Source organism: Bufo gargarizans, chromosome 2 (genome assembly GCF_014858855.1).
Source record: "Bufo gargarizans isolate SCDJY-AF-19 chromosome 2, ASM1485885v1, whole genome shotgun sequence".
Lineage (NCBI taxonomy): Eukaryota > Metazoa > Chordata > Amphibia > Anura > Bufonidae > Bufo > Bufo gargarizans.
The window spans coordinates 283,988,622-284,132,800 of record NC_058081.1 but is presented as its reverse complement, the minus strand read 5'-3'; the positions used below and the strand labels follow the sequence as shown (position 1 = coordinate 284,132,800).

The following is a 144,179-nucleotide window of genomic DNA, read 5'->3' as shown; positions in this document are numbered from 1 at the left end:
TTTCACTTGCTGAAGACAAAACTGAAGGGAAAATGCCCCAAGAACAAGCAGGAACTGAAGACAGTTGCAGTAGAGGCCTGGCAGAGCATCACCAGGGATGAAACCCAGCGTCTGGTGATGTCTATGCATTCCAGACTTCAGGCTGTAATTGACTGCAAAGGATTTGCAACCAAGTATTAAAAACTGAAAGTTTGATTTATGATTATTATTCTGTCCCATTACTTTTGGTTCCTTAACAAGTGGGAGGCACATATGCAAACTGTTGTAATTCCTACACCGTTCACTTGATTTGGTTGCAAATACCCTCAAATTGAAGCTGACAGTCTGCGGGTAAAGCACATCTTGTTTGTTTAATTTCAAATCCATTGTGGTGGTGTATAGAGCAAAAAATGTTAGAATAGTGTCGATGTCCCAATATTTATGGACTTGACTGTAGCAGGGAGGAGCTGTGGCCACTGCGCCACCAATGAATGTAAAACATTAATACAAGTATAGGCAGCGGTATCACAGACCCAACATCAATAACAGGGCATGTGATACGCTGCAATTAACCCCTCAGGTGCCACATCTGAGGGGTTAATTGCCACAGATCGCATGCCCTGTTTTTGAGGCCGGGTGTCGGGTCTGTGATACCGCTGCCGACACTTGTATAAATGAGTTAAAGAGGACCGTTCATGGGTCAAAAAAATATGAACTAAGTAGCAGGCTAAATAGAGTGGCACCCAGGGATCTAAGTGCACTTACTATTATTCCTGGGCACCGCACCGTTCGCCCGCTGTGGCCCCCAGTATTTTCAACATTCGAAGAAAGGAGGAGGAGACGCCAGTAACTCTCCTTCTCCCTGACAGCAGCACTGTCCAATCGCAGCTCAGAGCCAGGGAGAAAAAAAAAACTCCCTGGCTCTGAGCTGCAAATGGACGTCTCCTCCTCCTTGCTCTGAATGTTCTAAATACCCGGGCCACAGGGGGCAAACGGAACGGCGCCCAGGAATAATAGTAAGTGCACTTAGATCCCTGGGCGCCGCTCTATGTAGCCTGCTACTTAGTTCATATTCTTTGGACCCATGAAAGGTCCTCTTTAATTACATTCATTGGTGGCGCAGTGCGCCCCCCTTAGTATTAGTATCATTGGTGGTGCAGTGTGCCCTCCCCCCCCCCCCATTATTAGTATCATTGGTGGCAAAGTGGCCACAGCCCCCCCCCAATTGTTTTATGGCAGCCACAGGGTCCCCTCCATTAGTAGCAGTCGCAGATTACACTGCTGGGGTTCCGATCGGTCTACTGAAGCCCTGGCTGCCATGGTAATCTCCCTCCTATGCACAGGGCAGCAGTGAGAGTGTGAAGTCCTAGTCACCCTAATAGAGCTGTATCGGGGTGAATAGGACAAGGGATGAAAAGAGCCAGGTTATAGCCCCCAAGGGGGAAAATGGTTATTAAATAAAAAGTAAAAAAAAAGTAAAATACACCAAAATACTAAAAGTTTAAATCGCCCCCTTTCCCAATTTTACATGTAAAATTTACAAACAGTAAAAAATAAACATATTAAATATCACCACATCCAAAAAAGTGTGAGCTATTAAAATAAATATTTCCGCTCTGGTGAAGGCCGTAACAGAAAAAAAACTTAACTGCGCAATTCGCCATTTTTAGTCACCTTGTCCCCCAAAAGATGTCACTGGATGTGCTGTATTCTCCTATATGTAGTGCTGGCTCACTACTGTGACCTGCGTCTCATCTTCTCCGTCAAGTCCTTTATTTTAATTATATACATTTTAAATTTGGTGACAAAAAAATTAAATTCGCTCCTAAATTTTTTAGTTTAGGAGCCTATGGCTCCTGGTTATTTTTTTTAGTCTGGAGCACTGTAATTGTCTTTTACATTCCCCATGATATTTTTCTACGTCTTGAATAACAATAGCTCCGCTTTTATCGGCAGAGCAAATTATTATGCTTTTTTTGTGTTTCTAGTTGTTAGATTGCCTCTCTCTTTATAGTTAGGTTGTTTTTAGTTTATCTCCCATTCTTCAGTTATCATATTCTACACATTGTCGGAATGTGGCCATCTCCTGACTTATTTTCTGTCTTGGGTATTTTTTAGAAGATTTTTTTTAACTTTGTATGTTGATATTTGTCTTCTTTTTTGGTGGATTCCATCACTATTGGATTTTTAATAAAGTATTTTTTGAGACACATTTTTCTAAGAAACTTTTTTACACCTATATAAGTGTCAAATTTGTTAAGATTATTGGTGGGTGCAAATTTTAACATTTATTCAATAAACTGATTTGTGCTTTTGTGAGTTTAATGGAGCTTAAATTTACAACTGAATCATCTTCAGATGTTACATTGTCTATCTGTTGGTACTCTTTTTATTTCTCCCTTCCCTTTGTATTTTCTTCTTCCTTCTTTGTCAATTATCTTTTTATTGAGCAAGGTCAAGAAAGAACAGGCACTTCTTCATCATTTGGCACAAAATAACAGGCACTTCTCCATTCATTTGGTTACAAGCAGCACAAGTAGTTTTATACAATTAGAGATCATAAAATAACAGCTTGAGCATTATAATATAAGGCACTATGTCGGAACAGTGGAGAGGCCCGCGTATAACTTTATAGATACACATAAGCTGCATCTCTGAATGGTGCAGGTGACCACCTGATGTTACTTTTTTATAACCAACAGGAGGATAGTGGGGCAACAGGCCTCCACTAACAAAAACTGCATCGATCTCTAAGCACTAGATATAAAGATAAGGCATTATATGGTGTTTGAGCATAGTGTGGATTTCCACTTTTTAGGATAGGGTCACACTGACCTTTATTGGGCTTTCGTAAGGGCCGACATCCGAAATTGTAACCATGGACCCCACATTTTAGCATGTTTCTCATGTGTCCTGGTTTCCCAACTGGCTAATTCTTCCAAGCGGTGTATATGGTCCACCTTGTTCACCCAATGAAGGAGTGTAGGGGGTTCAGTACTGAGCCATCTCTGAGGTATAAGCAGTCTTGCTGCCTGGATTAATTGCGTAGCAAGGCTGCCTTTAGATGGGGATAGCGCCTCTGTGGGCAGCCAGAGAAGATATAGCTCAGTTGTCAATGGGATATCAATGTGTAGTATCAAGTTTAATGCGTTGGAAATCTCATCCCAGAAGGGCTTTATCCTGGCACAAAACCAAAAGAGGTGCAAGAGGGTACCTTCCCCTGTTTTGCACCGCAAACACTTATCCACAGAGCTGAGTCCTCTTAAAAACAGTTGCTTGGGCGTCATATACCACTGTGTGAGGACTTTGTAGGAGTGTTCCTGCACCTTGACACACCTGGAGAAGCCATGTGAATGTGAGTACAAACGGAGGATGTCTGTTTCAGAAAAGGTTCTGTTAAGCTCTATTTCCCAAGTTCTCAGATATTGCGGATAATCGTTGGGGTGAGGTGTATTCAAAGCCAGGTATAACAGTGAGATTAGCTTGGTGTGTGGTGACCTAAAGGATAATATTTTTTCAAAGCATGTCTGTTCGACTTCATGAACCTTCCTATCTATGAGAACCTTACTGACTGACCTAAATTCTGCAGAGTCTAGGAAATTGCGCGATTTCATGACTTGGCCAAGGGGATGGTGAGTTGGGAGCCTGCCCGCTGCCTCTTCAAGGAACTCTGCTGTTGAGAAATAGCGTAAACTGTACCACGCCGAAAGCGTATGCACTGCTGTAGGTCTAACTGAAAAGGGGACCAAGTCAGCCGGCATGACAGGGGATGGATTATGTAGCAGACTTTGTTCCTTATTGAGCTGCCCCACCACGAGACTTGTGTCCTTAAGCAGAGTGTGAGTGTGCAAAGATACAGAATTTCGACCCCATAGTGCTGCCCTTTGTAGTTGGGATAGCTGGAGCATCTCCAGATCATTGCCGGTTGTATGGCAACTAGGTATATGGAGTTGTATCCATCTTCTAAGATGGATTGCTTTATAGTACAGTTGCACATCCGGTAATGCAAATCCCCCTTGGTTTTTCCGCAAAATCAGTCTGCTATGAGCTATCCTAGCACCCCTCCCTCCCCACAGATAAGTAGAGAGCAGTCTCCGTATCTGTGTAAAAAATTAGGAAGGGAGGAAAATAGGCAACATCTGCATAACATATAATATTTTGGGTAGCACGAATGCCTTTAGTAGATTTTTCCTCCCTATCCAAGAGGCATAAGGAATGCGGAGAGAGCGGAGTTGATGTTGTACCTCAGATATTAGAGGTTCGTAGTTTAACTTGAATATATTTTCTAAGTTAGCCGGTATTCTGATTCCCAAATATGAGATGTGGGAAGTTTGCCAGATAAAGGGTGTTGTGGCTTTAAGGGAGGATATGCTCCTTAGTGGGGCTGTTATATTCATGGCCTCTGATTTTGAATAAATTACCTTGTAATTGGAAACCTTGCCAAAGAGTTCAAAGAGGGAGAGAAGATGCGGGAAGGCCTCGATCGGGTTAGAAACCATGACCAAAATGTCGTCAGCATAGGCAACATTGATATATTAAATTGAGTCTTTTGGCCCTAACACCTCGTATGCCCGGATGGTCCCTAATGGCTTGGAGAAGAGTCTCCATTACCAAGATGTAGAGAGCTGGGGACAGGGGACATCCCTGGCATGTGCCATTATGTATGGGAAATGATGGCGACAAAGTGCCGTTGACTCTGATTTTAGCACTTGGGGTTGTGTATGGGGTCATGATCGCCCTCTGAAATTGCTCTGGGATAACAAATCCATGTAGTGTCTTTCCCATAAAGTTCCAATTCACCCGGTCAAAGGCCTTCTCCGCATCCACACTTAGAAATGTCAGGGGGAGACCTCGTTTCTTAGCCCACTGAATGGCCGTTATGGTTCCCCTCTCTTCCTGGCACAAAGCCAGCTTGGTCAGGATGTATTAATTTAGGGAGGAAGGAGCTGAGACGAGAGGCTAGAAGCTTGCCCAGATCTTAATATCGACATTTAGGAGAGATATTGGCCTATAACTCCCACAGAGTTTGAGATCTTTCCCAGGTTTGGGGAGGATGGTGACCGTGGCTTACAGGGATTGTTTCTGTAACCGTTCACCAGTGAGGAGCGCATTTCACTAATTTGTGAGATGTGGGCTCAGGATGTTGGAGAATTTTTTATAATATCCCACTGGGAATCCATCCGGACCGGGATATTTCCCCATGGGCATGGATTTCAAGATCTTCCCTATTTCCGCCGCTGTAACCGGCGCAAGCAAGGAACCCCCTTCTTCCGAGCAAAGCTGAGGCAAGTTCAAATGCTCAAGGAAGCCTTCTTTTACAGAATCTGCAGCTAGGTCTGATTGTGTATCACGGCTGTCTAGCCCATATAAATCTTGATAAAATCTCTGAAACTCCCTAGCTATGTCTGCAGTCTTATGTAATGGTTTACCTTCTCTGGATGTTATACTGGGGATATACATAGATTCCTTCCTTTGTTTAATAAGAGAGGACATCAATTTCATGCCTTTGTCTCCATGAGAGAAAAAGCGGAATTGGGCATACTGGTATGCTCTGGCGTGGCAGATTTTAAGATGGTCTTTTAATTTGGCTCTCAGGAGAAGCAGCTCCTGTTGTACCTTCATGGCTTTCGATCTTTTATGAATAGCTTCTATCTCAGCGATCTGTTTTAAGGAGGGAATGCAGGGTTTGTTGTCTCTCCCTTTTGACTTTACATCCTATGGCTATAAATTCTCCCCTCATTACTGATTTGTGCGTTTCCTACACTGTCGGCTGTGATATACCTGGGGTCAAGTTCTCCTAAAAAAAACATGACAATTTTTGTGTCAGTGATTCTACAACCTCTTTCCTATCCAGCAGTGTTTCATTGAGCCTCCACTGTTTACTCTGTGAAGGTAAGCTAGAGAATTGCACCACCATCGAGACTGGGGCATGATCTGAAACCGTGATAGGGTCAATCACTACCTGTTCAATCATATCTATACAATTATTTGAGATAAAGAGGTAGTCTAGCCTCTTATAGATATTGTGGGAGGCAGAGAAAAAAGTATAGTCGCGTTCATTTGGATGTACCAAACGCCATGCATCCACTAGGTTTGCGTCTGAAATGTGAGAGTTTATGCAACCCAATGCCGACTGGGTCAGTTGCGTGGAACCATCTGAGGTATCAAGGAAGGGGTTCAAGGTCCCCACCAATCAGGCAAATCCCCTCTGCAAAAGAAGTGAATTTCTGCATAGTTTGGGAGATCCAAGACTTTTGTCCTCTGTTGGGGCTATACAGGCTGGCTAATGTGACAGTTTGTGTGCCAATAACACCCTTCACAAAAACAAATCGGCCTTCCAAGTCTGAGTGGCCAACATTTTAAATGGTATCCGCTTGGCAATTGCTATACCCACCCCCCGCTTGGAACCAGTTATTGAAGTAACCTATCTGAAGTGTGGGTACACGTGCAGTTTTAAAGTGTAACTCCTGGAAAAAGCAGATGTCAGTATGGGATTTCCGTAGCAGGTGTATGACCTGCGACCGCTTTTTGGGGTATTGAAACCCCTTACATTAAAGGAGGTGCACTTGATCAGTGACATCTTACATAATACTTAGTGGCCTCAAACATGTGCCTAGCATACCTGTGCATTAGAGATCTTATGCAACTTAGGCTGCTGCTGCCTATGAGACAGCAGGTTTAATGTGTAGGAGTTAACTCCTTAGGCGAACTGCCATTCAAGTGTCCCGGGTTCTGGGGCCGGTCCTCCTCTTCGGAAGGGCCTTGGCCCATTTCTGAACCCCTGAAAGATCTGACAACGGCACCCAGGTCTCGGCCGAGGGTAGCCATGATGGGATATCCAATGGGGTGGTTTGTAGCAGCTCCCACGCCGCAGCCAAGTCCCTTGGGATCCGTATAGTGCATCTTCTGCCCCCTATTGCTAACGTGAGGCCGAAAGGAAACAGTCATTTGTAGGGAGTTTTGATGTGTTGCAGATGGTCAGTGAGGGGTCGGAGGGCCCTCTGCCTGTTCAGCATGGATGGCACCAAATCCTGGAACATGAGGATCTTGGCCCCGTTGCAAGAGAGCACCTTTTGCTTTCTCGCTGCCCGCAGCAGTGCCGCCGTATCGGTGTATTTCAGCAGGAAACATACCACATCTCTGGGGTTCTCATTGTCCTTTGGCTTTGGTCTAAGTGACCGGTGAATGCGTTCGATCTCAATATCTGCAGCACTCTCAGCTCCCAGGAGGCTGGCAAAGATGGCGGCGGCCGCCTCTGGCAAGGGCTCATGTGTTATCTGCTCTGGCAGGCCGCGCAGGTGTATATTTTTCCGCCTGCTGCGGTTCTCTTGATCCTCAATGAGAGAATATACAGTGTCTAGGGAGTCCATACATGCCGCTGTGTTGTCCCCCAGAGTGCGAGCAAAGGTGAGAATTGCAGCTTGGTTGCTTTCCAGCGTCTCCACCCGGTGTCCTAGCTGCTTGATGTCGGACTTAATCTCTTGGAGATCATGGAGCACCGGTGCAATAGCCGATGAGAGGGCTTGCTGTAGAAATTGTCTAGAAATAGGGGCTATGCCAGGTTGCGGTGGCTCTTCATCTAGGTCTGTGTTGGCGCCTGCAGCTCCCTCTGAATCTTGCGTCCAGTCGTCTTGTTCATGCTGCTGGAAGGTTTCCTATTAAGGAACTTCTCCATGTCTGAAACCCCTCGGTCCGGTTTCGGAGGATCAGTCTTATCTCTGGGAATGCTTCTGCCGATTTTCCCAATACTTTGTTGGGTTAAATTGTGATTTTAACCAGGATGCAGGATTGCAGAGAGAGAAGCTCTCCTACATGCATCTGACCAGGTCGGCAGTCAGGCTCCGCCGCTCCTTCTTCCTTCTTTATGCATACATGCTGTGTGTTGGTGTCTCTGTGTGTAGTTGTCTGTTGTTTGATATAGTGGTCTTCTTGACTGTTGTGGTGGTTGGTGATGCAGGCTAAAATTGTGTTCTTGAGAATTGTGTCTGTGTCTCAAATTGTATTGGTGGTTTGATGGGGAGCTCACTCTATGTTTACATGCTGGTGATTTTGATGTCCTCTGATGAGTGCAGGTTTTGTGGTGGGGTGGGGTTCCATCTAAAAAAATGTTGCTCTTATAATATTTCAAATCTATTATTTACTGGTACTGAAAATTTAATTTGTGTACACATATTTGTCTCTGATGTTTTATCAGTCTTTTTCAGTTTATTTCTACCTTGGTTTGTCTGTTCATTATTCCTCTGATATGTGTTTATATTATTTCTTAATTTCTTTATCTATGTTTACTTGTTCCACCCTATCTAGGCTTTTGCACAGCCTCTATTGCCATATGTCATACTCTTCATTTTTTGGAAATTTTTCTATTGTCTCTTTTATTTGGTTAATTTTCACTGTTATGTGTTCTAATATTTTCTTCTAATCTTCACTTCATAACGAATTGTATCAATGCAATAGATTGTTCATATAATAGGGTATCCCACTCTTTATGGAACTCAATGTCCCACAAATCTTGTGCCGGAGTCTTGGATAACAGTAGCCCTCTTGGTATCTTTCCACATTCTATACAGTATATTGTTTCAATTACCTGATCTCCCATCGTTGTTTTAACTGTTTGATTAAAAACGATTCTACTTCTCTAAATGTATCATAGTTTTTTCCCCATTGGTTAACTTTTTCTACTGTATCTAAATTTCAACCTTCAGACAGTTGCTTTCCACATGATTCCAAATGTCCATTATCGATATATACTGAGCTCAACCTTAATATGGGTAATTATTAATTGTTTACAGATAATATGGAGTACGGTGGCTCTACTATTAGTCGTATGGAGTAAGGTGCACTTGTACAGATAGACTCACCCTGTCTATAATATGGTTATTCATAGCATTATATAGAAGATTGGACAGGCACTCTTAACATTTGAAAGCATATGGGTGCAAAAATGTATTTATCCTAATACAATAAGCTAAAAAACGTAAAAACTTATATTAAAATAAGAAAATAAAAAAAACGATAAAAATAATTTGTCAGACGGAGGTATTATATTAATGCAGACACTGGAGGTTTAATCCCTCCACCACTATAATATGTAGATCTGTGAATTACAGTATGTCGGTTGCACGACCAATGTGATAAAAGTGAGGGCACGCAGTCACATATCTGACGTGCCACACCATGAGAGCCGCAATGTGGAGGCAGTTAGTCTGCATTTTGCGGTGGCTCATGGTGGGGACACGTCAGGTATGTGCATACAAGGAATAGAAAGGGTTAAGATGTCAGCTAGGGGAGGTGATCACAAAAGGAAACTCCTAAATAGGGAATCCTTCTGGATTTTTCAACTGGATAGCTGTCAGCCAAAAGGTTTAAACAAAAGATTGGATCTAATTTTGCATCAAACATTTTGCAAAATGTTTGATTTTTAACCGCTGAAATAAAGTACAGTTGCACCGTCTGCGTATTGAGCTGGATTACCTTTCTTTCTACTGGATTTCCACTTACCCGCATCTAAGTGCGTTTGTTCCGTGCTCATAGCAGATGAAGAGGGGGTGAGAGCTGTTTCATCTTTTTTGCTGTGACTATATAGCAAATAAACCATGCTGCCAACTAAATCCTTTAATGTGTTTCCACATTCTTTGAATGAGAAGGTGTGTCCAAACTTTTGGTCTGTACTGTATATACAATTTTTTTACTGGCACATGGGGGGCTGTTATTACTGACATATAATGGGGGGGGGCTGTTATTACTGGCACATAATGGGGGGGGCTGTTATTACTGGCACATAATGGGGGGCTGTTATTACTAGCACATAATGGGGGGCTGTTATTACTGGCACATAATGGGGGGCTGTTATTACTGGCACATAATGGGGGGCTGTTATTGCTGGCACATAGTGGGGGGGCTGTTATTACTGGCACATAATGGGGGGCTGTTATTACTGGCACATAATGGGGGGCTATTACTTGCACATAATGGGGGGGCTATTACTGGCACATAATGGGGGGCTGTTATTACTGGCACATGATTGGGGAGGCTGGTATTACTGGCACATGAATGGGGGGAGTGCTTTTATTACTGGCACATGATTGGGGGGGTGCTTTTATTACTGGCACATGATTGGGGGGGAGTGCTTTTATTACTGGCACATGATTGGGGGCACTATAGGGGCATCTACTGAGGCCACAAAGAAGGGGTATTTTATATGGGGGCTCTGTACAGTAGAATTTTATACTGGGACACATTATGGTGGGTAACATGGTTATAAGGGAAAATAATAGCATTCTGAATACAGAATGCATAGTACAATAGGGCTGGAGGGGTTAAAAAATAAATAAATAATAATTTAACTCACCTTAATCCACTTGTTCACGCAGCCGGCATCTCTTCTGTCTTCATCTGTGAGGAATAGGACCTTTGATGACGTCACTACGCTCATCACGTGGTCCATCACCATGGTAATGGATCATGTGATGAGCGTAGTGACATCATCAAAAGGTCCTATTCCTCACAGATGAAGACAGAAGAGATGCTGACAAAAAAATTTTTTTTAACCCCTCCAGCCCTATTTTACTTAGCATTCTGTATTCAGAATGCTATTATTTTCCCTTATTACCATGTTATAAGGGGAAATAATAATGATCGGGTCCCCATTCCGATCGTCTCCTAGCAACCGTGCGTGAAAATCGCACCACATCCGCACTTGCTTGTGGATGCTTGCGATTTTCACGCAGCCCCCTTCACTTCTATGGGGCCTGCGTTGCGTGAAAAACGCACAAAATAGAGCTTGCTGCGATTTTCACGCAACGCACAAGTGATGCGTGAAAATCACCGCTCATGTGAACATAGAAATGAATTGGTCCGGATTCAGTGCGGGTGCAATGCGTTCAACTCACGCATTGCACCCACGCGGAAAACTTGCACGTGTGAAAGGGGCCTAAGAAATTACATTCCTAAATGGGAGCAATTTCTGCTGACTGGGTTTTCTAAATCTGACCATACTTATAAAGGGAATCCGTCACCTATTTTTACCTTTTCTAACGCATGCCAATGAATTGTAGCGCCCTAAAACATCATTTCAACCATACCTTTGTTATGTTTATCCACATTTCTCACCCCATGAAAATAAGTTTTTTAAAACATGCAAATGAGTCTCAAAGTGCCCAGAAGGGTGTCATTAATTGTTTCAACAGCCCAACACTGCCTCCTCTTGGAACCCACGCCCCCCCTCTCGCAAGAGCCCAAGCCCCCACTTTTTGCCAGTACTTCCCCTCAAATTACAAATCTGTCTCCTCTGCTGTGACATCAATACTTCCACTCCTGCTAAGTCAGCTTCTCTGTTATTGAAATCTTGCACAGGCACATGTGCCATAAATACAGTGAGTCCAATGCCCACTGAGGTTAAGACAAGTGCCAGCCAATGCCTAGTTTGTGCTTGCGTAAGAGAGACAAACTGATGTAGCGCGCAAAGGGAAGTGGAAGTATTGACATTGCAGCAGAGAGGACAAAGTTATAATCTCAAGGGGAGGTACTTGCAAGTGAGAAGGGGGTCTTGGGGGCCTCCTTCTCAGGCTTGATTTATTTTTTTCATCTCATTATACACTGATCATATTTAGGGGTTACGACTACCCTGCAATCCTGGAGTGGCAGTGCTTGCACACTATAGGAAAAAGTGCCGACCTTTGCCCACTCTCACGGTAAGGCCTTATGCACACAACCGTTGTTGTGTTCGGTTCCGCAAAATGGGGTTCCATTGTTCCGTGATCCGTTTCCGTTTTTGTTTCGGTGTGTCTTCCTTTATTTTTGGAGGATCACCAGACATGAAGGAAAGTAAAAAAAAAAGTCTAAGTCAAGTTTGCCATGCAAATGATAGGAAAAAAACGGACGCGGATGACAATCTTGTGTGCCTCCGCGTTTTTTAACGGTCCCTTTGACTTGAATGGGTCCGCGAACAGTTTCCGTGAAAAAAATAGGACCGGTTATATTTTTTTTAATGGACTGGAACCACGGATCACGGACGCGGATGACAAACGGTGCATTAGCCGAGTTTTTAACGGACCCATTGAAATTCAATGGGTCCGCAGAAAATCACGAAATGAAACAACGGTCGTGTGCATGAGGCCTAAGAAACACCAGAGAGGCCAGTGTGTTTTCCTATAGTGTGCAAGCACGGCCACCGCTGGTAGCTTGCAGTGTGGTCATAAACATGGAAACAAGCAGTGTATAATGTGATGGAAATTTGAATCACGCCAACAAAGGAAGCAATATAGATAATCACAATACATTAGTAAGTGCCTTGTATTAACTTTTTCTACATGATAAATGCCATTTGAGACAATTCCTTTAATAAGCATTAATAATACAACACATTTACTAATATTTAGGCTACTTTCACATTTGCGGCAGTGTGATCCGGCGGGCAGTTCCGTCATCGGAACTGGCCGCCGGATCTGCCAATCTGCCGCTGACGGATCCGTCTCACAAATGCATTGCAAGGACGGATCCGTCTCTCCGCTTGTCAAATTTTTACTGGTCTGTGCATGCGCAGGCCGGAAGGACGGATCTGGCATTCCGGTATTTTGAATGCCGGATCCGGCACTAATACATTCCTATGGGAAATAATGCTGTATCCGGCATTCAGGCATGTCTTCAGTTTTTTTCGCCGGAGATAAAACCGTAGCGTGCTACGGTTTTATCTTTTGCCTGATCAGTCAAAGAGACTGAACTGAAGACATCCTGATGCATCCTGAATAGATTACTCTCCATTCAGAAAGCATGGGGATATGCCTGATCAGTTATTTTGCGGTATAGAGCCCCTGTGACGGAAATCTATGCCGGACAAGAAAACCACTAGTGTGAAAGTACTCTTAGTGGTTTATTCATGTACAGCCACACTAGTAATGTCATACTGGGGGTCATTTATCAAAGAACGGCATTTTATTCCATTCATTAATAACCCCTGAGCTGCCTGAGGATGCGCCTAATTTATGACAAGATGCAGGCCTTGTGAAAAAAAAAGCTGTAAAGTCATGGCCACTAGGGGTCTCACTCCAACTTAAGTTGCATTAAAGCAACATCAGTCCCTGGAAACAGAGATTGAGAAGACGGCTAACAGGAAATGGAGGCAAGTCAGAGTAAGCTGCGCTCCTGAGCCTGATAGAAAAACTGTGTCTATATGGCATCTGAACAGGAGCCTCCCTCCTTATCAGTTTTCTGAGCTCCCTAAAAGAAAACAAGAACAGCGGGAAGTAACTGCATACAGTACTGGGAAAAGGGAGACACCCCCTGCTTCTGAGTGAAATGCATTTAGCTGTGCAGCTGAAATAGGGAATATATTATACAAAGAAGACCCTTTTTTTTTTTTGAAAACTCAGGTATGCTTTAAAGATTGCTTTGGGTCCACCTGACAAGAGATATGTGCTAGATCTACCTACTAGAAGACAGTCTCAAAAAGGGCACATGCAGAATGTCCTAAAGGATATAATAGAAAATGAAGGGCTAAACCAGAAAACTAGTTTAGGCATGGAATACTACCACTAACATTAGATTTAAATTGGCTGAACCGGACAATGTATGTGGAATTGGCTGATAATCTAATGTTTATGAGGGATGTCTGACAGTCCCTAAGATGGCAGAGGTTGAAGGAAAGCATAACTGGGTTGGATTTCAACATAGCCAGTTATTTGTTCCCATCTCACATATTTAAAAAAAAAAAAAAAAATGTGTGTTTGGCTGAGCTGAGGGTGCATATTTTTGGGTCAGTCAGGAAAGACAACTTATTCAGCTGAAAGCTTTGTACTATGTATGGCTTGCTTTATCTTACCTTTATTACAGCATTTTGGTGAATATTATGGTTAATATTCAACACTTGGGTAACATTATTTTAAATATATTTATGTATAGCTTTACAGACTGTTTGTGTTTGATCATACAAATCATCAAATAAGAAATAAAACTCCTATTCATTTAAACCTTATAGAAAAAGACTCTCCTGCTACAAAGCAGAAAATGTGTCAAGCTGTTGAGGGATGGGAACATAAATATGCAAAGCATTAATTATAGGGCCCTGACCTTGTTTCACTGTAACGTTGTATTTAAAGTATTAATTGGACAACCGCTGATCAACATCTTGCCGGCAGGATTATGCTGTCTTTATGCTGATCAAAGTGCAGGATGACATTTTCATTGCTGTCAAAGCAGCATATAGAGTGTTGAATTTTACATGTAATACTCCTTTTTCGTGTGTGCTGTGATAGGATTGGAGTTAAGTCTTCTTTCACACTGTGTTTTGCAGTGACTGTTTGCTGTATCTGCCATGAAAGCTCCTGTCACACACATATGTCAAACTTATCCAAGGATCCCATTTTTTGTCCGTAGACATAAAACAGCGTCCTTTTAGCCTCCGGTGGGCCAGTATACGTTGCTCTTGCATGGTACAGGACAGTCTGCTTCACTATTCCATACAGAGGCTTGCTGAAAAAACAGTAGGCTACATTCACACATGCGTCAAACAAATTTGGAAGGCTGTTTCGGAAGTTCTCCTGATCCAGCATAGCTGGATATTGCCATGTGCCCACCGGACCACATTGACTGTCGGGCAAGTTTCAGCTAGACAAAAACTGCTGCATGCATTGGTTTTTGTCAGTCCGAATCCCAGCATATATATCTCGTGAAGCACCCAGATCCCCGCTGCATCCCATTATAGTTAATGGGGTCCGGTGGGCACATGCCACTATCAGGCTATGCAAGATCCAAAGAATTCCGGCAGGCTACTCTCTCCTAGAACAGCCTGCTAGATTTCTTGTGTGAAACCAGCTGTATACAGGATGGCATACGGTATATCCTTTTACCATAGGAGTAAACAGTGGCATCCATTGGGAAATCTATAAACTGCACTACAGTTGAAGATATTTGATGAATACTAGAAGTCTTTTTATATAGTTAAGGCAGTAGAAATATTTTTTTACTTTTATCTCCCCACTTTTGTAAGACACCATAGTTTTTTTTTTTTTTTAATTACAATTTAGTCTTTGTATTATTCCTTTATTGTCTAGACAAGCTAAAGCTGGGAATAAACCAATGCTTTGTCCTATATATTCACGACATCCTATAACAGTGGCAGCAGGTGTGGACGTAAAAGCTGTCAGCTCCCATTAGCAACCCCATGGATATTATCATCATATGCATAACAAAACAACCCTCCAAAATGAGTTCACATGTTCCCATGACAAAGACAATCAGAATGATTAATACATGTGCAGTAAAGTTATAGGTGAAATATTCATGAATAAAGGCAGCAATATCTTTTACTGGTATGATTGATAAGAAGCATTTGCACTACTAATATGATATTTCATTTGTCAGAATTTCACACTGTACATGGCTTTTTACTTTGGATTTATACTGTGCAATATGAAAAACAGTAGCAATAGAGCATCAAATATTTTTTCTGACTAAGGGCTCAAGCACACAGCAGCTCCTTTTTTTTGCGGATCTGCAAAACATGGATACCAGCCACGTGCATTCCACATTTTGCAGAACAGAACGCCCGGCCCATGATAGAACCGTCCCGTCTTTGTTTGCAATACGGAGAAGAATAGGACATGTTCTATTTTTTTGCGGGTGCCGCTGTCCGTCTGTTTTGCAGCCCCATTGAAGTAAATGGGTCCATATCCGACCTAATGCGGAAAAAAAATATGTTTGTGTGCATGAGCCCTAAATCTCTATGTGAACTAATACACTGCCTGTCCAAAAAAAAAGTCGCCACCTGGATTTAACTAAGGAAATAGTTATGAGCCTCCTATTGGATAATTACTGCATGGGCGATTATTTTTCAGTTGGCAACAAGTTATTTAACCTCAACTGGTGCAATGAGTTGCTTCTCATTTCTTAAACAACCATGTTAGTCTGTTTGAGAAGGGTCAAATCATTGGCATGCATCAATCCATACAGAAGGTATCTGCAACTAATGTCTGCGACCGGCAGTAATGACCACGGCATTTGAGCATGTGAAAACAGAGTATGCTCCGGCTTCCCCCGGTGGAGATTGGGAGAGCCAGAGCGTGTTTGCAGCAGCCCCTGTCCTCCTGTGTAACAGGAGGCTGCTATATAGAAATTTCTATGTATCTCCTGTCTGTAGCAGGGCTCCATAGAAACACAGTAAAATCCTCATAGACTCCAATGCTAATGCATTGGAGTCTACAAGAATAGCAATCCAATGATTGCTTGTTATAATGCCCTAAAAAAAAAAAAAAATTCTCCTCCCACAAAAAATTCGATAAAAAGTGATCAAAAAGTCATGGTATAATTGGTACAGATCTCCCTGCAAAAAATGAGCCCTCATATGGCTATGTGAATGAAAAAAAATGAAAGTTCTGGCTTTGGGAGAGCTGGGAGTAAAAAATGAAAACATAAAAATGGAAAATCACCCCATCTTGAAAGGGTTAAATCACGTTTTTATGTTAAACATATTTTTAAAAGATTTTTTGGAGTTTGTTTTAATTTACCATGTCATTATCTATAATAAAAAAAATGTATATAACGCTGCAATTTTTGCACTGTCCGCTAGGTCTAATAATAGGTCATGATTCCCTGTTCTGTACAGGTAACTTTTCAGTAGCTATGATCATTTTTACCACAGGCAGAAATACATGAACAAGTAACACCTCTATATAGATAACACAGAATTCACCATTCACAATAGGTGATATCCTCAGCTCCCTCTTGACCTCTACACAGGACACAGAACATGTCTAGAAAACACACCCATAGGGGTGGATTGGCCATATACCTTACAGGGAAATTCCACGATGTGCCGATATCCAGGGGGCCGCCCAAGCCCCCATCTCTGCCATTGGCTGGGTACATAATAAGCTATAAGTGGTAATTAACTCATGTACCTGGCCAGCAATCGCAGATTAACTCCTAAATTCAACTATGTCCCACATCTCACCTCCATCTCAGCCCTCTGCTTCATATCTTAATCAGAGACAACTAGAGGAAGAGGAGAGAAATTACCGTGTTATGTGGTAACACGGTAATTACCGTGTTATGTGGTATTTTGCGCTATGGTATTGCTGACCCCTACTTTTGTTGCCCGGCCTCCTGTCAATTTAGACACTCCTAAAATATGGGGCCACTTTTAGGTATTTTTTTTCAGGGCTACTTTAGGTTCCCAATTCGCCCCTGCTCTCCCATATAAATAAAATTTACTGTCCATTCTGTATATGCCCCATGTAAATGCTTTCAAGTAGCCAGTGTGAAAACTGCAGGCTTTTTCTTTTTATACAGATAGTAACAAAGAAAATGGAAAAAAAAAAAATCATTAAAAAAATCTTTTAAAATGTGTTTAACAGGAAAACATGATTTAAACAATATGTCATTCTAATTACACATTCCCACAAACAGCATTTATCACCTAGCCACATGACAGGCATGATAGGTGATAAATGTATGATTCCTGGGGCCTGACCACTCGAACCTACACTGATCATGGCTACAGGGTTTCCCCTGTGTAAATGGAGCGATAGTGTGAAGGAGTGACCGCCATTTAATTCACTTCTATGGAACTGCCTGATAGCCAAACACGGTATAGGCAGTCTCATATACAGTGAAAGCAGTGGTCATGCATGTGTACCACTTCTCCAGTCATATATTTGAAACAAGATTCCCCTATTCTAGTGATCATTGGGGGTCCCAGTGATAGGAGCATCTGCAATCATATGTGCATACTCACACACAGAATGCTAGCAATCACTGATAAAACCTCCCCTGTGTACAACTATCAGTGACTGACAGCTATCTACCCAGCTACCTAGTTCAGTTCTGGGCACCAGTCCATAAAAAGGATGCCCTGGTGTTAGAAAAGTACAGACAAGAGCAACTAAACTCATAAAGGGCCTGGAAGATCTTAGTTATGAGCAAAGATTAAATGAACTGAATTTGTTTAGCCTTGAAAAAAGACGTCTAAGGGGGGACATGATTAACCTGTACAAATACATCAAGGGACCATACAAAAAATATCAAGGCAAGCTATTCAGTGTTCAACCCCCTAAAAAAACAAGCAGCCACTCCCTACACCTGGAGAAACAAAGATTCAGTCATAAGAGACGACAAGCATTCTTTACAGTAAGATCCGTGAATATCTGAAATAGTCTGCCGCAGGAGCTTGTCACAGCAAATACAGTAGATGGCTTCAAAAAAGGTTTAGATGATTTTTTTTTAATTAAAAATAACATTGAGGCTTATGACAATGTATAGAAATCTAGTTCTACACACCCTTTCCCTTTGGCCCAACCCCTTTTTTAAAGGAAGATGGACATTGATCCAGGGATCGATATAACAGGATTACAGGTTGCACTTGATGGACTTTTGTCTTTTTTCAACCTTAACAACTATGTAACTGATAACACCTCCCCTGTGTACAACTATCAGTGACTGACTGCTATCTATGTATACACACTTACACAGAGAATGCTATCAATTACTGATAACACCTCCCCTGTGTACAACTATCAGTGACTGACTGCTATCTATGTATACACACTTACACAGTGAATGCTATCAATCACTGATAACACCTCCCTGTGTACAACTATCAGTGACTGACAGCTATCTATGTATACACACTTACACAGAGAATGCTATCAATCACTGATAACTCCTCCCTGTGTACAATTATCAGTGACTGACAGCTATCTATGTATACACACTTACACAGAGAATGCTATCAATCCCTGATAACACCTCCCCTGTGTACAGCTATCAGTGACTGACTGCTATCTATGTATACACACTTACACAGTGAATGCTATCAATCACTAATAACACTTCCCCCGTGTACAACTATCAGCGACTGACTGCTATGTATACACACTTACACAGAGAATGCTATCAATCACTAATAACACTTCCTCTATGTACAACTATCAGTGACTGACAGCTATCTATGTATACAAGCTAGGGATGAGTGAATCGACCTCGGATGAAACATGGAAAGTCGATTCGCATAAAACTTTGTTTCAATACTGTACGGAGCAAGCGCTCTGTACAGTATTAGACTGTATTGGCTCCGATGAGCCGAAGTTATTACTTCAGAAATTGATTTATACTGTAAAAAAAAACATTTCCCGAACTTGGAACCGAACCCGAGTTTGGGAAATGTTTTTCTGCAGTATAAATTGAATTCTGAAGTTATGTGAAGTCTTGCGAGACTTCGCAAAGTAATAACTTCAGCTCATCGGAGCCAATACATTCTAATACTGTGCGGAGCTCCTGCTCCGTACAGTACTCAAACAAAGTTTTATGCGAATCGACTTTGGATGTTTCATCCGAAGTCGATTCGCTCATCCCTAATACAAGCGAAGGCTACTTTCACATATGCGTTTTTGCCTGATCCGGCAGGGATCAGCAAAAATGCTTCCGTTATTGATAATACAACCGGCTGCATCCATTATGAATGGATCCAGTTGTATTATCTTTAAAGTAGCAATTACGGAGCCGGCATTAAAACCATTGACCCGGATCCGTTTTGCTCCGCATCTCATGCCAGACAGAAAAACACTGCTTGCAGTGGTTTTCTGCCTACTATGGGAATGCAAAAAAAACAAAAAAAAAACTAAATGCATTGTGATGCATTCTGTTTCCTTCAGTTCAGTTTTGTCCCCATTGACAATGAATGGGGACAAAACTGAAACATTTTTATCCGGTATTGAGATACTTTGCCGGATCTCAATACTGGTGAAGAAAAAAGCAGATGTGAAAGTAGCCTTATATAGGGAATCAATCAGAAAGAGCAAAAGATTTAAATGTATAAATTACACATTTTATTGAATCATTTCCCACAAATTTATATATCAATCTGCTCAGCTCCTCCAGCTTTATAACAATCTGCATGCAGATTGCACTGCATTTTGTGGTGAGAGGTCCTCTTCAAAGGGATATTCCAGTTATCCTCTATCTACAGGTTAGGGGATAACTATTAGATTGGTGGAGGTCCTACTGTTGGGGACCCAACTAATCATGAGAACCGGCGCCCCAAACCCTGTGGAGCCCTGCTGAAATAAACAGAGCAGGTGGCTGAAAAATGCGCGCGGCCTCTCTATTTATTTCTATGGGGGTTTCAGAGATGGCACCCTGTAATCATGTAGTGGGGGCCGACTGTGTGACAGAAAGAGTCCGATCCCTATATGTAGTCACTTAGATTTAGATGCTGCGATCAATAGCGATCATTTAAGGGGTTGAACTGCTGGTTTCAGCAGGAGTGGGTCTGTGTATTACAGCCTTGCTTATGCCACTGAACTTGTGGGTGTACTTACAGCACCCATGGAATCCCCGGGATGAAAATGTATGTCATGGTATGAGAGCTAGCATCCAACAGGGACATGCATTTTTATAACAGGTCAGGCATGGGTTAAGTTGAAGTGAATTCATGTAATGTAATGTTATATGTTTTACATGTGTCTTTAACTCCTTTCCCCCCCCCCCCCCTGTGATTATTCCTTGTGTTTCAACAAACTTTATTGAGACAAAAGGTTCACCTACCTAAAAAGCATACATTTTTATGGTTACAAACATATAAGTCAAAAATACATGGACAAATAAAGGCATACTTTTAGCTATGTTTTTAGCATATACATTAAAAGTACAGGCCAAACGTAGGTATAAAACGTGACATAAATAGCCCGAGCTGTAATTATCCCAGAAATATTAAATAAAACACTGAAATAAAAAGTAATCTTCCAGAATAGATATCAACATGTAATTCTGATGAAGATTCTGGAAGATTTATTTTTATATTCAGATGTACAATGCAGGTGACAGGATTATTAGTATGGTTATCAGATTGTTCCATAGCAGAACAATTTGAAAGGGCAATTTCATGCATTCTCCCTATGCTCTGACACGCAGACCTTGATTGTTGACTTTGAATTAGAAATAGCTTTAATGTACTATTATGTAGGTGAGAAATGGTAAAACTTATCATTTTCGGTACCACGCTGTGACAAGCTATTTTGTGGTACATAAACAGTCCTGAGAAGTGCAGCATATTTCAATAATTTATATCACAGAAATATACTGAAGACTCACTGTCGTCATCCCTGCAGTGCCTCCTGCTGCTCTCTGAAGAAATGAGAACTTTTTGATGCTGCTTTACTTTTACTTTCCATCTATGTGCCTGAGAACCTGAATGTATGATCCAACCAGAGAGTCACTTTCATGTACTCACTGTGTCAGATTTTACGTACTAAAAAAGCCTCCCAGGGCTCTCCATGAGCACCAGGATTCTGTTTCATTAGGACAATAGTAAGGATCCCCTTCAAGATGGCTCTGGGATGATATTAACCCAACTGAATTGGTGACATATTAAAGTGAACTGTGCTGCCTTAAAATTATTAAAAGAAGACGCGTCGCCTCTCCTGGCATATCTGTTTTACTAATTAGTTTTATTTCCCATGCAATAACAATTCTGGAGCACCTTTCTGTATAACTCCGTGTTGTGTTATTCCTCAGTTATTGCTACTTGCTTAATAAATCGCCACCAACACAACATAGAGTAAGATGAAAAGATGTTATGTCATGGGAAATGTAAGTAGTTACTGAAATACACCTAGAGGAGGTGACGTTAAGTAGCTGTAGTAGTGGGCAATGTGCATGCAATAAATACACAAATCAAGAGTGGAATACAACCTAACACACAGCAGTGTATAAATGGTATGGTGAGGGGTGTAGCTAAAGGCTCAGGGGCCCAGTTGCAGCTTGGGCCCCTTTTCTTCAGTGCTTTGTGGCAAGGGGCAGGGGTACACTCAGCCTTTCTGCTGCCTGAGGCTAAAAATTGAAATCCTCCCATCTTCTCAATATCCTATCATGCCACCCCCAATACTGTGCCCACTGTGCTCCTCAATACTATACTGCAGAAACAGTCCCCCTGAGAATGCTGGTACCACACAGATAGTGCCCAATAAGTATTGGCAGTGTCCCAAAAATAACTGCCCAGAAAATGGTGTCCCTGACTCTAAAAGTGTCGTAAACATAATGTCCCCCAAAAATAATTGTGGTAAGCAGATACTGTGCCAGGGTACCCTTCACAGTAATAGTGCTCCCCAAAGTCCCATCAATAGAAATAATCTGCCAGAGAACGCAGTGTTAACAGTCCCAATAGTAATAATGCCCCCATTGTGCCCATATTAGTAATCATATTCCCCATAGTCCTGCAGTAGTAATAATTCTCCTTATAATGTGTGTCAATAAAAAAATACTCCCTTACATCTTACATATCTTTAGATCATATCCCCATAATTAACTTCAAATTAGAACCCCATATCATACCTCAAATCAGACCCCCATATCAGATCCTTAGATCAGGCTGCCATATTGAACCTCAGATGAGATCTCAAATCAAAACCCCACATCAGACCTCCATATCACAATTAAGATCAGTACCTCATATCATATTCTCAGACCCCTATATCAGATCCTCAAATCAGACCCCCATATCAAACCTCAGATCTTACCCCCTTTACACCTCCATGTCAGACCCCCATATCAGATGTAAAATCAGATCCCCATCAGAGCTAAAATAAAGTAACTTACCTCTCCTCTCCACCACTACTTTGCAGGTCCAGCATTCTCTCATGCAGTTGCGCTTCCTGGTTTTCTCCTGGTCCGCGCTGCACTGTGACCTGACTGTGTAGAACGTAAGGTCATAGTGCACGCACTACGTCCCATCGCTGTACGCATCAGGACAGTGTAGCGCGGACCCAGAGAAGACCTGGGAGGGATGAGTACAGCACTTCACTACCCGCTTCCCACGCCCCGTTCATACTAGTTAGCACCTCCATAATGGAAGCACTTACTAGTATTTGCTTTATAAGATGCACTGTGTTTTATCAAGCGAAAAATATAGTAATCGGAGGTGCACCACTGGCACGGGGAACCTTGGCTTAGGGCACTATTGCAACCACTGCGACCCCATATAGCTACACCACTGCGTATAGTCATACATACCACATGAATCACTAAGACAAAACGCACTGGCCCACATTTCCTAATGTTATGGCACCTACAACGTTTAGAAAGTTTATACCATCTACAGATTTGGTAAATCTGTCCGAATGTCCTCCAGCCAGGTAAGATACATTAAGGGGCAGAATAATAAGTACATAACATTCCTAGGGGTTGTCAAAGTTATTTAAAAAAGGTCTCCCAAGCAGCAATTGTCATAAATGAATAAAATCATCTAATCATATACTCACCAACTTCCTTCTTGGCTACAGTGATGAGATACTGGCCTCAGTGGTACATAAACAATGAGCCAGTGATTGGCTGCACGGTCAAGTGGACTATAGGAGCAGATGATCACCATAGCCAAAGCCCCAGGGGAGAATCGGAGTGTCACTGTGGGAATTGACAGGGGGTAAATTAGGTTAGTATATATATTTTATAACAGTTCCTTCATGAGGGACTTTTTTTTATTTATAACTTGGACAATCCCTCTAATCCAGCACAGAATTGCATTATAATGTGGACTGACACAAAGATCCAGATGCAGACTGAGCAGAGGACCATTAGGATTTTCATCTGATGAAAGGCATAGTGATAATAGATTTTGCAGTAACATCTTATTTTGGGATGCATTCTCTACGGTTCTCCCTTTATGACAATAATCCATAATATTTTGATAATATAGTACCTTTCCAGTTCAATTGATGCTGGATTACAGGACTTTCTTCTGTATTTGTCATGTTTCTGTAGACAGTACATGGCATTTGTTCTGTTGCCTTTTGTTGAGCAGCTATTTGCTCCACTTTTACTTCATTCCCTCCAGTATTACCCTTGATGAAAGTAATGTTTAGAAATTCAAAGAATCCATTAAACGAGTGAGCTATTTCTGATTCATGCAGACTGGGCAGGTTTTGTTGGCTTCTCTCTTACATTATACATTTTATTTACTGGGTTCTGCTTCTCCTGGTGCAGTGAAGTTTGTGCCGTAAGTGGATCACAGCTATTGATTTGGTAAAGCATTTACAAATTATAACTTCTCAAGGGATACTGTTCTCTTTTCTGCAAAAACAAAGCTATGTGTATCTTGGTCAAGAGCACAGTACGTGTGTATTGTATACAAAACAACAGCTATATAAATGTCTTGCTGCAAAGATATTTAGGTGCTTCCTGAAATTTTTTTTCAAGGTGGCCACCATTTCATAGAATAATCATTAAGAATGTGGCACCCACCCATTAGCGGTCATGCCTCTGTTAAATACGGCCCCGAAGGGTAATGTATTCCCGTTTATGCTCTTGAAAAACCCTGTTGAAATATCTTGGTTTCTAACAAGAGAACTGAAGAGAAAGTCAGCAGAGACATGAAACCAATACTGCAAACCAATAAAATATTTACAACGCTTTATAAATGAGCTCTCACTTTCAAGTGAATCAACACCAGCCAACATTCTGTGCCGTTCCATTTTTTTTTCATATAGCACTAAAGAAGCACTTCCGCAAACAAATATTCTCTGGCCTGTTAGAAAAGTAAACTGCAGTAAAGATACTTTTTCTCAGTGGCTGGAGTTGTTTTGGTCCTCAACTGTGTTATGTGGCTGACACTCAGGACTCTGACCGACACAATTAGGGAATTTATCAAAATTGTGGTAAGCTGATACTGTGCAAGGGTACCCCCCACAGTAATAGTGCTCCCCAAAGTGCGCAGTGTTAACAGTGCTCCCAATAGTAATAATGCCCCCATTGGACTTTTTAGGAACACTGCGTTATGAAATCTATGGCATATTATTGCAGTTTCTGATTTTGCTACAATTAATTGTACTATAGATTAATTGGATATTTATCAATTTTTATATACATTTTATTATTAAACCCTACTGTTCTCAATACTATAGAGAATGCCCCACTATTACTTATTTACATAATTCAGAATTGATTGTTCTATCAATGATGGCCCAGATGCCACAAAAGAGGACCAAACGATGATATATTAATCACAACCATGTTTTCCAGATAGGAAAAGATTTTTAAGCTAGAATGCAGTGTTTTGCTTTTTCCAAATATAATGCTTCTCATTTAAAATAAAAAGTTGTATTTTGGTCTCATTCGTCCACAAAACATTGCTCCAATAGTCTTCTGGGCTGTCCAACTGATCTTTATCAAACTGCAGACTGGTAGCAACGTTCTTTTAGGAAATTAGCAGCTTTCTCTGTGCAATCCTGTCATGCACACCATTGTTGTTCAGTGTCCTCCTGATGGTGGACATTAACTAAGGTGGGAAAGGCCTATAGCTGCTATTACATGCCTTATTCATGACATTGCTGGAGAGGATAATAATGGCCTTAAATTTCCTCTACTTGTGCACAATCCATCTGACTATGGATTGGTGGAGTCCAAACTCTTTAAAGATGGTTTTTAACCTTTTCCAGCCTGATGAGTATCAACCACTCTTCTTCTGATGTATTCGGAAATCTAATTTGTTCTTGCCATGATAAACTTCCACAAGCATGTGTTGTGAAGATCAGACAGTGATAGATCGCAGTTCTTTAAATAAAACAGGTCACCCACTCACACCCGATTGTCATCCCATTGAATAAAGACACCTCATTTCACCTTCAAAATATCTGGTAATCCTAAAGGATCAGACATGTTCTACACCGTAGGACATGTTGACTAATCTCTCAATTTTAAAATCAGTTTGAGGGTTAGTGAGACCACAGAGTGCACCTGTATTTGTTGTTGTTTTGTTATAATCCTAAAGGATCACATACTTTGCCACTCACAGATGCGCTACTGCATCATTTTCCTCAAGAAATGACCAAGTCTAATATTTTGACTCATTTTGTGATTGTTATCTTTATATACTTTTAGAAAATGTGAATATCAGATGTAGTTTTAGGTCAAATTGATGCAGAAATATAGAAACTTTCAAGCACCGCCGTAGGAAATGTGACATTACTACCACATCACCCCCATCCTGAGATTTTCTTAATGGGAGTACCAACAGTCCCTGGTAAATAAGACTATTTCAAGGGCAGACAGGCGTATCACCCTTCTGCCCAGGTCAATCCACTTATGTACAGTATAATATACTTGATAGGAAATAGAATGTTTTCAGCAGGATATTACAGGACCACCACCACCGCGAGCTGCTTTCAATGGGCATACAAGTGGTTTTGTGACATTTATTTCATAATGAGTATTACAAAAATGTGTTTATTGAAATTTGTAATCCTTTTAAAAAATAAATAAAAAAAATACATACAATGTACTGGCATATACTGATATATCTATACACACCAATACATTTTGCTTGTGAAGAATACTACTGAGATTTTTAGTAAGACTATTGTTCCATAGACAAAAGTTGTCCCCCGTCATTGTCAGAGCGTGAGCCTGGGACTCCAACTTACTGTTCTAACACGCAACCACTAAAGTCCAGTGACTGGGCACAGCGGTCATGGCACCAAGCTACTTCCAGCCTGGCGGGACCATGGAAGGTGAGATTATTATTTTTTAATTGGCCACACGTTACCGCCCTTAGAGTTGTCAGTTCTTAGGCCAGACAACCCTTTAAATTCAAAACAGTGATACAATAATATTCTCCAAATCAGACATATTATTGGTAAGGACTACGCATACACTATATTCTATTTTAATGAAATGGTGATAACATAATACAGAATATCTATCAGGAAAAGCCCAAGGCAATTAGCATAAGAGGATTATGATATCTACACTGTAGCAGCCTGTAGACTCTACATCTCAGCTAAAATATACCCTTAAAAGAGACCAGTCAGGATTTGACATTTTTTTTAAAATCTTTTAACACTAAATCTCAGCTCCTTCTGTTCTACAATATGTTGCCTACAGACTGGGTAGTTTGAAGGTGACAGGTTTGCTTCAGTTTATTTTTCATATAAGATACGGACAGGGATGTTAAACATTCTCGTAATATACTTTATTAGGGAAAGAGGTTTCTTTATATTAGAAAACATGGTGTAAAGAGTCTTCTGTAACTGAGCGTTGCTAAGCAGTCAGTCTTCAGCGTTCTACTGAGAGCGAAAGATGCCTGTGTGTAACAAGTCAGATAGGGAGGGTGACAGACTGATAGACCACATGTCCATAGCCAGGGACTGAGGTAGTGATAAGAGGCGGCTGGAAGCCTCTATTTTACACACAAGGCATCCTCCGTGCTCAGTAGAACTGAAGGCAGACTCCTTCAGGGTACCTGCACATGGTGCAGATTTGTATGCAGAAAATCTGCATGAAATTGGCACCAAAACTGCACAAAATGCACTATTTATTTATCTGCACAACAGGTCAATTCCCATGTTCGAAAAAAAAGCTAAGCGTACATTAAATTTATCCAATCTCATTCACTTTGCTTTTACTGTATTACGCTGAGGTTTGTCTGCACAAAATCATGGTGGAAAAAATGCACATAATCCGCATTGTGAGCAGGTAGCCTAAACACGCTCCATTACACTTTTCTGTTTACACCCTGACAGTTACACTTTTAAAGGGCTGTCTGTCTCTGACCTAAAACCACAAAATATGCTCACTGAGCTTGTTTACACAGCCTGCAGACATGCTGCTGTACCTCTTTACTCATTTGAACGTCTTGTCTCCCACAGCGCTCCGATGTTTACAACCCAAACTTCTGGGTTGTGCATGTTTCTGATACGCAGCAACAACTGTTCCCATAGTGCTGGGCACTGCTATCTCACCCCACCGCTCCCTTAGAGTAAGCCATGCCCACGACACCTCCAATCCTCGGCGGCCCCACCCAGTACACCTTTTCACTCTGAAAGAAGAGCTTTACGCGAAAACAAGGCTGAGCACGAATAATAGAGACCAAGAGGTCACAGGAGCAGTACACTGTGTAGTTTAATGGTCTGGCAGTGAAGGAACAATGCTAAGGAGAAGTTCATTCTTGGACAAACTGTTCAACTATATTAGGGAATCTACTATCAATTCTGAGGTTTATTATATAAAATATTGGCTTAAAAGGAAGCAGTCACCATGAAAAAAAAAAAACAGTCCAACCTACAGGCAGCATATTATAGAGCAGGAGAAGCTGAACAGACTGATAAAAACTTTTGTTGGAAAATATTCAGTTAAACCTGTAATTTATGAATTTAAACCTCTGCTCTTCCTGAGCTCAGTTTCCTAAGTGGCCCATGTTATCAGTGATTGACAGCTCTCCCTGTATAATTGTGTATACAAAGATAGATGTCATCACTGATCGTTTCAGACATTTTGAATTAATTACAAGTTTTACTGCATCTTTTCCCATAAAACTATATATCAATCTGCTCAGCTTCTCCTGTTCTATAACATGGTTGCACTACATTTTCATAATGACATGTTTTCTTTAAAGGGGGTCCCAGTGGTCACCCCCCCGGTAAGCATACTTTTATCACAGTTGATAAAATGTTGTTTGTTGGCCAAGCCCTTTAACAAATATAAACAGTGCATCATAAAAATACATCTCAAAGTGTATGCCACCATTTTATACAATTTATATATAGATATAAGCTACCTAAATTCATTTGCAAAAGCTATAATCATTAGTAAGCACATTACTTTAATTTTTCTGTACTGATTCTGAAATCCAACAAGCCCAGAGCTACATAGTTTAGGGTACTGGACTCCAACCCTTCAGCACTCCCTGCTTGTTTAGTGTCAGCACACAGCTTTTGCTGGTGTTTTACATCCTGGGAAGTGAAATCTTTACAGCAGTCACTGTACAAACTAAAGTTGACTATACACATGAAATTCAAGTTAGCCAAAACGACCGATTTTGGTTGACTATTGTTTGAATAAATAGGCAGGAAAATTTTTGAGTATGGCCTGATTGGCCAAATTAGGTCGATCATTTGCAAACATACTGAAGGACCAGGGAGTGGATATTTTTTATTTTTTTTAAACGGACACCCCGATCAGCCAGGTTAGTCTGACATGGTGCTGGTGGGATTGTTCTTATGAACGATACAATGAACAACTGATGGACTGCAATCTCTCATGTGTATGGCAAGCTTAATATGATGTACAAATTAGTAACACACTAATTCCTAGAAAGTCAGTTAAGTTGTTGCTTGATTCTAATGCTAGCTATATATATTAGACAGCTGTCTGACCAACGCTGGAGTCCAACTGTCTCATCCTTATCTCCTCTTGTTTTGCCATCAGGGGAGAGTTGAGAGGTCCACAAATTAGATGGCTGGCCAAAATTGTTCAGATTTCATTTTGATGGATTTCAGATTCTGAACGGACTTCAGGTCAGTGCTGAACAAATAAAGCAACAGTTTTACTTTTTATGCAGAGTATTTCTTTATAGTCAACTGGAAAATGATGTTCAATGGTGAACCTCTGCTGCATGTCATAATTATTAAGAAATACCAGTTTACTGTACACCTGACTCATTCAATCAACTTATGCGCACACTACCGCCCCTTTATACAGTATATAAGTGGAGAATAAAGCAGCTCTTTTAGTGCACTAATCCTCGGACAGGATGGAGGCAAGGACGGCAATCAATATTCCATTTTAAATAATCATGTATAACGCTTAACCAAGAATATCCAACAGGTTAATAAAATACAATAAAAGTGAGGAAATATTTATAATATGTACATTCCTTTTCTCAAATGCATTATACACCAATGTAAAAATCTGTCTGTAATGAAATATTTCAATCCCTCTGGCTCCACGATATACTTGAAGATGCAATTCCAGTAGCTTCAGTCGCAAGGATCCCTTTTACCGCTTGGCTACAGCAGATGTAAACAGCACACAAATGATGTGTGGACTAGTATTGGACATATGCACCTCAGTGTCATACATGGTTGCAGCTCTACAGCTTGGAGACAGGAAAGCCATCATACATGTCCACTTTTAATTTAGTCCAGTCACAAATCCGCTGGAATGTTGTTCTGTCTTGTTTCAAGACCGTGGCAGCTTTCTTGAGTTTCTCCTCATTTCGCTCTAGATAGTTCTGGCCATCTAGCAGAAGTTGACTGAGTTTTTCTGTACGGTTTTCATCTAATGGTATGTCTTCACTCATAACTGGGTTGAATCGGAAATAGGTGTTTGGTGGTAGCAGTGCGTCCAGTGTTTTGTGAACCTCTGTGGTAATTGTGAAACAAAACATGGCACAATTATTAAGAAAAGAATCTAGAGTTACACTAAAGTTATTTACTATTGTATCTAATCACAATGACTTACTCAATAATATATAGTATCCGAAACCTCACCATTGGACACTATTTCAGAGATTTGGCACCCATCAAAACCATAACAATAAAACCATGTAAAGAATAGGAAATCTCTTCTTATGCACCAACCCTTGCCTGACCTCATGACCGTGTCTTCTGCTACCAATTTTGGATACCTGATACTTCCTGTCCTGTCTTTTATGGCTCTCTCTCTAACCCACCCTACTACCTGGCCATCTATTGGGGACCATCCTAGAACCGTGACCTGGGTATTTTACTGCTAAACTTAATCTCCCCTTGCAGGAGTTAAAAGTGAACAACAGAAGGATATCTTAGACTCTTCGGCTCAGGTTAACCCAATAATTGCTCCCTGTTCTGCTGCCAAACGTCTTCCAATACCCTAGTCAGATCTGTTAATGCTTCTTGCCGTGTAACTCTGTTTTTTGGTAACCTATTTCTGGTATACCGATCATCTGGATAGGAATGTACGCTCTTTCACTAGTGTCAGTAGACAGTGCCACATTGACTTCTATGGGAGAGTGTTGTGGGCATTCTCTTTGAAAAATCTAAGGTTTACCGTTCAGGGAAAGGGATGAGGAATTCAGCTGTACACATCACCTATTAGGCTAGGTTCACATCTGCGGGTGGGGTTATGGGGGAAGCCTCCGTCACAGAAAGGTGGAAATAATGCCAGAAATCTTACAGACCCCATCATAGTGAATGGGATCAGTTGGGTGCCATCTGTGTCCAGCCTATGCCAGATGCAGCGATTTCGGTATTCTGTTCCTATGTTGCAACAATATCAGAATTTGGCTTGAGATCTGAACTTAACCTTTTCAGGGGTGTGAATTCTTTTTCATAGTTGAAATTACATTTTACTACAATTTTGGAGGCTACTTTTCAATTTAAACGCTTTTATGGATATACAATTCTGGTGATTAATTAGACGAATCCTATTTTAGGCCACAACTTATTATTGTGGCACTAAATAATAGGTCTGAGAGACACAAGAATGATATACTCTCTCTCTCTCTCTCTGTCTGTCCCCCCCCCCCCCCAAAAAAAATATCTATTATTGTTATTTCCACTCTGGGAAAAGAGCACTAAAACCGCTACAAACCCTTCCATCGAGAATACAGGAAAGGACCTGTTAAAGCCATTTTCCTGAATGGGAGCTGCTAAATACTTGAAGCAAATCAGCACTGCAATGCGTACCAGACTAAGGTCTCAGTCAAATTAAATATTGGCCATGCTCAGAACTGCAATCCACTCCACTTGTGAATACGCTGAGCTGGCAGCGGAGGACAACATCAGCAGCAGATTAAAAATAGCTACAACATCACTCTTTGTCTGCAAGAAAGATTGCAAAAGTCACTGTGGAATCAATTCAAAGAAAAAAACTATCCCTGCCTATTCAAGAGCTTATTCTTCACAATGCTTAAATGTCACATGTTTGTAAGGAGCAGACCAGTTTGCACATGATTGCCATGTGGCAGCTAAGCTGGCATTAACTTGTGTATTTGTTAGCAATGGACACATAATAAAATACCGGATACCCCCCATTGGGAGACTAATCAGACTTTAATTATTTCTACAAAACAAAATGTAACAATATAACACTTTTCCAAACACACTTGGTAAGGTACATAACACAATTCACCCATTAAAAGGGGTTGTCCCATGAATAATATTCTACAGTTTTTAATATTCTACAGTTTTCAAACCAGCACATGTAATTAAAATGTAGTCTAGCTACTGAGTTATTCAATAAAATCTCTCTATAGCGCCACCTGCTGTTTTTTTCTAATTTTGCTGTCTTGCTCACTGAGACGGAAGCACATTCTCAGTTCCATCATTCAACTGCCACTAGCTACAGCAGACGGGACATGCCCTCTGACAAAGGACGCACCCCTGAGCTGCCAGCTTGAAATAAATCTACCAGATTAATTGGAGCAATGAATGGGGACATTTCTGAAGGTAGGAGGCACAGGGCTGGTTCTAGCTTTGTTAGAAAGAGATGTCATGTACTATGGTTTATGATTTGAAATGTTTTACCTTTATCATGGGATAACCCCTTTAACTCACACATACTTGTTAGCTGTTGCCAACATGACTGGGGGTGGGGGGGGGGGGGGGGTCTGTTTTATGGCTCCTGTTGACCTGAAGACGAGAGGATCCAGGGCAACTTTTGCTTGTGCAATGTTTGCGACCACAATGGAACTTTAAAGATTCATATCACTGGGTGCCACCAGAGACTTTCCCCCTACAAACACTGAGGATGCACAGCAGTCACTGTAACCCATGATTTCACCATGATTATTGTGCGACCAACAGATGCTATGGAGTCTCAGAGGACCTGTCAATCCCTCTTACATGTCTATTTTAGCAATAAAATAACACTGAGCTGTGACCAGGGCCGTCTTTACCAAGGGGCAAAAGGGGCAGCTGCCCGGGCCCAGTTGCTCCTGGGGGGCCCAAGGCAGCTGCCTCTTGAGCCCTGCTAGCTACTGCCTCGGGTGTCAAGCTGTCTGTGTACTGTAACGTTGTGATCTAGGACCTTAATGACATCATTACCATGTGACCAGTAACCTAGCAATTACTGGTCACATGGCTATGAGGTCATCACAGGTCCTATCAGGAGTGTTGCAGAAGTTAACTGTGGAGCTTTTTTGTGTGAAGATTACATCAGAAAAAGGTGACAAGGGCTGTTATGTTAATATACTGTAAACTACTGTATAGTGGGGTGCTGTATATTGTGTGGGGGCCTGTATACTGTGGGGGGCTGTATATTGTGTGGGGCCTGTATACTGTGGGGGGCCTGCATACTGTGTGGTGGGCGCCTTATACTGTGTGGTGGGTCCTTATACTGTGTGGTGGGTCCTTATACTGTGTGGTGGGCTGTATACTGTGTGGTGGGCTGTATACTGTGTGGTGGGCTGTATACTGTGTGGTGGGCTGTATACTGTGTGGGGGGCTGTATACTGTGGGGGGGGGGTGGGCTGTATACTGTGGGGGGGGGGCTGTATACTGTGGGGGGGCCTGTATAGTGTGGGGGGCTGTATATTGTGGAGTGCTATACTGCTGTACTGTATACTGTGGGGGTCTGTATACTGTGGGTGCGGTATAGTGTGGAGTGCTATACTGCTGTACTGTATCGTGTGGGGGGCTGTATCGTGTATAGTTTGGGGTGCTGTATACAGTGAGGTGTTGTATACTGTGGGCTGCTATACAGCTCTACTATATACTGTGGGGTACTGTATAGTGTAGGGTGCTATACTGCATACTGTGTGGTGCTGTATACTATAGGGTGCTATACTGCATACTGTGGGGTGCTGGGGTGCACTGTAACACTAGGGTGAGCCGAGCCCTGGTCTCCTTCCTGCAGAGTGGTGCCCACTTCCAGCCTGAGCCCAGCTGCCCAGAACACTGATCCTGAGCCGCTGGAGTCTTCAGAACTGGAAGTATTTACAGTCATTCACTGGACTCTACCAGATGTGTGGATTTTTTGTGTGTGTGTTGTGGTGGAGGGCGTGATTGCCTGCTAAGGTGTGGGAAGGCGGGATCCAGGGGGCCCAAGTAAATCTTTGCCCAGGGTCCAATCAATATTAAAGACGGCCCTGGCTGTGACATTCCTCTACTATTCTTCCTTAAAATTTATGTACGAATTGACAACTTGTTAATACGATTCTCATGTAAATAGGGCATTTTGACAATGTCCAGTCAGTGTTGAATGTGTATTGACACACCCTGCTGACAAGCCCTGGTCACCTAAGTTGCTAAGAAGCTATCCATGTTTAGGAAAAGTCTGCCCCACGCAGACTCCCTCAGATCATTCCTGAAAGGCAAAGCGATTTAAGAGCTCACTCAGCTCCTGAATTGATCTGCCCGATGATACAGAGAACTATGCAGCCTTACAGCTGCACTGTTCTCTCAATCTCTTCCCTGCACTCACCTCTATGATCAGTGTAAACGGAAACAGGAAGTTATGTTCTGCCCTGGAGGGAAGTAACCCACATGACCCAAGGTATGCAGCTTTAACCCTTCCATCAAGGATCTTAAAATGAACCGTTTGACTGTCCTAGACCAGCCAGTATACTGACATTAACCTACTAACAGCTCTATACATCATGGGATATTAATTCTTTAACTATCCTAGACCAGCATATGTACGTATAATAACACTTTTACCGCCCTAGATCAGCAGAGATGCTGGTACTAAAAACTCTCTCGCTACAGACCACTAGGAATGCAGGCATGTACTCCTTCACTTCCCTAGACCACCAGGGATACAGATAATAATCCCTGCACTGATGACCAGGGATGCAGACAATAGCCTTTAGGGTCCATTCACACGTCCTCAATTTTTTCCGGATCAGTTCCAGATTTTGTGGACCCACTCATTTTCAATAGGGCGATACAAGAAAAGGCATTTTCTATTATAGTGCCAGCGACGTGCGGTGCGCACATTACCGGTGTCTGTGTATTGCGGATCGCAAAACACCTACAGTACGTGTGAATGTACCCAAACGGTGTTTGGCCTGGATCCTGTTTAATACTATTTGCCTAAATACTATGTGGCCTTATATATCCGGCTACTGATGCTGCTGATTTTTTTATTGTTCCTGATGAAGGGGTTATGTTAGAACCCCAAAATGCATCTAAAACAAATAAAGAATTTTACTTTCCTTACCGAGAGCCCTTATCCATCTGGGACCGGTAATTTTTGAGGCAGGCGAGGGGGAAACGTATCAGGTGTCTTGAGCTTATCCTTTTACCACTCCTCAAGTGAAGTGAGTAGTAGGATTTATTACTACTGAATCACCTGTACCTAACTTTTACATTATAATTTAGTACATGCAAGTTTGCTTTTATTCATTTAATCTATTACGAGATATATATATATATATATATATATATATATCTCTCTATCTATCTATCTATCTGCCATCCTGTTACTGTGTTTACCCAGTAAAAGGTATACATAGCACCCACTAACACATCTGGTCCTTTACCTCTTGCAGATAGATACGGTAGGCGATCTTCCCTACCGAACCATTTTCACTAGAGTGCAGCTGTAGTGTATAGCCCACGAAAGGACTATATTGATTCCAATGACCAATGATATACCATTTCTACTAAATACATATCTACCTAGTATACCCATCTTATTGTTTGGAGTCACCCTTGTTTCCTCCTCTGTGAGAAAACAAGGGTCTCCGATTCTTTTTTTTTTCTCCTTTTTCATTAATCCTTCAGGTATACTGCAGATGACACATGCAATAATTAGTATTTTATCTCAGTTTAATAATGTATTTGATTGGATCCAGGATCACCTAGTAATACCTTGTGTTACCATCTTCTATTGATCCGTTTCTTAATTGTTTCTGGGAAAGCTAAGTGGCAGCCAAAACAAGAATCTTGATCTGTCAGCTTAAAATGCACTTTTGAGGACAAATAACCAGATTTTCTAAACCCAACTAAGGCTACTTTCACACCTCGTTTTGTGTGGATCTGTCTTGTATCTGCACAGACGGATCGGCACGAACCTTATCCATTCAGAATTCATTGGGGCTTAACTGATCCGTTTTGGGCCGCTTGTGAGAGCCCTGAAACGGATCTCACAAGCGGACCCAGAAACGCCAGTGTGAAAGTAGCCTAACATTTCACATCTGCCAGATAAAAGAATTTTACTCTTGAAACTTGGAAATAATTTTTAATTCCCAATTATAAAAATTATTATAAGGAGCTTATACCCACCTTCTGTGTCAGTTGCGCTGCTGATCACGTTGTTCAGTTTGGCTTTCAGACTGGTGTGAGTAGCAGTAGTCTTTATTGCACCCTCATACCGCCCTGTACCAAGTGAGACTATGCACTGGAAAGTAGCATCTGGCCATAGGCACTTACATTCATGAATAGCTAGTGCACATGGGTTATTTATGAGCAGTCCTCCATCCTGTAAGGTAAGTAAAATGATTTAGAAATAGTCAGTATGACAGGCAACACTGTAGCATGCATCAAGAGAGAAAACTAATATTGGATAACTTAGGATGCAACTATAAAGCTGGCTGAAAAACCTTTGTCATCACATGATTAACCGTGCTGGTGATCTCCTTTTCGGAGGTTAGTTTGAGTTTGTTAGTGGATGGGACATGTACAAAGTAGCCCTGTAAAATGGACGTATATAGCAATTATGATGTAACAAGAAGCACAATGGTTTCTAAGAACATTACATTCTCGAAACTCAAGCATTTAGGCCTTAAAATAGCAAAGTTGAATAAAGACACCAGTCCAATAAGTTCAACAGTTCTGCCGTTACCTAGCCATGTTGGTCCAGAGGAAGGTAAACTAACATATAATCCAAGACCCACCTTCAGTAATCTACCACCTGTAAGGCTGGGTTCACGTCACATTTTTTCCATCTGTTTAACATATACAAAAAATGTATACGTTAATGAATGTCTCAGAAATACCGCCATACAGTGGCATCTGTTCACCATAGAGTTCCATTGTAAAAAAAATAAAAAATAAAATAAATAAATTTAAAGTCAAAAGGGAATCTGTCACCGGGATTTGATATATAAAGCTGAGGACATAGGTTGCTAGATGGCCGTGTGAGAGAGTAATACCCAGTCCCCATAGCTCTGTGTGCTTTTATTGTGTAAAAAAAGCGATTTAATACATATGCAAATTACTGAGATGTGTCCTGTATGTGAGATGAGTCCAGCACCGCCCCGCATCCTCAGAATCTCCTCCTTGCTCGCTAACGCCAGAAAGCCAGAGCGCCGTGATCTCGCGATGCGCTAGCTAGCGCAGGCGCAGTGTCGTCACAGTGTTACTTCTCTGTGCTGGCATCAGAGAAGGAACTGTGCATGCGCTAGCTTACGCAATGCAAGATTACGGCGCTCTGGCTTTCTGACGTCTGGGAGCAAGGAGGAGATTCTGATGATGCGGGGCGGTGCTGGGCTTCTTCACGCTGGACTCATCTCACGTACAGGACACATTTCAGTAATTTGCATATGTATCAAATCGTTTTTTTACACAATAAAAGCACACAGAGCTATGGGGACTGGGTATTGCGGATGTGCTAGCAGCCATCTAGCAACCCATGTCCTCAGCTCTATACACAAAATCCCGGTGACAGGTTCCCTTTAACGTACATTTTTTTATTACCGGACTCCTTTCCCCCCGACGTATACATTAAATGGATGGCAAAAATGTTATGTGAAGCACCATAACTTGTAATGTTATAACTTTCTTCAAGGTCCTTTTTAAGCATTTTCAATGTAAAACAGCATCCAGTGGTAGAAATATCCAAAGTCCTAAGGCTCTTGAGGTGTTCATACACATTCAACAGCTGTCTGTCAAACACTCGTTTAGCTGATAGCTCTCTCCCGACTCCACATACAGTGGAGGAAATAATTATTTGACCCCTCACTGATTTTGTAAGTTTGTCCAATGACAAAGAAATGAAAAGTCTCAGAACAGTATCATTTCAATGGTAGGTTTATTGTAACAGTGGCAGATAGCACATCAAAAGGAAAATCGAAAAAATAACTTTAAATAAAAGATAGCAACTGATTTGCATTTCATTGAGTGAAATAAGTATTTGAACCCTCTAACAAAAAAAGACTTAATACTTGGTGGAAAAACCCTTGTTTGCAAGCACAGAGGTCAAACGTTTCTTGTAATTGATGACCAAGTTTGCGCACATTTTAGGAGGAATGTTGGTCCACTCCTCTTTGCAGATCATCTCTAAATCCCTAAGGTTTCGAGGCTGTCTCTGTGCAACTCTGAGCTTGAGCTCCCTCCATAGGTTTTCGATTGGATTAAGGTCCGGAGACTGACTAGGCCACTCCATGACCTCAATGTGCTTCTTCTTGAGCCACTCCTTTGTTGCCTTTGCTGTATGTTTTGGGTCATTGTCGTGCTGGAACACCCATCCACGACCCATTTTCAGTTTCCTGGCAGAGAGAAGGAGGTTGTCGCTCAGGATTTCACGATACATGGCTCCGTCCATTTTCCCGTTTATGCGAATAAGTTGTCCTGTGCCCTTAGCAGAAAAACACCCCCAAAGCAAAATGTTTCCACCCCCATGCTTGACGGTGGGGACGGTGTTTTGGGGGTCATAGGCAGCATTTTTCTTCCTCCAAACACAGCGAGTTGAGTTAATGCCAAAGAGCTCTATTTTGGTCTCATCAGACCACAGCACCTTCTCCCAGTCACTCTCTGAATCATTCAGGTGTTCATTGGCAAACTTCAGACGGGCCTGCACATGTGCCTTCCTGAGCAGGGGGACCTTGCGAGCCCTGCAGGATTTTAATCCATTGCGGTGTAATGTGTTTCCAATGGTTTTCTTGGTGACTGTGGTCCCTGCTAATTTGAGGTCATTAACTAACTCCTCCCGTGTAGTTCTAGGATGCTTTTTCACCTTTCTCAGAACCATTGACACCCCACGAGGTGAGATCTTGCGTGGAGCCCCAGAGCGAGGTCGATTGATGGTCATTTTGTGCTCCTTCCATTTTCGAACAATCGCACCAACAGTTGTCACCTTCTCTCCCAGCTTCTTGCTAATGGTTTTGTAGCCCATTCCAGCCTTGTGCAGGTCTACAATTTTGTCTCTGACATCCTTGGACAGCTCTTTGGTCTTTCCCATGTTGGAGAGTTTGGAGTCTGCTTGATTGATTGATTCTGTGGACAGGTGTCTTTTATACAGGTGACTAGTTAAGACAGGTGTCCTTAATGAGGGTGACTAATTGAGTAGAAGTGTCTAACCACTCTGTGGGAGCCAGAACTCTTAATGGTTGGTAGGGGTTCAAATACTTATTTCACTCAATGAAATGCAAATCAGTTGCTATCTTTTATTTAAAGTTATTTTTTCGATTTTCCTTTTGATGTGCTATCTGCCACTGTTACAATAAACCTACCATTGAAATGATACTGTTCTGAGACTTTTCATTTCTTTGTCATTGGACAAACTTACAAAATCAGTGAGGGGTCAAATAATTATTTCCTCCACTGTACATGCTCAGATTGGCTGACCATGGGAGCATTCTCAACGCAGAGAGGAGAAAGCCGCTGCTATACACCTCTGGAGTCAGCATATCTTTTGGAGAACAAAAGGATTGGGCGTTAAAATTAAAAGTGCCCCATCCTTCTCTTCCCTGACAATCTGTTAGGGGAGAGCTTAGAGCACCCCATACACGTTAGATTGTCAGTTGGCCCCACTGAAAATGGCGGGTTTGGCTGACAACAGTCTAATGTGTATCAGGACCTTCACAGCAGAAATCCCATCAGTGTAGAAACCTCCTTTCCTACAGGCACACTGGAGGACTTCTCATCATGGTCACATGTCTAGGTATCTCTGTATTGTTCATTGCCATATTTGTGCATAATGAAAAGATTAATCCTAAGCTGTCTTAACAGCTACAAATTTGATTATCTTTCTTAGTACCTTAATACATTACTACCAACGACTTTGGTAACCTTCCAATGCAATGCATATGATGGCACAAGAGACTGCAGACTACTCTGTACTGTACTCTACTACAGTGTAATGTGCTATCCTAGCACATGCTATCACACCTGCCAAGATATCTCATCATTTTAACTAGATGAGCTATGTGTCTGCATGAATGAGAGAAAAGAGAGGAGAACTACTGCGCTACAATATAGTGACTCTGAACAAGGATATCTTGAGAAGCCTACAACAGGATTAAACCAGTGGCCGCACAGAATATCCAAGACAACTAACAAATAAGATTCTTCTCAAGGTAAGTTGAGCTTCCATGACTTCTAATGGCAAGAATGGTCAATAAGGTCCATCAGCAACCTGTTCTTATTCGGTGTTTGAACAATTTGGAAAAGAGTTATGACTTCCATTAAGAGTATAAACAAAAGCTATAATGCAAATGTGAACAGAGCCGTTGAAGACAGGTATAGGGCCCTTTACAAGGGGAGACACAGTAGGCAATTATTGGGAATTAACCACTCATCCTTGATAACTGCCTGCTCGTCAAAGGAGGTTAGAGCTGGATTTATCTGCAAAAATCACCTCTTTTCATAGGAGGATCAGCTGTTCAGGAATGATGCTAAGTGAGCACATCAGTGGTGCTTTACCAATGGCACATTTACAAAGGGCAATTATTGGGAATGATTGTTCTTAAGAATACTCCTTCCCCAAAACTGCACCAATTGTTGGCCCGTGTATACTTTAAAGAGGTTTTAAGGCTTGTAACATAATTACTGTCTATCTCCACACTAAAACAAAGAAATTAACTGATTGTAAAGAACCATTTTGCTTAGCTATTCTATAAATAATGTGATATTTGCATCCTTTAATCAAATTTTTTTGGGCACACCGAGTTCATATATTCAAAAGCAGTATAGTGTTAAAAAGAGATATTTTGCTCCATTCTCCGCTGGATTGTGACTACAAACATTTTCAAAAGCAGAAATATGGCCCTGTTCCTATTTTAGCACATTCCCTCCCCCCAAATAAAACAGGTCTTTCATTCTGATTCCTTTGAAGAGAACCTTGAGAGAGCATCATACATTATTTAGTAGAGGTTCACACTGAGCAGGATCTTCTGTTACTACAGCTGTGATACTGTAGATACAAAGAGCTATATTGCTCAAAACTAAAGATTCAGAGCAAGTCTCTTCCTTCTACTTTGACTAAAAACCAGTTTTCTACTAATGACTGGAATTAATAGTAGGTCTGAGTTTGTGTAACAAGCCCTATCTACATAAAACATGACGGCTTCTATTCCCAGGTTGCCAAACATGGAAACTTGTGGAAGGTAACAGAAAGAAATACACAAAGGCAGGCATACTTGATTGTCCACAGATGCAACTTGACTAGTTTCAAAATTCTTGACTCATTTAATTCCTAATCATACAATTCACAAGAAAGCAGCAATTACCAACTATAACAGTGTACTTCCAGGTAAGATGTACACAGTTAGTGCTCATTTCCCAACAGTTATCCTTGGGGTTCCTCCTGCCTGCTTTGCTGACAGCACAGCACCCTCATCATCTGCTTGGGTGGATCTTTGTCGAGTCATCCACTGGAAAGTACAGTATTCAGCAGAGGAAGCATACATTTATAAAGAGGATTAAAAGTCTGTCATCCAGTGCAAGAATTGTGCAAGAAGAGCATCTAAAATGTAAATTTTTCATTTTCTGTATAAGTAAAACACAAACAACTTGACTAGTATGGAGACCTTTTTTTAGCGGATTTGTAGACACACACAGAATATTATGTAGGGTAGTGGATAATTCCTAAAATGCATGATAAACTTCAACAAATCGGCTTGGAGGAACTTTAGTCCATTCCTCCATACAAAACAGCTTCAACTTAATTTTGGTGTGTTTCCTCCCGGGAAATGTTTGTATCAGGTCTCTTCCACAACATTATTAATGAATTAAGGTCAGGAATTTGACTTGGCCATTCCAAAATGTATTCTTCTTTACTGTTCTTTGGAAGAATAACTTGTGTGCTTAGGGTCGTTACCTTGCTGCATGACCCAGATTCTCTTGAGATTCAGCTCATGGACAGATGTCTTGACATTTTCCTTTAGAATCTGCTGGTATAATTCAGAATTCATTGTTCCTTCAATGATGGCAGGCTGTCCTGACCCAGATACAGCATAACAGACCCAAATCATGATACTACCACCTGTGTGTTTCACAGATGGTATGACTTTTATGCTGGAATGCAGTGTTTCCTTTCTCAAAAACACAACCCATTTCATTTAAACAAAAAAGTGCTAGTTTGGTCTCCTTCCACAAAACAATTGATCCAATAGCCTTCTGGCTTGTCCCGGTAATCATTAGAAAACTGCAAACAGACAACAATGTTCTTTTTGTAAAGTAGCAGCTTTCTCCTTGCAATCCAGCTATGCACACCATTGTTGATCAGTGGACTCATGAGCATTACCATTAGCTAATATTAGAAAAGTTTTTCGTTGCTTAGGAGGTTACCTTGCGGACTATTACATGCCTTGCTCTTGGCCTGAACTTGAAGGGTACCCCTAAAGGGTAATAGTGATCTTGAATTTCCTAAATTTGTACACAATCCATCTGACTATGGATTGGTGGAGTCCAAACTCTTTAGAGATGGTTTGTAACCTTTTACAGCCTGATGAGCATCAAACACTCTTCTTCTGAGGTCCTCAGAAATCTCTTTTGTTTATGTTATGATTAAATTCTACAAGCATGTGTTGTGAAGATCAGACTTTGATGGATCGCAGTTCTTTAAATAAAACAGGTCGCCCACTCACACCTGATTGTCGGCCCACTGATCGAAAACACCAGACACTAACTTTACCTTCAAATGATCTTCTACGCCTAAAAGGTTCACATACTTTTCCACCCACAGACATGTGACACTGAAACATTTTCTTCAAAATGTAAATAACCAAGTTGAATATTTTTGACTCATTTGTTACTGTGAGACAGAATTTTACACCAGAATTGTGCAGCAATTTTGGTGCAAAACGTTGCACTGAAAGCCACAACCCCTTCCTGCTAACCCCCCCCCCCCCTCCCCACGTCGAGAAAGTTGGAATAAAGTGTACAATCGTATTGGTGTCAAATTGCACCACCTTTCCAACAGATTCTAGGCACAGACACATTAGTAAATCTGGGCCATTGACTAGTGTGGCAAATAAAAATAAAAATCTGCTTTATCATGTAGACTGCAGGGACAAAAAACACTTGAATCCACAGATTCATCAGACGTTCAGTCTAGCAGTAATCGGGAAATTGTCTCCTTTATGTACATCAGGGTCCCTACCAACTCGCCAAGTGTGTCTCTCATTTCAGATGAATTTTCGATAAAGCACCAGCGCTATGTTGGAACTACACAGATAAAAGATAACACTTATTTTTCAAAAGAAAGTAGCAAACTTATATTACTATCGAGATATTTCTCACATTTTTTCTTGATGGTCATTTGCAGAAAATCGCTCTGGTAAAAGGATGCCATTTTATATGCAAAACACATAAAAAACATCCTGGAGCATTTATCCGCGTGAATCAGTAACGACACAACTGAATTGGATAAAATGAGCAGCAACATGCAGAATGCACTGAGAAATATATGACTTGGCAGACCCAGCTGTAATATTTGGGCGCAAGGTCTTTGGACTCCATAGTAACCATTTCACTGCTTGGACAGACATGCTTTGCATTGCTAGTAACTTTCACAGTTCAGCCCCTTTGTTAACAGGAGAATGTCAAACACTGAGTTACTGAAAATATTACCAGTCTCTCAGTGAACAGTTTTTGCTGCATTTAGTCTGTTACCTGCATGTAGCTCCTCACAGATGAGGTTAAGACTTCGTTCACATCACCGCAAGGCTTTCCGTTATATTTGTAATCCTTTCAAAATAACGAAAAGTAAATAACTAACGGAAAGCCAACAGACACTAACTTAAAACATATTTTTACTTTTTAATGGACTGACAGAACTGATCAGTTTAAAAAAAACTGACACAATGCATCCGTTCGCTTTACGTTATGTTCCATTACTTATTGTTTTTAAACTGATCTTTTATTTTTTTAATTTCATTTGAGCATGCTCAGAAAAAAAACGGAACAGAAAAACGGATTGCATAACGGATCACATAAAAAGCACTTATTGACTTTAATGCACAACAAAACGGATCCTTCACAAATCCATTAATTTAGACGGGAGCAAAAGTACAGCATGTAGCCAAAAGAAGTGTAACTGTCACGGATGGTGTAACAGAAAACAAGAAGTTACAAATAAGGATCTGACTGGCTTGATCCAAAACTAAGGAACAAAAGGGTGACCCTTATTAAAGCCCTGAAGCTCTCCCTGTCTTCTCAGCCCATGCAAAGATCTCAGTGATAGAAGGTTGCATGTCCACGTACCTAGACTGAATGACACCTGCAAACCCTATAATAGTGAGGGGACACGACCACAAGCTCCCTGCACTTAATACGGAGGGAGTCAGGGTCACCTAGAACCAAGCCAACATGAATACAACAAATACAGAAATAGACTTATCTGAAAACCCAGCTGTAGCAACTTCTAGCAGAGAACACAATCCAGGATGTAATATAAACCGCAAGGTGAGGCAGTATGGGGAGGAGATATATAGCTGGGAGAGGGAGGAGAGATGTCCAAACGAAAGCAAAACAAAAGATCATGCAGGAGGTACTGAAGAACGTCTATCAGAACTTCTCAAAGATTTGGTGGCGACAGTAACTGATGCTTTATCACCTCCACAGAAGTGAATGGGATTTACAACGGATCTGTTTATTTGCGTTTTATTCATCCTGTGAACGGATGAATAGAACGGAAATCCAGACGGTGATGTGAATGAGCCCTAAGAGTCCATTCACACGTTCGCAAAATGGGTCAGCAATTTTTCAGAACGGGTGCAGACCCATTCATTTTCAATGGGGCCGGAATGTGCTGTCCGCATCCGCATTTGCGGATCCGCACTTCTGCATCCGTGCTTCCGTTTCCACCCCAAAAAAAATTTGAACATGTCCTATTCTTGTCTATTTTCCATTTTCTATTATAGTGCCGGCGATGCGCGGTCCGCAAATTGCGGAATGCACATTGCCAGTGTCTGTGTTTTGCGGATCCGCAGAACACTTACGGACGTGTGAATGGACCCCAAGACTGGACAATGTAAAATAGAACTGCTTGAAGGTCAGGTTTACAGCTTGAAACAATGGCAGGTTGACTCATGAAAAAACTGCAAGCCTCTGAAGATGGAGTAGGTCTACATTTGGCAAAAATCAGCTTCCTAGTACGAACTGGAATGCCTTCGCCCCCCAAAAATTTCAATTTACCACAATGTCTGACATCCCATAGCATGCGCCGTGGATACACATGTCAGCACCTGGAATCGGCCTCACAGGACGCACTGCACATGCGCCAGCCGGCAATGAGGAGTGAATAAATTAGCAGTGGGGCGATGCTGGGCTCCAGGAGAAGGGGCGCATCTGGGCTCCAACGGCTGGAGGGACAGCCCCTTGGGCTCCTTACTCAGGTAATTACCATATTAATAAAGCGATTTTCTAGACAAAAGGACAACACTTAGGGTAGTAATACTAGTATATTTTAATACAAAACGAGCAGACTGATGTGATGATGTTAAAAGCTCTGTCACTAAAATACAGGTGACAGAATCCCTTTAAGGACTGGATATGTCAGCATAATATGAGGAAAAGGGAGTTTTTCATCCAAACAATGAAGAATATTGAGAAATGTTAATAAATGTACTTTTGTGGTTATATTTTCTTATGTCCCCCACATACTAGGAACGGTTATCCGAAGGAAGGACACAGATGGCTGCAATATGTTGTAATGATGGCTTTCATCCATGAGAACCTGACCTTTAGTTTAGAGTCTTGTCCCAAGGATCAATTACCTAATATGATTATAAGACATTGCCAATATATATCACGTGCAATTATGTAATTTACTGTGTCCAATAATATGCAGTGTAACTCCTATACGTTAAGGGTATATAATAAAGAGTTTGGGGCGGTCTCAATAGAGATCTCCACAGACATATCAAACCTGATCATCTCTGTGTGTCGACTGATTGATTTTATAATTTTTATATTGATTACCTGTACCTGAAATTGAACTACTCTGTCATGGTAATATGAGGCAGTGAGATACAGAGAAAGTTTAGAGCAGGAGCCATTCCTCCTTGGGCTTAGGATGGGAGTAATCAGAGACATGGTTAGGTATGTCCTCTGTGACAACTTCACTGAAAATACTATTTTCATTAGGTATTGTATTCCTAGCAACCAGACTGTCAGACATGACTCAATGCAATGTACAAACACGTTCTCCTGATGGAATAGTCAATGGACCCAAGTTATATGCTGACCCAAACTGATGCCACAGTGCACCAATCTGCATATTTATTTGCAGAGGTCACAATAACGTCTCTACACGTGTTATTGATCCCTGTATAGGGAATGACACGTTTTCAGACCAGTCTCATGCTTACTCATTCATGTGACCAAATTTGTTTTCAGGATGGTGTCACAGACTGCTCCAAACTGAAATTATAAAAGCCCTTTATCACCCAAAATTGATTTGCGGTTGCTGAGATACTTACCTATTTTAACAAGGAACTGTCAATCCTATTAAACCAGGCTAGTAACTCTGGTAGGGTAGCTCCTGCCAGTTAAAAAAAAACTATTTATTGCTCAAATCTGTTTTGTGCTTGCAGAGATGTCTTACATAGGGCATGCCCAAGCCCCTCGGTACCCTGCAGCCTCTCCACTCTCTAGACCAGGCATGCTCAACCTGCGGCCCTCCAGCTGTTGTAAAACTACAACTCCCACAATGCCCTGCTGTAGGCTGTTTGGGCATGCTGGGAGTTGTAGTTTTGCAACAGCTGGAGGGCTGCAGGTTGAGCGTGCCTGCTCTAGACTTATCCATGTCTGCTTCCCTTCATTATCTTGGCAGTGAGGGAACCTGAATGAGATGTACTGCGCAAACGTTGATTATAGAAATCACAGCGCATAAAGGGTCAGGGAAGAGCACAATGAAGATGCCTGGCCCTGTAAATCCAGGAAAGTGGAGGAGCTGTGGTACACAGAGGGGCCAGGGGCCACTGCTTAGTGCACTGAAGCCCTAATTAATATATTAAGAGTAAGATATCTCTGCAATAATAAATTTATTGTTTTAAATCAGCATGATTAGTACCTGTGAAACTGGCTGACCTGTTACATGTGCGCTTGGCAGCTGAAGGCATCTATGTTGGTCCCATGTTCATATGTGCCCACATTGCTGAGAAAAATAATGTTTAAATATATGCAAATGAGCCGCTAGGAGCAATGGGGGAGTTGCCATTATAACTAGAGGTTATGCTCTCTCTGCAACTGGGCATCCTCTGCACTTTGATTGACAGGACCAGGCAGGTGTGATTATGTTTTCACTGCGTGGTCCTGTCAATCAAAGCGCTGAGGGCACAGCAGTTGCTGAGACTCTAGGAATAACGGCAATGCCCTAGTTGCACCTACAGGCTAACTTGCATATATTAAAACATCATTTTTCTCAGCAATGAGGGCACATATGAACATGGGACCAACACAGATGTCTTCAGCTGCCAAACGAACATTCAACAGGTCAGCCAGTTTCATAGGTACAAATCTGCTGACAGATGCCCTTTAATAGGGTGGATCCTGCTGAGGGTTTTCTGAAATTTTTTGAACTTTGGATATGTCATCAGTATCTGACCAGTGGGGGTCCCACACTGGAGAACCCTGGTGATCAGCTGTTTTAAGAAGGCACCGGTGCTCACAGTAGCGGCCTTCTCGCAGCTTTCTTTAGGCCATGTGATGTCACGTTCATTGGTCACATGGCCTAGGTGCAGCTCAGCCCCATTGAAGTGAAAGGGGAGGATCGGCAGGGGTCCAGGTGTCAGACCCTCACAGATCAGATACGGATGACCTATCCGGTGAACTATAGGCTGTTTGTAGACAGAATAAATTAGTGAAATTTCTTTGTTACATTTACAAAAATGTCATTGAAAGATGCATTTGCACATTTACAAAGACCAACAGGATAAATACCTCACATCATTCGACACTTACTCATAAATTTATAATACACTCTTCAACACCAAGGAGGACAAGCTGTAAGGTTATGAAAATTGACTAAACAGGTGTCATTAAGATCTGCAGGTGACAGGTGATCACATTTTAAAGAACCTAGCTCTAATATGCGAGAGGCATAAAAGCCTGATTGAAAGCAAAGTTTACATCCACAAAAAAAAAATTAAAAATTTTATTAAACTGTGTTTTGTACGATGCCTCCTGTATGTCTATGTGCCAGTTATCGCCTCTTGTCGCAAACTGAGAGGAAAAGAATCCTGCATTGGGCTACAAGCTAGATGTCCAGCTACAGGTGATCCATTGACCTCATGCCTCTGCTCTCAAAGTCTTATCATGGTGCAGAGCAAGATGGCACTGAAGGCTAGACTGGAGGTCTATCATGTTCAGCGATGAGTCCCGCTTTTGTCTCTAACACAATGATAGTCAGAGACTGGTCTGGAGACCACATGGACAATGCCATAAAGAGGCCTTCACAAAGGAACATCACATTGGTCCCACTTGTAGATTTACAGTATGGGGTGACAATGTACGGTAGATGGACCCCTCTATTCTTCATTTAGAAACACTAACAGCTCAGACTTGCATTGATTTGATGGTGGAACCATTGGTACAGCCATTGACCCAAGGTATCCCAGGAGCTATTTTTCAACAGGATAATGCCAGGCCACATGTAGATCGTTCAACTCTCAGTAGCCTGCAAAGTCTAAAACGTGCTACCATGGCCTGCAGCGTCTCCGGACTTTTCTCCCATCAAGCACATATATGAAATCACTGGACAGCAATTGCAACAGGAGCTACCAGCAGCAGATGATGATATGTGTGCCAAAGTGCATTCAGTGTGGCAGAACATTCCTCAGACAACCATTAATAAACTCATTAATAGCATGCCAAGGCAGGTAAGTGTGTGTATTTCTGCATGTGGCTCTCATATTCGATACTGAATAGATCGGGATGTTTTTAATATTTTGTATAATTCGCATATCAATAACACGTCCCAAGTACTCATAGGGGGCTTTTTTTGGAATGCAGCATTTTGTTTTCAAGAAAGGTCAACTTCCAACTTGTCTGAAACAGGCCATTCTTCCAGAAGCTTCATGAACATGCCACTGGCTTTGAGAGGACTATTTTCCTATGGAGAGCTGTGATTGTCATTTTTATGCAATGCTCTCCATAAAGTGAGGTTATAAATTCCAAGCCTAGAGAATGCAGGACGGACCACTCATCCACAACTGCTTCAGTTCACAGGGTATTCTACCCATCAAATCACAAGTCACACAAATTCCCTGTGAAATAATCATGCATTACACCTCAACTAATAGACTTCTGTATCACTGGTCAATAAATATGGCAGCAAGAAGGATTGCCTGCATTTTAAAGACATTTAGTTTAGCCAACTGTGGATGAGGGCAAACACCATACACACTTTGTAATATAGCGGTACCTTTTTATAATCAAGGGCATGGATGTGGATGCAGCCGTTTGGTGGCATTCACATGCCCCCATTAATAAAAGGGGTATGCTTTTTTAGCATAGTCCTTAACCCCTTAAGGACGCAGGGCGTATCGGTACGCCCTATTTCCCGAGTCCTTAAGGACTCAGGGCGTACCGGTACGTCCTAACTTGAAATCTGTATTCCGGCGCCCCAGGGGTTAATCGGAACGGGATTTCGGCTGAAATCATTCAGCCGGCATCCTGTGACAACGCCAGGGGGCGTCATGTGACCCCCCCGTGTCGGCGATCGCAGCAAACCGCAGGTCAATTTAGACCTGCGGTTTGCTGCGCTTTTTGCAGTTTCTGATCCCCGCGGTCCCTGACCACAGGGATCAGAAACTTTAGTGTCCCTCAAACTGATTTTACACCCCCCTGCACCCCTGCATGATTTTTTGCCGGCGGGTGGTGCAGGGGGGGGGGGTTGTGGGCGGTGGGGGCGGTGCGGGAGGCGGGTGGTGCGGCAGGCGGGATCGCGATCCACCGCCCGCCTCCCCTTGAAAATTCGTTGGTGTACAGTGGGTATACCAGGGTGCCAGCACATTGCTGGCACCCTGGTATAAATGGCTGACATCGTTGATGCAATGTCAGCCGTTTAACCCTTTCCATACAGCGGTCCGTACGGACCGCTGTATAGAAAAAGTTAACAGTAAGAGGGAGCTCCCTCCCTCTCCCATCGGGGGGCTGCTGTGCCTTTGCAGCCTCCCCGATGGAGAGGGAGAGAGCCCCCCTCAGCCCTGTGCTTATCCTTCCCCGTCTGCGAAGTTGTGGCAGACGGGGAAGGTTCCCATGGCAACAGGACGCCTGTTCAGGCGTCCTGCTGTCCATGGTGCTGAACAGATCTATGCTAAAATGCTTTTAGCATAGATCTGTTCAGTGTAAGTAAAATACAGTACAGAACCCAGTATATGGTGTAATGTACCTTATTATACAGACATCAGACCCACTGGATCTTCAAGAACCAAGTGGGTCTGGGTAAAAAAAAAGTGAAAAAGTAAAAACACATTTATCACTGATTAAAAATGAAAAAAAATAAAAAATTCCCTACACATGTTTGGTATCGCCGCGTCCGTTACGACCTGATCTATAAAACGGTCATGTTACTTTCCCCGCACGGTGAACGCCATAAAAATAAATAAATAAAAACTATTAGGAAATTGAAATTTTGCCCACCTTAGTTCCCAAAAAAGGTAATAAAAGTGATCAAAAAAGTCGCATGTACGCCAAAATAGTACCAATCAAACCGTCATCTCTTCCCGCAAAAATCATACCCTACCCAAGATAGTCGCCCAAAAACCGAAAAAACTATGTCTCTCAGACTATGGAAACACTAAAACATGATTTTTTTTGTTTCAAAAATGAAATCCTTGTGTAAAACTTAAATAAATAAAAAAATGTATACATATTAGGTATCGCCGCGTCCGTATCGACCGGCTCTATAAAAATATCACATGACCTAACCCCTCAGGTGACCACCGTAAAAAACTAAAAATAATAAAGTGTAATAGCAAGCGATCAAAAAGTCATATGCACCCCAAAATAGTGCCAAACAGTCATCTCATCCTGCAAAAAATGAGACCCTACTTAAGATAATCGCCCAAAAACTGAAAAAACTATGGCTCTTAGACTATGGAGACACAAACATTTTTTTAGTTTTAAAAATGAAATCATTGTGTAAAACTTACATAAATAAAAAAAATTGTATACATATTAGGTATCGCAGCGTCCGTGACAACCTGCTCTATAAAATTACCACATGATCTAACCTGTCAGATGAATGTTGTAAATAACAAAAAAAAAAACGTGCCAAAAAATCTATTTATTGTTACCTTGCCGCACAAAAAAGTGTAATATAGAGCAACCAAAAATCATATGTACCCTAAACTAGTACCAACAAAACTGCCACCCTATCCCGTAGTTTCTAAAATGGGGTCACTTTTTTGGAGTTTCTACTCTGGGGGTGCATCAGGGGGGCTTAAAATGGGACATGGTGTCAAAAAAACCAGTCCAGCAAAATCTGCCTTCCAAAAACCGTATGGCATTCCTTTCCTTCTGCGCCCTGCCGTGTGCCCGTACAGCAGTTTACAACCACATATGGGGTGTTTCTGTAAACTACAGAATCAGGGCCATAAATAATGAGTTTTGTTTGGCTGTTAACCCTTGCTTTGTAACTGGAAAAAAAATATTAAAATGGAAAATCTGCCAAAAAAGTTAAATTTTGAAATTGTATCTCTATTTTCCATTAAATCTTGTGCAACACCTAAAGGGTTAACAAAGTTTGTAAAATCAGTTTTGAATACCTTGAGGGGTGTAGTTTATAGAATGGGGTCATTTTTGGGCGGTTTCTATTATGTAAGCCTCGCAAAGTGACTTCAGAGCTGTAGTGGTCCCTAAAAATTGGGTTTTTGTAAATTTCTGAAAAATTTCAAGATTTGCTTCTAAACTTCTAAGCCTTGTAACATCCCCAAAAAATAAAATATCATTCCCAAAATGCTACAAACATGAAGTAGACATATGGGGAATGTAAAGTCATCACAATTTTTGGGGGTATTACTATGTATTACAGAAGTAGAGAAACTGAAACTTTGAAATTTGCTAATTTTTCAAAATTTTTGGTAAATATGGTATTTTTTTATGAAAAAAAAAACAAAAACTTTTTTGACCCAATTTTAGCAGTGTCATGAAGTACAATATGTGACGAAAAAAACAATCTCAGAACGGCCTGGGTAAGTCAAAGCGTTTTAAAGTTATCAGCACTTAAAGTGACACTGGTCAGATTTGCAAAAAATGGCCAAGTCCTTAAGGTGAAATAGGGCTGAGTCCTTAAGGGGTTAAAGATGCTTAGGGGACGAAGGGGTTACCTTAAACACATCGGGCATGGGGACAGATTCTATTTACAGCATTAAAAGGTATTTGTGACAAAATAATATTTTTTTTATTTAATATCTGCTACATCCAGTGCTGCTGCTGTTCCTGGAATAAGCATTTGTCAAAGTGCCCACAATAGAAGACAGGTTTGCCCGCACCCCACTGATCAGCTGTTCGGTAGTAGGTCTGGCATTAAACTACAAAATTCTGCCCACTACACAATGGACAGAGCTTGAGCTACTCATGAACAGTTTTCGGCAGGGGTGTCTGACACCCACCGATGTGCCCCTTTATGTTTCAAAGATTTATTTAATAGAAAAGAGCATCTTAGATGCGGTTCAGTATATAGAGAAGTGTATAAGTGTTGTACAATACAAGCAAAAACATAAAGTCATTACAACAATGGCAATTGGAGATCAGAAATTAAAAGAGGCAATGTAGTATGACATTAAAGCTATACAAAGGGTTTGGCGACCTTTCAGTTTTGTACATCTGTATGTGATCGTATTAGGTATTTGTTGGATTACAGCGTCATGCTATAACGAAAATCCACTGAGTGGGAAGAGGACAGCCAGGGATCCCAGAGCTTTTCAAATGACTCGTATGTGTCCATACGGATGGCCGAGAGCCTCTCATAGAGGAGGATTCTATTAATCCTGTCGATCACTGCTTGAAGACTCAGAGAGCTGGACCTCCATTTAGAGGCGATATGGATTCTGGCGGCTAACAATATATATTGGGCTAATTTAAATTTAGAAAATGTCAAGCATGAGGGTTTGTCTCCAAGGAGGCATAGGGAAGGTGAAGGTGAGTAGGCACAGTCCAGCAACGAGGATAGCAATCGGGATTTTTTTCCCCAGAATTGCTGGACACGTGGACAAGACTACCAGATGTGATAGACCGTACCTTCCCCGCATCCTCTAAAACATAAAGATGAGACTTCAGGGTAAATATGGTGTAATCTATAGGGCACTAGATATATCCTATGAAGGACTTTTTTCGAAGCTTCCGCCAGAGTGATTTGCCATGAGTTTTTGGTCAGGGTCTGGGAACGAAGATGCCATTTAGATATGGGAAATTCTTCCTGGATATCGTCTTCCCAATCTTTCATATATGGCAATTTAATGCCTTCTGGGGAGGCATTAAGCGTCCCATAAATTCTTGACAATAATCCCTGTTTGCACATGGAGAAAGTAATAGACCGTTCAAAATGGGTAAAATCGAAAGTTAAGTTATTGACCTTCTGAGAGTGAAGAATGGAGTGCGCATTTGTCTTTAAAATTAATTAGGGGTATCATCTTTCCCCTGATCAGTAACCTATGGAGAGAGGAGAATCCATTAGAAATCCACCACTGAAAAGTATCTGTCCGGAGACCCGGGGGCATAGCCGGATTTCCAAACAGGTAGAGAAGTGGTGTACATCTGGATTGTAACCTAGCCTTGAACCTAACGGACCTCCAGAGTAGTAGAGAGTGATAGGATAATAGAGAGTAGGTCCGAATTCTTGGCGGCAAGGGGAGGGATGTCCAGAGTAGAGCTTTCCAGGACCAAGTGCTTCTGGTTGTAGGTGTGTTAGGAATAATTGGGCTAAACCCGCCGCTCTGTAATACTTTGCAAAGTTGGGGACTGAGAGACCCCCTTGTGATTTATGTCTACACATTACGGTACGGGAGATGCGGGCTCGTTTGTTGCTCCAGATAAATTTCATCACATCTGACTGTAAACTACGGATATCCTTACTGGGTGTTTGAACTGGAAGGGTCCGAAACAAATATAACAGCCTGGGTAAGATCACCATTCTGACTGTGTATTCTGCCTATCCATGAAACTGGTAGTGAGCTCCAGGTTTTGAGGTCTTCCCTGATTTTTCAGTATAATGGGAAGTAATTGAGTTTATATTAGGGTGTTTAGTTGGGACAGTATCAGAGTACCTAAATATGGAATGTAGTTGGGTTGATGCGAAAAGGGGAAGTTCTGCAGGAGAAGGGATTTTAACGGGGTGGGGGTGTTACATAATTGAAGTTCAGACTTCCCATGAATAATGTGGAGCCCCGAAGTCACCGAAAATGATTTCAAAAGATGTAATAGGTTTGGGAGAGAGGTTATGGGGTTGGTTAGGGATAAAAAGGAGATCATCTGCGAATAAGCTGAGTTTATATTTGGTGTTTCCTATCTTTAGGCCTGCAATATTCGCGTTATTCCTAATATGAATGGCAAGAGGTTCCATCACAATGGCGAAAAAGGCAGGGGAGAGGGGGCAGCCCTGACGTGTTCCCCTAAGGATATGGCTGGAGGTTGGATGTGTAGATGGAAGTTTGAGGTAAGCTACTGGAGTAGAGTAAAGGGAGTGGACAGCTTGCAGAAATGGACCTCTAATACCCTATACAGATAATCCCATGCAACGGAGTCAAAGGCCTTTTCTATGTCTAGGGCCAAAATAGCTAATGGAGTTGCTTTACTATTAGCTACTTGTATTATATTAAGGACTTTTCAGATATTGTCAGGGGCCTCCCTGTCGGGGATGAATCCCACCTGGTCTTTATGTATAAAGCTGGGTAGGAAAGTATTAAGATGTCTGGCCAAAATGGATAGGAAAATGTTTGTGTCTAAATTCAATAAGGATATGGGTCTGTAATTGGATGGTGATAGGGGGTCCTTTTTTGGTTTGGGAATAACTGTGATATTGGCCACCAGAAAGTCTGGAAGTGGGATAGATGTTAAAAAGGTATCATCTGTCTGTCCCTGGTCATAACCCGGTTTCGCATAAAGTTGTTGAAAAAGGCATGAAAAGTGTCGTAAATGACATCTGGGTTGGAGGACACTTGCCGGGTCGTGAATGGATTTCTAAAACTTGGTTAATTTTTTGCTTGGCTTTTAATTGACGCGCTAACATCTTGTCGGGTTTGTTCGCATATTTATAATAATACGATGCAGTCCATCGTACGTCTTTTTCTGTATTGTTTAATAGGATCAGGTTTATCTGCATTGTGGTGTCTTTTACTGCCTTAAGCAAGTAAAGTGAGGGTGACCTCGGATAAGCTCGGACCAACCTACTAAGTTTGGCTTCTAAAGCAAGGAGGGTTGAGTTCCTTTCTCTTTTTAAGTGGGATGCTTCCTTAATCAGATGCCCCTTCATGAAAGCTTTATGAGAAAGCAACATCACCATAGGGTCCACGTCTGTGCTAGCATTATCTGCAAATAAATTTTCCATTTCTTCCTGGAGCCAATCACGAACAGCGGGTCTAGTCAAAAGTGATTCATTAAGTCTCCAAGTAAATAGGCGACTAGTAGGAGTGGATGGAGTGACGTCAGCGATAACGATGTCCTGATCAGACCAGGAAGCGACAATGTGCCTGCAATATGACATAGATGGAAGGAGGGATGTGGAGGCTAAAATGAGGTCTATACGAGTGTACAGGCGACGGGCGGGGGAGTAATAGGTGCGACTCCTTTGTGGGCCGTTTTGTTCCCTCCAAGTATCCGCAATGGAGAGTGATTCTAAAACCCTTTTGAAAGGGACCCCTTGTACAGCAGAGCAAGGTGTATGAGGTGGAGACGATCCAGTAAAGGATCCATCACAAAATTAAAGTCACCACTTCACAACAGCTCATCGTATGTAAGGGGTTCAAGCAGTTGATGCATTTGAGTAAAAAAAGTAACTGGATCGTCAGTAGGAGGATATACATTTACAATACATATAGTGCGGCCCTTACATTCACCCAGCAGGATAACATATCTACCATTGGGGTCCGTGATGGAGCGGGAGATTTGGAGAGGAATGAGTTATGTATAAAGGTTGTTACTCCTCTGCTCTTGGTTTGAAATGTAGATGAGAACCTGGTGCACTGAGGGTGAAAGAACTTAGGATGGGAGGTGGATGTGAAGTGGGTCTCCTGTAGGCAAATTATATCTGGACTATGTTTGAGGTATGAGATAAACGCCGTCTTACGTTTTGTTAGGGAATTAAAACCCCTTACATTATGCGTTAGTAACTTACACATAAACGGAAAGGTAATAAGCTTCTCCTGATATCAACTAACATTGATAACCCTTTTACATTAGAGAGGGTAGAAGAGATGATCTCCGTACATTTAAACCATAAGACAAAAATAATAACAAAGCACTAATAGGTGCAATTTGACAACATGAATGGCTGGGCCTAAAATGGCCAGCAAACATAGGTGGGTCAGTTGCAGGGATCAGAGGGATAATAACTAACCCCTGACCTCCAATAAAAGACCCTATAATGGATGGCAGCATGTGGGTCTGAATCTCTGTTTCCCTGTATAATAACAGGAGGACTGCTGGATGAAGGGGTGGTTAGGTATGTTGAATATCAAGGAGCAAACATAAGGGAAAGAATAACTTCAGAGTCAGGGATGTTGATGTGTGCAAATCCTCTCATACGGCAGCAGTAGGAAGGTGAGAGGCGACGGGGATCTTTGTCCAGACCCGGGCTGGTCGTTGGGGTCTTGGGGGTGCCGGGGATCCTTCTGGGTGATCAACCGCTATACCGGCGCGTTGTAGGGTCTCAATCCCCTCCGTGGGCGTATGAATCGTGTGGATGCAAGAGTTCAGTTGAAAAGAGAGGGCGAAAGGGAACCCCCATCTGTATCGCATTTGGGCCTGTTGTTAAGCTTGGGTCACTGGTCTCATTTCTCTGCGTTTTCGCAGTGTTGATGGGGCTAAGTCTGCATATAGATGAACAGAGGAAGGGAGACCAGGTAAGTTGGACATATTTCGTGCAGCAGTCAGGACCATGTCCCTCACCCTCTGGGTGGAGAAATTTAAGGACAACGTCCCTTGGAATGTCTGGTGAACGTGGCTTACCCAGAGGTCTATGAACCCTATCCAGCCATAGCTGATTCGGCTGCGCTTGGGGCAGCAAAGCTGCAAAGAGGGATCCCATTGTAGAGGCGAGATCTTGAAATGATTCAGGCAGACCTCTGATTCTTAAGTTCCCTCTCCTGGACCTATTCTCTAGTTCTTCCAGTTTTAATTCAAGCGCTTGTAGTTGTGCAGTATGGGAATCAATATCTTCCCTATCGGCGCCTATGGCATCTGCGATCTCGTCTGTTCTGGACTCTAGGTCAGAGACCCTATTTCCCAGGTCTTGTATTTGGCGGGAAAATTCCACCACTGCTTGAGAGAGTTCAGCACGAAAGAGGGCTGCAATATTTTTGGAAAAGTCAGCCTGACCTGGATGCGGCACTTCAGGGTCGAGGTGCGGTCCACTTTCAGTTGGTGGACCAGGCCCCGTCCCCGGCAAGCCCGGCCTCCTCATGATGGAATGCCTAGAGTTCCTGAAGATCTCTGGTAAGGTCTGTGACGCTGCCAATGTACCCGGAATTTTGATTTACCCTTTCCGCGGGTCTTCTGTGTCCCCTGCATGAGTGTTCTAGGCTGATGGAGCCAAAAGGTGGGCGCTGAGAATGGGAAAGTGCCAGCGGTCGGAGCGGAGCTCACACAGGCATGTCTTCCCTGTAAGCTGCGCGCATGCACCCTCCACCGATGTGCCCCTTTAAAGGGCATCTGTCAGCAGATTTGTACCTATGAAACTGACCTATTACATGCGTGCTTGGCAGCTGAAGACATTTGTGTTGGTCACATGGTCAGGGAGTTGCTATTACTCCCAGAGGCACATCTCTCTCCGTAACTTCTGTGCCCTCTGCACTTTAATTGACAGGACCTGGAAGTGAGAACATCATCACACCTGCCTGGCCCTGTCAAAGTGAAGAGGGCACAGCAGTATCAGAGAGAGCTGAGCTTCTAGGTGTAAAGGCAACGCCCCCTTTGCTCCTAGAGTCTCATGTGCACATATTAAAATAGGCAGTTCTTTGGGGGGTGCCGGCCCGGTGTATTGCGGACCTGCAATACAACACGGACGTGTGAATGGACCCTAAAGAGTGGTGGCAGCATCTCCAATCCAAAAAGTATTATTCACACAGGGTTCATGAGACTGTACAGAAGGTCAAATAAAGTGAGACGTATCGGCAACATGGTAGCCTTTCTCAGCTTGCACTTTAGTCTCAGCTTAAGAAAGGCTACCATGTAGCCGAAATGTTGCACTTTATTTGACCTTCTGTATTGTCTCATGGAGCTGTGTGAATAAACCTTTTTGGATTGGAGATGCTGCCACCACTCTTTATTTGGACACTATCTGGAGGGTCATCAGTATTAAAATCTCAGAAAGCCCCTTTAAGGTGCAGAATAAAAGTTAAATATTCACACTATTCCTGATAATAAAAGCGCCACAGAAGGTATGATTGTCTTCCTCTCCACAGCCCTGTCCACAGTTTATCATGGTCAAAGCTGCTGACAGATTTCCTTTAACACTCATGTTATCTAATTTACACTACTCTTAAAATGGCGGTAACACAGATCGCACAAGACAAGAGAAGTGCCGACTAAATTAAGATGTCCACATAGACAGTGGTGCACTGGAGAGGAACAAGCTTTGCTCTGTCAATGGTAAGATAGCTCTTTTGTTAAGGAATCCAAGCAAGTAATGCTAGAAGGCACAATATTCTCTTCTTCAGTAGCTTTTTATTAGTGTCAGGGCTGTCAGGCTGCTACCGAATAATTTCACTTCAGGTTTCTTTTTTTTGTTTTATGGGATTAGGTCAATCACAGTCTGCAGAGAAATAATGATGTGAGGTGGAGGATGTGTTCAACATGATTATTAAGCAGCCTTTAGGCTGAGCTCACTAAAAATGTTCTACGGAATTCTGGATCCTGAATAATCACCTGTATTACAAGATCACAAAATACTACAACCAGGTGAAATTGACAACTTTGAGTTGATGGATACGGCACTTACCTGGTGCAAGTCATTCCCAAGTACATACTCCTGGAAGTATCCTGGTGCCGCAGATGAAGCTCGAATTGCTTGCCACAAATTATTCTGACATCCACCCATATAAGGCGACTTAACACCCGGAAAATGGTTGTAGTTCCTGAACACAAAGGCCTTTAATGGTATCCCTCGGTTAACTATGGTACTGACAGCAGCGACCTACAAAATAAAGATGGCATGATGACTTGATGGCCATGTATTTATTTCATAACACAGGCCTCCTCTTCAGGCGTAATTACTAAAATGTCACAAAATGAGAACTAAATTGCTGTAACTAAATGGCAAAAGATTTCCAAATACAAATTTTCCTAAAGCTTAAAAGCTAAAATTAACCATAATCTACACGGCAGCATCCAGGCACTGTTCAGAAAATCTTTCATATGTTTTATTTCAAATGTTATATCCAACAAACTACCATAAAATTTTAATCATCTACCAAAAGAGGTCTAACCCACCGATCTGGCATCAAGATGTTGGCAGCAGATACTTTAACCATTTCCAGACCAGGCCATTTACCCCCTTTCCTGATGAAGCCGAATTTTGCGACATGTCACTTTATGGGCTAATAACTTTAAAATGGTTTTACTTATCCAAGGCTAAGCCATTCCAAGAGTTTTCTCGTGACTCATTGTACTTCATGTTAGTGGTAAATTGGCATTAATATTTTTTACCTTTATTAGTAAATTAAAAAATCCAAAATGTGCAAACATGCACTATTTTCTAAATTTGAATTTCTCTGCTTTTAAGACAGATATTGATACCTCATAAAATAGTTATTAATTAACATTCCCCATCTGTATACGTTAAGAGGGCATCATTTTGGTAATGTCAGCTTATTTTTTTAGAATGTTAGAAGGCTTAGAATTTTTAAAGCAATTTTTAAAAATTTCAAGAAAACTTCAGAGATCAACTTTAATGGGGTTGTCTGGGTTCAGAGCTGAACCAGGACATACCCAATTTCACCCAGGCAGCCGCCCTGACAAGAGCATCGGAGCAGTTGATGCTCTCCTTTGCCCTGCGCTGAATCGCGCAATGCAAACGCATTTTGTGGAGTTCCGGTGACGAACCGGGCTCTCCTTCGGGTTGCCAGGTGGAGGCTTCCGCCCAGCAGTGAGCCCGGTGATGTCACCGGCACTGATAGGCAGGCTTTAGCGCTGCCCTAGCCTGTAAAAACGGCAAGGGCAGCGCTAAAGACCGCTCATCAGAGCCGGTGGCGTCACTGGGCTCACTGCTGGGCAGAAGCCTCCAATCGGCAGTTAAATAAAAGAGCCATTGCCCTGCGCAGGGCAAGGGAGAGCATCGGAGCATAAACTGCCTGGTTGAAAATATGGGTATGTCTGGGTTCAGCTCTGAACCTGGACAACCCCTCAACCCCTTTAAGGACCAGTTCAGTCACTTTGAGGAGCTTACATAATGGAAACCACCCATTAATGACCTCATTTTAGAAACTACACTCTTCAATTTAATTAAAATAGATTTTTAGAAATGTTGTTAACCCTTTAGGTGTTCCACAGAAATTAAAGCAAAATGAAGGTGAAATTTAAAAATATCATTTTTGCCGATTTCTAATTCATTTTTTCCTGCAAGGGTTAACAGCAAAATATACCTCAATATTTATTACCTTGATTCTGCAGTTTGCAGAAATACCGCACACGTGGTTGTAAACTGCTGTATGGGCACATGGTAGTGGTCAGAAGGAGGGCTGCTTTTGCTGGAATGGTCTTTGGGCACCATGTTGCATATGAAGAGAGACTACAGTGGAAACTCCCCAAAAAGTTGTATCATTAAATTTATAAACACTTGGCTGTGAAAATGAAATATTATTTGCTACCCACTTTCTCCTGAATACATTACCACCCCATTCGTGGGTGGTCATAAACTGCTGTTTATGGGGTTCACATCTGATATATGATAACTTTATTCTGCAGGTAGATAACACTATGGCGATAACAAATTTATATAGTTTTTATTTCATGTTTTAATACTTTTGCATAATAAAAATCTGTTCTAATTTGCATTGCAATATACTAACATCCATAACATTTTAATTTTTCTGCCAAAGTAGATATCTGAGGGCTTGCCTTTTGCAGGACAGATTGTATTTTTTATTGGTACCATTTTAGGGTACATCGTTTGAGATTATGATTTTTTTACGGTGTTTATATAACATTTGATATTTTAATAGAACACGGCTGTTCTATTTGGTTTTGCCGCATCTGGGTCTATTTAAAATTTTCCATTATTCTAGGTTATTTTTTTCAATTTTACACAATAAGAGAATAAAATAAATAAAAAATATTATGCTTTTTTCAATTATTCTGTTGATAGCCTTGTGTGAGGTCTCATTTTTTGCGGGATGAGGTGACTTTTTCACTGATACAATTTTGGGTGCATATGAACTTTTGGATCGTTTGATTTTTATTTTTTGGGAGGTGAGGTGACTAAAATAGCTGTTTGGCATAGTTTTCATTTATTTATTTTTTACGGCATTCACCAAATGGGGTAGTTCATGTGATATTGTTAACCACTTCAGCCCCGCTAGGTGAAACCCCCTTCATGACCAGGCCACTTTTTACACTTCGGCACTACACTCCTTTCACCGTTTATCGCTCGGTCATGCAACTTACCACCCAAATGAATTTTACCTCCTTTTCTTCTCACTAATGGAGCTTTCATTTGGTGGTATTTTATTGCTGCTGACATTTTTACTTTTTTTGTTATTAATCAAAATGTAACGATTTTTTTGCAAAAAAATGACATTTTTCACTTTCAGCTGTGAAATTTTGCAAAAAAAACGACATCCATATATACATTTTTCGCTAAATTTATAGTTCTACATGTCTTTGATAAAAAAAAAAATATGTTTGGGCAAAAAAAAAAATGGTTTGGGTAAAAGTTATAGCATTTACAAACTATGGTACAAAAATGTGAATTTCCGCTTTTTGAAACGGCTCTGATTTTCGGAGCACCTGTCATGTTTCCTGAGGTTCTACAATGCCCAAACAGTATAACTACCCCACAAATGACCCCATTTCGGAAAGTAGACACCCTAAGGTATTCGCTGATGGGCATAGTGAGTTCATAGAACTTTTTATTTTTTGTCACAAGTTAGCGGAAAATGATGATGATTTTTTTTTTTTTCTTACAAAGTCTCATATTCCACTAACTTGCGACAAAAAATAAAAAATTCTAGGAACTCACCATGCCCCTCACAGAACACCTTGGGGTGTCTTCTTTCCAAAATGGGGTCACTTGTGGGGTAGTTATACTGCCCTGGCAATTTAGGGGCCCATATGTGTGAGAAGTACTTTGCAATCAAAATGTGTAAAAAATGGCCTGCAAAATCCGAAAGGTGCACTTTGGAATATGTGCCCCTTTGCCCACCTTGGCAGCAAAAAAGTGTGACACATCTGGTATCGCCGTACTCAGGAGAAGTTGGGGAATGTGTTTTGGGGTGCCATTTTACATATACCCATGCTGGGTGAGAGAAATATCTTGGCAAACGACAACTTTTCCCATTTTTTTATACAAAGTTGGCATTTGACCAAGATATTTTTCTCACCCAGCATGCGTATATGTAAAATGACACCCCAAAACACATTCCCCAACTTCTTCTGAGTACGGCGATACCAGATGTGTCACACTTTTTTGCAGCCTAGATGCGCAAAGGGGCCCAAATTCCTTTTAGGAGGGCATTTTTAGACATTTGGATCCCAGACTTCTTCTCACGCTTTAGGGCCCCTAAAAAGCCAGGGCAGTATAAATACCCCACATGTGACCCCACTTTGGAAAGAAGACACCCCAAGGTATCCAATGAGGGGCCTGGCAAGTTCATAGAATTTTTTTTTTTTTCGCATAAGTTAGCGGAAATTGATTTTTTTTTGTTTTTTCTCACAAAGTCTCACTTTCCGCTAACTTAGGACAAAAATTTCAATCTTTCATGGACTCAATATGCCCCTCAGCAAATACCTTGGGGTGTCTTCTTTCCAAAATGGGGTCAGTTGTGGGGTGTTTGTACTGCCCTGGCATTTGAGGGTCTCCGCAATCATTACATGTATGGCCAGCATTAGGAGTTTCTGCTATTCTCCTTATATTGAGCATACAGGTAATGAGATTTTTTTTTCCGTTCAGCCTCTGGGCTGAAAGAAAAAAAATGAACGGCACAGATTTCTTCATTCGCATCGATCAATGTGGATGAAAAAATCTCTGCCAAAAAAAAAAAAATGGAGGGGAAAGGCGTCTGCCAGGACATAGGAGCTCCGCCCTACATCCATACCCACTTAGCTCGTATGCCCTGGCAAACCAGATTTCTCCATTCGCATCAATCGATGTGGATGAATAAATCATTGCCGGGATTTTTTTTTTTATATATATATATATATATATATATATATATATATATACACATACATACATACATACATACAAAGTGCTTGCCAAAGCATAGGAACGCCGCCTCCTCACTGCAGAGGAGAAAATCCCGTCTTGCAGCGCCGCATACACCGACTTGCGTGTAATCTGACAGCAGCGCAATGCTTCTGTCAGAATGCACATCGGTGCTGCAGCTAGTAGATCGGTTGGTCCACCTGGAAGGTAAAAAGACAAAAAAAAACAGGTCGCAACGCAATAATTTTATTAACTTTGGAACAGAACATGTAACTTTAGGAACTAAACATTAACCTGTTTGCTTACCTGTTTTTTTTTTTTTTTTTTTTGTTTTGTTTTTTTACCTTTATAGAACAAACCTCTCCTTCCCCATGGGTCAATGTGCAAAGCGCAAATCGCCCAAAGATGTGGCGAAGTGCGTTATGCACTTTGTCCCATGTGAAAGGAGACGTTTGCAGCAGCTGTGAGTGAATGGGCCCTAATAGCCCTGTGTGCCTATCCTGGTGAGATGTGATCCCTATGCTAGGTGTACCTGTGTGTGGTACTTTCGGAAACACTCCCCTAAGCATAGGGCAGGGTGGTCGGGACAGTCAGGACAGAAATAGCGGGTGTCACGCCTTATTCCACTCCTGCTACAGACACGACATTTTTTTCGGGGTGGCGGTCGGTTTGAGGTACCAGCAACGACACTGGGGAAGTGTCGCTCGTGTAGACGGCTAACTACACTGGTGGATGGGGCCACGGAACCTCCTGGATACAGGAGGTTCGCGATGATCTCTTCCTGAAATTTGAGGAAGGATCCAGTTCTCCCAGCCTTACTGTAGAGAACAAAACTATTGTACAGAGCCAATTGAATCAAATATACAGACACCTTCTTATACCAGCGTCTGGTGCGTCGGGAAACTAAATACGGAGCCAACATCTGGTCATTGAAGTCGACCCCTCCCATGTGGAGGTTATAGTCGTGGACTGAGAGGGGCTTTTCAATGACACGGGTTGCTCGCTCAATTTGTATTGTCGTGTCTGCGTGAATGGAGGAGAGCATGTAAACGTCACGCTTGTCTCTCCATTTCACCGCGAGCAGTTCTTCGTTACACAGTGCGGCCCTCTGCCCCCTTGCAAGACGGGTGCTAACGAGCCGTTGGGGGAAGCCCGCGCGACTAGTTCGCGCGGTACCACAGGCGCCAATCCGTTCTAGAAACAAATGCCTAAAGAGGGCCACACTTGTGTAGAAATTGTCCACATAAAGATGGTACCCCTTGCCGAATAAGGGTGACACCAAGTCCCAAACTGTCTTCCCACTGCTCCCCAGGTAGTCAGGGCAACCGACCGGCTCCAGGGTCTGATCTTTTCCCTCATAGACCCGAAATTTGTGGGTATAGCCTGTGGCCCTTTTACAGAGCTTATACAATTTGACCCCATACCGGGCGCGCTTGCTTGGGATGTATTGTTTGAAGCCAAGGCGCCCGGTAAAATGTATTAGGGACTCGTCTATGCAGATGTTTTGCTCAGGGGTATACAAATCTGCAAATTTCTGGTTGAAATGGTCTATGAGGGGCCGAATTTTGTGGAGCCGGTCAAAAGCAGGGTGGCCCCTGGGACGGGAGGCGGTGTTGTCGCTAAAGTGCAGGAAACGCAGGATGACCTCAAATCGTGTCCTGGACATAGCAGCAGAGAACATGGGCATGTGATGAATCGGGTTCGTGGACCAATATGACCTCAATTCATGCTTTTTTGTCAGGCCCATGTTGAGGAGGAGGCCCAGAAAAGTTTTAAATTCGGAAACTTGGACTGGTTTCCACCGGAAAGGCTGGGCATAAAAGCTTTCCGGGTTAGCGGTGATAAATTGTGTGGCATACCTGTTTGTCTCTGCCACGACTAAGTCTAAAAGCTCCGCAGTCAAGAACAGCTCAAAAAATCCCAGGGCCGAATCGATCTGAGCTGTCTCAACCCGAACTCCAGACTGGGCGGTGAAAGGGAAAACTACGGGTGCGGCTGAAGTTGGGGACTGCCAATCAGGGTTTGCCAGCACCTCTGGGATTCTAGGGGCTCTACGGGCACGTCTTTGCGGTGGCTGCGACGGGGTCACTACTGCACGTGCCACCGTACCAGCTTCAACTGCCCTTCTGGTGCTCGCTACTTCACCAGGTTGTACGGCAGTGCTGGTACTAGGTCCAGGAAGGGCTGGGCTGCTGGTGTATGCCTCACCACGTAATCCGACAGCACCAGCCCCACTCTGCTGCTCTTGAAGCGGATCCTGCGCAACCTGCGGTCTAGCGACACGGGGCCGGGTACGCCTGGTGCTATTAGGGACCTCAGCCTCCTCGTCCGAACTTTGGGTCAGAGAGCCACTGCTTTCTACAGGTTCGTATTCTGACCCGCTGGATTCATCAGATGAGGGTTCCCACTCCTCATCCGACTGGGTCAGAAGCCTGTAGGCCTCTTCAGAAGAATACCCCCTGTTAGACATGTGGGCAACTAAATTTCGGGGTATTCCCTGAGACTACCCAAGAAAAAAAAAGCAAGCCTGTCTTACAAATGGGAGGCTAGCGAAGTACCGGAGGCTGCTGCGGTTGATCAAAAATATCAAAACAGATTTTTTTTATCGCCGCAGTGCGTGTAAAGTGAATGTGCAGTGATCAAAAAAAATAAAAATTTTTGTCACTGCGGTGGGGCGGGCGTGGGCAAACGCACGTGTGGGCGACCGATCAGGCCTGATCGGGCAAACACTGCGTTTTGGGTGGAGGGCGAACTAAAGTGACACTACTACTATTATAGATCTGACCGTGATCAGTTTTGATCACTTTCAGATACTATAAAAGTACAAATGCTGATTAGCGATAAGCTAATCACCGAATAACGGACTGCGGTGCGGTGGGCTGGGCGCTAACTGATTGCTAACTACCTAACCAAAGGACCTAAACTATACCTAAAACCTAACGGTCAATAACAGTGAAAAAAAAAAGTGACAGTTTGCACTGATCACTTTTTTCCTTTCACTAGTGATTGACAGGGGGGGATAAAAGGGGTGATCAAAGGGTTAATTGGGGTGATCTGGGGGCTAAATGTGGTGTGGTGGGTACTCACAGTAATGATGTGCTCCTCTGCTGGAACCAACCGACCAAAAGAAGGAGCAGAGGAGCACAGCAGCCATATAACCCCATCATATTTACTAATATGTGGGGTTATATGGCTGCTGATTGGTTTTTTTAAAAATCAGCAGCCTGCCAGCCAATGATCGTGGCCGGCAGGCTGCTGACGAAATACTCTTCTGCGAAATGCCGGCCCGCGATGCGCATGCGCGGGCCGGCTGTGACGTAATCTCGCGTCTCGCGAGAGGACGCGCCGATGCGTCCAGGAGGAACTAAACAACCACCTCCCGGACGCATCGGTGCGTACAGCGGTCGGGAGGTGGTTAAGGATGCAGGGATATTTTTATTTATTTTTTTCAATCCTTAATTGTCTTGATTAGGGGAAAGGGCTTTATTTTATTTTTTTTACACCTGATACTTAAATTTTTTTTAATACACTTTTTTTAAAATGTATTTTTAATTTTACACTTTGCGCCCATCCATAAGGTCATACAAGACCTTTGGGGGACATTTTTTTTTTAATTTAATAAATTTTTATTGATATACAAAAGATTCGTTTACATATTACAAACAAATAGATCATTCCCCATCCTTCCCCCCCCCGCCCCCCCCCCCCCCCCCACCAGGAAAAAAGAAAAAAGGAGAAAAAAAAAAAAAAAAAAAAAAAAAAAAAAAAAAGTTCTTGTACGTAAAATTTATAAATAAATCAATAAATTAATTAATTAAATTAGTTGTTCTTATCCCAATCTTTCCAAACTGCAGCCCATTTTAAATAGGATCCTCTTTGGTTGTACATTATCCTCTCGTAGCTCTTCACTTTCTCAACCAGACCCAACCAATTGTTACAGTCTGGAGAAGAAGAGCAGAACCATGATCTAGAAATAAGAAGTCTGGCCAAAAACATTACCTTAGTCAGAAGTTGGCGTTTTATAGGCTGGTAATTAACCTCTGATAGGTCTCCCAGGACCCATATCCTGGGGGACGAAGGAACTACAATGTTAAGTTTACGAGCCAAATTGGTTTGGACCGCTCTCCAATAGCTGCTCAGCATTGGGCAACCCCAAAACAGATGTAGATGATCTGCCTCGGTGTTGCCACACCGTGGGCAGTCAGAGGAGGCTCTGTATCCTCTCCTGTGTAGCCAAATGGGTGTCACATATATTTTGTGAAGAATATTGAATTGTACAACAATGTGATTAAAATTGTGTGAGACTAATTTTAAATTTTCCCCTATATTGTCCCAATCTAGAGGGCCCACCTCTGAAAGTGAAGAAGACCAGGATCTTTGTCCTGGAGAAAAAACACCCGAAAATTTTTTTTTCATTAGGTGTCTATAGCAGTGTGATATTTTTATTCTCATGGCTGTTTTCTTAGTGATTAAGTCGTGTAAAAATTCAGGAGTATCTATAAAAAAGAAATGACTATTCAAAGTGCTGGAGAGTGCCGACCTCAATTGAAAATATGCGTACCAAGCTACCTCACCCAAATTTGCCCTTTGTCTTAGCTCAGTCAGGGACAGAATTTGTCCATCACTGACTACCTGATGTAGGTAATGGACGTTCTTAGTCCTCCAGTACTGGCAGCAGCTCAAGTCTCCTAGATTCAAGATCTTTGAGTTATGCCATAATGGGGTACAAACAAGTGATGCCTTGACTCCACACCAGCTTCTTATAACCAACCAAGTCCTTATAGCCATTCTGCAAAAAAGTGTGTACCCAATCTGTGTATTTAATAGGTAATCAGACTCCAATACTGAAAAAAAATCCATAAGACCTGAGTCTTTCACCATTTTATTGCAGAAATGGCTATTTTCCCAGTCATTGAGAAAGCAAAGTTGAGAGGCCACAAAGTAGCCCTTAAAATAAGGGAGGTTAAGACCTCCCTGATTATAAGGCATAGAGAAATACAGTGCCTTCAGTCTGACCCGCTTCCTCCCCCACAATAAATCGTTCAGCATGCGCTCTATAAGTCTGAAATACTTATCCGCGATCCATACAGGTGAGTTACGCAGAACATACAGGACCTGGGGCAACACTACCATTTTTATTAGAGAGACTCTATCCGCCCTTGCAGGCAGAATTTTTTGCCATATCTTAATTTTGGCCCTCAACTTTGTCAGCAGGGGAATTAAATTGAGTTGTAGATATTCCTGAGGTTTAGCCGAAACCGAAATCCCCAGGTACTTTATACAACCAGAAGTTGTTAACTGGTTATCCCAGTTACCTCGCAGCTCATCTATAGGGAGGAGAACGGTCTTCTCCCAGTTGATCTCCAAACCCGATGGGGCGGAGAAAGCACCTACCAAGTCCATTATGCGAGGGAGGGTGGTTTCTGTTTGGTGAACAAAGACCAAGATGTCATCTGCATAAAGAGATACACGATCCTGTCTCCCCATTATACCAAAGCCAGACACCTGCAAATCCTGCCTTATGCTAGCTGCTAAGGGTTCAATATAAATATTAAACAAAAGGGGAGAAAGAGGACAGCCTTGCCGGGTGCCTCTTCCTAGGGAGAAACTCTCTGTAACCGTATCATTGATCTTGATCCTGGCAACTGGAGAGCTATATAGTAACTGAACCATCGCCCTGAATTTGGGGCCGAAGCCCATTTTTTTCATCACCTCCCAAAGGAAGACCCACTCCACCCTGTCGAAGGCTTTGGTAGCGTCCAGCGACAGGACGGAGCGGGTACCGCACCCCGGAGACTGAATATTCATAAATAGCCTATGCAAATTGTGATGTGTGCCCCTTCCTGGCATAAAACCATTTTGGTCTGGGTGTATAATAGTGGGTATAACCCGAGAAAGCCTCCTGGCCAGAACTTTTGATAATAACTTAACGTCAGTATTTAATAAAGAGATTGGTCTATAGGAACTCAATTCTTTCGGGTCCTTATCCTTTTTAGGGATCAAAACAATGAGGGCCTCCATCATAGAACATGGCAAGTCCCCTCCCCTCATTGCATGAGAAAAGACCTCTAGCAGCTGAGGGAGAATTACTTCACCATTCCTACGGTAAAATTCGTATGGAAGGCCATCTAGGCCTGGCGATGAGTTCCCCAAGATAGACCCCAGAGCCTCCTGCAGCTCTGGCAAAGACAGCTCCTCCTCTAAACATTCCATTTGGGTTGTGCTTAAGGTCGACAATGGGATCCCATCCAAAAACCGCATCGCCAGGTCAGATGACAGGCCAGAAGAGGATCTATACAGCTGGGAAAAGTACTGCAGAAAGGTATCCGCAATCCCCTCTGGCTCTACTATAGTTTCCCCCTCTAAGTTGCGAATCGACAGAATAAGTTTATTTTTCTTATCTTGTTGTGTAATTATTCTGGCCAGGAGCTTACCGGGGCGTCCAGACTCCGAAAAATACTTTAACCCCTTGAAGAGTACTCTATGATTTGCTTTCTCGATTAAGTATTTTTCGAGGGAGCAGCTCGCCTTCTGCATTTCTTCCCTATTGTATTCAGTCGGATGACTCGTGTACCGCTCAGTTGTAAGTGCAGCAGTTTTGGCCAGTTCTTTCTCCTCTTCCTTAAATTTTCTCTTTGCTGCAGCAATCTCGCTTATAAAGACCCCTCTCAAATATGCTTTCATTGCGTCCCATACTATATTGATGTTGGCAGAGGGAAGATTCACCTCCCAAAAGGAGGAGATCAGTATTTTAATAGACTGATAATTGTCCAGGATGGTGAGCCAATATGGATTCAGCTTGAATCCTGGCCCCCTCTTGTCCTTGTTCTCCCTGGTGCATACCTCAATTAGTACGGGTGAGTGGTCCGAGACTGTTCTTACCCCATATCGCATTTTCCGGATATTGATCAGGTTGCTCTCATTAGTAAATGCTAGGTCAATCCTAGACATTGCTCTACCTCCCCTAGAGACACAGGAGTATATTTTCTTTCCTCCGCCAAGATATTCCCATATATCCACCACGCCAGCCTCCAAACAGAACTGAGGCAGTGGCGAATTACACGGATTCCTCCCCGATTCTGCATCTGATGTAAATCTGTCTCTTTTAGGGTCCATGACCGCATTAAAGTCTCCCATCAGAACTAATCGACATTCTGGTCTCTTTTCAAGAAAAAACAATAGCTGGATTAGTGGATACATAGAGAATGGCGGAGGTATATAGAAGAAAGCAAGAACATAGCTGCAGCCATGCAGCTCGCCATACAAAAAAATAAATCTGCCCTGGTCATCTATATTAGATTCTATTAGGGTGAAATCTACAGAATTATGGATCAGAACTGAAACGCCCCTAGAGGATCCACTAAAGGTGGAATGATAGGCTTGAGAATACCATCCCATTGTCAAACGGGACACGGTTTCTTTAGTAAGATGGGTTTCTACTATGCAGATAATTGCTGGAAGATATCTTTTCAATGCATCCATTATGGCTTGCCTTTTGACCCTTTCCCCGAGCCCTCTGACATTCCATGCTACAATTCTAGTCGCCATCGATCACAGCAAGGAAAAAAAAAAAAAAAAAAAAAAAAAAAAAAAACCAACAAACCTGCAAGGTGGGTTCCCTTTGCCTGCTCCCTCCCATCCCCCCTCTCTGTTGATCCGCCCGAGCTGGTCAGCGAATCTCTAACCTCTGGCCGTTCTCCCCCTCTCTAGCCTTGCCCCCCCCGCATCATAATATTGGAGAGTATCATATCATAGGCCCATTTGCTCCATCCACTCTAGCGCTTGTTGTGGTCTTTCAAAGAATTGTAAAGTCCCGTTATGGATCACTCTTAGTTTTGCTGGATACTGGAGCGAATATTTAATGTCCTTGGACGCCAAACGTTTCTTTATCTCTATAAAATTTCTTCTCTTCTCCTGAGTCTGTCGAGCGAAGTCAGGGAAAAAGAGTAATTTAGTGCCCTGATATTCAATAGGTGTGCATTCTCTTGCTCTTTGGGGGACATGCCCTTTGGGGGACATTTAACATTACTTTTTTTTTTTGTTTGTTTTTTTTACGGCTGATTTTTCACCTGTAACTGGGGCTGACATAGTAGTCACATGATCACAGAGACTGGAACAAAAAGCGTGCAGCTGCCATCTCTGAACAGACATTTCAGAAGTCCCGACCGCCGGGAAGTTTATAGTCAATAGGCAGTCGGGGAAACTGGTTAAAGGGATTTTCCAGGATTATGGCCCTTTTTAACTAGATCCTGGAGAGTGTGGCACTTAATAAAGGGGTTGTCTGGGAATTCATAATTTCTAACAAGTGCAGGCAGCCTGTCTCCACTACTGAAAGGATCATACCTACCTGCTGCTGGCCACTCCATTGGCTCCTGCGTATATTGTCGAGACCTTCTTCAGTAGGGAAGGCAGGCTGCCGACACCTGGTAAAAGTTATATATTCCTGGACAACCCCTTTAAGTTCCGTAGGTTGTGAGATGGAGCTTCCATGGACTGGACTTGTTTTACCAATACTTTCCCACAGATGCTCAACTGGATTAAAGGGGTTGGCCAGTTTATATTACTAGCAACAAATATGCTGGGAATCAGCCTCCATGTCTGACGGTTTAATAAGACTAATTTATATTTACACGCAGATCGGCTCACTTCCTTCTGGGCGCTTCCTCAGAACATGGCTGCCGATGGACGGTCCTGTCCATCAACAGCCTGCACTCACTTACCTTGGGGACGGACAGAGGAGTTAGTGCATGTGGAATACATCCCTAGTGTGAGTGAACCTGTCACTGGTTCACAGGCTGACCTTCTCCGAGTCACAAGTACTAACCACTGCATACTGAGAACAACCCACAATAGCCATTAACTATCAGCAACATTTACTACATTTGCAAACTGCACAGGTTTGGGACCACATTTTTGTTAGCATTTGGAAATTCTTCAGACACTTTCATTTTGTTGCAGCCTTGTGTAAAATAAAATAAAAGTTCACATTTCCCCCATCATTCTGCACTGAATACCCCATAATGAGAAAGTGAAAACAGGATGTTCAAAATCTTTGCTAATTTATTGAAATAAAAAAATGTAAATATTGCATTGACATAAGTATTCAGACCCTTTAGTCGCTACTTAGTTGAAGTACCTTTGGGAGTGATTATTGCCTCTAGCCTTCTTGGGTATGATGCCACAAGGTTTGCTCACCTGAATTTGGAAATTTTCTGCAATTCTTCTCTGTATATCCTCTCAAGCTGTGCCAGGTTGGAAGGGGACAGTCGGTGGACAGCCATTTTCAGGTCTCTCTCGAGATATTCGATTAGGTTCAAGTAAGGGCTGGCTGGGCCAATCAAGGACATGCACCGATTTGTCCCTAAGCCACTCCCGTTTTGTATTGGCTGTGTGCTTAGTGTAATTGTCTTGTTTGGAAGTAAATCTTTAGCCCAGTCTAAGGTCCAGAGCACTCTGGATCAGGTTTTCATTAAGAATATCTCTGTACTTTGCTCCATTCAGCTTTCCCTTAACTCTGGCGAGTCTTCCTGACCCAGAAGCTAAAAAACAAACCCACAGCATGATGCTGCCACCACCATGCTTCACTGTAGGGATGGTACTCAGCCCTGCCTGGTTTCTGCAAAAGATAATGCTTAGAATTGAGGCCAAAAAGTTAAATCTTAGTTTAATTAGACCAGAGAACACAGTATGGGAGATTCTCCCATCTGCACACACAGGAACTTGGGATCTCAGCCAGACTGACCATTGGAATCTTGGTCACCTATCTTACCAAGTTCCTTTTCCCCTGATTACTTAGTTTGGAGGGACAACCAGCTCTAGGAAGACTCCTTGTTGTTACAAATATCTTTCATTTAAGAATTATAGAGGTCACTGTGCTCTTGGAAACTTTCATTGCAGCAGAAAGTGTTTTTCCAGATTTGTGTCTCCACACAATCCTGTCTCAGAGCTCTACATGATCAAGAGAAATGTTAGGCCCCCAGAGCTAAAATTTCAAGCGTTGTAGCAAAGGGTCTGACTACTTATGTCCATGCAAAAGTTTTGTTTTTCCTTTTTAATACATTTGTAAACATTTCTAAAATTCTGTTTTCACATTCTCATTATGGGGTAGTCAGTGCAGAACCATGGGAATTTATTATTTATTTATTTTTTTTACTTTACCACAAGGCCACAATTTAACAAAATGTGAAAAAAGTGAAAAAGGTCTGAAGACATTCTGAATGCACTGTAAATAGATTGCTAGATATGAGTTAGATAAAAAGATGGATGCATAGATAAATATAGATAGTATCATGTTTCCACAAGTTTATTTTTATAAACTAACTTTAATTTTTGTTGTAATGGTCAGTTAATTTGCACATCAACAGTATACAAGGTCATTACGCTGGCATTCTAATGTAGTCCCATCTCCTAAAATACCACGTTAGCTAAACTGCTGAGCATCTGCACTACTTACAGCCATTCAGGGAGTGGAATTCGCATGATGACCCAGCACTTCCTGTTGGGAAGCCGTAGTCAATACAGAAGGTTTAACAACAAAGTACAAGACTCATCAAGAGCTTTTCCAGTGAAACATACATACAGAGTGGCTGACATTCACAATCACAGTATGTCTAGTGCCCCCGTCAATTGAATTACTATTTGCAATGCAACATTTTATGAAGTGGCCTTTGTGTTTTACTGCAGCATTACATCAGCACTTGATACAGCAGACCATAGCAGTGAATAAACTCCCCGTCCCACAGTTGTATCATACTAAATGAATAATTGATCCACTTAAGGGTAAGTGATGCTTTTCAAAGCTGGAAAACAACTGTCTCTTTCAAAAGGCCACTTTGTTGCGAAATATAAAGAAGCAGAAAAATTCATTTTTGTACTATGCTGAGGATTGTCAAGAAAGAAATACATAATGCAGACTCTTCCATTATACTGAAATGACTCTGGAAATAGCGTTCATTTTGCATCGTGATGCATCTGCGCATACAGGAGGGGTACTTCTTATGTCTCTCAGTCATGTGCCTAGAAAGGACAATCCAACATGTGAAATTGGGTTCATCACTCAGCTGATTCATATGGAGGCTATATGATTTTCACGGAAAATAAATTGCGGCATTTTCCTTCAGACTCTATGTGGGAGTTTTATGGGGTTATCCAAAAGTATAAAAAGTTCCCCCATATGCCGGGCCCCGCATATACTTTTTTGGCTCCCCGCGACGCCGATGCAGCTTCTCCCTGTGCGCGGATGAAAACATCCGGTGTCAGGGGAAGCAGCCAATGGCAGGCGGGGGCGAACCTCCCTAGCATCGTGGGTAACTCTAGGGAGGCTCATCCCCACCCCGCCTGCCATTGGCTGCTCCCCACCCCCGACACCGGATGTTTTCACCTGCACACAGGGAGAAGCTGCAGCGGCGGTGCGGGGACCAGGCCCCTTCGCTGTGATTGACAGCGCTTATGCACGACAGTTCGGCTGGCTTTGCTGAACTGCCGGCTGTCAGTCATAGCGAAGGGGGCGTGGTTACCGTGACTTGAAGCAAGGAGGCCGCTGCCTCCGTGACTTCAAGCCTGACTAGAGAAGCGCACTGGCAGGGGATTAAAGAACGTTTTTACATCTTTTGCTTCATCTGCCTTCAGGTAGAAAATGATCGTTACAAACACGCTGCTGGCTACTCAGGTACTGCTGACGGCTTAGGATGTTTTTGGGGAGGTGACAGGTTCCCCTTTAACAATGAGATCCCTCTGATACTTTGGAAGCTCTCTGTGGACCTTGGCTTTTGCTGTGGGATGCGACTAAGAAAATTTCAGGAAAGACCAACTAGAGCAGCTGAACTTTAATTTGGGGTTAATCAGAGGCACTTTAAATGATGGCAGGTGTATTCTGACTCCTATTTAACATGATTTTGAATGTGATTGCTTAATTCTGACACAGCTACAGCCCCAGTTATAACACTTATGCAACCACATAATTATTATTTTTTTTGTTTTCTTCCCTCCACCTAAAAGATTTCAGTTTGTTTTTCAATTGAGTGGTACAGTTTATAGGTCACATTCAAGGTGGAAAAAGTTCTGAAATCTGATTTATCCTTGTCTCATTTTTTACATCCCAGAAACCTGACATTTTAACAGGGGTGTGTAGACTTTTTATATCCACCGTGTATGACAGAAAAAAATATACCTACAATTTTTTGTGTGCATAATAAGGTTCCAAACATTTCTACCTGGTCTGACCTAGGGTTTGCTGGCTGTTTTTTGTAGGAGGAAATGTAACCTGAATGTAATAAATGCTGGAACAAATGACCTTCAGGAACACACTTAAAAAATGTCAGCAGTTGCTGTAAATATGACACACGGCTATCAAGAAAACTATCTGCATCACTAACAAATTTAAGAAAACCCTCACATGGCAATAATTAGTTTTAGTTGTGAAATGTTGGTAGCACAGGCCTGGTTTGACATTTTACACCAGAACCATCATAATAGTTAAATGACATATTGTACAATCAGACCAAACCAAATAATCATAAAAACTGAGGAAACACACAAAATAACACTGTTAAAAACATAATAACCGTATTTTTCTCCGATAAGACCACCAATATTGGGGGAAAATGTCAGTGTGCCTTGTAGAGTGAATACCAATCAGTGATTCCTTTATGGAAGCACCCATTAGTACAGCAGGACCGGGGAGCGGTGAATACAGCGCTCCCTGGTCTCCTTTTGCTGCCCTCGCAAGTCGTGCTGTGACCTGCACACAGCTTGAGGATGTAGACGTGCTCTGTTACCTCGCACCCTGCAAGGTCATGTCACAGCACTGGACTCCAGGACGCCGCCACCACTCCTGAACAGGAGAGATGAGCTCTGAGTTGATTAATTAATTTTTTTGCCTGATCTGGATGTCTGATGGGGGTCTGAGCTGAGGTCTAATTAACACTGGGGGTCTGACTGGGTGTCTAAAGCTGAAATCTCATTAACATTGGGGGTCTGATCTGAGGTCTGATTGCAGGTCTAAGCTGAGGTCTAATTAACATTGGGGTCTCAGCTCAGGTCTAAATAACATTGGGGGTCTGAGCTAAATTTTATTAACATTGGCGGTCTCATCTGAGGTCTTATTTTTATTTTTTATGTTTTCTTATATTCCTCCTCTAAAACCTAGGTGCGTCTTATGGGCAGGTGCCTCTTAAAGGGCGAAAAATACAGTAGTTACTAAAACAGAGATTTCAGAAGGTCCTTTTTTTTTTTTTTTTTTTAAACAAGCTATCAATAAACAATTCTGTCACACAACAACCCCCGAGCATTGCCGTAATTACCTTAGGACATAGAGGATTTCTTGCAGTCTCAATCAGAAGGTCAGAGCCCATTTTTTCCCTTTTAGAAAGAAAAAATACAACTTATGAACATGAAGAATAAAACACGACTAGTACCAGAACAATACAGAGTTCATGAAAACATAAATCGCCCCAAAAACACATTTATATTACGTTTTTATTATAAAATATTTTTGGGGCGTTTTCTTGTGCCATTGATATGACTATCCAAATAAAAAATATGATATTGCATTTTTCACACTGGTCACACTGAATTATTTCCTGCTGTCTGCGCCTCACTTGTCAGCCTTGCTGCATATACAGGCCCAGAATGATAAGGATCATCTTACTATCAATAGAGGGGGCAAGTTAAGGACATCTCTGTTATACTGCTGGAGGCTTTTCATACGGTAGAATAGTAACACAGGATATATACATTGGTTGTATGTCATTCCACAAATTCACAGCAGATCACACAACGGAATCGACTGAGAAAATCTGCTAGTGTTACATGTGGATATTGTAGACCATTTCACTACTGCTAAATGGAAAGGGGTGAAATCTAAGGGGAAAATCCATTTAAAAAAAAAAAAAAAAAGAAAATGTAAAAATCTGCACTGCAGACCAATTTCTGTGTGGTACATGTCCACAGCAGGTGGATAAGATGTGTAAAAGGTCACTTGTGGGCCTACTGTATTCTGTTGTGGATTATACACTAAAATCCAAAGCAATTCTGACCCACATAGACTTACCCTTACAGTGCAGGTTTCATAAATCATTACGTTTGATGGAAAAGGGGTCTTTTTCACTTTAGACCCTGTGTCTTCGTGTTGATAAAACAAGGCTTTAAAATAAAGAAATACTGTATCTATGCTGCAATCTGACTTCCACTTACTTTCTGATCACATCCGATCTCCTTCTCATGAATCATGCACGATAAACCATTTCTATATTCCTCCCTAGCGATAGGTTAAAGGATGTAATTCTTCATTATTATCTGCCCTACATTGCTGACCTGTGTAACTAACTAGACCTTAACGCTGGGTTCACACCTAGGCGTTTGTCAAACGTGCGTTTCTATGCGCGTTTTTGTTGCGCGTTTTTTTTAATAGTGAACGCGCGTTTGACGCGCGTTTGGGTGATTGACAGCAGTGTTGTCCAAAGAGTCTATGGCCCAAACGCGCGTCAAACGCGCCAAAAAAAGCTCCTGTACTTGTTTGAGCGTCGGGCGTTTTACAGCGCGATCGTACGCGCTGTAAAACGCCCAGGTGTGAACCCTTCCCATAGGGAATCATTGGTTCTTGCCTGTTGTGCGTTTTACAGCGCGTAGGAACGCGCTGTAAAACGCTCAGGTGTGAACCCAGCGTAAAGTAGCAATGCCTGGAGGACCCATTAAAACAAGCAACATTAAAAAGGAGGAACAAACATGTAATTCCATGAACTTATTAGCGGAAGGAGGGAAAGAAAATGCCACAAGATAAAGAATGAAAACCGCTACCGCGCTCACTAACGGATTAAGACCCCTACACTACTAAACACACCACTACCCTCCACTCCATACAATGGAATTGGGCTGCAAACAATCTACTATTTCAGTCAATATAGATGTCACTTAAAGTGAACCTGTCACCGGGATTTTGTGTATAGAGCTGAGGACATGGGTTGGTAGATGGCCGCTAGCACATGCGCAATACCCAGTCCCCATAGTTCTGTGTGCTTTTTTTGTGTAAAAAAAAAACAATTTGATACATATGCAAATTAACCTGAGATGAGTCCTGTCCCTGACTCATCTCAGGTTAATTTGCATATTTATCTATTTTTTTTTATTTTTTTTTACACAATAAAAGCACACAGAACTATGGGGACTGGGTATTGCGCATGTGCTAGCGACCATCTAGCAACCCATATCCTCAGCTCTATACAGAAAATCCCAGTGACAGGTTCCCTTTAATTACCCCTCTGCCCTGCCTCAGTGAGTCTGGCTGTACTATGGCGGCATCGCTCTGTTGCGATGGCAACAGCCATGAAAGTTGGGCTGGTCCCAGGGAGCTGGGATGCCGAACTAATCAGACTCTGCTTCACATGCTTCTTAAGGGCAAGCTATTCAAACAGGCATCTGCTTGCCACAGTTGCCTGTGGTTGGTATTCCTGCCTTACTAGCTAGTTTTGTGTTCATTACTGGATTGCTGACCTTCTGTCTGTTTCTCTGACTTTGCCACTGTAATCCAATTTTCCTTTGCTGTGATCTGGTATTTGACTCTGCTTGTTATTCGACCTTGCTTGATATTGGACACTGTTTGGTATTTGCCTTTGCCTGCTGAATTTGTCTCTGATGTTATTGCCTGGTTTCACTCTGCTGTGTATGTGACTTAGCTTTTGGATTCTGATCTGGTCCTGGTTTTCCCGGTCTGGTTTTGACTACTCTTTTACCCAATTAGGTTTAGGCCCCTGTACTTAGTCAAGTCAGGGACCATTATCAAGTTTGGGGCTGCCATTAGGGCAGATTGTGCAAGTAGGTATGGACAATGGTGCAGGAGGTAAACAGGGCTGCACTGTTCCCTACCCTTCATGACAGATCTACACACATCTCAAGAACATTAAAATTAAATAAAATGCGGCTCTTACTATCCAGCTTGGGGTAGGTGTTATCCAGACAATAGTCAATAAAGACTTCTGATGCTGTAGTGATATTCAAAAAGAATGGAAATGGAGCTTTTAGTCTGTAGTGGTAGCAGTGCCCACAAACCTGCTCTGGCTGGTAGCTCACTCCATACCTTCCACTGTCCGTCCATGTTGCTCAGAATAATGCTTAGATACAGGATGCCGCAGAGATCCTTTTTGGATGTTCTTAGGTGTTCTTGGATCCTTTTTTAAGAGGACTTTTAGTTTTACCTAACACATATCATTTTACAAGGGCAACTAATAGGAAAAATAACACCTCATGTATTGCAGAACATAAAGTCTCCAATGTTGTTCTTCCTTTCAGTTGCCAGATTTAGAAATTTCCTATTTTTAGTGGAATGTATACCTAGGGTATGACACATTTTCTATTTTCTAAAAGGAAATAAATAAATGATTCTACTTGCATTAGTGATTTGGTATTCCCCAAGACTACTTTTTCTCTTTGCTGTAGAGGTCACTGAATTCCTAATTGTCTTGGGCAGGGTATGATAATCCTGCTATCCTTTGAAGGTTATTTGACGTGAAATGACTGGGGGTTCGCCATGTCCCTAAGGAAGGAAACCAAAGTATCCGAAATGCATTGGAAGTTTGATTACTACCAGCTCCCTTTACAGAACTGTAAGACGTCCCTGTAGACTTCAGACAAGTGGTGGAAACAAAACAAGCACCCTAACAGCCGTCGCGGATCTGTGGGCATCGCTACAACTATAGGTTAAAAGCTCCATCTGCATTCTTTTTGAATCTCATTAGACCTTAGGAATGGTTTATGGACTACTGTCTGGATGACACCTACCTCAAGTAGGATGAGGACTGACTAGAATCCTGCTTGATCATAGTAAGATTCACATTTCATTGAATGTTAATATTCTTGAGATGCGTGTAGATCTTTATTGATCCAAATAGTGGATTGTTTGTAGCTCAATTCCATTGTGTGGAGTGGAAGGTTGTGGATAATATTTTTAATAATTTGTTTTTGTAGTAAAGGTATGGCTCAGCAGTTAGCACTGCTGCCTTCTAGTCCTTGGGTCCTAGGTTGGAATCCAACACATCTGCGTGGAGTTTGTATGTTCTCACCGTGTTTCCCACATAGGGGTGGGCGATATAGGCGATATGCGATATAAATTTGTGCCATGATATGGATTTTGAGCATATCGCCAGAGTGCGATATGATTGCGCTCTATGCGCGCACCATGTTCTCCTGAGCCGGCACAGTGGAGAAGGAGGGAGTCCCTCCCTACTGTGCGCGGCTGCCGCTGACCACCAGTGAGAAAAAAGTAGGAGGAGGAGGGGAGGGACTGACAGTAAATCATTGAGTTTTCACGGTCTCCGTGAGAGCGTGAAAACTCAAATCCAATGGTATATTCTAACCCCCAGGCGTTCCCATGGTGACAGGGACGCTTGCCTGGGGGTTAGAATATACAGGGCCACGCCGCTCACAGGAGCACATTTATAAACGAAACAGTAACTTTAACTTTAATCAGCGACTCTTTACTTGTATACCTTACTCTGTCTTGGCTCCGGTAACAGCAGGCAGTGCGGGTGGGCGGCGCTCACTCACTGACGTCACACGCCTGCTCCTCCCACTAGGCGGCGCGTGACGTCAGTGAGTGAGCGTCGCCCACCCGCACTGCCTGCTGTTACCGGAGCTAAGACAGAGTAAGGTATACAAGTAAAGAGTCGCTAATTAAAGTTAAAGTTAAAGTTTAGTTTATAAATGTGCTCCTGTGAGCGTTGGGGAGGGGGATCTGTGGATGGCACTATTTAGGGGAGGGGGATCTGTGGATGGCACTATTTAGGGGAGGGGGATCTGTGGATGGCACTATTTAGGGGAGGGGGATCTGTGGATGGCACTATTTAGGGGAGGAGGATCTGTGGATGGCACTGTTTAGGGGAGGGGGGTCTGTGGATGGCACTGTTTAGGGGAGGGGGGTCTGTGGATGGCACTGTTTAGGGGAGGGGGATCTGTGGATGGCACTGTTTAGGGGAGGGGACTCAGCTAAAGTCCTATTCTAAACCTAAAAGGTTTAAACACCCCCCCCCCCCCCCAAATATAGAAAACAATATATCGCGATATATATCGCACGTGCTTAAAATTATATCGCAATATAGATTTTAGGCCATATCGCCCACCCCTATTCCCACACTCCAAAGACATACTGATAGGGACCTTAGATTGTGAGCCCTATTAGAAACAGTTTGATGCTAATGTCTGTGAAGTGCTGTAGAATATAGTAGTGCTATATAAGCGAGTAAAAAATGTTTTTCAAAATAATATGTTAGCGAGCAGGGTAGTGGTAGCCATTTTCCTTCTTTATCTCGTTGAGTATAGTGGTACTGGGTGGTAGAGCCAGTACATCTACTGCAGCTCACCTATCCTTATCAGCTAATGGTGTGGAAATGAGTGGTTACTTGACTAGGAAAAGAAAATGTATTCATGTATTAGAACTGTACACCCCGGTTTAGGTGTGGTGAATTTGTTAAGGATCTTAGAAGCCTGCACCACAGCACAGTGCTATACTATGACCAAGGACCAGACAGGTCCGAAAGATGCAGGAGCATGTAACCATCGACAGGACGTTTTAATGGGTGACTAATAAAGAAGAGAAATCCTTCAGTCTTCATTTACAATGCTAGTTAATAGATTTTACAAAACCTCACTCATAAGGTGGGGGAAAAAAAAAAATAGAAATCAGTGCACAGATTAGGACCTTCTGCATATTTTCTAGTCTGCATCATGTCCTAATACATTGCAGATTTATAGCAGATTTCTGACACAACAAGGGTTGTAATCCAAGGTCTGCTGCAAAGTCTGATTATATGTAGCAGATGTGACTTTGGCTGCAAATCTGCTTTGGAAAATGTCCTCCACATCTGAATAAGGCCTCAACTGTATCTACAATAATGCATTGTGTGCCCTCTACATTGTGAGCCACACAATAAATACGCATGACCCTATCGGGGAAGGGTTTCTATAAATCGCCCAAAAAATAAAGCCTATTTAGGCTAATAACCTCACTTGTCCCGGATATTAACACTTAACTTTTACCATCTTTCATTAAAAGTACTCCCTAAGTATAAGTTAATGTGAGCTATAAAGAAAGGGTTAAAACTAACTAATGGTCTGTCAGTTCTGTAACTGCCTGTCCGTTACCCCTGATGAAGCCAGACTAGCTGGCGAAGCATGTTGGGGGACAGGTTTAGAGTTTTAGATTCTGATGCCGGTAGTAGTTCTGGCAATGAGTGCAGCATAATACTAGGAGTATACACAAGAGTGAACATCGGTTCCCACATAGAACCATCCATAGTACACTACATATAGGACGGTATTGCACTAATCAGTGAATACAGAGTTCAGGTGTGCACCCTGTTACAGAACTGACAGAGCATTAGTTAGTTTTAACCCTTTCTTTATAGCTCACATTCACTTGGAGCTCATACTTAGGAGTACTTTTGATTGACGATAGTAAAAGGTAAGGTTATTAGCCTAAATAGGCTTTATTTTTTGGTGTGACGATAACCATCTTATTACATAGCAGGCAGGTGTCATCTGGTGCTGCATACTTACTTCAGCAATTTTTCCCACATCTCACTATTATAGTAGGCATGGCTCCAGCCCATTTTAACTGTTCCAACGATGACGTTCTGCTTGAAGACATCACTTCCTAATTTACGGTACATCTCATCGCATTCATCAAGTGGGAGGTGGAATAATCCCAGCATGAATGCCAGTATGGCCCCTAGTAAGGAAGACATATTGAAGTATATACTGTATAACAGGCCTGAGAATGCATGAAAACATCATGACATGGAACGTACAAGTCACAGAATCTATCCCTGTATGATCAGCCCCTGGATGAGAAAGGCACAGTAGCTGACTATATTATGGCCCATCGCTTTACATTCCCATAGGCAAGAACAATTTTTATTAAAAGGAGATTAAAAAATATTTAAATAAAATAGAATCCCATCAAACGGCACTTTATCATATATCTCCACCTACCAGTTATTAAGTGTTTTCAAAAAATGATGGCTCAAAATATTTTCAGAAATTCCATAAAAACCTGTTAATGGGGAGACACATTTGGTAATATTCTCCATGATTAGCTCCAAGGGGCATGTCAAAAGCATTGGTCATGGCTCTTGGGATCACTTGCACTGAAAAAAGGCTGAAAATATTTAGAAGAGTACTATTATACTGCCATCTAGTGTGCACACGCAAGTAAAACGTCGCACAAGTGTGCAGCCAAAATATTCTGCATTAATAAAATATTAGCAGCTATTTATAGGCCTATCACAAATTCTGTGTTGCCATAGGAATGAAGCAGATATTGCTTGCGTTTTCTATACCAATACCTCATGAAAACACATTACACTGCGTATGGTGTAGTCGCCATTTATACACTGCACGGTCTACTTTCCCCTGACATACTACATTATTAATTGGGGTGCCTATCTTCCGCATAAAGTAACGCTCAGCCTTTGGAGCTATAATTGCAGTAATCCATTACCCAATATGTAGCTATTACTCAAAATGAGTACCAGAACAGGAGCACTTTGGGCAGCAGAGAGTGGGCATCAATAGGGAAATCAATCTCCTTGCAGCTTCTGCTCCAGCGCCATCATCGGAATACAGTGCCTATATTCATTCAGGGGTAGACGAAAAACTGCTGTGATGTGCCGAAGGCAAATCTGACTTCCTCACTGCTGCTCTCCTTCATATCCCGAATTGCCCCCACTTGGAAAAGGAATGATTTGTGTAACAGATGTATATGAGGCAACTGGTCACAACGCACAGTACTGCAGCTTCCAAATACTGTCATTTCTTTAAAAGATATGTAGCAAAAAAACTGTAAAAAATAAATATATACTTTATGGTACAAAAAGCAGCCAATGTCCATAGACCTCATATCTGTGAAGTTCATAGTGTGGAACGGACATAACGGACATTTTTTGCTTAGGCGCTTTATTTTTATTTTTTTGTTATTGGTAAGTAAGGTGACATAATTAGTGTTGAGTGAAGAGAAACATCCGAAGTGGAATTCGAATTTCTTTGCGCTTTGTGGCAACTAATAATTTTTCCTAAAATGGTGGCTGGAGTTGAACAGAATGGAAATAAATAAAAATACCTCATCTACTTGTTCGCGGCAGTCCGAGTGCGACGACGTCACCGTGCGCTCCCAGCGTTATCACATGGTGACGATGACGTCACCACGTGATAATGATGGGAGCATGACGTCATCACGTTCAGCGCAGGTCCTTCAGCAGGTCTTTTTCAACCAAGGGAGGAGCGGACTGCCTCTGGGCGAGCAAGTTTTTTTTAACCCAAAAGGCCATACTGCACTAGAGCATTACCGTTTTTAACGGGTGCACTTCTAAGTGGCCATTAAAAGCAGTCCCATTGATAGGCTAATTGAGGTTTTAACATAGCGATTTATGACAGATTCATTCATAACTAATAACATTTTTGTAAAACTTCAGTGAAGCTGCTAAATCAATTTTTTCTAAACTTTGCTCATCTGTAGACATAATACAGGACAGAGATTGTAACTATATGACGCAGAGGTCCATAAAATCCAGCCCCTAGCGTTGCAGTCTGCCTACACAAACATATGTAAAAGAATGGCTCCTTCTAAAGAGCTCACTGAATTTGATATAGTAATAGGAGGTCACCTTTGTAACAAACCAGTTTAGGAAATTTCTTCCACACATCTACTATGAGTGGTATTATTGTAAAGTGGAAGCATTTAGGAAGCACAGTATCTCGGCCATGAAGTGCCAGACCCCACAGAGTTACAGAGCGGGGGGTCGCTGAGTACTGAGGTGCATAGTCAACGTCAATGTTCTGCTGACTCCATAACTGCAGAGCTCCAAACCTCCTCTGGCATCAGCACAACAATTGTGCTCCGAGAGCGTCATGGCATGGGTTTCCATGGATGAGCAGCTGCAGGCAAGCCTTACATCACCAAGCACAATGTCAAGTGTTGGATGGGGTGAAAGCTCACCATCACTCGACTCAGTAAAAACGTGCTCTGTGGAGTTATGGATCACAATTCTCTATCTGGCAGTGTGATGGATGAGTCTGGGGTTGGTGAATGCCAGGAGAATGTTACCTGCCTGACTGCATTGTGCCAACTGTAAAGTTTGGAGGAGAAGGGATAATGCTATGGGGGTGTTTTTCAGGAGTTGGCCTAATTCCAGTTAAAGGGGTTATCAAATGAAAAGAATCAGACATCATATAGTACAGTGGGGGCGAACCTATGGCACTGGTGCCAGAGGCGGCACTCAGAGCCCTGTCTGTGAGCACCCGCACCCTGGAAAAAGTCTAAGGAATACCAATATGCCTTAGACTTTACCCACCATTCATCAGCGCAGGGCGCACTATGTACAGCACAAGCAGCGCACTAAATGTAGGCAGGTTATTATAGCCAAATGATAAAGTACACAGAAGATGTACTATATTGGACTGTAGTATTCAGGGTAAATTGCCGTGTTGGCACTTTGCGATAAATAAGGGTTTTTGGTTGAAGTTTAGCACTCGGTCTCAAAGGTTCACCATCACTGATATAGTACATGAGGAGATCTCTGAACCAGCCCTGTACCTCACATGGATCCAGACATCTCCCCATTCATTGCTCTGCTAGATATCAGCTGGCAGCTCAAGGGGAGGGTCTTTTCTGATGCAGCTCAGGGGGCGTGTCTCAGCTCTGACCCTATTACAGCTCAGGGGGCATGTCCATTCTGCTGCAGCTTTATCCCTATCACACATGACATGTGCGGCCATCATATTGAGCCAGACAAAGATAAAATACAGATACATTTTATTGAATGAGGCTACTTTCACACTGCCGTTTCTGGGTCCGCCTGTGAGATCCGTTTCAAGGCTCTCACAAGAGGCCCAAAATGGATCAGTTCAGCCCCAATGCATTCTGAATGGATAAGGATACGTTCAGAATGCATCAGTTTGCCTCCGTTCAGCCTCGATTCCGCTCTGGAGGCGGACACCAAAACGCTGCCTGCAGAAGACTAATTTCCCAGAAGACTGATAGCTGTTTTAGCTGCAAAGGAGGGATCAACCAATATTAATGCCTATGGATTTAGAATGAGAGGTCATAAAAATTCCCATAGGTCTAATGTATAGATGTCACAATACCTTTGCCCATATAGTATATATGTATGTATCTAGTATGGACCTTTTATATATGGCTGTATTTCCAGTCTGTGTTTAACCCCTTAGGGACTTAGGGCGTACCGGTACGCCCTGTTTCCCGAGCCCTTAAGGACCCAGGCGTACCGGTACGTCGTGTTTAGTTTTGATCATTGCCGCACAGCCGGCAGTGATCGGAATAGGGTGCCTGTTGAAATCTTTCAGCAGGCAGCCTGTGACAATGCCTAGTGGGTCCTGTGACCCCCCCCCCCCCCCGCGCATTGCCGATCGCTACAAACCGCAGGTCAATTCAGAGCCATTTTTTCCCCGTAACAAAGCAAGTGTTAACAGCCAAACAAAACTCAATATTTATTGCAGATTCTTTAGTTTTACAGAAACACCCCATATGTGGTCGTAAACCTCTGTACGGGCACACAGCAGGGCGCAGAAGGAAAGGAATGCCATATGGATTTTGGAATGCAGTTTTTGCTGGACTTGTTTTTTGACACCATGTCCCATTTGAAGCCCCCCTGATGCACCCCTAGAGTAGAAACTCCAAAAAGTGACCCCATTTAATAAACTACACCCCTCAAGGTATTCAAAACAGATTTTACAAACTTTGTTAACCCTTTAAGTGTTCCACAAGAGTCAATGGCAAATGGAGATTAAATTTCTATTTTTTGTTACTTTGCTTCACAAAAAGTGTAATACAAAGCAACCAAAAGTCATATGTACCCTAAAATAGTACCAAAAAAACTGCCACCTTATCCCGTAGTTTCCAAAATGGGGTCAGGTTTTTGGAGTTTCTACTTTAGGGGTGCATCAGGGGGCTTCAAATGGGACATGGTGTAAATACACGACACGGCGTTCCTTTCCCTCTACGCCCTGACGTGGGGCCGTAGAGTGGTGTATAACCACATATCGGTTGTTTCTGTAAACCGCAGAGTCAGGGCAAGTAATATAGAGTTTTGTTTGGCTGTTAGTTGAAAATTTTTTATTAAAATGGAAAATTTGGCAAAAAAATTTAATTCTGAAATTTTATCTCCATTTGCCATCAACTCTTGGGGAACACCTAAAAGGTTAAGCCGACATGGATTGAAAAAAAAATGAAGTTAAAAATCCACTTTTATCAACTGCAGGGTTGTGAGGGGCGGCGATTTTCTCCCTGCAGCTCACACTCAGACAGCACAGTGCTGCTGTCTTAGAGTGAGCTGTTCAAAAGGACATCCTTGTGTCTGTCCCTGGGTCAGACAGAGGACAGGGAGTCTGAAAGCCGGACTGTCCAGCCTAAAACTGGACCTCTGGCCACCCTAACGCTGGGTTCAGACCTGAGCGTTCTGAAACTAGCGCTCTGTATGCGCGATTGTACGGGCGTTTACAATCGCGCATACAGAGACTGGCGTTCACACATTGTCGCGCGTTCCCGAATTTCTATGTGCGGGAACGCGCGACAAACGCCCAAAAAAAAGCTCAAGCACTTGTTTGAGCGTCGGGCGTTTTACAGCGCGATCGTACGCGCTGTAAAACGCCCAGGTGAGAACCATTCCTATAGGGAATCATTGGTTCTTGCCTGTTGTGCGTTTTACAGCGCGTAGGAACGCGCTGTAAAACGCTCAGGTCTGAACCCAGCCTAAGGGCAGGCTGCTGTTGAGGTCACAGTTAAGGGGATGGTCTGCTATGGAGGTCAGTGTTAAGGGGCAGATTGCTGTAAAGGCTACTGTTAAGGGGGCCAGCCCCTGTGGAGGTCACTGTCAAGGGGGTGGTGTGCTGTGAAACACACTGTTAAAGGGGCAGGCCGCTGTAAAGGTCAAAGTTAAGGGAGTGGGCCCTTCAGCTAGTCTATAATAAAACACACTCCAGACATCTGGACTTACACGCTGCTTCTGATCTGACATTATGATGAAGCGCATACAGTCTGCAATAATTATTTAATGAGAGGCTGACGCTGGAAGAGCTTAACAAGGGATTTACATCCTTCTCTTACCGTGAGCATTGTCAGAGGAAGGTTCATGTCCTTAAAACAAATATATCTACACTGACTCCTGCATTACTAATATGACTCTCTAAATGTAAAAACTGATATAAAAGGAAAAAAAAAAGTAATTGAACTCCTTTTGTGTGTGATTGCACCTTTGCTTTGTCAACTGCATAATTACATTGCAGGACGCTGGGATAGAAAACGTGCCCCAGTACATACAACGGAGCTAAGACAGGTTAAAGGGTTTCTGTCACCAGGATTAACCCTATTAAACTGGCTGACATTAGCGATGTGCTAATGTCAGCAGACCCTAACTAGCCTATTCTTATGGATGCACCCCTTACTGCACAATTGTAACTTTTATTATATGCTAATTAGCCTTTAGGAGAAGGGGGGGGGGGGGGGGGCACTGCCCACCTCTTTCAACGCCCTTATTCACTTGATTGACAGGGCCAGACCAGTGTAAGTCTCCTCCTGCCGGCCCTATCTGCCTGCAAAATCTTGCGCCTGTGCCGTCCCGTTCAGTATTCAGTGCAGACGCAGTGAGTGAAGGACGCTTGCCGGCTGCTGGCTTCCTCACAGCGCCTGCGCTGAATACAGCCGGCATCGCAGAGAAGAGAGCTGTGACGTTGCTGGATCCTCCTATGTGGTAAGTATTTGCCTAATTGGCCAGCGCTTTATTCCCACGGATACCACCAATAATCAAGGGAGCATTAGAAGAATAAATATTTTATACAAAAAAAACTTTCTACCAATAATAATTAGATTTATGACCACTATATCACCAACGAATCAAATTAATTTGGCCACCAGATAATGTATATACATCGCTAATGTCCATTTAATAGGGTGAATCCTGGTGACAGAAACCCTTTAAGGCCCTGGTACATGGGCTGAGGATCGAGCCAATTATCCGTTTGTAGAAATTCTTTTTAGGCTGGTTTCACACAGGCATTGCGGGAAAAGGTGCGGGTGCGTTGCGGGAACATGCGCGATTTTTCAGTGCGAGTGCAAAACATTGTAATGCGTTTTGCACACACGTGAGAAAAATCGGCATGTTTGGTACCCAAACCCGTTTGGGATCGGGGTTGTGTAGATTGCTATTATTTTCCCTTATAACCATGTTATAAGAGAAAATAATACATTCTTAAAACAGAATGCATAGTACAATAGGGCTGGGGGGGTTAAATAATAATAATAATAATAATTTTAACACATGATCTTTTACCATGGTAAAAGATCATGTGACAAACCATGTGATGACCGGAGTGACATCACCACAGGTCCTTTTCCTGTACACAGCAAACAAGAAGACAGTAGAGATGCCGGCTGCGCGAACAAGTGGATTAAGGCGAGTTAAATTATTATTTATTTATATTTTAACCCCTCCAGCCCTATTGTACTATGCATTCTGTATTAAGAATGCTATTATTTTCCCTTATAACCATGTTATAAGGGAAAATAATAATGATCGGGTCTCCATCCCGACCGTCTCCTAGCAACCGTGCGTGAAAATCGCACCGCATCCGCACTTGCTTGCGATTTTCAAGCAGCCCCATTCACTTCTATGTGATAAACACACAATATAGAGCATGCTGCGATTTTCACGCAACGCATAAGTGATTCATGTGCACAGCCCCATAGAAATGAATGGGTCCGGATTCAATGCGGGTGCAATGCGTTCACCTCACACATTGCACCCGCGCGGAAAACTCGCCTGTGTGAAAGAGGCCTTACAGATAACCACCCGTGAAAATGTACCGCCAATCACTCAACAAACCAGCAAAATTTTGTCAGGTGATGATACATCATTTATATGACACCCAGACGCCACACAATTTTTTTTACAGAAAATAAATAAATACTCCTCTTACCATTTTTGAGGAGCATTTTTAGCCGAGGAGTACGAAAGTTGCAGTAACTCGAATACATAATATGTAAGCCTAAATGTTAAAGCGTTTGTGCAGCTGTTAATACTGATGACCTTTCATCAGGATAGATCATCAATATCAGATCAGCGATGGTCCAACACCCAGCCCCCCCCCCCCCCCCCCCCCCGCCGATCAGCTCTTTGACGAGGAGGCTGCACTGCCTCAGAGGACCACTTCGTGGTCTTTACACTACGCCTCGTCTCCTGTGTAGTGGTGGAGTAGTACAATTACAAGCACTTGCTGCATTCATTTCAATGGAGTGAGTACTTGCATTACACTGCACTTCCAAGATAAAGTGTAGTCTGTTCAGCTCTATTCCTGTCAGTTATGAATGAACAGTTTCTTCCCAATCATTGCCTATCTGAATGGACCTTTAGGGAGATGCCATATGTAGGTCACCCTACTCCTCTTACCACCCCCCCCCCCCCCCCATTGTGTATTCTAGGCCACTTATAAGCTTCCAACACTGCAAGTATATTACCATTAATCTTTCTTACCACGGACTCCATAAACAGTTAAGGCCACTTTACACTGCCCAAACATTGGGTAGACCTCATTAACAGGCGGTCGTAGGAACGTTGGTGATAATCTGCTGGTGTAAAGTTGCCACCTATTACTTGGTGAATGATCCAAACATTCGTTCATCGGGTAAAAGGACTGTTCGTGTGGTCACCTAAATCCTTGCTTGCCGGCAGCAGATTGTGTCGTCTAAACACACTCTGCTGCCGGCAAACAATGAGTCAGTATGGGGAAGAGTGATGACATTAGTGATCACTCCTCCCCATACTGTGGAGGAGATCTCTGCATGTAATACAGCTTTCTCCTCCACTGATAGCAGGCGATTATTGGGAAGGAACACTTCCTTCCTGACAATCATCTGCTCCATTGAGCAGTGTAAAGGGGCCATTAACAACATGAGGAATAAATGTCTGTGCTAGTAAGCATAAGCTATGAGGCATCATTAGCACGTACCTGTGCTGACCCCACAGATGTAGTCGAATAGCTGATGCACTGGCTTCCCGGTCAGCTCTTCTAATTTCCGTAACATCTGTAAAGCTACAACTCCTCTGCAGCAGAGAGAGGAAAGAGAAATCAGGAAGATTCATGTGATACAGAGTACAAATGTGCACATCAGGGTAGAGACTGGCTATCCTCTAACATTCACATTGCAGTGCTGAGAGAAGGGTTATTACTGTATTGTATAATAAGCAGTAAAAGCCAGTCACATCTTACCTGGTTCCTCCACCATCAATGGTGAGTACTCTAATCCCCCTGCCCTTCACAGGGTCATTGTAACCAATCAAGGATAAGGCTTCTCTCACAGCCGCTCGGAGAGTCTCATCATGTGCTTGTCGTAGTCGCAGCAAGTAAGGAATAGCTTTTTCCTAGAATTAACAAAAAAATATGTTTAAGATTATTTGAAATAAAAGCCAGTATTTCAGACAAGTTAGGCTACTTTCACACATTGGCGTTTTGGCTTCTGTTTGTGAGATCCGTTCATGCATTCTGAATGGAAAAGGATCCGCTCAGAATCCATCAGTTTGCCTCCGCTCCATCTCCATTCCTCTCTGGAGGCGGACACCAAAACGTTGCTTGCAGCGTTCTGCTGTCCGTCTGACGAAACTCAGCCAAACGGATCCATTCTGGCACACAATGTAAGGCTACTTTTCATACTCTCATTTGATGCGGATCCGTCATGGATCTACACAGACGGATCCGTTCAGATAATACAACCGTCTGCATCCGTTCAGAACGGATCCGTTTGTATTATCTGTAACATAGCCAAGATGGATCCGTCTTGAACACCATTGAAAGTCAATAAAGGACGGATCCGTTTTCTATGGTGCCAGATTGTGTCATAGAAAACTGATCCGTCAATATTGACTTACATTGTGTGTCAGAACTGATCCGTTTGGCTCAGTTTCGTCAGACGGACACCAAAACGCTGCAAGCTGCGTTTTGGTGTCCCGCCTCCATTCCGCTCTGGAGGCGAACGGAGGCAAACTGATGCATTCTGAGCGGATCCTTTTCCATTCAGAATGCATTAGGGCAAAACTGATCCGTTTTGGACCGCTTGTGAGAGCCCTGAACGGATCTCAGAAACGGAAACCAAAACGCCAGTGTGAAAGTAGCCTAATAAGTCAACGAGGACGGATCTGTTTTCACTGACACAATAGAAAACGGATCCGCCCCCCCATTGACTTTCAATGGTGTTCAAAACAGATCCGTCTTGGCTATGTTAAAGATAATACAAACGGACCTGTTCTGAACGGATGCAGACCGTTGTATTATCTGAACGGATCCGTCTGTGTAGATCCATGACGGATCCGCACCAAACGTGAGTGTGAAAGTAGCCTTATCTATGGAAAGATGTGACCAACGCATGCAGAATTCCCAAAGGCAGGGCTGGGTGACGGCTGTGATCCCTCTTCTCTCCTAGCTAGAACAAACAAGCTTAATCAGCACTCACACATCCAAGTCACACATTAACTTTCCCCTAGTGCCAGCAACAATAGTTATACTTTGGCTTGGATCTGTGAGCGCTGCCATCACTTGTGGAATGCGACCAGGGTGATGCCCACCCATTCCTTCATGTCACAAGCTCTGTAGACACCAGGGATGTTGATTCTCACCGGGGCTTGCTGTAGCATTAGTCTCTCATTGTGTAAATTAGTGTCACTTCAGCAAATCACATTTATTATAAAGAGTTAATACAAGGCACTTACTGAAGGGGATAGGAGATAACTTTTAGATTGCTGAAGCCAAAGGTTGACCGCCACAGCCTACCACAAGATCCCAGATATTAACGGAACAGAAGGTCAAGAATGCACACAGTAGTTTCATTCATCTCTATGGGACCTGGTGGGTCCCATAAAGATCAATGGAGCTACTGTGTGCACTCTTGACCTGCCGCTCCTTTAATTTCAGGGGCTATTGCAAGGATGGGGGGATAACTTGAAAATACAGGAATAGCCCTTTAACTCTCGTTTTACACACACATGTTGATAAATCTGCCCATGATCCAGAAGGAAATGCAGCAGGAACCTCAGTCCCTTTATACCTTAACCGCGACTCCTCTGGTTTCGGGAAACTCCAGAAGGTGACAGCTCAGCTCCTCAACCCGATTGATGCACAGTCTCCGGTCAGAGGCCCTCTGCAGCGACTGAACTAAAGATCTGGTTCTGTTATCCACACTCACACGGGCAATGATCTAGATGGAACACAGACAGGCATATCAGTAAGGCCATCTTAGCCAAAGAAATGTCGATATGCTTTAGAGACACACAGAAGAAGTGGTGATCGGGCCGGTACTGAGACACATGAAAAAGAATCCCATCACTTCTTATTGATATTGTGTTCAATAAAAACTGTGAACGTGTGTATAGCTGGAGGCAGACCGTCACGTGGATCACTTCTGAACGAGAAGGATATACATCTGTACTTCTGCTGCAGGTACCATGATGGATACCTTCTCCTCCGGCAGTCCTGTGGTATACCTGCTTTCACAGGGGACCATTCTCCCCTGCAGTCTTATTGCCTTCAATGTCCTAGAAGAAGCATGGCCTCACACAGAAGTACAACGTCCCCGGAAAGGTCTGACACTTCACTAAACAGACATGGGGTGGATTTATCACTAGGGGAAAATTTCAAGTTTGTTTTCCTTGAGTCTGCATTGAAGTACTTTGCACCAAATTTATCAAATGGCACACATTGGGGGACACTTACTAAGGGGAACAGGAAAATCTGGCTCTCAGCCAGAACCTCAGCCTGATGACCACACACATATGCCTAATAATTGGGAGCCTCTCTCTCTCTCTTCCTGGACCCCCCTGGAGCAAGCTAAGGTATATGTGCGCTTATGTGGGTATGTATATAAGTATATTATCCCAGTAGTATCTATAGGTACATATAGATATTTGTAGTACGTGTAGATTATATATGCTGTTTATGCATGAGTCTCTATATGTACATGTACTAATGGTCAGGTACTGGATGCGAGTTGGGTAGAAGAGTAGATCCAGTAGACTGTATATTAGTGGACTCTGGATATACATACACATTATTAGCCACATTGCTTAGCATCCAGGGACGGCAGGAACGGAGGCGGCTGTGGGTGGTGTTTGTAGTGTCTGTATCTTTATGTATAATGTCCATTGCTTTGTCATCTCTATGTTATCAGTAAACAGTTTTTCTATATAAGTATCTGCGAGGGTTGTATATTACTCCTGGGGTATATAAAGGACTGGAGGGGTGTAATAATACACAGAACAAGCGGGTTATATAGGAAACAAGGGCAACAGTCTAGGAATAGAATAGAAGGGACGGAATACGGAGAGAGACCTAAATCTCTCATTTCCGATAAGTAAAACCTCCCTTCATCACTAAGAGTATTATGCCATAAGCTATGGTGCACACCACATCTGTACCATAAAAAGCCTCTCGACGCTTTTCCAAGGTGCCAAGAAAAGGGGGTAGGGCTTAGCGGGGGCGGTGGGGCTTCATATGGCCTACCTGATTCACTATGACTTATGCCAGAAACTGGCGTAGACCTCAGGATCTGGCGCATGGCAGAGATGTGCCTAATTTATTAAAAGGCATCTAATGCCAGAGCAAGGAGATCAAGACTAAAAAAACGAATTAATATAGCAAACCATGTTCATTTTCCCACCGACTTTTTGAAACTGGAGTGAATAGTGCAAAATGTCACAAAAAGTTTGTGCAAGCGAGTCCAAAAAGTCACAAAATCCCTATTTTGCTACTTTAAGAGAAAATTCTGGAGTGTAGTGCATGACAGATTCTGGGCTGTGTGTACCAGCAGGACACTGCGAAAGCGGAGGTTCGGTGGAAAGGGGCGTGGCTTAGTCCCCAGGGACTGTAATGGAGCCCAAAGGCTGTAGGGAGCTCAGGGATCTGCAGTAGGGACCTGAGAAGCTCCAAGGCAGCAGTTACTGTATGGTTGCTGAGTGCTCAGATCTTTTAGAATTTTTGTGTAAAAAAATACATAACATAAAAGGACCCAGAGTGAAATTGCTGAGAAAATGTACTTGGAGCACACTACCCAGACAGGTAAATCTAACTATGGCACCATTTGGCAGCTAGAATAGGGATTTAATATTCAGCTGTCTCTATTACAGGTCCACATGCTGTTACCCCACACTACCCAGACAGGTAAATCTAACTATGGCACCATTTGGCAGCTAGAATAGGGATTTAATATTCAGCTGTCTCTATTACAGGTCCACATGCTGTTACCCAGCATTCCTGGAATCCTGAAATGCAAATAGCACATCATTTGGGAGCCAGAATGGGTTTTTATTTAGGTATATAATGTATTTAGCAGTCCCTATAACAGCTCTGCATGCTATGTTACCCAGCTTTCCTAGGAACCTGAAAATCAAATATGGGACATTATCACACAACCTGGGAGCAAGAATAGGGTTTTATTACCATGCAGTCCCTATTACAGCTCCACATGGTATGTGACCCAGCTTTCCTCTGAGACCCTGAAAGGCAAATGGCTCGATGTGGGATATTTATAGTCAGGTACAGCTGGCTGGTGTTACTATGTGTACTGCATATGTACTAGCATCAGAGGGGGAGAAGACATGGCTCCAGCCTGAAAGATGAACACACAGATTTTCTACAATATTTTTATGGTCTGCAGTTGTGCTATATTTGTTTGGACTCTGGTGTAGGATTAACTGGTGTAACTGGTTTCTTGGAATAGGTGAAATGAACATTTAGTACGACATATTTATAGCATGCAGAAAACAGAACTATGTGCAGTTCACGGACGCCCACATGCCAGCCTAGAAGACACACATCCCTCACCCGCAGACATAAAGAACATCACTAATGCGGGAAAGGACATAATGAAATATTTGGCAGAGTCCAAGACCTGACACCGTGATTTTTCAAATTTTTAATTTTTTACTCCCTGCCTTCCAGAAGCCATAACTTTTTTATTTTTCCATTCACATAGTCGTATACGGGATTGTTTTTTGTGGAACAAGTTGTACTTTCCACTGCCACCATTTACTATGGCATACAACGTAGTGGAAAGCCGGACAAGTTTCTAAGTGTGTTGGAATTTGAAAAGCAACGAAATTCTGCCATAGTTTTATGGGTTTTCCTATGCGGTAAAACTGACATGTTAACGCTATTATGAAGGTCAGCTTGATTAAAGCAATACCACAGTTGTACAGTTTTTCTTGTTTTATTACTTTTAAGCTATGCGTAAGGCCTCATGCACACGACCGTTCAGTTTTTGAGGTCCGCAAATTGCGGATCCGCAAAACACGGAAGCCGCCCGTGTGCCTTTCGCAATTTGCGGAACGGAACAGACGGCCCATTGTAGAAATGCCTATTCTTGTTCGCAAAACGGACAAGAATAGGTTATATTTTTTTTCCGCTCCTGAGCCAGCACCATCTTTTACCACCCGACATCTCTTGTACATGTATGGTGGATGCCAGGAAGGGGTTAAATGGGTGCCAATGCTCTGTACCCTAAACTCATATACTGTAGTAAGAGAACAGTACTCACACAAAAGGATACTGGAAAGCTGCATTTTATTAACCTAAAACTAAAAAACCCTTTACAAGTCAAAGTGACATTTTAGTAATCCACACAGACACCCAACATGTTGATACCAGTGGCAAAGCTGTAGGGGCCTTCATTTATTTGAAATGTCTGTAAAGCGCTGCGGAATATGTCATTGCTATATATGGTAAGTGAGCAAAATAAATTAATAAGAGGAATGCTTCACCTTCTGTCCATGCATAAAGACATTTCAGAAAGGAAAAGGAAATGGACTTTCCACATGAGAAGATCTGATCATACATGAAGCATTTATCTGCTTGAAGGGAAAGCTCATAGTGGATCATTTAGTAAGACCAGCATTTTAGACGCTGGTCCTAATAACCTCCGAGCTGGTGGTGGACCCTCAGAAGTTATGTAGAGGTGCCGGCCTCTACATAACTTCGGCGCATCCACCGCTGGTTTAAATATACACTAGCTCCCATGCTGGCCTGGCTTAGATTTAGAACATTTCCTATGCCTAAAACAGGCGGAAAAAATGAATGAGGAGAGCTCTGGATCCATGCGAGATACAGGGCTGGTTCTAGCTTTGTTAGAGATTGTCATGTACAATGTGATGTCCGATTTTCAGTTTTTCAATCATGGCCTAACCCCTTTAACCAACAATTGTTAAACACCTTAAAGGGATTCTGCAGGTCTAGTCTTACTTATAATCTATCCTCTGGATAGATCATTAGCGCAGCTGACTTCTCAAACAGCTGATCGGTGGGGGTCACAGGTGTCAGATCATCAGCATCTTATTGGCGGGGGTCTATCTAGAGGATAGGTCATCAGTAGTGTTGAGCGAACCTTTGTTTTCAAGTTCAGCATACAAGGTTTGGGCTATCTAAGAATTCCGTTATGGATTCTGCTACCACGGACCATAACGGAATTCTATGACGGCATGCACCATAGAAGCCTATAAGAGGCATTCCGTATTACATTTTGTCCTAATAGAAGTCTATGCTGGCCATAGACTTCTATTATGATGGAATGTCTTTTATAGGCTTCCGTGGTGCATGCAGTCATAGAATTCTGTTATGGTCCATGGTAGCGGAATCCATAACAGAATTCCTAGATAGCCCAAACACAAGTTCACTCAACACTAGTCATCAGTAATCTGGAACTGCAGAACCCCTTTGAGGCTTTTGCGGTGCTTAGGTTCATAAACGGCCTACCTTTTCCCTCTGAAGAGACAACCGCTTGGCTTTTTCATCGACTCCTTTGTCTTTACTGATTTCTTGCTCAGTCTTACTCTCAGATTCGTCACTTTCTAGTTCTTTTGTCTTTTCCTCTAATGCAAGCTTCTGCTCAGGCTTGAATTTAGGCACAAGCCCACCAAGATAATTACCCACAAAAGCATGAACGTTACTGGACTGATTTGATAGAAAGTTTGAAATACTTTTCTTCGCAGAACTTGCACCGTCTTCAGTTTCTGAGGTTAAGTCTGTGTCCGGGTCGCTGCTTACATCAATACTGGGGCCTTTACCGTTAGCTTTCTCCATGCTTGTTTCATTAGCAAAATAGGAGTTTATATGATGGGCCAAGAAATTATATGTCTCCCCAAAGTTAGTTGTAATGTAGCTTACATGGAACAGGCTGGTTCTGGGCTCACTGCTTTCTTGTGGTGTGGATGCTTGGATGAGCTGAGAGGTAGATTCAGTTGTACTATCTGGCTTCTTAGATGGAGTTGGAAGTGGTTCTTTGCTTGTGTCCCGAACGTCTCCTTTACCAGAGTTGGACTGGGCTGCACTTGCTTCTCTTATTTGGATGTTTTCTTCTTTCCCAGTATTGGCAGGATTCGGCTTTGGACGTACAATACGTGAAAGCAATTCTCCATGAGTGCTCGAGACAGCTTTGGTGACAGAATCCAAAGTGCTCTTGATCCGTGACATAGACTTTTTGGCTATAGTTATTCCCTTTGAAGTTGTGGTGCTGAGTTTAGAACGTGTGGAGTAAGAATGATCCTGGGCTTTGGTGTGAATAAATTCTCTTTCTCCTGCTTTCCTGTGTAGATGTGCGGGCTGTTGAAAGCTGGAGTCAAAGCTCTTACTGCGGATCCCTGAGTAAATGTTATAGTGTCTACAGCAGGAATACACAGGCCTTAGATCAAGTCTTCTCCAGATACTCCTCCTAGAGGTCAAGAAATACAGGTATGTGTCTAGCAGCAACAACACTGACATTACTTTCCCAATAGCTCACTTGCCTTGTAACCATCTGGAATGAGAAGAACACATGATACAATATCAAGGTCAATTACACAAGGGTTTCCATTAGCAGAACACCAAATGATGCAAATCTGTAATAAGTGCCCTTTGCAGCCTGTGGATGCGAGATTGTACTGTGTCCACACAACAGCCTGTATGGATGTGTGGCACACATAGCTTCTGCTGAGGTCAGGAGGTAAGACATTACTCCTTAAAGAGGACCTCTCTCTGGTCCTGACATTACCATATAAATACCTGGCAGTGTAGGGCATATTGATGAGATGCTGCTCCGTTCCCCCGCTGTGCCCCCTGTTCTCGCCTGTGGATGAGAGATCCTACTGTGTCCACACAACAGCCTGTATGGATGTGTGGCACACATAGCTTCTGCTGAGGTCAAGAGGTAAGACATTACTCCTTAAAGAGGACCTCTCTCTGGTCCTGACATTACCATATAAATACCTGGCAGTGTAGGGCATACTGATGAGATGCTGCTCCGTTCCCCCGGATTACTTTTAAAGTAAAGTAATCTCTAAAGAAGCCCATTATAGAGCCATAGCTTTTTATTATTTTTTTAAGTAGATATAGATGTATGAGTGCTTGTTTTTTGTGGGATCAATTGTATTTGGTAATGGCAGCAGTTTGGGGTAAAAATAATGTATTGCAGAACTGTTAGTAGTTTTCTTGGGAGGGAACTGTAAAAGAAAAAGATGGTGTTGACTGAGCAGTATACATGACATGTCTTTACGATTACGTACGTATTTTCTTTGCTGGCTGCATGTTAGCTTCATGGATGTGCACGTCTAAGTTTGATCAAAAATGTGCGCAGAGAGCTTCCATTTTTCATGTATAGTACATATAGTACCACTGAATTCTAGAATAATCCTTAATTCTATGGTTTGCATGTGTAATGTGTGCTGCCATTTTTGTTTGCTGTCTGCATGCTAGCTTTATGGATGTGCACCTGTGACTATGGATGTGCTAGTCTACATTTTCTTGCAGTGTGTTTGGAGGGTAGCTCCCTCTTTTAGATTGAGCACTCCCCGCTCATGTGCCCAGGGCTTCTGAGCAGAGTATAAATATAGCTGGTTCCTACACTGCCCTGTATATTGTAGGCTTAGGTTAGGCCCAGGAGAGGCAGTTCTGTTAGTGTTAGTGTTAGGTACCCATTTGCCAAAGCCACCTTGACACCGGTAGATGGGCCCGACACACGTTTGATCAAAAATGTGCACAAAGAGCTTCCATTTTTCATGTATAGTACATATAGCAGGGCTTGACAAATTTCCTTGGAATCTAGGAGCCAGCTAAAAAAGTTAGGAGCCAGGCGGAGCCGCGTCATAAAGCCCCCAGTAGATTCCCCCATAGTGCCCCCCCCCCCCACTTCTCCATAGAGCCCCCCCAATAATACTGTATACCATGTTACATATGCAGTGTACATGTGCTGTATAGTATGGTATATGCAGTATACAGGACCATGATATATGTACAGTATATGACTGACATTCAGTGTACGTGCTGTATACTGTGTTACATACGCAGTATACAGGACCATGATATATGTGCAGTATACAGGACCATGATATATGTACAGTATATAGGACTATGGCATACAGTGTACATGTGCTGACACCTCAGGCTCCTGCCTCACTTGGATGAGAGTAGTAGTAATTTGCACTGGAGGCGTGTAAGTTACCTGCAGGTGAACCTGAGAGCCACGAGGAGGGCGCAGGTCAGCGCTATGGCCCCCGCACAGCAGGTCAGGCCTCCGGCCCATCAGACACAGCAGCTGCTTAACGTGCTGCCAGGCCAGACTCTGCATTCCGCTTATAGAGCACATGGGTGGCCCGAGCCCGCTGGGGGCAGGGCGGCGCTTCTCCTCATCACGTCTGTCACAGTGGACTTCCGCGGCGTACGCTCAGCCATGGGCAGGGAGCGTGTCCAAAGAGCAGCCGGGTATAGGAAACCTAAGGCACCGTCACACAGCTCTCCGCTCATCTCCACTCCAGTGCTGCCTCCGGACAGAACAGCGCTCCGCACCCATCGCCCAGGCACCTTTGAAAACGGGCTGACAAATACCCAAGCGCCAGGACTAAATTCCTGGTCGCCATGGCGCCTGGGATTTGTCGAGCCCTGACATATAGTACCACTGTATTGTAGAATAATCCCTAATTCTATTGTCTGCATGTATAACAGTGTGCTGCCATTTTTTTTACTGTTTGTATTAGGGATCGACCGATATTGTTTTTTAGGGCCGATACCGATAATTTGTGAACTTTCAGGCCGATAGCCGATAATTTATACCGATATTCTGGGAATTTTCATTTTTGAAAAAAATATAAAAATTCCCACAAATCTGCTGAAAATTAATGTTTATTGTAAATGTGTATTTTTTTTTGTAAATCTCTTTCTTTTTCATTTATACTTAATATTTTGGTGTTTTATTTTTGTAACTTTTTTTTTTTTACTAACTTTTAGCCCCCTTAGGGACTAGAACCCTTGTCCTATTCACCCTGATAGATCTCCATCAGGGTGAATAGGAGCTCACACTGTCCCTGCTGCTCTGTGCTTTGTGCACTGCGCCACCAATGTTTTTAATACTGGGGTGGGGGGGGGGGCGCACTGCGCCACTAATGCTTAATACTGGGGGGGCTTGGGGGGGAGGCGCACTGCGCCACTAATGCTTAATACTGGGGGGGAGGGGGGCGCACTGCGCCACCAATGTCTAATACTGGGGTTGGGGGGGGGGGGGACTGCAACCATGTCTAATACTGGGCTTGGGGGGGGGGGGCGCACTGCGCCACCATTGAAGCTTAATCTCTAATTTATTCATATACAGGAGGCGGGAGCTGGCTGCAGGATCACATAGCCGGCTCCCGACCTCTATGAGCTGTAGCTGCGATCCGCGGCACCTGAGGGGTTAACTACCGCAGATGGCAGCTACAGTTCATAGAGGCCCGGAGCCGGCTATGTGATCCTGCTGCTCCCGCCTCCTGTATATGAAAAAATGAGAGATTAAGCTTCATTGGTGGCGCAGTGGCCATAGCTCCTCCCCTTCTCTTCTCCTCCCTCCTCTCATTGGCTGCAGCGGCAGCAGCACAGGGGGAGGAGACACTGCTTCCTTCTCCCCTGTGCTGCTAAGGGGGGAACACGGAGAGCGCTGTCAGCAGCGCGATCTGTGTTCCCCATACGCTATCGGAATATCGGCAAAATAAATGCCGATACCGATAGCGTTCAAAATCCTGAATATCGGCCGATAATATCTGTAAATCCGATAATCGGTCGATCCCTAGTCTGTATGCTAGCTTTATGGATGTGCACCTGTGACTATGGATGTGCTAGTCTAAATTTTCTTGCAGTATGTTTGGAGGGTAGCTTCCTCCTTTAGGCCTCTTTCACACTACCGTTTTTTTTTTCCGTTTTGCGGTCCGTTTTTTGCGTTCCGTATACGGTCCGTATACGGAACCATTCATTTCAATGGTTCCGCAAAAAAACGGCATGTGTTCCGTATGCATTCCGTTTCTGTATTTCCGTTTTTCCGTTCCGTTGAAAAGATAGAACATGTCCTATATTTGGCCGCAAATCACAGTCCGTGGCTCCATTCAAGTCAATGGGTCCGCAAAAAAAACGGAACACATACGGAAATGCATCCGTATGTCTTCCGTATCCGTTCCGTTTTTTGCGGAACCATCTATTGAAAATGTTATGCCCAGCCCAATTTTTTCTATGTAATTACTGTATACTGTATATGCCATACGGAAAAACGGAACGGAACAACGGAACGGAAACGGAACCACAACGGAAGCAAAAAACGGAACAACGGATCAGTGAAAAACGGAACGCAAAACACTGAATTCAACATACTGTAGTGTGAAAGAGGCCTTAGATTAAGCACTCCCTGCCCATGTGCCCAGGGCTTCTGAGCAGAGTATAAACGTAGCTGGTTCATACACCGCTCTTAACATTGTAAGCTTAGGTTAGGCCCAGGAGAGGCAGTTCTGTTAGTGTTAGTTACCCATCTGCGGAAGCCACCTTGACGCCAGTAGATGGGCCAAACACACGTTTGATCAAAACTGTGTGCAAAGAGCTTCTATTTTTTTTATGTATGGTAGGTATTGTACCACTTTAATCCCTAATCCTTAGTTCTACGTTTGCATGTGTAATGGTGTGCTTGCTATCTTTATGATTAGAGTTACCACACAGCCCCTCTCTTGTTTCCATTGACAGAGTATTAACGCCATAAGGGTAAATTCACATGTGTCAGATTTGTTGCAGAGACTATTCCACTGATCTGAATCAGCTTTCAGATATCCATGCACACCCTTTAACATGTATAGAACAGTTTTCAATTGCAGATATTTGAGCAAAAAAAATCCGCCATGTAAATCACCTTAAAAGAAGCCTTTATTATTAGGGATGAGCTTGGGTTTTCAGGTGCGGCGTACAAGGTTCGGGGTCATCTAAGAGTTCCGTTAGGGATTCCGCTACCACGGACCATAACTTATAAGTTAATACGTTTGGTAATTCTTACTCAAGTGCACTTTTTATTAAGATAGGCATATAAAACACCAGTCTTAATGAATCCCCCTTAGGACTCTATACAGAATTCTGTCGGACATCTTGGGGAGGATATCCATTATGTCCCAGGGAACCCTAGGTAATGCTGCGTTCACATCTCGGATGAACGTTTCTGGCAGGCATTGCCACATTCAAGAGAGAGAACTGCCAGATCCTTATTGATTAGAATGGGATCCAGCTGATTTCCTAAATAAATGGCGGGTTTCGGCTGCAAAAAAAAACCCATTGCAAGCAGAGGTTTTTGGTCTGGCCGACAACCGGCATTTGTGCTGCATCAGGCACCTGGAACATCTTGACAGAGATGTGAACGCGGCCGTAGGGCTCGTGACACGACCGTATGGCTTTTTCAGTGTTTTGTGGGGCGTTTTTAACGGATCATTTTTTCCGTTTCAGTAGTGTTTCCGGTTCCATTTTTCCATATGGCATATACAGTAATTACATAGAAAAATTGGGCTGGGCATTAAATTTTCAACAGATAATTCCGCAAAAAACGGAACGTATACGGAATACATACGGAGTACATTCTGAATGTGTTCAGTGTTTTTTTTGCGGACCCATTGACTTGAATGAAGGCACGGAACGCGATTTGCTGGCAATAATAGGACACGTTCTATCTTTGAACGGAAATACGGAAATGGAATGCATACAGGGTACATTCCGTTTTTTTTGCGGAACCATTGAAATGAATGTTTCCGTATATGGAAAGCAAATAACATTTGTGTGAACGAGGCCTTAGTATTCAGAAATCTATGTAAATCAGACCAGAAGGATTTTCTATCCGGACATTCCCAAGTGATGAGCATTAGAGCACCCCATCCCCTGTAAGTGTCAGGAATTCTTACCATTTCATTATAAAGGAAAGGTATCAAATGAATGTTCATGGAACTGTAGGTTGTTGATGCAGATGGAAATGATGGACATGACACCATAGTACAAAGGTTGTGGACAAGATGTGAAAAGAGCACTTCCATCCAGTGCACTTTCCAAGAAGTATCATGCTGCAGCCATGTGTACTGGTATGTCATGCTTCTGTGAGGTCATGTTACAGATCTCGGAAGAGACATTCCTATGGCACGTCTACCAATGAACGCTCAGCACGAGGTGCACACCTCTGTACTCTCAGAGCGCCACACGTGTGCCCTGAACCTAGCAGGACGCTCAGCTTGTCACACATGTCACTCAAATGTGAGGTTCCCAGGTCCCATTGAGGGTTATATCTCACAGCAAACAGAAGCTACTCTGCTACGTTCAGTACATATGGATAGCATCCTGACTGCCCTGTAATCACGTATGATCTGAGCCAGCCCAGGGAAGCAGATAATGAGCTGCTCTCCTGTCAGCGGTATACAGGCTGCTTTCTAGCACCCTGTAGTCTGCGCCTCATCCTGCCCCAGACTGATGGACTCTCACAGGAATAATGCAGAATCGGAGAACTCCGCCCGGCATCGCTGCATTATAAGGAATAACGGGAGGGATCCTGGAAATGACATCTAAGTGCAATCATCTCTCACATGGGAAGATCCATTATCTACAGATCCCTCGGGCCACTAAAATACAGTCTTTTCAAAGAGGATGGCAGGGGACTGGCCTACTAATTGCCATATCTAGGCACAATACATGGAGAATATGTCACTACCTCTGCTTACCTTCACTATGGAGCCCAGACCAGAACCATGGAAGTAAACGCAGCAGCGTACACATCACACATGGAGCAGTGCCAGCTCATTACTGATGACATCTCCATGACCATAGAAACACGTCAGAGACAGGAATGCCCCAGGCGCCATTCAAGGTCCTGCAACCAGCTCTACCTGATGCCACGTTCACGTGCGATTCATCAGGATCCACCCCAGGAAGAAGCTGGTGAGGAAACCGGATGAATCACACAGTGACTATGCCATCGGATCCTCTGCTATCCCTATATAACTATGTATACTGTACACCGGACATGTACTCCTATCCTGGTATGTACGAGACTACTACAATGTCCCCATATAACTGAGTGCGGCATCCAAGTACAATGTCCCTATGTAACTGGATGTACCCTACTAGTATATACACATGCTACACCTCTATATACCTGTACTGTACAAGTACAATGTCCATATGTACCCTACTAGTATATACACATACTACCCCTCTATATACCTGTACTGTACAAGTACAATGTCCCTATGTACCCTACTAGTATATACACATACTACACCTCTATATACCTGTACTGTACATGTACAATGTCCCTATGTACCTGGATGTACCCTACTAGTATATACACATACTACCCCTCTATATACCTGTACTGTACAAGTACAATGTCCCTATGTACCCTACTAGTATATACACATACTACCCCTCTATATACCTGTACTGTACAAGTACAATGTCCCTATGTAACTGGATGTACCCTACTAGTATATACACATACTACCCCTCTATATACCTGTACTGTACAAGTACAATGTCCCTATGTACCCTACTAGTATATACACATACTACCCCTCTATATACCTGTACTGTACAAGTACAATGTCCCTATGTACCCTACTAGTATATACACATACTACACCTCTACCGGTATATACCTGTACTGTACATGTACAATGTCCATATGTACCTGGATTTACCCTACTAGTATATACACATACTACACCTCTATATACCTGTACTGTACAAGTACAATGTCCCTATGTAACTGGATGTACCCTACTAGTATATACACATGCTACACCTCTATATACCTGTACTGTACATGAACAATGTCCCTATGTACCTGGATGTACCCTACTAGTATATACACATGCTACACCTCTATATACCTGTACTGTACAAGTACAATGTCCATATGTACCCTACTAGTATATACACATACTACCCCTCTATATACCTGTACTGTACAAGTACAATGTCCATATGTACCTGGATGTACCCTACTAGTATATACACATGCTACACCTCTATATACCTGTACTGTACATGTACAATGTCCCTATGTACCTGGATGTACCCTACTAGTATATACACATGCTACACCTCTATATACCTGTACTGTACATGTACAATGTCCCTATGTACCTGGATGTACCCTACTAGTATATACACATACTACCCCTCTATATACCTGTACTGTACAAGTACAATGTCCATATGTACCCTACTAGTATATACACATACTACCCCTCTATATACCTGTACTGTACAAGTACAATGTCCATATGTACCCTACTAGTATATACACATACTACACCTCTATATACCTGTACTGTACAAGTACAATGTCCATATGTACCTGGATGTACCCTACTAGTATATACACATACTACCCCTCTATATACCTTTACTGTACAAGTACAATGTCCCTATGTACCCTACTAGTATATACACATACTACACATCTATATACCTGTACTGTACAAGTACAATGTCCCTATGTCCCCTCTAGTATATACACATACACACAGCCTCTATATACGTGTATACCACCCTTTATATATGTATACACTCCACAGGTACACAGCCTCTATATACGTGTATACCACCCTTTATATATGTACACACTCCACAAGTACACAGCCTCTATATACGTGTATACCACCCTTTATATATGTATACACTCCACAAGTACACAGCCTCTATATACGTGTATACCACCCTTTATATATGTACACACTCCACAGGTACACAGCCTCTATATACGTGTATACCACCCTTTATATATGTATACACTCCACAGGTACACAGCCTCTATATATATGTACACACTCCACAAGTACACAGCCTTTACACATGTATACACAGTCTACACCGCCGTGTATACAGCAGAGGGTCCACCATATACCTGTCCGTAGGTGTGAGGTCCCAGGCCTGCCAGTGGGGTAACGAGTCTGCTATCTGGGACGGGAAGTGCAGCGGTCCAGCACAGGAGAGGCGCTCACTTACAGGAGGAGGAGACAGGCAGCTCTGTCACTTAGGTTCGGAGATCGCATCAGCTGTGGCCTGACACTCGGCTGTTTTGTTTTCACGTCACGTGACTTACTACTGGAGCTAAGGGAAGCTAACTAGGACAAACATCTCCAGGAGGCGTTTCCTTTCTCCTCCATGTAAAATGACGCGCCTCATAAACATAACAGAAAAGTACCAGAGTCCATTAGGGGAATTACACCGTTCTCATGGGAAGAAGTGCCCTGCTGCACAGGCTGTGACGTCATACACCGCCAAGTGTCACAGGAGATGATATGCTGTTGGGATGCTAAAAATAAAAAAAAGTGATTGAAAATCCATTCACCCGAATGAGCTTGCCGAAATCCATGTTGATTGCCACCAAAACAACCCCATTTAGATGAATGATTCTGATTTTAAGAAATGTTTGAATCCTTATCAGCATTTAACCCTTTGAAGACATTTTCATTTTTTTCCAAAGATCACTATGGGTGCTTGCACAATTCTACCTCCTCTCAGTAAATGCTGCGGTACCGCCACTGCTGCATGAAGTAAATTCCGTAACCAAACACGACTTAGAAGCGCTGTGCAACCTGTAGCATTTGTCTCTCCACAGACAACCAGCTAGCGTAACGCCGTCTCCAACCGGCGGTGTTCTTCTGGCTTGCGGTCTATTCCCACTAAGGAGAAGCCTATATAAAGATACAAAGAACAGGCAAACCAAGTCCATGAGGAAGGAAAGCGTTCTTTCCAAAACGCATTGGAAGTTTGGCCACAGTGCTTCCGTGGAGTTCCGTGCCTCTGTTCCTCACCGCAGCTCCAGATTTCAGACCCATTCAAGTGAATGGGTCCGCATCCGTGATGCGGGGAGCACACGGGCGGTGTCCATATATTGCGGACCTGCTGTTTTCGGGCCGCAATACGGACTCGGCCGTGTGCATGAGGCCTTAGCCTGTAGCTTCCAGGAAGGAGTGCTGCTGCTTGCTGGGGTGTACTCTTACTGAAGGATTTGCCATTACACCCTGGACGTTCACCACCCTATCCTAAGTGGGAGAGCCCCACAAGCCAGAAGAACACCGATATAAGGTGGTTGTCTGGGGAGAGACAAATGGTACAGGTTGAGTGGTGCTTTTAAGTTCCATTTCCGGTTTTTATTTCTTGCCTTCCCAGAGCCATAACTTTTTTATTTTTCCATTTACACAGTCATATGAGCGCTTGTTTTTTTTTTTGCGAGACAAGTTGCACTTTCTAATGGCACTATTAAGGCTAAAGCTACACGACAATGCTGGTCCTGGCCAGGATCGCCGAGAAGTGGTGATCCCATTGAAATTTATAGGATCGCAGCATAAGTCGTAAAAAATCCGGCACACACAGATACTACAGACAGGTAGTGTGAGTCAGGAATAGTATACAGGTCCTTCTAAAAAAATTAGCATATTGTGATAAAGTTCATTATTTTCTGTAATGTACTGATAAACATTAGACTTTCATATATTTTAGATTCATTACACACCAACTGAAGTAGTTCAAGCCTTTTATTGTTTTAATATTGATGATTTTGGCATACAGCTCATGAAAACCCAAAATTCCTATCTCAAAAAATTAGCATATCATGAAAAGGTTCTCTAAACGAGCTATTAACCTAATCATCTGAATCAACTAATTAACTCTAAACACCTGCAAAAGATTCCTGAGGCTTTTAAAAACTCCCAGCCTGGTTCATTACTCAAAACCGCAATCATGGGTAAGACTGCCGACCTGACTGCTGTCCAGAAGGCCATCATTGACACCCTCAAGCAAGAGGGTAAGACACAGAAAGAAATTTCTGAACGAATAGGCTGTTCCCAGAGTGCTGTATCAAGGCACCTCAGTGGGAAGTCTGTGGGAAGGAAAAAGTGTGGCAGAAAACGCTGCACAACGAGAAGAGGTGACCGGACCCTGAGGAAGATTGTGGAGAAGGACCGATTCCAGACCTTGGGGGACCTGCGGAAGCAGTGGACTGAGTCTGGAGTAGAAACATCCAGAGCCACCGTGTACAGGCGTGTGCAGGAAATGGGCTACAGGTGCCGCATTCCCCAGGTCAAGCCACTTTTGAACCAGAAACAGCGGCAGAAGCGCCTGACCTGGGCTACAGAGAAGCAGCACTGGACTGTTGCATGTCATTCGGAAATCAAGATGCCAGAGTCTGGAGGAAGACTGGGGAGAGGGAAATGCCAAAATGCCTGAAGTCCAGTGTCAAGTACCCACAGTCAGTGATGGTCTGGGGTGCCATGTCAGCTGCTGGTGTTGGTCCACTGTGTTTTATCAAGGGCAGGGTCAATGCAGCTAGCTATCAGGAGATTTTGGAGCACTTCATGCTTCCATCTGATGAAAAGCTTTATGGAGATGAAGATTTAATTTTTAGCACGACCTGGCACCTGCTCACAGTGCCAAGACTACTGGTAAATGGTTTACTGACCATGGTATTACTGTGCTCAATTGGCCTGCCAACTCTCCTGACCTGAACCCCATAGAGAATCTGTGGGATATTGGGAAGAGAAAGTTGAGAGACGCAAGACCCAACACTCTGGATGAGCTTAAGGCCGCTATCGAAGCATCCTGGGCCTCCATAACACCTCAGCAGTGCCACAGGCTGATTGCCTCCATGCCACGCCGCTTTGAAGCAGTCATTTCTGCAAAAGGATTCCCGACCAAGTATTGAGTGCATAACTGAACATAATTATTTGAAGGTTGACTTTTTTTGTATTAAAAACACTTTTCTTTTATTGGTCGGATGAAATATGCTAATTTTTTGAGATAGGAAATTTGGGTTTTCATGAGCTGTATGCCAAAATCATCAATATTAAAACAATACAAGGCTTGAACTACTTCAGTTGGTGTGTAATGAATCTAAAATATATGAAAGTCTAATGTTTATCAGTACATTACAGAAAATAATGAACTTTATCACAATATGCTAATTTTTTGAGAAGGACCTGTATAACTGCAGCTAGTCACCGAATACACTTATCTACTGCATATCTACACTCCTGGTCCTATAGATAGGGAAGACTTTATATATTCGACAGAACGCAGAGATATACAAAGGACCATGGAGGGGGGAGGAGCCTGAGAGCTGCCAGGAGGGATTTGATTCGTGATGATGTCATCCTGTAGTTCACAGGAAGTCAGCCACAGGGGAGGATTTCCTGTTTACACATTGAGCAAGCCGTGGGCTGGTGGTCAGACGCGAGATCACATGACCAGGTTTCTATAATGAAAAGGTTGAAAATGTATGGATGTGTAACAAAATACACTAATAGAATACTGATTTAGTAACATATGTAAAATAAAAAAAATAAAAAACGCACTGCTTCTTTAACCACCTGCCGCCACGCTAACGCCGAAAGGCGTCATTGAGGCGGCTCTCCCAAGTCACACTAACGCCGATTGGCGTCATCTCGCATGAGCCGATATTTCCTGTGAACGCGCGCACACAGGCCCGCTCGTTCACAGGAACGGAAGGTAAGCGAGTGGATCTCCAGCCTGCCAGCGGCGATCGTTCGCTGGCAGGCTGGAAATGCGATTTTTTTAACCCCTAACAGGTATATTAGACGCTGTTTTGATAACAGCGTCTAATATACCTGCTACCTGGTCCTCTGGTGGTCCCTTTTGTTTGGATCGACCACCAGAGGACTCAGGCAGCTCACTAAAGTAGCACCAAACACCACTACACTACACTACACCCCCCCTGTCACTTATTAACCCTTTATGAACCACTGATCACCCCATATAGACTCCCTGATCACCCCCCTGTCATTGATCACCCCCCTGTCATTGATCACCCCCCTGTAAGGCTCCATTCAGACGTCCGTATGTGTTTTGCGGATCCGATCCATGTATCCGTGGATCCGTAAAAAACATATGGACGTCTGAATGGAGCCTTTCAGGGGGGTGATCAATGATAGGGGGTGATAACCCCATATACACTCCCTGATCACCCCCCTGTCATTGATCACCTCCCTGTAAGGCTCCATTCAGACATTTTTTTGGCCCAAGTTAGCGGAAATATATATATTTTGTTTGTTTGTTTTTCTTACAAAGTCTCATATTCCACTAACTTGTGTCAAAAAATAAAATCTCACATGGACTCACCATACCCCTCACGGAATCCAAATGCGTAACATTTTTTAGACATTTATATTCCAGACTTTTTCTCACGCTTTAGGGCCCCTAAAATGCCAGGGCAGTATAAATACCCCACATGTGACCCCATTTCGGAAAGAAGACACCCCAAGGTATTCCGTGAGGGGCATATTGAGTCCATGAAAGATTGACATTTTTGTCCCAAGTTAGCGGAAAGGGAGGCTTTGTGAGAAAAAAAATAAATAACAATTTCCGCTAACTTGTGCCCAAAATTTTTTTTTTCTAGGAACTCGCCATGCCCCTCATTGAATACCTTGGGGTGTCTTCTTTCCAAAATGGGGTCACATGTGGGGTATTTATACTGCCCTGGCATTTTAGGGGCCCTAAAGCGTGAGAAGAAGTCTGGGATCCAAATGTCAAAAAATGCACTCCTAAAAGGAATTTGGGCCTCTTTGCGCATCTAGGCTGCAAAAAAGTGCCACACATGTGATACCGCCATACTCAGGAAAGGTTGGGCAATGTGTTTTGGGGTGTCATTTTACATATACCCATGCTGGGTGAGATAAATATTTTGGTCAAATGCCAACTTTGTATAAAAAAATGGGAAAAGTTGTCTTTTGCAGAGATATTTCTCTCACCCAGCATGGGTATATGTAAAATGACACGCCAAAACACATTCCCCAACTTCTCCTGAGTACGGCGATACCAGATGTGTGACACTTTTTTGCAGCCTACGTGGACAAAGGGGCACACATTCCAAAGAGCACCTTTAGGATTTCGCAGGTCATTTTTTTTACAGATTTTGATTTCAAACTACTTACCACACATTTGGGCCCCTAGAATGCCAGGGCGGTATAACTACCCCACAAGTGACCCCATTTTGGAAAGAAGACACCCCAAGGTATTCCGTGAGGGGTATGGTGAGTTCCTAGAATTTTTTATTTTTTGTCTCAAGTTAGCGGAAACTGATGATTTTTTTATTTAATTTTTTTATTCTTACAAAGTCTCATATTCCACTAACTTGTGACAAAAAATAAAAAATTCCATAAACTCACCATACCCCTCACGAAATACCTTGGGGTGTCTTCTTTCCAAAATAGGGTCACTTGTGGGGTAGTTATACTGCCCTGGCATTCTAGGGGCCCAAATATGTGGTAAGTAGTTTGAAATCAAAATCTGTAAAAAATGGCCGGTGAAATCCTAAAGGTGCTCTTTGGAATGTGGGTCCATTTGCCCATCTAGGCTGCAAAAAAGTGTCACACATCTGGTATCGCCGTACTCAGGAGAAGTTGGGCAATGTGTTTTGGGGTGTCATTTTACATATACCCATGCTGGGTGAGATAAATATCTCGTCAAAAGACAACTTTTCCCATTTTTTTATACAAAGTTGGCATTTGACCAAGATATTTATCTCACCCAGCATGGGTATATGTAAAATGACACCCCAAAACACATTGCCCAACTTCTCCTGAGTACGGCGATACCAGATGTGTGACACTTTTTTGCAGCCTAGGTGGGCAAAGGGGCCCACATTCCAAAGAGCACCTTTAGGATTTCACAGGTCATTTTTTACAGATTTTGATTTCAAACTACTTCTCACGCATATGGGCCCCTAAAATGCCAGGGCAGTATAACTACCCCACAAGTGACCCCATTTTGGAAAGAAGACCCCCCAAGGTATTTTGTGATGGGCATAGTGAGTTCATGGAAGCTTTTATTTTTTGTCACAAGTTAGTGGAATATGAGACTTTGTAAGAAAAAAAAATCATCATTTTCCGCTAACTTGTGACAAAAAATAAAAAGTTCTATGAACTCACTTTGCCCATCAGTGAATACCTTAGGGTGTCTACTTTCCGAAATGCGGTCTTTTGTCTTTTTTTTTTACTGTCTGGGCATTGTAGAACCTCAGGAAACATGACAGGTGCTCAGAAAGTCAGAGCTGCTTCAAAAAGCGGAAATTCACATTTTTGTACCATAGTTTGTAAACGCTATAGCTTTTACCCAAACATTTTTTTTTTATCAAAGACATGTAGAACAATAAATTTTGAGAAAAATTTATATATGGATGTCGTTTTAAAAAAAAAATTACAACTGAAAGTGAAAAATGTCATTTTTTTGCAAAAAAAAATCTGTAAATTTTGATTAATACCAAGTAAAAATGTCAGCAGCAATGAAATACCACCAAATGAAAGCTCTTTTAGTGAGAAGAAAAGGAGGTAAAATTCATTTGGGTGGTTGCATGACCGAGCAATAAACCGCTAAAGTTGTGGAGTGCCGATTTGTAAAAAAGGGCCTGGTCACTAGGGGGGTATAAACCTGTGGTCCTTAAGTGGTTAATGAGGATTATTGGTCAGGTTAGAGCTCTTGCCAACAGAGCCATCAGTCTGAGAGGAAGACAAGCAGTGAAGAGCCCTATGGCCCCTTTCACACGGGCGAGTATTCCGCACGGGTGCGATGCGTGAGTTGAACGCATTGCACCCGCACTGAATCCTGACCCATTCATTTCTATGGGGCTGTTCACATGAGCGGTGATTTTCACGCATCACTTATGCGTTGCGTGAAAATTGCAGCATGCTCTATATTCTGCGTTTTTCACGTAACGCAGGCCCTATTGAAATGAATAGGGTTCCGTGAAAATCGCAAGCATCCGCAAGCAAGTGCGGATGCGGTGCGATTTTCACGCATGGGTTCTAGGTGACAGTCTATTCACTGTATTATTTTCCCTTATAACATGGTTATAAGGGAAAATAATAGCATTCTGACTACAGAATGCATAGTATAATAGTGCTGGAAGGTGTTAAAAAAAATAAAAAAGTTAACTCACCTTACCCTCTTGATCACGTAGTTCCCGGTCGGTCTCTTCTTTAGCTGTGGGCTAAATGACCTGTGGTGATGTCAGATTACATGCTCCAATCACATGGTCCATCACCATGGTGATGGAGCATGTGATCTGACATCACCACAGGTCCTTTAGCCCACAGCTCATTCAAGAAGTAAAGAGACCGGGAACTACGCGATCAAGAGGAGAAGGTGAGTTAACTTTTTTTATTTTTTTTAACCCTTCCAGCACTATTATACTATGCATTCTGTATTCAGAATGCTATTATTTTCCCTTATAACCATGTTATAAGGGAAAATAATACAATCTTCAGAACATCAATCCCAAGCCCGAACTTCTGTGAAGAAGTTCGGGTTTGGGTACCAAACATGCACGATTTTTCTCACATTTTCCCGCAACGCACCCGCCTCTTATCCGGGCAAAAAACATGATGCCCGTGTGAAAGAGGCCTATGGGAGCTCCAGGGAAGCTAGGTGGTAGACCCAGGTCTTGGTAGGGAGGGAGACTACTGTTTAGGCCTCATGCGCACAGCCATTCCCTGCATTGGGGACCGTTGCACATGGACAGGAAAAAAACTGACACACAGACCCAACACGGATATCTTCATGTAGGCATCACTGACCACCTTTTCACGGATGTACGCATCGACGTGTGAATGGGGCTTTATTCTGGGTTTTTTTTTACAGGTAAAAATGCCAGAACCAAATTCATGTATTAGTCTACTTTCACACTGGCATTTTGGTTTCCGTTTGTGAGATCCGTTCAGGGCTCTCACAAGCCGTCCAAAACGGATCAGTTTTGCCCTAATGCATTCTGAATGGATAAGGATCCGTTCAGAATGCATCAGTTTGCCTCCTTTCTGTCTCCATTACGCTTTGGAGGCGGACACCAAAACGCAGCTTGCAGTGTTTTGGTGTCCGTCTGATGATGCAGAGGCAAATGGATCCGTCCTGACACACAATGTAAGTCAACGGAGACTGATCCGTTTTGACTGACACAATGCAAAACAGATCCGCCCCCCATTGACTTTCAATGGTGTTCAAGACGGATCCGTTTTGGCTATGTTAAAGATAATACAAACGGATCCGTTCTGAACGGATGCAGATGGTTGTATTATCTGAACGGATCCGTCTGTGCAGATCCATGACAGACCCGCACCAAACGCGAGTGTGAAAGTAGCCTAAGGAGTTAGGACCCTTATACACTAGGGGTCATTTACTATAACCCCCATTGCCAGAAAATGGTGCAAAAAAGTTGTAAACCCGCAGTTTTTAAATGCCTCTGCACCTAAATTTAGGTTTGAGTGGCACTTCTATACCGCCCTTACAACTTTCTGCCGTAAATGACGACTGATATGTACGCCAGCTATGAGCTGGTGTGGTTTTCAATCTAGGTACACAGACTGCCGGAGGATGCACCCAATCTATGACGAGGCTCACCTGGAGTCACACATTGCCCACATATGTAAGCTGTTTTGTATGGCCATTTCCCCCAGTCAGTCCAGCTGAAATAACACAGCAGCCAGGTGACGTCTGTAAACATCTCCTTCACATTTTGCATTTTTAAAACATTGGGGGAGATTTATCAAAAGTGGTGCAGTTAAAAACTGGCTTAGTTGCCCCTAGCAACCAATCAGATTCCACCTTTCATTTTTCAGGGCTCCTTTGGAAAATTAAAGGATCAAGGTTTCTAGTGGCAACTAAGCCAGTTATTAACTGCACCACTTTTGATAAATGACCCCCATCCAGTTTAAAAAAACAAACAAAAAGAAAACATCACATCATGTCTTCCTGTCACATATTTGTGGCATTTTTCCCTCATTCACTAAGGCTTAAACAATAATTGCTTCTGCTTGCCTTGTGTAGTTACAGGGAAGATTAGCATCGCAACTGTGTGCTGTCCGCCTCCGTAAGTCCGTTCCACGGCCCCGCAAAAAAGACAGAACATGTACTAATCTCGTGCATTTTGCGGACAAGGATAGCACATTTCTACAGAAGTAGCAAAAATAAATGGTGGCATGCACTTGGCCGGAATCCGTGTTTTGCGGATCTGCGATTTGTGGGCCGCAAAACACGCCCGTGTGAATGAGCCCTTAGGCTGGGTTCACACTTGAGCGTTGCGCAAACGCGCGTTTTACGCGCGTTTTTGACGCGCATTTTTATGCGCGTTTTTGTAATAGTAAACGCGCGTTTGACGCGCGTTTGTGTGATTCACTACAGTGTCCTATGGCCACAAACGCCCCAAAAGTCGCTCATGTACTTTTTGGAGCGTCGGGCGTTTTACAGCGCGATCGTACGCGCTGTAAAACGCCCAAGTGTGAACCATTCCCATAGGGAATCATTGGTTTCTCCTTGTTGAGCGTTTTACAGCGCGTAGGAACGCGCTGTAAAACGCTCAGGTGTGAACCCAGCCTTAGGAAATGCCTAGGAGCTGACCTGAACTGGAGTGGTCCTGTCTCCAGTGCTGCCAATCAATGGCCTTGGCAGTCACATGTGCCAGGGCAGCACATCACTTGCACGTCACTAGCTTTTATGTGCCATTCTAGAACAGTGATTGGCAGCAGCGGTTATAGTGCCAAGCCACTTCTGAAGCTGCCAGGAACGGGACCACGGCTCGGAACTGTGGACAGGTGAGTGTTTTTTTTTTTGTAAATCAGGTACAGGCTTCCGTGGATTGAGTTAGTCGGCTCCAGAGCCAGAAAATGCCTTTAAAGGGCACCTACTTTACACCGGATGACATTCACATTTGTAAGGCTCTGTTCACATCTGAGATACAACGTCTATTCAGAACAGCACAGAGCCGTGATGGATACGTCGTGCAACAGATCCAAAAGGCACCGAACAGACTTACATATCATGGGGTCAAATGGGATCCTGTCAAGGTGTCTGGTGCTTTAATGGCAGAATACTGCATGCTGTGCAATTCTTGTGGTCAAACGCAGGTGTGAACAGAGTCTAATACTTCTTTCTCAGTATATGGCCTCATGCACACGACCGTTGTGTGTTTTGCAGTCTGCAAAACACAGATGGCGTCCGTATGCGTTCCGCAATTTGCGGAACAGCACGGACAGACATGAATATAACTGCCTATTCTTGTCCGTAAAGAGCGGACAAGAATAGGACAGGTTATATTATTTTTGTGAGGCTATGGAACGGAGCAACGGATACGGACAGCACACGGAGTGCTGTCCGCATCTTTTGCAGCCCCATTGAAGTGAATGGGCCCGCATCCGCGCCTTAGATGAGGACACTCTGAAATACACATCATGACACATGCAATTCCAGACTAACGCCTCATGCACACAGCCGTAGCCATTTTTGCGGTCCGCAAATTTCAGATCCCCAAAAAATGGATGCCGGCCGCGTGCGTTACCCATTTTGTGAAAGAAAATGTCCTGTCCCCTGTAGAACTGTCCCATCCTTGTCTGCAAAATGGACAAAAATAGGACATGTTCTATTTTTTTGTTTGTGGCCGCGGAATGGACATACGGATGCGGACCGCACACGGTGTGCTATCCACATTGTTTTGCGGCCCCACTGAAGTGAATAGAGCCGCAAACATTTTTTTGGGGGGATGCCGACCAAAGCCACGGTTGTGTGCATGAGCCATAAGAATTAGGCTTCTCCAAAAATCTTTAAGGCATAACTACTCACCTCTTCGCGGTCATCTTTGGAATTTTTCTATTTCTTAAAGTGTCGCTATCATTTCGGTTTATTTTTAATGTAGTGTTGGGGCAGGTATGTCAAACATTTTGAAATATACTTTATTAGGGCCCATTCAGACGGCCATAGTACTTTGCGGATCCTCAAAACAAGGATACTGGTCGTGTGTGTTCCGCAATTTGCAGACCACATATGGCCGCAACCATAATAGAAAATGCCTATTCTTGTCGGCTGGAAGCTCTGTATCTGTCCTCTTAGCTACGAGCGCAAGGAAGAGAGTGGAGAACAGGACTGTCATTGCTTAGCAATAGCAGTAACTGTACAGTAACATGGCGCAGAACACTGTACCGCACTCCCTATCTTCCTAGTGCTAGGAGACATACTGGGAAGATAGGGATTGGAGCAGGGCTGCAGCATTCTGAGCTAATAGTAAGGCCTCGTGCACATGGCCGTGGCCGTATTGTGGCCCGCAATATCACGGATGCAGACCCATTCACTTGAATGTGTCTGCAATCCGGAGCTGCGGTGCGGAATGGAGGCACGGAACCCCACGGAAGCACTGCAGAGTGCTTCTGTGGTGTGTCTATCCGTGCCTCCGCACATGTTCTATTTTTTTACCGTGCAGATGGATCACAGACCCATTCAAGTTGAATGGGTCTCAATCCGTCCCAGCAGCCGCATGGATGTTGCCCGTGCATTGGGAACCGCAAATTGCGGTCCCCAATGCACGGAACGGCCTCACAACAGCCGTGTGTGTGAGGCCTAAGGGTGCTATGTTACTGTCAGTACTAAACAGGGTCTGTAAGTCCCATAGAAGTGACTAAAGCGGTGGTCATACCTGCGCACCACCGCTCCGTTCTCGTTCAGCATTTGCGGTCCTTGTTAATGCTGGAGGTAACAGCTTTAGCCGCAGAACAATTTCTTAAATTTACAGTAACTTGGTTGTCTGTTTCATGCTCCCATCTGGTCAATACTGTCTTATTGCAAAGTTTGTTTGAGAATAGAAAATTGCTAAGTAGCATGCCAGTTTTAACAACATTCTGATATGGAGACATGGGGGGGCATTTACTAAGTGATATAGGCCAGTTTTCTGGCATATATTTGTCACAGATTGCAGCTCGACTTTTCCCTGCCCATGCCAGGTCTAAAAAAGGGGGTGCAGCGTTGGCAGGGAAGGGGACAGGCCAGTAGGCCCTTCTCATTTATCATTTTGTACGCCTGTTTTAGGCTTAGAATATGGCCTAATTTAAGCCAGCAAGGAAGCTGTCTTACATGTAGACTGGCACTGGATGCACTGAAGTTATGTATACGCCGGAGCTACTTAATAAATGACCCCCTTGATTTCTGGAACATTTATATTTTTTAAACTAAAGTAAATTTTCTTCATGTATAACTCAAACTATTAATTTAGTTGCTTTTACATTTGTACATTTTCATTAGTGTTGAGAGAATCCAGCTTTGGATCCAAAGATCCGAAGTCAATTTCTTAAAAACTAAGTTTGAATACTGTACGGAGATTTTTCTCCATACAGCTATAATATGTATGGACTCCGGCGAGGTGAAATTCGTTATCACTGAAGTCCCGCGGGACTTTGGTGAATAACTTTGGACTTCGATTTTTTAAACCTAAAAAACATTTTAAAACTTGAATCCAAAGTGGGATTCAGTACTGGCTGGTACCTCGGTACCGAAGCTGACTTAAGATCCAAGTTTTAAATTGGTTTTTCAAGTTTAAAAATCAAAGTGCAAAGTTATTCACCAAAGTCCCGCGGTACTTCATTGATAACGAATTTCACCTCGCCGGAGTCCATACATTTAAATGCTGTACAGAAACAGATGTCCGTACAGCATTCAAACACAATTTTGAACGAATCGACTTCGGATCTTGGATCCGAAGCTTTATTCGCTAAACACAAATTTTTATATATAATAATGTGCAAAAGTTTTAAGCAGGTGTGGAAAAAAATGCCCCAGAGAAATAGTTTTTTATCAAAATGCAAAGTGAATGCACAGAAAATAAATCTAAATCAAATCAATATTTACATACACTTGATTCCAAAATGTGTGAAGCCCGGGGCACGACCACAAAATATGGAGTAGCGTACCGCTATGTTGTTTGCATCTCCAATGTGTGTCAGATTCAAGTAACCCTTTTTTGAAAAGTTTCCTAGGGTCGCTGTACTACCTCGTCATGGTTTTATAAGAATGCTCTTGGATCTTTATACACCTCGAAAACCCATGGGACTTTTGGTGGATTTGTCTTATGTGATGTCACTCGAGGAGAAAGATTCCCTTAGGTCTTGCTCCCATTCCTTAATATAAGCCGGGGTGAATTTGACATCTTTGCATCACTTTTTTTGTTTGTCAAAGCAGAAAATCTTAATAAAAAGAGATTTGATAAAAAAAATATATATATTTACATACACTTGCAGACAGTTTTTGAAGGATGTTGGCAAGAAGGTTGTTTCAAACATCTTGGACTTGGTCAGGAATGGTATCCTCGATGCTGAGAAATATAGGCAGATATTTATCCATCATGCAATACCTTCAGGGAGTCATCTGATTGGCTCTAAGTTTATTCTACAGCAGGACAACGACCCCTAACATACACAAAGGCCCCTTTCACACGAGCAAGTTTTCCGCGCAGGTGCAATGCATGACGTGAACGCATTGCACCCGCACTGAATTCTGACCCATTCATTTCAATGGGTCTGTGTACTTGAGCGGCTGCGGCTGCGATGCCTTTTTCACTGATGGTTGCTAAGAGATGTTGTTTGTAAACCTTTCTTTTTTTTGTCACGCACGTGAAAAACGCATCAAAACGCATCACACCCGCGTGGAAAAAATGAACAACTGAACGCAATTGCAGACAAAACGGACTGAACTTTCTTGCAAAATGGTGCGAGTTTCACCGAAAGCATCCGGAGTCAATCCGTCACGCTCGTGTGAAAGAGGCCGAAGAGACTGAAGGATATGAGCAAGCCTACATCCACAGAAGATCTGCGGTTAGTTCTCTGGAACAACCTCCCTGCCGAGTTCCTCCAAGTGTACCTAGAAGAATTGATACTGTTTTGAAGGCAAACAGCGGTCACACCAAATATTGATTAGATTTCATTTTTGTTCAATCACTTTTCATTTTGTTAATTGATAAACATAAATGAACACTTTTATTTTTGAAAGCATTCTTGCTTTGCAGCATTTTTCCCACGTCTGCCTAAAACTTTTCCATAGAACTGTATAAGTTCAGTTTCATGAACTGCCAGCGAGCAGTTACCAGTAAAGAGCCTTTTACACTGGGTGATAATCGCAGACAATTGTTAGATCAAACAAATGTCCCCAATCAGTGTCCAGTGTAAACATGTGCAGAGAGCAAATGATCTGTGATAATTTCCCTGTTTGTCATTGATTGCCTATTTGAAGCCGACTTAAAAGCGATTTGTCAGCAGTATATCCACTTTTCTAGACAGTTACAGACGTGGACAAAATTGTTGGTACCCTTTGGTCAATGAAAGAAAAAGTCACAATGGTCACAGAAATAACTTTAATCTGACAAAAGTAATAATAAATTAAAATTCTATAAATGTTAACCAATGAAAGTCAGACATTGTTTTTCAACCATGCTTCAACAGAATTATGTAAAAAAATAAACTCATGAAACAGGCATGGACAAAAATGATGGTACCCCTAACTTAATATTTTGTTGCGCAACCTTTTGAGGCAATCACTGCAATCAAACGCTTCCTGTAACTGTCAATGAGACATCTGCACCTCTCAGCAGGTATTTTGGCCCACTCCTCATGAGCAAACTGCTCCAGTTGTGTCCGGTTTGAAGGGTGCCTTTTCCAGACTGCATGTTTCAGCTCCTTCCAAAGATGCTCAATAGGATTGAGGTCAGGGCTCATAGAAGGCCACTTTAGAATAGTCCAATTTTTTCCTCTTAGCCATTCTTGGGTGTTTTTAGCGGTGTGTTTTGGGTCATTGTCCTGTTGCAAGACCCATGACCTGCGACTGAGACCAAGCTTTCTGACACTGGCTAGTACATTTCTCTCTAGAATTCCTTGATAGTCTTGAGATTTCATTGTACCCTGCACAGATTCAAGACACCCTGTGCCAGACGCAGCAAAGCAGCCCCAGAACATAACAGAGCCTCCTCCATGTTTCACAGTAGGGACAGTGTTCTTTTCTTGATATGCTTCATTTTTTCGTCTGTGAACATACAGCTGATGTGCCTTGGCAAAAACTTCGATTTTTGTCTCATCTGTCCACAGGACATTCTCCCAGAAGCTTTGTGGCTTGTCAACATGTAGTTTGGCATATTCCAGTCTTGCTTTTTTATGATTCGTTTTCAACAATGGTGTCCTCCTTGGTCGTCTCCCATGTAGTCCACTTTGGCTCAAACAACGACGGATGGTGCGATCTGACACTGATGTTCCTTGAGCATGAAGTTCACCTTGAATCTCTTTAGAAGTCTTTCTAGGCTCTTTTGTTACCATTCGGATTATCCGTCTCTTAGATTTGTCATCAATTTTCCTCCTGCGGCCACGTCCAGGGAGGTTGGCTACAGTCCCATGGATCTTAAACTTATGAATAATATGTGCAACTGTACTCACAGGAACATCTAGTTGCTTGGAGATGGTCTTATAGCCTTTACCTTTAACATGCTTGTCTATAATTTTCTTTCTGATCTCTTGAGACAGCTCTTTCCTTTGCTTCCTCTGGTCCATGTCGAGTGTGGTACACACCATATCACCAAACAACACAGTGATTACCTGGAGCCATATATATAGGCCCAATGGCTGATTACAAGGTTGTAGACACCTGTGATGCTAATTAGTGGACACACCTTGAATTAACATGTCCCTTTGGTCACATTATGTTCTGTGTTTTCTAGGGGTACCATCATTTTTGTCCATGCCTGTTTCATGAGTTTATTTTTTTACATAATTCTGTTGAAGCATGGTTGAAAAACAATGTCTGACTTTCATTGGTTAACATTTATAGAATTTTAATTTATTATTACTTTTGTCAGATTAAAGTTATTTCTGTGACCATTGTGACTTTTTCTTTCATTGACCAAAGGGTACCAACAATTTTGTCCACGTCTGTATCTGCTTGTCGTTTGTAATGTAATTAACATGAGAGAAGGAAAGACGAGTCATCACATGATAAACCACAGTTATGAATAAAATAAATCATGATCGTAACTTATAAATGCTAGTCTTGGGAACGTTATTGACTTGTCGTCAATCGGCGCATAGTTTAGCAGCCTTTGAATGGATCCTTTGAGTCATATAAGTACAATTGGCATACCGACACATTTCTCTGAGAGCCTCTGATCTATACTAATCTATTATTTTTGCTACATTTTATTTAATAATTTTTTATTATGTAGCATATTGTGGATGAATTATGTTTACATACTGTAAGAAGGTACAAGGAATCATTGTGGATGATAGGTAAGTGTCACCGAGGTGCCTGGCCTCGGTGGAGTAAGAGCCGGTTTTTATGTGTCAGCAGCAGTTGCTGTTTGACACCTTAATACTTAGTATGGTTGTATAGCTGATCCGAGACGGCTCTTACTGGGAGTAAACAAAGTGCTGGGTGGGTGACTACTCCCCATGATCCAGACCGGGTTTTGCCAGGCCTAAAAAAACAGCCAGCCCTGCCAGGTGAGGAGGATTACCTCAGTCTGAGAGTGGATCTCAGGAGGTATGTATGCTGGGATCTGAGGCTTGTGTCGTGCTGGAGGCTGAGACCCGTCTGTAAGGGAAACGGGCCCCCTAAAAGCCTGCTATGGACTGCTGGAGGCAGAACTGCCAACAAGGTGATTTTTGTTATGTGGACTTTCCATTGTGTGTGAACTAACACCAAGACTGCAAAGTGACGTTTTGTTTTTGCTTTATGTGTGAATAAACACGGAAGTTTGATTTAAGAACTAATTTCCCTCTGTACTGCGTCCGTACACCCTGTCTACTGCAGCGAATCCCCACAATACATATTGTGTGACATTAAATTATGAAATCCAATCAGAGAGACCATAATAATACATTACATTTCATCCACTTCATTACTACAGCAGAGGGTTATTCAGTGTGTGTGTAACGTGCCAACTGAACAGATTTGACTTGAGGCTTATCCTATGGATGTTATCCTGGCAGGCCCCTGGTTTTCACCCTTTAACCCCTATACAGGGATCTAGACTTAGCTACAGTGGAACCACCAGGCTGCTACCTCCTGCCACAGCCTGCATGTGGAGATCGGGAGGCAGGTCTACGCCACCAGGACCCGGAACACAGAAGCAGGTGAGCAACACAGAGTATTAGAAGATTACTTAAATTTGAGATTTATTAAGTGTCCTATACAACAGATGTTAAAACGAGGAATAAAACTCAATATTTATTACAAAAAAATGTCCTTAGTATACTACTTGACTCAAGTGCCAGCATTAGGGCTCATGCACACAACCGTATGTATTTTGCAGTCCGCAAAAAACGGATCCGCAAAATATATGGATGACATCCATCTGCATTCCGTATTTTGTGGAACAGAAAAGCGGGCCCCTAATAGTCCTATCCTTGTCTGTAATGCAGACAATAAAAGGACATGTTCTATTTTTTGCAGAAAGAAAATTCGGACATACGATAACTGAATGCACACGGAGTAACTTCCGTTTTTTTTGCGGACCCATTGAAGTTAATGAAGAAAAAAAGGATTGGTTGGTCCAGCTTGTATTCGTGGTAATCCAAAGCTTTATTCAATATTCAGTAAAATCCAGGTACAGGAATGCAGGTCTACATGTTTCAGGCACAATAAAATCCTAGCCCTTAGGCTACTTTCACACTTGCGGCAGTGTGATCCGGCGGGCAGTTCCGTCGTCGGAACTGGCCGCCGGATCCGCCAATCTGCTGCTGCCTGAAAGCATTTGTGAGACGGATCCGGATGCGGATCCGTCTCACAAATGCATTGCAAGGACGGATCCGTCTCTCCGCTTGTCATGCGGACCGACGGATCCGTCTTGTACATTTTTCTCATTTTTACCGATCTGCGCATGCGCATGCCGGAACGACGGATCCGGCATTCCGGTATTCTGAATGCCGGATCCGGCGCTAATACATTCCTATGGGGAAAAATGCCGGATCCGGCGTTCAGGCATGTCTTCAGTTTTTTTGGCCGGAGAGAAAACCGTAGCATGCTGCGGTTTTCTCTTTTGCCTGATCAGTCAAAACGACTGAACTGAAGACATCCTGATGCAAACTGAACGGATTACTCTCCATTCAGAATGCATGGGGATATGCCTGATCAGTTCTTTTCCGGTATAGAGCCCCTGTGACGGAACTCTATGCCGGAAAAGAAAAACGCTAGTGTGAAAGTACCCTTACTCATGACATTTTCCAGTACACTGCAGAAAGTTTTTATAGAGAGGAGGGAGGGACCGACTTTCTCACCTGAGGTAATCAGGCTGAAGTTCAACCACTCCCATCCCATCCACAAATCAACACTCCATTAAAAGCATACCATAAATTTATGTGATTTATAAAAACATAAAAAGACATAGCAATGACATATTCAGAAAAAAATATAGTAATGATAACGGAACTAGGTGAGGAAAATGAGAAAGGAGGGATACTATATGATCAATAGTTAGAAGATCAATATTGTAGGATGAGGTCAAGTTTTTTATTCAGACCATGGGGTTGGCGACTTTCTAACTGGAAAATCCAGTAGGATTCTCTATTCAGAAGTTTGCGTTTTCTGTCACCACCTCTTAAAGGTTTTTTGACTTTTTCGATACCTTGTGCTGACATATATGAGACATCCCCACCGTGCACTGTGGCAAAGTGGAGACTTGCCGCAGATACATTGCGATTTGCATGGTGCGGTATGTCTGATATATGTTTTCTAATGCGCGTTTTTATGGCATTTGTTGTACATCCTATATATTGCAGCTTGCATTTGGTGCATGTTATGCAGTAAATGGCAAAGGTGGTGTTACAATTGAGAAAGGAGTGAATCTTAAAAGTCTGGCCATTAACAGTAGATTCAAAATTCTGGCTGATTTTCATGTATTTGCAACAAATACAAATGGAATGACCACATTTGTAGTTCCCCTTTGTGGATAACCAAGTGCTCTGAGTAGAGCAAGATTTCTCATTTCTAAAGAGGGAGGGACTTACTGAGCTGGCTATGGTTGGTGCTTTTTTAGCTGCACATTTTACGCCTTTTTGTGCCATTGCTGCCCATGCCTTGTCGCAGGCCAGAACCGGAAAGTGTTTTTTTACAATATTACAAATTTGGGTGTACTCTTTGCTATATTGTGTTACAAAGATATTTTTTCTTTCATGATTCAATGTCTCTCTGATATTGTGACTGTGTTTTTTCACATTAGTAGTTAATAATGAATTTCTGTCAATGTTTGATACCTCTCTATTGCATTTGTCCAACATTTTTTGTGAATAAGCCCTATGTGTCAATCTTTTAGTAATGTTTTCTGCCTCTGTTTTGTAGGCTGACTCGTCACTGCAATTCCTTTTGGCTCTGATTAATTCTCCCTTAGGTATATTCCTGATGGTATGTGTAGGATGGCATGATTGTGCATGCAGTAGTGTATTACCAGCTGTTTGCTTTCTGTGTGTGCTGGTGTACATGGAGGCTGTGGCGGAGTCCCCCCTGAGTCTGAGATCTAGAAATTCGATGTTATTCATACTGTGTTGAACGGTAAATTGGATACCATTTACACAGGAATTCAGATAATCCGTGAACAGCGGTACGGCCGCCACATCGCCCGACCAGATAAAAATCAGGTCGTCGATGTAACGGCCATACCACCTCACGTGATCCGAAAAGGGGTTGGTGTCGATGAGGAGAAAGCTCCTCTCCCACCATGCCATGAAAATATTAGCGATGGAGGGAGAGAACTTGGCCCCCATCGACACCCCTGATGTCTGCAGGAAGAACTTTCCATCAAACATGAAATAATTTCGTCTCAGTAGGAAGTCCACCACAGCCACCACATACTCTGATAGCACCACAGAGAAATTTCCAAAGTTTTCCAAAAACCAAAACAGCGAGGTATGGACCATATTATGAGGGATGCTAGGGTAAAGTGCAATTACATCCGCAGTGACCCAAGAATATTTCTGGGACCATTCAAGCTCCTGTATCGCTTGTAGAACTGATTTGGTATCCCTTAAAAAACCAGGAATGTTGGGGATCAAAGGTTGCAGTAACGAGTCAACCCACTGGCAGAGACGTTCAGAGTAGGACCCTATGCCTGAGACAATTGGTCTCAGGGGAGGTGGAAAAATTAATTTGTGGACTTTTGGTAGGGCATGTAGAATAGGGGTAACAGGAAAGGCAACAAAAATATAATCCTGATCTTTTTGGCTAAGAATGCCCAAGTTGAAACCATGCATCAATAAAGTTTTCAATTCTGGTTGAAAGGAGGGGAGCGGGTCACCTGATAAACTCATATAGGTCTTATCTTTTTGTAACATCTGATTAATTTGGCATCTATAGAGTTCACTATCAAGAATGACCACAGCTCCCCCCTTATCAGCTTGTTTCACAACAATATCATCTCTGTTTTGGAGACTGCGCAATGCTAATGATTCTTTCTTAGACAAATTGTCAGTATGAAGATCATTATGTTGTGAAGCTACAAGAATGCTCAATGAGACAAGATCCCTTTCAACCAGTTCCTGAAACCTATCCAGTGCATGAGACCTGGATTGCACTGGATAGAAATCACGGTTGGAAGGGTTAAAGTCTGATGAGCAGTGCATAGTGTCAAGTGAGAGACAAGTGTTTTTCAATTCTATTAAATCATAAATGTGTAACATTTCATTGAAGGACATACTAGTAACATTAAATGTCTGGTCTGATATAGATGGAGCAATAGCTTCATCAAGGTCCGGTTTAACATTGGAAGTGAACACACTGGTCGCAGCGTCACTTGGACTACACAGTTGTGAAACAACTGATTGAAAATGCTGCTGCAGGGTTAGGCTGCGGGCCAGTCTGTTCACGTCCAATATGGTTCTATATAAATCAAAATGACAGGATGGCGCAAAGGTGAGACCTTTACCTAGAACCTTAAGTTCATATTCCGATATAATGCACGCCGACAGATTAATTATCTGTAGTTCGTTTTCCCCCGTCTGGATCTTGCAGGATAGCGACGGCTTTCTATGTCTCCGTCCCCCTCTGCGTTTTTTGACGTTTGTCTGTGTGAACCAGAACCTTGTGTGGAGCGAGTGCTCGGTGTCTCCATCTGAAGTTGATTGGTATCGCTTTCCGATTCAGCAGAGTCGGCCTCAGTTGAACTGAATGAAACTTTGCGGTGTTGGGCTTTTTTGGATCGTAAGCCTCTCAGAATGGATCTCGGTGTATGTGACCGCATTTCTGGCCAGGTGTATACTTCTTTACGGTTATAGTCCAATAAATCTCTATTGAATTTGGATTGCTTCATTTGCATGAGGGCTTCCTCAGTTGCTGCAAGGTCCTCCTTTAATTTGTCATCAAATTTCAAGAATGCTGGATTATTGGTGTGTTCCAGCAGTGAATCTTGTGTGGTTTTAATCTCCCTTCTTAAGTCCTCTAGGGTCTGTTTTTCATTTTGAACAATTAAGTCCATAAGTTTTAGGGAGCAGTTTGATAGAATAGATTCCCATTCCGTAAGAAATAAATCTGAATAGATGGTAGATGGTTTCTTTTTTAAGCGTAGGCCCCTGGGGATCATTTCTTTTTCAATATACTTTTTAAGTGACGTGTAGTCCCACCAGGTGCGAAGCTCTTTTAGAAGCAGTTTTTCTAGTGTAGACATCAGTGTAATGGAACGCAGACTGTCCTGGATATCCTGCTGTGGCTGTTCAAAAATGGCATTGATTTTCAGGAATCTTTCCTGTTCATCCTCCATCGGACGCAATGAAGCGTGTGCCATGATGTTAGCCAGTATCGCAGAAAAAACAATGAAGATAGAAAGCTGTGGAAGGGAGTGCACGCTCTCGGGTTCAATTCAAATTGTGAAAATCAGGGGTTTGAGCAGCTCTCACCTGCCAAGGATTCCACTAGTATAGCGCGGACCGGCTCCTTCACCCGAAATAGGAGAAATATAGATATGAAGAAAAAAATTTCATGTTTGAAATTTTCCATCAAACATGAAATAATTTCGTCTCAGTAGGAAGTCCACCACAGCCACCACATACTCTGATAGCACCACAGAGAAATTTCCAAAGTTTTCCAAAAACCAAACCAGCCTGATTACCTCAGGTGAGAAAGTCGGTCCCTCCCTCAGAGCACTTGGTTATCCACAAAGGGGAACTACAAATGTGGTCATTCCATTTGTATTTGTTGCAAATACATGAAAATCAGCCAGAATTTTGAATCTACTGTTAATGGCCAGACTTTTAAGATTCACTCCTTTCTCAATTGTAACACCACCTTTGCCATTTACTGCATAACATGCACCAAATGCAAGCTGCAATATATAGGATGTACAACAAATGCCATAAAAACGCGCATTAGAAAACATATATCAGACATACCGCACCATGCAAATCGCAATGTATCTGCGGCAAGTCTCCACTTTGCCACAGTGCACGGTGGGGATGTCTCATATATGTCAGCACAAGGTATCGAAAAAGTCAAAAAACCTTTAAGAGGTGGTGACAGAAAACGCAAACTTCTGAATAGAGAATCCTACTGGATTTTCCAGTTAGAAAGTCGCCAACCCCATGGTCTGAATAAAAAACTTGACCTCATCCTACAATATTGATCTTCTAACTATTGATCATATAGTATTCCTCCTTTCTCATTTTCCTCACCTAGTTCCGTTATCATTACTATATTTTTTTCTGAATATGTCATTGCTATGTCTTTTTATGTTTTTATAAATCACATAAATTTATGGTATGCTTTTAATGGAGTGTTGATTTGTGGATGGGATGGGAGTGGTTGAACTTCAGCCTGATTACCTCAGGTGAGAAAGTCGGTCCCTCCCTCCTCTCTATAAAAACTTTCTGCAGTGTACTGGAAAATGTCATGAGTAAGGGCTAGGATTTTATTGTGCCTGAAACATGTAGACCTGCATTCCTGTACCTGGATTTTACTGAATATTGAATAAAGCTTTGGATTACCACGAATACAAGCTGGACCAACCAATCCTTTTTTTCTTCATATCTATATTTCTCCTATTTCGGGTGAAGGAGCCGGTCCGCGCTATACTAGTGGAATCCTTGGCAGGTGAGAGCTGCTCAAACTCCTGATTTTCACCATTGAAGTTAATGGTTCCGCATATGGTTCGTAAAAAAAAAAACGGAAACGGACACGGAAAGAAAATGCAGTCGTGTGCATGAGCCCTTAGAAATGAAGGCACCTTTGAGGCTTTTGGGGCATCTTTTTTTAAGGATGTTTTTCTTGCACGTTTTCGTTTTGCAGAGGTCAAAACATAAGAAACATCCCAAAAGACCCAATTTTGTAAACTACACCCCTAAAGGAATTCATCTAGGGGTATTTTGACCAAAGAAGTGTTTCATAGAATTTGTTAGAATTGGCCCGTGCAAATTAAAAATCTATTTTTACAATAATATGCAGTTAAATATATATATATTTTTTTTTATAAGGGTTAGTCCTCATGCACACAACTGTATTTTTTTATGCGGTCCGCAAAACGGGGTTCCGTGATCCGTTTCCGTGTGTCTTCCTTTATTTTTGGAGGATCACCAGACATGAAGGAAAGTAAAAAAAAATTCAAGTTTGTCATGTAGGTTACTTTCATACAGACGGATCCGAAGATCCGTCTGCATAAAAGCTTTTTTAGAGCTGAGTTTCCACTTCATGAAAACTCAGATCCGACAGTATATTCTAACACAGAGGCTTTCGCATAGTGATGGGGATGCTTCTAGTTAGAATATACTGCGAACTGTGTACATGACTGCCCCCTGCTGCCTGGCAGCACCCGATCTCTTACAGGGGGCTGTGATCCGTACAATTAACCCCTCAGGTGCCGCACAGACCTGTCACTTACCAGTAGGAGGAGCTCCCGGCCGGTCACAGACAGAGGCAGCAGGTAAGTATGATGCTTCTAATATTGCTAAGTAACCATGGCAACCAGGACTGCAGTAGCGTCCCTGGTGCCATGGTTACCGATCGGAGCCCCAGCAATCAAACTGGGACTCCGATCGGAACTCTCCTCTGCCACCAATGATTGGGGGGGGCCACACACTGGCCACCAATTAAACTATACAATAGAGGGAGGGGGGCCGCACTGGCCACCAATGAAATTAAAACTGGGAAAGGAGGGGGGTCTGCCCCCTGCTGCCTGGCAGCCCCTGATCTCTTACAGGGGACTATGATACGCACAATTAACCCCCCTCAGGTGCGGCACCTGAGGGGTTAATTGTGCTGATCACAGCCCCCTGTAAGAGATCGGGTGCTGCCAGGCAGCAGGGGGCAGTCATGTACACAGTTCTTAGTATATTCTAACTTGAAGCGTCCCCATCACCATGGGAACACCTCTGTGTTAGAATATACTGTCGGATCTGAGTTTCACGATCTAACTTATATCTGACAGTATATTCTAACATAGAGGCGTTCCCATGGTGATGGGGACGCTTCAAGTTAAAATATACCATCGGATTGGAGAAAACTCCGATCTGATGGTATAATAGGGACTCCTGACTTTACATTGAAAGTCAATGGGGGACGGATCCGTTTGCAATTGCACCACATTGTGTCAACGTCAAACGGATCCGTCCCCATTGACTTGCATTGTAAGTCAGGACGGATCCGTTTGGGTCCGCACGGCCAGGCGGACACCAAAACGATTTTTTCTTCATGTCCGTGGATCCTCTAAAAATCAAGGAAGAACCACCGAAGAAAAAACGGACACGGATCACGGACCCCGTTTTTGCGGACCTTAAAAAAAAAAAACGGTCGTGTGCATGAGGCCTAACTCTGTCAGTGTGTTTTATTTTTATGAGGTACACTTGTGGTATAAGGCTAGATGCACATGACCATATGTGTTTTGCGGTCCGCAAAAAAAAAAACAACAGATGACGTCTGTATACCATCCGTTGTTCTTTTTGCGGATCCATTGTAACAATGCCTAAAATGGACAAGAATAGGACATGTTCTATTTTTTTTGCAGGGCTATGGAACGGACATACTGATGCGGACAGCACATGGTGTGCTGTCCGCATTTTTTGCGGACCCATGGAAATGAATGGGTCCGCATCCTATCCGCAAAAAAAAAAAAAACGGAACAGACACGGAAACAAACAATGTTCGTGTGCATGAAGCCTAAATTTGATTTTAACTTTATTCTGTGGGTCATTATGATTATGGCTATACTAAATTTATATATTTTTTTTAATGTTTTACTACTTTTGCTCCATAAAATCACTATTTTGTGTCATAATAAGACCCATATCATATATTTTTTTCTAACAGTGGAGATATGAGGACTTGTATTTTGCCAGATGAGCTGTAGGTTTTACTGGGACCATTTTGGGATGCTTTTTGGTCACTTTTGATTCAGTTTTTTTAGGAAGCCATGTGGCCAAATAATAACAATTTGTCACTTTCATTCTTCATGGGGTGCACAAGTGTGGAGTAAATAACATAGTAACTATATCCTGCAGCTTGATACAATTACGAAGATACCAAACTTATACAGGGCTTATGCCCATGACCGTATACATTTTAGCGGTATGCAAAAAATACAGATGATGTCCATGTGACATCCGTGTTACATCCTTTATTTTTTATTTTTTGCTGATCCATTGTAACAATGCCTATACTTGTCCAAAAAACGGACAAGAATAGGACACGCTCTATCTTTTTTGCAGGGCTACGGAATGGACACACAATGTGCTTTCTGCATTTTTTGCGGACCCATTGAAATGAATGTGTTTATATCCTATCTGCGAAAAAAATATGTTCACGTGCATGAGCCCTTAGGCTGTTTTTGTATCTGTGTTGAAGGCTCCATTAGGGCTTCCGATACAGCGACAAAATGCCCTACTGATATAATTACCAGTCATTGGGTTTGTTAGGCACTATACCTTACTGTCGTATGACGACTCCAACACATCAATGGCTCCAGTGCTTTTCAAATTTTCTTGTTCTGAAGAACAGCAGTAATTGAGGTGCTGGTGTGAACCTAGGGGCGGATTGGCCATAGAACTTACAGGGAAATTTCCCGGTGGGCCGATGCCTGAGTCCTCCCCACAGCTGGCCAGTGGAAGTTTTTGGAGATGTATTTTATGCTGCTGGCAGTATTTTGTGATGCACTGTGGTATTTGGCTCTGTTGGGGTGGTAAACTTGAGGTATAAGGCTACATGCACACGACCGTATGTGTTTTGCGCAAAAAAAAACGGATGACGTCTGTATACCATCTGCACAGTGAGCGCCATTATAAAAAGAAAAACTATGATGGAATTACAATTTTGGTCTAAAAAGTGATCTAAAAATGTATATGTACCCCAAAATAGTACCAATTAAACAGTCACCTCATGCTGCAAAAAACGAGGCCCTACATAAGACAAAAAAAAAAATATATGGCTTTCAGAAAATGGAGACACAAAAACATAATTTTTTTTTTCAAAAATGCTTTTATTGTTTAAAACAAAAAACAACAACAAATAGACATATTAGGTATCTCTGCATCCGTAATGACCTGCTCTATAAAAATTATCATGTGATCTAACCCTAAGGTAAATGGTGTAAAATTGTAAAAATTAAATAAAAACTGTTCCAAAAAAGCAATTTTTTGTCACCTTACATCATAAAAAGTGTATTGCCGAGCGATCAAAAAGTCCAATATAGTCCAACATAGTAGCAATCAAACCATCACCTCATCCCACAGAAAATGAGCACCTACATGATACATTCGCCCAAAATGTGGACACAAAAAACATGATTTCTTTTTCAAAAATGCTTTTATTGTTTAAAACCGAAATACAGTAAATAAAAGAAATAGACATATCAGGTATCAACGCTTCCGTAACAACTTGCTCTATAATAATAGCACATGCTCTAACCTGTCAGGTGAACATTGTAAAAAACTGAAAATAAAAACTGTGCCTTCCAAAAAAGCATATTATTGAGCGATCAAAAATCATATGTATCCCAAAATAGTAGCAATAAAACTGTCACCTTATCCCGTGGTTTACAAAATGGGGTCACGTTTTGGGAGTTTTTACTGTAGAGGTGCATAAAGGGGGTCTTCAAATGTGACATGGTACCTAATAACTAGTCCGGCAAAATCTGCCCTCCAAAAACCATGTGGCGTACTTTCCCTTCTAAGCCCTGCCATGTGCCCATACAGCAGTTTACAACCTCAAATCAGGTGTTTCTGTAAACTACAGAATCAGGGTAATATATATTGAGTTTTGTTTGGCTGTTAACTCTTAGGCCTCATGCACACGACTGTTGTTGTGTCCCGTGTCCGTTGTTCCGTTTTCCGTGATTTTCTGCGGACCTATTGACTTTCAGTGAGTCCGTGGAAAACTCGGCTAATGGTTTGTCATCTGCGTCCGTGAAAAAAATAAGACCTGTCCTATTTTTTTCACGGACAAAGGTTCGCGGACCCATTCAAGTCAATGGGTCCGTGAAAAAACACGGAGGCACACAAGATGGTCATCCTTGTCCGCGTCCGTTTTTTTCCTATCATTTGCATGGCAAACTTGACTTAATTTTTTTTTACTTTCCTTCATGTCTGGTGATCCTCCAAAAATAAAGGAAGACACAAGGAAACAAAAACGAACACGGATCAAGGAACAACGGAACCCCTTTTTGCGGACCGCAAAAAAATACTGTCGTGTGCATTAGGCCTTACTGTGTTACAGGAAAACATGGATTAAAATGGAAAATCTGCCCCGCTACCAGCGCCGTAGCTGTACGGCGCTGCGAACTAGGTACAAAATACCAGCGCAGTACACTTACGGCGCAGTGTTCACTCAGTCACTTAGCGAAATCGCTCGGTGACCGGGTGACGATGGCTGCTCAGGCAGCCAGCTTCCCTAGGGGTACAGGGAGATTTTTCCACCCCCCTGCAACATCGGTCGCTGCAATTGGCTGATTTCTGCAGATGGCCAATTGCAGCTCCAGATGATTTTTCATTCATCCAGGAAGCTGCAGGGGGGTGGAACAGGGTTTGTACAGGGGTGACTGGCGCTGAACTTGTCAGCACCTGTCCCCCCTGGGTCAGGCAGGGGTGTTTGGCGTCCCATGCCAACGCTGCTATTGGCTGGAACAACGCTCCAGCCAATGGCAGCGCTACAGCTGCACAGGAAAGGGCTGAACTTCCATGCATACAGCCATTCAAGCTGGTGAATGCATGCAGAGAGGTTCTGTGCCCCTCTGTGCTGCTGTTTGGCTTGCTGGGACTTGTGGTGCACCACCACTGTGACTTCAACTGTTCCTGTAAAGAAGAAGAAAGAAGAAAAGAAGAACATCTGGAACTGCTGCAGTGATTTTTTTTTTCAATTTGTAGCAGTTCTAGATCCCTAAACACCCTCCGTCCCTGTCCCTTCCCCCCTGCCCCCGGCCTTTTTTTACGGACGCCATTTGGTCTGTGCATTTTTTTGTTTTTTATGCATTTTAAAACCACCAAGCACTGTAGTGAATTTTTATACTACAGTTTTTGCACACACGCACCATCTATGTACGTGCGTGCTGCAGAGCATCGATAAGTAGTGTGCTCATTTTATTTTATTTTTTTTACATTTTTTGGTGGGAAAAAAGGAGTTGCAGTTAGTGGTAGGTAGTTAGTTTTATAAATATATAAATCAATTTCAGTTAGTGTCAGTTTAGGATTTTGCACGAACACACCATCTGTCCATTACTGATCGTGTCTGCTCAGTTTTCAGCGGGTTTTTTTTTGTGCAGAAGAGACTTTTTTTGTGCAGAAAAGATTTTTTTTTTGCTAATTTTTGGTTATTTTCTCCTAAATTTATTTTCCAATTTATTACAAGCCCCTTCACGTGTGAAAGCACCTCATACACACCCCACACTAAATAAAGTTTTACACATTTCACACATTACACCCCAATAAAATAAAAATGGCCTGTCATTTACTCAGCTGAAGAGGCATACGCATATCTTGCCTCTGATACTGAGCCGGCCAGTGAGGCAGTAAAGGATGCCACTTTCCTCTACTCTTCTACATCATCTCTAGAAGGCGCCCCAGGGTAGCAGCGGAGACACCCCCCAGAATGACCCCATATGGACCCCACCCCCTGACGATTATCAGCCCCAAATTCCTGAGTTTGTGGGCAGCTCAGGAATTCAGATAGATTGTGCGGGCCTCACTGAAATAGAATTTTTAAAAATCTTTTTCTCTGAATATTTAATAAATTTGATGGTAACCGAAACAAATTTATACGCCCAGCAATTTATTTCTCAGAACCCCACATCGCCCTATGCTATACCCCTAGGTTGGACCCCAGTAAATGCAGCAGAGAAAATGACCTTTTAGGGGCTCTTGCTGCATATGGGCGTTGTTAAAAAAAAACTGTGTTAAAAAAATGTACAAAATTAGGCCCATCCTTGACCACTTCAACACAAAGTTTTCAGAAGTGTACACCCCAGAAAAAAATGTCTGCGTAGAGGAATCCCTATTACTTTTCAAAAGGGAGTAACGTATGGCATAAAAATGTAAAAAATCTGTGAGAGTAGCTCTGGGTACGCTCACAAGTTCCGGGTTTATGAAGGGAGGGACACCCGGATTGAACCCCCAGAATGCCCCCCCCCCCCCATCCTAGGTACTGTGGCATGTGGCACAGTAAGCAAAAATCAGAGAGGCCTCCCTAGATCCTTGGTAGGGCAACCACTAAGAAAAGAAGAAAGCTGTGCTCTCCTCAATGAGAACATTTTGGTGGTTAAGTACAAGGACAAGAGGGACTGACCACCATTCACACTAACACTAGCTCCCCTGCCACTGTACGAGGTACCACAACCACTGTCCCCAAGCCAGACTGCATCCTGCACTACAATAAACACCTGGGGGTGGGGGGTGTTGATCTTTCAGATCAAGTTCTGAAGCACTACAATGCCACACGAAAAACAAAAGTGTGGTACAAAAAGCTGGCCGTGCACTTCGTACAAATGGCGCTGTACAATGCGTTTGTGCTTTTTAAATGTAGAGGCCATCCAAGAACATTCCTACAGTTTCAAGAGGTGGTGATAAAGGAATCACAGAAAGCAAGGAATAAAACTTAACTTTGAATAGCTAATTTAATATTAAATCACTTCATATTACTCTGAGATACCAGTAAGCGACAATCCATATCTGATATTTTATATTTATGAACCATAAACACAAAACAAAATCTACAAGGTGAGACCAACATAATGGGTGCACTAGGGAAAGATGTCCCTGCCAGATCCCTGGCTAATACCTCAACCCACAGGAACACCCTGATAGTCGGTGGCCTGTGGTCCCGTGCCAACCCTTTCTCGCCCTCTCGTTACCCTAAACACTTCCAACGCGTTTCCCCTATTAGTGGTTCATCAGGGGAATAATATGGGGCAATTATTCATCGAAACAAAAACAGGTTATTGTCAAAATGTAATCCGAAAGAAACCATTATAAGAAAACATGATTATTGTATGATCAATCAACACTGATAAAAAAAAAAGTGGATATGTCACCCCTACAATGGAACAGATGGATTTGCTGAATTTATGTGCCTGCCTGTCACATGTGCAGACCTCAGAGGTACTTTACACCCAAAAATGGGAATTTGAAGCCCACAAATGTAACAGCAGTATTTACTGGTTTTATTTGACTGACAGGAACGCAGCTTAGGCTGCAAATGTACTTTCTAGCAACACAAATTTAGATTTTTTAACAAAAAATGTAACTGCAGTATTTGGCAGTTTTATTGGACTGTCAGAAATGCAGCACATGGCAAAAAGGTACTTTATTGCCCAAAATGAAACAGATGGATTTAACTGAGATTAACCACAAATGAAACAGATGGATTTAACTGAGATTATATTTTACTCTCACAAATGAAGCACAGGGTTTTTTTTACATAAAAAATGGTGGCTATGTCACCCCTACAATGGAACAGATGGATTTGCTGAATTTATGTGCCTGCCTGTCACATGTGCAGACCTCAGAGGTACTTTACACTCAAAAATGGGAATTTGAAGCCCACAAATGTAACAGCAGTATTTACTGGTTTTATTTGACTGACAGAAACGCAGCAGCGTAGGCTGCAAATGTACTTTCTAGCAACACAAATTTAAATTTTTTAACAAAAAATGTAACTGCAGTATTTGGCGGTTTTATTAGAGTGTCAGAAATGCAGTACAGGGCAAAAAGGTACTTTATTGCCCAAAAAAAGGGTTTCTTTATTTCAATCTCATAAATTAAGCACAGGGGTTTTTTACATAAAAAATTCTGGATCTATCGCCCCTACAATGGAACAGGTGGATTTGCTGAATTTATGTGCCTGCCTGTCACATATGCAGTGCAGGCCTCAGAGATACTTTACAACCAAAAATGTAAATATGTCACCCCACAACGGAACAGATGGATTTAACTGATTATATTTCACTCTCAGAAATGCAGCACAGGGGTACTTTACAGAAAAAAATGGAGATATGTCACCCCCTGGGTCCCTGAACTCACAGACAGTATTATTTTCCCTTCCCCTGGCACATATGCAGTGCAGGTGCACTTTAAAAATTGGTATATGTCGGCCACTGAACTACAAGAACAGGATTAAATGATTATCCCTGGCACATATGCAATGCAGGTGCACTGCTGTTGCACAAAATGGCTGCCGACGCCCACCTAACTAACAGACAGATGAATACTTTTTTTTAGTCTCACTGGGCTCAGAGCAGGGTACAAAACCAGTGCATTGCACCCCCAAACAAAAAACGCTGTTGATCGCAGACTTCACACCAAGTGCAGATATCAGAGTCCTTCCTAATCTCTCCCTCAGAGCAGCAGCATCCTATCCCTACATCTAGTAAGAGCAGAGTGACGAGCAGCGCTACGGGACTCCAGCTTATATAGAGGCTGGGTCACATGCTGCACTGGCCAATCACAGCCATTCCATTAGTAGGCATGGCTGTTATGGCTTCTAAGGGCACACGATGATCATGCAGCGATGCAGACAAGCCTCTTCTGGCAGGTCTGCTCTGGTGTAACGTTGCAGGTGGTGTGATGACATTATCTACGTCACAGAGAAGCGCCCGGAATGGAAGGACAAGGAACCAATCTTTCCCTTCTTCCGCTGGAGATGCCAGATGCTCAATTGTATTTTAGTCTAGTGGACACAGATACAATTGAACGCAGGAGCTCCAGAAACCAAGTGAATTCACCTGGTGCCTGGAGTTGATGTTGGACTGGGGTGCCTAGGGCCCACCAGAAGAACTAATTCTGGGGCCCACCCTATAGCTACATGGAAATATTAGGGTACATCATGTCACATTGGACATAAACAATGCACAAGTGTATGGTGGCAGGTCCACAGCGTTTACGTGCCAGAAAAGTGGATATGATTTTAAGGGGTCTCAGCCACATGTTACAAACAAAATTCACTGCACAAATTGGACTGCGGTGCGGATTTTAATTCAGTGGCATGATTTGCTGTGGATTTTACTACTGCAGATTTGCAAAATGACGGACCCTCACCTATTCTTTTGTCAGGACTTCACACACATGAAGACTGCACCACACAGAACTGTATTGTGCACTGCCATATATCAATATCGTAGGCTGGGGATCAGCAACCTCCGGAGCTCCAACTGTTCTAAAACTACAGCTCCCAGAATCCTCCTTTCACATGTATGGGAGTTACAAGAATAGCTGAGTAAATGTGCATGCTGGGAGTTGTAGTTTCACAACAGCTGGAGTGCCGAAGGCAGTGGCATAACTAAAGGCTCATGGGCCCTGGTGCAAGAGTTCAGCTTGGGCCCCCTTCTCTCACTGCTTTGTAGCCAGAGGGAGGGAAGCACATAGCCTTTGCGGTGCCTGAGGCAGAAATGTAAACGGCAACACCTACCCCCCATGCCAAATTTTTGACCTAACCCCTTCTCTTCAACCAGAGGAGTGACTTGACCAGCATGTACTTTGTATAATACCGGTGTCTTCTTAAGCGGCACAGGAGTTTTTGGACTCCCTCAGGCTCCTGGGCCCGGTAACGACTACTACCTCTGCACCCCCTATAGCTATACCCCTGGCTGAAGGTTTCTGAGCGCTATTGTAGGCCATCAATACTGATCATGGGGTCTGAACTTTCCCACCAATCAGAACAGGGATGCCAAGGATGCTCTGCGTTTCTGCAAGTCGTGCACCCTGATTTTTGGTCACACAGACACAATGGAGGATATTTACTAATCGTTTTATGCCACTATACTAATGTAAAAAAGTCACCGATTATGGCGCATGACATGTGTACCATAATTTGTGACTTTTTAAGCTTCTTGGCACTATTCTGGAGCAACGTCCACCACGTCCTCACTCAAGTATGGCAGAGCGGATTAACCCCATAGATGCTGCAGGTGATTAGGCACCATGGCATCTAGGGGGGTTGACAGGGCACAATAGTTGATGATATAATCAAAATCCTAGTATAATTCACTACTCAAAAAGAGGACACCATCTATTAGACTCATAATCTTATCCTATGCATTCGGCACAATACTAAGATTTCACTGTCACAGCGCCATCTATTGGAATGATAAACTTGATCCTGTGTTAGCTGTTGGAAATGTGGAGAAGCACAGCGCCCTCTAGTGGACATAAAGAGTCACTGTCTGGTCAGTTAGGAATTAAATAAGATTTTGCATGCTGCACCACACCCACTGCTGCTCATTTAAATAAATCTGAATGTTAGTACAACGTTAAAATTCTAATTCAAATGGGCTTTCTTTTTCATTTAGCTTTTGGCAGGGAAAATATCTGCAAGAGATGAAATTGAAATCTCAATCTACCATTTTCAGCTTCTACATGGTGTATACATTTCATTTATGATTTTGACATGAAAAAAACACTATATGAAGAGGAGAATTAATTGACAAAGTGGAAATTTAAAGGGCTTCTGTCACCCCACTAAACCTTTTTTTTTTGCTTACTTATAATCCCTACACTGCGATTTATGGCTACATGATCTAATTAATCATTTTGGTCCTGTAGATTTTGTTAAAAACATGCTTTTAAAATATGCAAATTACCTTGCTACCAGCAAGTAGGGCGGCTACTTGCGAGAAGCAGCCGCATCCTCCGATCCTAAAGACGCCCCCTCCGCTGTGTGATTGACAGGGCCAGGGAACGGAATTGTTCTCTGCTGGCCCTGCCTGTTTGCATTCAAAATCTGGCGCCTGCGCCACGGCCGTACCTGTCTTCAATCGGCGCAGGCTTTGGTTCACCACAACAACGTGTTCCTCACTTATTACCACTATCAACCGGTGTGCCACCGTTATAGGCACTGGCATCACGAATCTTAAAGAGACCTTGCCCCCGTCACATTAAACATCTGCAACATCCAGGGCACCTCACCTACCATCAGGCCTGGTCCCTATACACTGAGAGTGCCCCAGAGGTCTCCTGTGCCAGCCTCTCCATCACTGCTGTATGCCTGCCCAGGGTCCTCCAAGAAACTGAGTAACCCATAGCAACCCTCGTTTGCCTATTAACCGTGACCTCACATCGCAATACCCTGCAGGTCTGCGTACTGCATACATTCTGAGCATTATCTGTCAAGTGACATCACTGCTTACATTTCTTTTGTCCTGTGACATTAGTTAGTACATTATGCCTTTACTGTGACATCACAAACTAATACAATATTAGCTTCCCATACAGAATTACAGTCAGCCAGGGTGAAAAAAATGTCAGCCCCAATCTAAATTGTTATTGCATACACAGTATATGCACGGCACTTTGTTACAAAAACTCACATATGTATCATGTTAGGAACACATGAGATAGAGCCCAGGGTTACACGATATCAAGATTACAGTGTTGCATTGTAAAATCACATCTAATGGTCAGTCCATGAGACACTCTGCCAGGGGGCAGAAAAAAGACAGCTCGCTGCACTGGAGGGCTTTGGAGTAAATAGTAATTTATTAAAAACACTTAAAAAGTATGCTACGCATTTCAGTGGTGGTCCACCGCCTTCATCAGGAATCATTTTCAATGTGATTACGTTACGATATGTGGTATCATCTTATAAGATGGGGAAAACCCCTTTAAAGGGAACTTGTAACCATGAAAATGCTAAATAATCTGCAGACAGCATGCTATAGGGCAGGAGATCAATATATAGTTTTATGTGGAAAAGATTGAGGATCCTTTGTATTTTTTTCCTTTACATTCCTGTCCATTTGCAGCTTTGAAGTCAAGGAGACGGTCCTATAAGTGACTGACAGCCTTCCCTCTATGACTGTATATACAGAGATAGCTGTCAGTCACTGACTGAAGACAAGGAGACGGTCCTATCAGTGACTGAGAGCCTCCCCTCTATGACTGTGTATACAGAGAGAGCTGTCAGTCACTGACTGAAGACAAGGAGACGGTCCTATCAGTGACTGACAGCCTTCCCTCTATAACTGTGTATACAGAGATAGCTGTCAGTCACTGACTGAAGACAAGGAGACGGTCCTATCAGTGACTGACAGCCTTCCCTCTATGACTGTGTATACAGAGATAGCTGTCAGTCACTGACTGAAGACAAGGAGGCGGTACTATCAGTGATGACAGCCTTCCCTCTATGACTGTGTATACAGAGAGAGCTGCCAATCACTGACTGATGACAAGGAGACGGCCCTATCAGTGACTGACAGCCTTCCCTCTATGACTGTATATACAGAGAGAGCTGCCAGTCACTGACTGAAGACAAGGAGACGGTCCTATAAGTGGCTGACAGCCTTCCCTCTATGACTGTGTATACAGAGATAGCTGTCAATCACTGACTGAAGACAAGGAGACGGTCCTATCAGTGATGACAGCCTTCCCTCTATGACTGTGTATACAGAGATAGCTGTCAGTGACTGACTGAAGACAAGGAGACGGTCCTATCAGTGATGACTGCCTTACCTCTATGACTGTGTATACAGAGATAGCTGTCAGTCACTGACTGAAGACAAGGAGACGGTCCTATCAGTGACTGACCGCCTTCCCTATATGACTGTGTATACAGAGATAGATGTCAGTCACTGACTGAAGACAAGGAGAAGGTCCTACCAGTGACTGACATCCTCCCCTCTATGACTGTGTATACAGAGATAGCTGTCAGTCACTGACTGAAGACAAGGAGACGTTCCTATCAGTGACTGACAGCCTCCCCTCTATGACTGTGTATACAGAGATAGCTGTCAGTCACTGACTGAAGACAAGGAGACGGTCCTATCAGTGACTGACAGCCTCCCCTCTATGACTGTGTATACAGAGATAGCTGTCAGTCACTGACTGAAGACAAGGAGGAGGTCCTGTCAGTGACTGACAGCCTTCCCTCTATGACTGTTTATACAGAGATAGCTGTCAGTCACTGACTGAAGACAAGGAGGAGGTCCTATCAGTGACTGACAGCCTCCCCTCTAAGACTGTGTATACAGAGATAGCTTTCAGTCACTGACTGAAGACAAGGAGACGTTCCTATCAGTGACTGACAGCCTCCCCTCTATGACTGTGTATACAGAGATAGCTGTCAGTCACTGACTGAAGACAAGGAGACGGTCCTATCAGTGACTGACAGCCTCCCCTCTATGACTGTGTATACAGAGATAGCTGTCAGTCACTGACTGAAGACAAGGAGACGGTCCTATAAGTGGCTGACAGCCTTCCCTCTATGAC

At 42.8% G+C, this 144,179-nt stretch overlaps 1 protein-coding gene across 4 annotated transcripts; it reads right to left on the bottom strand.

The window, feature by feature from the left end:
* Positions 1-27,840: 27,840 nt before the first annotated feature.
* On the bottom strand, positions 27,841-107,923 carry PNPLA8 (patatin like phospholipase domain containing 8). Of its 4 annotated transcripts, XM_044280340.1 has the most exons (11): positions 107,633-107,921; positions 99,225-99,235; positions 98,197-99,151; positions 93,503-93,652; positions 91,675-91,826; positions 91,414-91,508; positions 82,954-83,125; positions 76,710-76,767; positions 58,987-59,181; positions 35,946-36,141; positions 27,841-30,099 (listed from the first exon to the last, which is right to left on the bottom strand). In XM_044280340.1, exons 2-11 carry the CDS (start codon positions 99,233-99,235, stop codon positions 29,828-29,830), a joined length of 2,256 nt encoding a protein of 751 aa, XP_044136275.1. In that variant the 5' UTR covers positions 107,633-107,921; the 3' UTR covers positions 27,841-29,827. The 4 variants fall into 4 exon arrangements, with proteins under 4 accessions (XP_044136275.1, XP_044136274.1, XP_044136272.1 ...); XM_044280339.1 differs by having other exon boundaries at positions 98,197-99,235; positions 107,734-107,923; XM_044280337.1 differs by having other exon boundaries at positions 98,197-99,235; positions 107,633-107,922.
* Between the last annotated feature and the right edge of the window lie 36,256 nt (positions 107,924-144,179).

Bases quoted from the DNA above. Each gene is read 5' to 3' on its own strand.
- PNPLA8 (XM_044280339.1), bottom strand. From the start codon at position 99,201: ATGTCAGTGTTGTTGCTGCTAGACACATACCTGTATTTCTTGACCTCT. The intron at 91,509-91,674 runs GTAAGATGTGAC...TCTCTGCTGCAG, and splicing joins ATTGATGGTGGAGGAACCAG to AGGAGTTGTAGCTTTACAGA. The intron at 30,100-35,945 runs GTGGGTATAAGC...CAATTACCACAG, and splicing joins CAGCGCAACTGACACAGAAG to AGGTTCACAAAACACTGGAC.